This window comes from Podarcis vaucheri (assembly GCF_965113315.1).
Source record: "Podarcis vaucheri genome assembly, chromosome: 6".
NCBI lineage: Eukaryota > Metazoa > Chordata > Lepidosauria > Squamata > Lacertidae > Podarcis > Podarcis vaucheri.
This window is the reverse complement of record NC_138764.1, coordinates 21657237-21801415: the sequence shown is the minus strand read 5'-3', so window position 1 is coordinate 21801415 and position 144179 is coordinate 21657237.

The following is a 144179-nucleotide window of genomic DNA, read 5'->3' as shown; positions in this document are numbered from 1 at the left end:
TCGGCCTGTAGATAACTAATAGTGCTCCCGGAGGGAGCTGTCCAAAAGGTGTCTTGCTGTGTTATCATTTCTTCAAAACGTGCAGCTTCTCTGAGCTACAGGAGCCAAACGTTATCGTAAAAGGATATATCCAGGGCTGTCTTTGGTGGTGCTCATTCCCTGGTTACATTGCGGTACCGGGAAATATTTTCATCAACCCACAGCCTTTATGTGAAGGGCAGGCAATTTTTTGCTTCTTCCTTGTTGTTCTTTGGGTGAAGTGGCTGCTGCCAAAGTAATGCTTGCTGCACTCTGCAGACCTTTATGTAAAAAAACTCACTTTGCTAAAAGAAATGAAAGTGTACTACATTCTGCCATTACATCAGGTGCCTCCACCCCCAATAAAGGTCCAAGACACAAATGACCAGAGATCCATAAAGTCAGGTTGCAGAATCCACCAGATCACATGTATTGTTCAGCATACGGATCTACACACTGAGCTCCAGGGTGTCCGTTGGATGTTATGACATAGAATCATTGAATTGTACAGTTGGAAGGGACCACGAGGGTCATCTAACCCAACCCCCTGCAATACAGGAATCTTTCACCCAAAATGGGGCTTCAGCCCACGACCATGAGCCTAAATGCTCTAACAACTGAGTCATCTGAGTGAATTTAAAGGAAGTGATTCTTTAGACACCACTAGAAAGTGATAGCTGGACCTTAAAGAAGGCTGATTGCCGAAGAAGTGATGCTTTTGAATTATGGTGCTGGAGGAGACTCTTGAGAGTCCCATGGACTGCAAGAAGATCAAATCTATCCATTCTGAAGGAAATCAGCCCTGAGTGCTCACTGGAAGGACAGATCCTGAAGCTGAGGCTCCAATACTTTGGCCACCTCATGAGAAGAGAAGACTCCCTGGAAAAGACCCTGATGTTGGGAAAGATGGAGGGCACAAGGAGAAGGGGACGACAGAGGACGAGATGGTTGGACAGTGTTCTCGAAGCTACCAACATGAGTTTGACCAAATGGCGGGAGGCAGTGGAAGACAGGAGTGCCTGGCGTGCTCTGGTCCATCGGGTCACAAAGAGTCGGACACCACTAAACAACTGGGTGGTGGTGGTGATGAAGCTTCTAGAAATGGCTGAGTCATACAAATGTGGATGAGTATCTGGTTGACGTTGGTTGAGCTGGTCTTATTCTAGAAATGAACATGGCAAGCATACAGGCCTAATGCAGGTGTGTGGAACCTTTGGCCCTTCAGATGTTTCTCAACTGCAACTCCTACCATCCCTGGCCACTGGTCATGCTTGCTGGGGTTGATGGGAGCTGTAGTTCAGTCACACCTGGAGGACCAAAGGCTCCCCTCTCCTGGTCTAATGCACAGAAGAGGTCTAAGAAGCAGAATTCTAAGAAAAATGGTGGCAAAGTCCAAAGACAGGAGTGGTGAGTCCTGAGATGGTAGCAGGACAAGGGGGAGGGGTGGGAAAAGATGCTATGGCAGAGTCAATAATCACACATTATTTCAAATCAACCAGAACAATATTTTGCTGAAGGAGTTATACATAGTACTTTTGCTGTGCTCTCTTACTTGTTGAAGTAAATGAAGGTCAAGGGTGTTTTTCAGTATTTTTGTATCGCCCAAGAATGACCTGCGCATGAGAATAAAAATGCCTTTCCACATCAACTGCTTTAAGTTTCATGCATTTTTGGTGAAGGTTTGAAATTCCCTAAAGTTGGGATTAATTACCAGATGCTCAAGCAATCTCATCATCACAGCTGAACAGCTCTCACCTCTCACAATAGCAGCGTGCTTATGAACTTTGCAAAATCTCCAGGCAGTCCCAGTCGGCAGCATGTTCCACCTGAAAACATTGATTTTGCAATTTAGCCCACTCTTAACTTCTGCAAATCGTATAATTTGATCTTACTTACTTTCTGTACTGTAAGTAGGAAAGATACTATTCCAGAAGATCATTATCTACTTGTACTTTAGGAATTAGACTCATGTAATATTTTTTGCTTGGTAAAGCCACAAAACGTTGCTGTGGATTCCTGTGGATTCCTGTGGGCGAGGACTCATGCTTCTTGGGGTGAGAGAATGGGTGCTGATCTTTAAAGCCCTAAACGGCCTTGGCCCAGCGTACCCGAAGGAGCATCTCCACCCCCATCGTTCTTCCTGGACACTGAGATCCAGCGTTGAGGGCCTTCTGGTGGTTCCCTCACTGCAAGAAGCAAAGTTACAGGGAACCAGGCAGAGGGCCTTCTCGGTAGTGGCACCCCCCCCGTGGAACGCCCTCCCATCAGATGTCAAGGAAATAAACAACTATCTGACTTTTAGAAGACATCTGAAGGCAGCCCTGCTAAGGGAATTTTTTAACATTTGATGTTTTATCATGTTTTTAATATTCTGTTGGGAGCCGCCCAGAGTGGCTGAGGAAACCCAGCCAGATGGGCAGGGTATAAATAATAAATTATTATTACTATTTAAAGGTACTGAGTGATAACCTATTAGCACAGGGGGCAGTGAGTCAGCTGCTTCAAATAAGAGATGGGGTGGGAACATCTGGTTGCTTCCATCAGTTGGATATCCTGTGTACTTTTACCTGGGTATTTCATTGATAGGATATTCTAATTTTTATCCTCACTGCAATTAGCTCTGTTTGCTTTATGACGGGAGCTGTTACTTTGTTAGCTTTTTTAAATGAACTTGCTTTTTTATGGATTCTGTCTTTTTAAATACCTTTTTCTCCCTATGTGTTTTTATTACCTTCCTTTCATTGGTTTCCACTCTGGGATTGAAAATGTTAAATGAAGAGGCAGTTATAAGAAGCTGACTTTTCTTTGACAGTTATACATTTCTTCAGTATGTTTGGCCATGAAGACCGGAGACAAGAGTCTTCCTATGGATACTGAAATTTCCTGAATACAGTGGTACCTCAGGCTAAGTACTTAACTCGTTCCAGAGGTCCGTTCTTAACCTGAAACTGTTCTTAACCTGAAGCACCACTTTAGCTAATGGGGCCTCCTGCTGCCGCCGCACCACTGGAGCACGATTTCTGTTCTCATCCTGAAACAAAGTTCTTAACCCGAGGTACTATTCCTGGGTTAGCGGAGTCTGTAACCTGAAGTGTCTGTAACCTGAAGCGTATGTAACCCGAGATACCACTGTATTGGAGAGCATAAAAGAGTTGGATAACATAGGAGATTTTGTTGGAGGAGAATGGCGGCAGGAGGTTGGATCTGAGTGGGAGGCAGAGTAGTCAGAGCAGATCTGGGGCTGACTGGAAGCAGTTTGCTGGGGAATGTAGGATTGGAAGGCTAGAGGGAAGTTAATTGTGTCCACTAACCCCACTTGTATATAGATGATACCCAGTTGTCCCCATCAATCTGTTCCCTTCACTCCAATCCCACATCTCAAGCCGCCTCTTCTGCCTGGATGCTTCCTTGTCTTGGACTTTTCATCTTTCCTCCCTGACCTTCCTAGGCTGAAATTCACATAGCAGTTTATTCCATTTTCCTGATGTTTCCCTACCTGTTACTTTCTGTCTTATATTTGAGCTTCCTTCCGCACAGCATAAAAGCCACTTCCAGAAATATAGCAGAATATAACACAAGTTTAGTGCTCAATTCCATGTTATTTGCTTCCAGGGGGGAGGGGGAATCAGTTTACAAATAACATAGAAATGAGTGCTAAACTTTGGCTATATTCCTGGAAATGGCTTTTATGTCATGTGAATGCAGAAACTAACAGTTAGGGAAATGTCGGAGAAACAGAATAAACTGCTGTGTGAATGCAGCTGTAGCCTCATACATTTTCCTTATCTACTGATAATGTCACCATCTATCCCGTTGAATAAGCACCAACCGTTGGCTTCATCTTTCACTCTGTTCCCATATTCATTCGGTAACCAAGTCATGTCACTTTTCTCTTTACAACATTGCAAAAACATGGTGCTTCCTTTATGTCACCTGAGCAAAATCTCTGGTCAATGCCCTGGACATCTCTCACCTGGACTACTAGGAGCCTTCTGCCCTCTGATCTTCTGTTCTCTCATCTTGGCCCCCTCACATCTATCCAGCACTTTGGTGTTGAAATAATTCATGCCTCTCGTTACACTGACACCCTTCCTTACACCCCTACATTGACTTTCTGTACATTCTTGGATCCAGCACAATGTGCTTCTCTACCTTCCACGTCCCCCATGACCTTGTCCCAGGTATCTTTCTGCTCTTACATCCTGATACCTCCCTGCCTCTGATCTTCACACACCCAGCTCCATTACAATAGTTAAATTAAAAACAAAAAGTTATAAAATAAAAAGCACAGTAATATAGAGAGTGCAAGGGGCGTAACAAATCACAATATCAGAAAGAACAGGAGCATAAAATCCAATTTTGCTGAAAACACAGCAAAATAAAAATGTACTAATGATGCATCTAAACACCATAAAGGACAATGGCTCTCTCCCAGGGCAGAGAATTCCAAATCCTGGGTGCTACGAAAGAGAAGGCCCTGTTCTGGGTACCAACCAACTGAACATCTGCTGCTGGGGAATATGGAACCAGGCTGCTGCTGAAGACCTGAGTGGGTGGATAGAATCACATGGGGAGATGTTAACCTTCAACCTGGTCCCGAATCATTTAGGGCATAGCAGCTGCTGTTTGAGAAAAACACATTTCCAAAACTCCATTGAGGACACAGAATTCATTATTTCTCCTTGTTTGGACCCAGGGTAAAGTGTTTCAGGGATCAGAAATATGTCATACAAGAGAATCTTTCACCTCTCCTACACGTCTTCAAATGTGTCACATCCATGTAGTGTGCTTTTCTCATGAGCAGCAGTAAATCATGCAAAACTGAAAATACATAAATAAAACTAAACCCAAGAGCCTCATGCATCAGCTGACAGAAAGCTGGGGTGCGGGGGGCGGGAAATATTATTTCCTAGGTTGTTCATTGCTTCTGAACTGCAGCTACTGTGAAAGGAATCCAGCTTCTTTTCTGGAAAACTACTTAACAAAGGACAAGGAAGTGATATTAGCCGAGAACTGAGGTCACTAATGGAGTGTGTCTTCTCTGTTTGATATGATTATGAACACAGTTTGCGCTGAAAGCACAACAAAAGGAACAATTGTGGGGAAATCCATGGTATATAGTATGAGTACTTGTGTTATTGTTTCAGCAGCAGGAAAAAATAAATGGAAATGGTGAGGGCATCAAGAGAGTCTTTCATTCTCTTGATTTGCAGACAATAGGGTAGGTTGTTTGAGAGTGATCTCTGATGCCTTGTGCTGAAGGGAGGGGGAAATTCATTTCCAGGAGGTAAGATTGGTTTTGCTGTTGACACAGGCTTTGTTTGAACAATAATGGATTCAGTGTAGGAAATCAGTTCCACTTCTGAAGAAGAATCTGCATGGGTTGCCCAAGGTACGGTCTTCTAAAAAGTGCATCTCTGACCCTCTAGGCATTCACTTTATTTTACCCTGAGAAAATGAAGTGGGCAGGATCTTAAAGATATTCTCCACTTGCAGAGATACTGGATTTATTGAATATATACCCCCTGGTTTATATCAATCTTAAGATTTCCAGTTATGGGTGGGTGGAATGGTGGTGGTGCACGATGTGTTTTGGGAAGTGTTGAATTTGAGAAGTTGATAATAATGCCATTGCTCTGTTTAAAAGTTGAAATATGGCTCATGAATAAGGCTGCAGGCGTAAGTCTCATTGACCACAGTGGGGCTTACTTCTGAGTAGATATGCATACGATTGCCAGTGTCTGGTGCTGTTTTTGACTAAGGTCATAACGTGAACAGGTGTTAAAGTAACAAATGTCAGCTGAAATTTTAAGAGCTTCACAGTAGTTATGTAAAGGGACCCCTGACTGTTAAGTCCAGTCATGGATAACTCTGGGGTTGCTGCACTCATCTCGCTTTGCAGGCTGAGGGAGCTGGCGTACAGCTTCCAGGTCATGTGGCCAGCATGACTTAGCCACTTCTGGCAAAACCAGAGCAACACATGGAAACTCCATTTACCTTCCCGCCAGAGTGGTACTTATTTATCTACTTGCACTCTGACGTGCTTTCAAACCGCTAGGTTGGCAGGAGCTGGGACTGAGCAACGGGAGCTCACCCCATCACGGGGATTCAAACTGCCGACCTTCTGATCAACAAGTCCTAGGCTCTGTGGTTTAGAACCTAGTACGTCACAGTGTATGTCTGTTTTCTGCAATGCAACCAGGAGTACAAAAATGTGTTTATATCATTTCTATAAATAGTAAATCAGAGAGCAATCTAATGCAAATCAAAGTCCTGCTGAGTCCTGTCAAAGTTATTTTCAGGTTAGTGTGCATATTTATTGCGGTCACAGTACCTGTAAATTATTGTTTAAATGCCGTTAACAAATTTACCAGAGATTTTCAATATGATGTTTCAATGCTCCACTTCTGCTGTATGAGCCCACAAAATGTATATTGTTCTGAAGTTAATGGGTTTCATTCATCTAGTCCTCACAATCTTCCAGTGTGGGAGAGGTCAATTCCAGTGCATTAAATTTATCTGCATATCCATGCAGCATTTCGGTTGTGGCTTCAGAGGCCATACTACTAGCCAATACCTAGATTGGACCACCATGCGCACAAACATCTTTCGTATTTGTGATGAAATAAGGTTCCATAAGGTTTCTGACTCAGTCCCCGGAGTCCATTTGTACGCAACATGTCATTTGGGTCTGGCACACCATGCTTTTATTTCTTATGCTTCTTTACATAAGTTGTAACTCAGTTTTACAATAGTTAAATCCTAATGGAACACAGAAAAAAACCACCCCAGCCTGTAAAAAAAGGCTGAGTGCTATTTTAGTTGCACAGCATGGCCCTTTGTAACTGGCAATTTCCTTGCTGTTCATTGTTGTTTAGTCGTGTCCGACTCTTCGTGACTCCATGGACCACAGCACGCCAGGCACTCCTGTCTTCCACTGCCTCCCGCAGTTTGGTCAAACTCATGTTGGTAGCTTTGAGAACACTGTCCAACCACCTCATCCTCTGTCATCCCCTTCTCCTTGTGCCCTCCATCTTTCCCAACATCAGGGTCTTTTCCAGGGAGTTTTCTCTTCTCATGAGGTGGCCAAAGTATTGGAGCCTCAACTTCAGGATCTGTCCTTCCAGTGAGCACTCAGGGCTGATTTCCTTAAGAAAGGAGAGGTTTCATCTTCTTGCAGTCCATGGGACTCTCAAGAGTCTCCTCCAGCACCATAATTCAAAAGCATCAATTCTTCGGCGATCAGCCTTCTTTATGGTCCAGCTCCCACTTCCATGGCAATATCTTTATACAGCTCCATATGGGGCTGTTAATAACACACACACACACACACACACACACACACACTAATCAATAACTATGAAATATCTAGGCAATCATGTTTTATTAAAGCAATGGAAAAAAGATTCTTTGATAGACAAAAGTTAGAGAGTAATTTCTATGCACGTATTGGGGAAACCTGACATCAGGATTCTCCTAGACGCTGCAGTATAAGCAAATGACATTTCTTATTTTGCTGTCTTAGCACTTGGGCAATGGTCCAGGGGTCTGCTCCTCACTTTTCCTGACAATTTTCTGCTTGACAGCTTTCTCCCATCACAGTCATAAACCACTTCAAAAAATCCCTGAAATGTAAAACACATTTTGAGGAGGTCTAACAGAAAAGCTGGAGAAGACAAATATATATTGGGGGTAGTTGAGGGGCAGAATCTTATGTGCATGCTTATCACTTTGCACACAAACGTTGGCTTTTGCGAGAGCCCTATTCAGGTCTTCTTTACCAATACTGCACAGACTAGCCTTGCCTACAGACCCAATCACTGGATCCACCTCCCTATGTTGAGTGGTAAGAGTCAACGTGGAATTTTATGCATGTTCAGTTTGAATGCACTTACAACCTTCCCCACAACTAATCTTCCTGATTGCAACGTGTCTTCAGATCTCCTCACTCCATGTGGGAAGCTCAGGGGCAGAGGAGGCAGCATGCATGGGGGTGATGTATGGATTGTGTCTGATACATGGATGAATTTCTTCTATAGACACGTGCAGAACTGGGTAGGTGACACAAAGTTTAGAAATTAATAAACGGCAGAATTTAGATAATATCTGAAGTAATGCAGGGAAGATGTCAGATGTTAGAATAAAAATGCAGGAGATTGCTGGGGGGGGGGGGAGGCCAGCAAGGTTTAATTACAGGAGGCATGATGGCAAAGGGAGTGTCCTTTTGAAATTCAGAGGTTTGGGAAGATTGGGGAAATTGGGATGAGCTGCTGTGAAGGCTACAATTGTTTTGGTGAGGTGGCTGAAGCAGACTGGAAAAGAGGCGCAGAGGTGTCTTGGAATTCAATTCTGGGCTGCTGTGAAGGAGTGTCTCCCCCTGACATGTGAAATCTCTCTCAATTGAAAGCTTCTAGTGTAAATTCCGTATTTTTTGCTCCATAGGGCGCACTGGACCATAGGGTGCACCTAGTTTTTAGGGGGGGAAATAAAGGGGGGGAATTATTATTTTTTCCCCAGCCCCAAAGAGCAAAGAATCCAAGACAGCGAGCAGGATCCATCCCGCTGGCTGTCTTGGCTTCCTCTTTAGCTGTGTGCAACCTCTCTAGCCCAGAGAGGCTGTGTGCAGCTTTGGCAGAAGCCAAGACAGCGAGCGGGATGGATCCCGCTCGCTGTCTTGGCTTCGTTTTTAGCCACGGGGCTGGGGTGGGGGAAGCCCGAGCTTCCCCTGACCCCAGCCCCCAGAACGGGTCCGGGAGCGGGGGGCTCCCGGAGCTTCCTGCTATCTCCAAGCCTTCTGAGCCCAGCGGGAACTCCCACGGGCTCTGAAGCCTTGCAGATAGCTGCCTGAAGCCTGGAGAGCGAGAGGGGTTGGTGCGCACCGACCCCTCTTGCTCTCCAGGCTTCAGCGAAAGCCTGCATTTGCTCCATAGGACGCACACACATTTCCCCTTCATTTTTGGAGGGGGAAAAGTGCGTCCTATAGAGCGAAATATACAGTATGTGTAGAAAAATCCAGTGGCGAAGCTGCATGCTCCAGCACCGGGGGCGGAGAACAGGCGGGGGCATGGTTGGCGCGCGTCCCAGGGGCGTGGCCTGCAGCCCTGTGGGGTGTGACATGTCACCTGCGGTGGCGTGGCGTGCGTCCTGGGGGCGTGGCATGCCATCCGCGGGGGCATGGTGTGCGTCCTGTGGGCGCGGCACACTGCTGACAGGGGTGTGGCGCCCAGTGTGGTAGGGGGGTGCGCGGTGCGTGTCGGGGGTGGTCACGATGGTACCCACCTTCCCGGTGGTGCCGGGAGTGGTGCGCTCCCCTGCCCCCCATTCCTCCACCAGTGGATAAATCATATTTTGAAGACATTGCAGTCTCCGCCTTGCCTCATTTCCCCCCAAAGGAACACAGACCCTGGCTGAGTGCCAAGACCCCTTGGATTCTCACGCATTGCTAGGCAGAGATTGGGGTGGCCAGTACCAATACGGTCTAGCTTTCAATATGGTTTTAGCTCCTTTTTTTAACAAAACAAAACTGTGCCAACCCCCTCTTCCAAAACAGAGCAGTAACATCTGTAAAGTTTTCTGACTGCTTTGTGTAGAGACTAAATTTGCCATATGCAAGCATCCAGTGTCTCCCCCCCCCCACACACACACCGAGGATACTCTAGTTTATGCAAATACTGCCATCCCACCCGACCCCACCCCGATGTTAAAATGGGACACTCGCTGTAACAACTTCATGGTGAGTTCCGGCAGCTTTTATTCTAAACAAACAAGCAACACACTACAAGTGTCCATTTATGAGTCTCTGCTGATGGTGAAGGCACCCTCAGCTGATTGCATGAGAAAAGCCAGAAATAATTACTGTAGAATGGTGACTATTTGCATGTGCAACAAGCCCAGCTTTGATTTTTGTGCTGGAATAATATCGCTGCCGCGCGCTTGTAAAGAAAGGCATAACTCTTCATGAATGAGCTCTGACGCAGCCTGCGGGGTGATCGACTGCGTTACGTTTCCGCCGGTGATGAATCCCTCCGAAACTGGCTTTGATTGGTCGTCCCCCTCCAGAAGTCTGCTTTTAATCAGTACAAATGGCACTACATTATTTAGCACCGAGAGCGCCAGCTCATCAATTATTGATCCTTCGTGAGGCAGAGTTATGCGCCGCTAATTAGGCGGGGGAGAGTTTCAGAAGTTAGGGCATTCTGACCTTTCCCCACTCAAGTGAGCATCATAGAATCGTAGAGCCTGCCATCGTAGCATTGTAGCATCGGAAGGGGCCCTTAGGATCACCTAGTCCAAACCCACTGCAGTCAAACCTGCAACTTTGGCATTATGTGTGCTACAACAGCGGCAAGAGTCTTGATAGCACAAGGATGGAAGAATGAGGAAACCCCGACAAAAGAGCAGTGGCAAGAGAAATTGATGAACTATGCAGAACTGGCTAAACTGACATACAAATTGCGAGACAAGGACAACTGTGACTTCAAGGAGGAATGGGAACTTTTCACAAATTATTTAAAAATACAACAAAATGAACTGGACTCCTCGGCAGGTTTTGAATAAGCATACACAAATTTATTGTTGATAACATGATGGACAGATATGTAAGGATATATACAATTTTATAATATGCAGAGAAAATCTGTGCCGCGAACTCAGGGAGAGGAGCCGAGGGAAGTCTAAGGTGGGACGGGAGGGGGAAAATAATGGGGGGAATTCTGTTGGTGATTATATGTTATGTGGAAATTGAGCAATAAAAAAAAATCTTTTTTAAAAAAAAACACCTGCAACCTTGGTGTTATCGGCACCACACTCTAACCAACTGAGTTTTCAGAATCACATTACTTTGGAAAAAGCCTGGATTTGCAGGGGTAGTGTGCAAGTTCTGGTCTGAGCATGCTGCAAATAGAAGAGATAGCAAACAGAAGCCCTTCCGTATCTGACGTTGTGCCCCAAAATGTGCATTTCATGATGTAGAGGAAGGGGGTCTAGTTTGAGGCATTCTGTTTCATTACTTTTCTTCCTTAACCTACTACCTCCCCCAGTCAATAACTTACTTTGCCATATCAATTTTGATAATACAGTGGTACCTCAGTTTAAGAACAGCCCTGTTTACGAACTATTCGGTTCACGAACTACGCAAAACCGGAAGTAGTGTCCCGGTTTGCGAACTTTACCTCGGTCTAAAAATGGAAGCCGAATGGTGGAAGGGAACCGGTGGCGGGAGGCCTCATTAGGAAAAGCGCGCCTCAGTTTAAGAACGGTTTTGGTTTAAGAACGGACTTCAGGAATGGATTAAGTTCATAAACCGAGACCACTCACTGTGGTCATTTCACCCAGTGAATGTAAGAACATGAAATGCAAATTGTTGTGATATGCTGTGTGCGTGTGTTTGTTTGTTTCTTCCTTACCTCTTTTCAACAGAAATGAAAAGAATTCCTTCTTTTAACAGCTGTACAGATCTACTACAGTTTATGAATATGCAAGACAAAGAAATGATGCAAAATTATTCCCAACAGCATGCTTTGTAATGAATGGAAGCTGTTGCAGGATTCAGTTCCTATATTTTCCCTTGTTACTCTGAAGCAGGATTGTAGAAAATAACTGAGAAAAGTAAAATTTAGCAGAACCTTTCCCCTGCCTTTCCTCCCGCTAAATCACTTTGGCTCTTTTAATTGTTTCCATTAATCTTCTTGACTTTTTCTTTCTGATACCTGAATGAAAAGCCAACAGACTACATGAAAATGCTGGCCTTTTTGTTAACCAAGGTAGCATGGAATAATAGTGTGTACTTACGTTCTCATCCAAATGAGAGATATTTATGAATTGTTATTTTAGAGGTTTTAAAGGTTTTTAGTTCATAGGGGGTATAACAGTAAGTTAATTTTTCTCGCTGAGATTTAAAAGCTTAGTCTTAATGTTTATTTAGAAATAAGCCCCACTGGAATTACATATGAAGGGTAAGAAGCTGACCTTGAGTTTCAGAAGCACTGCCTATGCCTAGATAGATCCTGCCCAAATTCCACTGCCATCTTCTGATGATCGCTAGAGTATTTGCTTGCTTATTTGAAAGGCAGTCTTAAGCTTGGCTGCAAGGTTGTTCCCAGAGGCTCAGAAGAGTTCAGGTGGTGCAATTTATTGGCTCACTTATAATTGCAGGATAGGATAGCATGCCACTAGAAGAGTCCTCTGCTATCCACTTCCAATCAGCACACTTGGGTACCGTTGAACTTGTTTGGATCTTCAGACAGGGTATAGGCTCTTTTGAATAACTGGGTATTTATAATGGATATGGTCTGCTAAGAATTATGGCGCAATGATCTGTTCCAGTTTGAGTAAAAAAAAGGGGGATATAGTAGTTGGAGCAAAATTCCAACACTCTTCCTCACATACATTTTTTCCCCACTGCCTTGTTGGAAAATTTTCTTCTAAAGCTTGGTTTTCTCATTTCAGAGGGACCCTTTAGACTTCACTGTAGCCATGGCAGCAATATTTCTAGCCTTGACTCCCATGGTTAAATGACCCCAATCAATCTAGGCTTGTTAACATGTAACACTGAACACAGATACAAGTTGTCTCTACACATGCACAAGTGTTTGTGTGAAAGAGTGTACACACATTGATGTGTATAGCTCAAGATGCATACAGTGGTACATCAGGATGCGAACGGGATCCGTTCTGGAGCCCCGTTCACATCCGGAACAGAACGTAAGACGCGATAGCACATCTGTGCATGCGCGGGTCATGTTTCGCCGCTTCTGTGTTACGATATGTGTTACGATATCTTGGGATAAATGAAAATTTGAACTGTATGTTGAGGTCCATTCATTGTGCAAGCAAATGTGTTAAGGAATGAATGGAGACACATTTTGTAGTCCTTCGTTTCCATTAATGCCATTTGAGAGTGGAGGAACGTATCTAGTCCAGTGACAGCACAAGACTTCTTAGTGGCTGCCAATTAGTTTACCCACTGAAACATTATTTCAAATTGTGGAGGCTGCTGTTTTTTGTGGGACACACTATGGTTCTCACATTGCCTCAGAATGATACAACAGCATAGGCATTCATTCTGCCTCTGCTGCCAAGACAACTTCTGCTACCACCAGCTGCAGGAAAGCAACACGGTTTAAAGAAACACATACATCATAAGTGTGATCACTGTGCAAAACGAATAACAAAACAACATGATTTCCATGAATGAATAATGAAATCAATGTAATCTTTCCACGTGAAGACAAATAGTGTAGCATCCAACCCACATGGTTGGATCATTGAAACCTTAATCCCATTCTGGGGTTTTCTGGCTATGTCACGAGTCAGTGGTAGCTCCTCGCTGCCCTCCATGGGCAGTGAGGAGGTTCAGGCAGGTGAAAGCCAGGATTTATGGGGCAAAAATCATGGCAATGTTCCCCAGTGGGGACTAGGGAGCTCATTGCATCCCACTGTGCTGCTCAAGCCCATGTCTGTCAACTTGAAAGGCAGAGCGGATGCGACCTGGGAGTGTGTCCCTGCCATGGAAGAGCCTCCATCTCCACCATGATTTGTGGTTGGTTTCTCCATAATTTGGACAATTGGCATTAATCAAGAGGCGCTCCTGGACTAACATATGTTAATGGACTGCAATCAGTCAGCTGCCAAAAGGACAAAAGGACTGGGCTTGGCTCTTTGAAGGTATCTGAATGTTTTCTTTGAAGCTTGAGAATCTGTACAATAGACAGGAAAGGAAAGGGGAGGACAAGGTACTTTGTGCTTTCTTATGCTTTCTTATAGTTTTTCAGATTGCCTCCTTTGTTCCTGTCCTCCCCTGCATAATGAAAAAGTCATGTGCGTCCTCTGATATGTTATTCTGTTTGTTACTTCACAAAAGAGGGGGGAGGCTTTTGATTTATGCTCAACAAGGAATTTAACAAGGTTTTACTATTCCTTCCCCCCTTGACCAAGGCTGAATGGACTTTATTTAAAATTATTCCAGGACTTCTGTTGGAGGAATGCAGTGGGGGGGGGGTGTGTGAACTGCTGCAGAACAGATGTGGTAAAGAGGCTGAATTTCAGAAAGGATCTTGCTTTTAACTGTGTGCCAAGGAAGAACTCCAGAGTGGAATTTTAATGGGGGAGTTCGGATACGCTCTCTGTAAGTTATTTATGGCTTCAGCTCATACACTAGCCTGTAAACAGCGGATGGGATGGGATGTGACCTTGTACCATCCAGATAAACACTGCAAAGAACTGAACGATGGAAGATAGTAATTAACTCTCCCAACACACCAGGTCTGGAACAACAATTTATATGAAGGACTACACACTAGAAATGGATTATTTATTTATAAGATGTAACGGAGATGCTGTTTGTAAGGTGAAAAAAGCAGCCAGCCGGAAGAATGGTTTAACGGCAAGTGAAGGATGTCAGCTGGACTCTAAATAAGAAATGATGCGAGAAAATGATGGTGATCGTATGTTTGGAACAGAAGCAGGAAACCTGATTTTAAGAAACTGTATTAAATTAATTTAATTTGGTTTGATTTGTAATTATTTGGAAAATTAATAAAAAATAATTTGAAAAAAAGAAACCTTATCCCATCCCTATTGGAGCTGGCCATTCAACTAGGACAGGCATAGGCAAACTCGACCCTCCAGATGTTTTGAGACTACAGTTCCCATCATCCCTGACCACTGGTCCTGTTAGCTAGGGATGATGGGAGTTGTAGTCCCAAACATCTGGAGGGCTGAGTTTGCCTATGCCTGAACTAGGATGTCATTCAAAGGGTGCTTGATTCTGAAGCAACTTATAGCTGCTGGAAGTTCAACTTCAGTGCAGCACCAAATCAGTAAACAGAGAGGAAGCTCTTTTTAATTACTTGGAACCTATACCCAATTAAAGCATTGTTTAAAGGTTAGCAGTCAGTGTCAAAACAAGGAGGCCACTTTAATGCCTGTTCTGTGCTTACAATGCAAAAAAGTTCCGGGTCTCACATATTTACTCATAATGTTAATGATCTGTATTGTATTTGTGTATTGATTTAGAATCCAAGTTAATACAAGGAGAAGTCTACCTTAGAGGTTAAAAGGCCAGAAGCATTTCATCACCACACTTTGCAATGTAGGGCTTTGTTCCACAAAAAGGGCATTAATGACACCAATTCCTCTATGGTGCTATTTAACAGGGTTTTAACAGGGCTGCCACATCCTCACCTAAACCTTTGCATTTACTGAGGCAAATCATTTCAACCTGATCTCTGCACTGTATTCCAGAATGATTGAGGGACTTATTCATCTTTCACTGCTTCCAAACATAACAGTTCCACTTCAATGTTCTTTTTCATGCTATGTTCTAAAAACAGGTCACCTTCTGTCTGATCATGTGAATGAACAAATATGTATCATAGATCAATTGAAGGGCTAGAACTACTCAGCTCACCAGAAGTGGCAGAAGTGAATGTACTATATTTTTGAAGTTCAGAGTGGTGGAAAATTACACCAAATAAACAAAAGGGATGTACATGTAACCAAGAGCCAAACAGCGCATGGTTCTTTGCATTTAATATGCACGCTTTCAGAAATGCAAATCTGCATCAGCTGTGAAGCTGATAATTAATGAGATCAGGAGACTTCCGGTTAGCACCAGCGACTAGTGGCGGATTCCCTCCGAGCTCCGGAGGGAATCGGCTCTGCAGGATCGGGTCTTGCCGCTGTGGCGAAGCGGGGACCCTAAAAAATCACAGGCAGGGAAGCCTGTGAGCGTGGTGACTCGGCGGGCACCATTTGTGCCCCCCAATCCGCGAAGGAGCCTGCTGAGAGTACTGCTTCTTCTTCTGTGGAGTGAAGCCGCAAGCCATTGTCGGAGAGCGCTGACTTCTTCTTTTGAACAATCGGACTCTAAAGTAACAACCCGTGAGTAACATGAAAATTTGGGCTCTAAAGAAAAAAAATTGTTTGAATTAGGAACGAGCGGGGAAGGGTTAAAAAGGAAGTCCGCCCCCCCTCTTTGTGAACAACATAAAGCAAAGGACCTGCTAGCTAAGGTCGAGAGAATTTCTTCTTTCTTTTTCGCAAAAGACTTTAATTTCACGATTTGATATTACAAGAATTTTTACTGGAGGATTAAGAACTGATTTTGAGAGCTGAAGTTCCACCCCGCCCAGGCCTGGGATCGCCCCGTGAGAGAGCCTGTTGATGAAGTATTGAAGAGCTTGACAGCTGTCAAGTCAGATGTCAAGACGGAAAAAGAGAACCCTGTATTTGTTGCTTCTGCCAGTTACACTGGTTACAATTTGTTACAATTTGTTGACAATAAGGAAGGGCTGTTACAAAATAACTGGATTTCTGGACTCGTGCTGAAAAGAATATTAAGGAACTAAAATCCCCCTAGAGGGACTTAGTGACATTACAGAAATGGCTGGAGGAGAGAAAATCCAGGCTGAATTAGACAGAGCATTTGTTCTCTTGGGAAATTTACAAGGCCAATTTGATGTTATGGCTACAAATGTTTCAACTCTGGACTTAACAGTAAATAACATTATTGGATCGGATAAGGATTGGAAACAAGGAGCTTATTTAACTGGACAAATAGAGAAATCCGAGAGTTTTGAGAATATGGAGAAGGAGACATAAGTTGCCCCTGAAAAAAAGGAAGGAGGAGTTGGTGTGCAGATGTTAAAAGAGAGTTCTACTTTGAGGCCTGGCATGATGGCAATAAAGGAAAATAAAAATCTGATGTGGAAAGCCCGGCCTGAATTGGAGATTGAGAAATGGAGAGATCTTCTTATGTGGAGATCAGAAGACCTAAGGATTACAAATGTGATTAAGGTGGAGGTTAGAGCTTTGGGGATTTTTGAACTGGAAAGGAGCAAGAAACAAGAAATGGAACACCCCATAGGCTCTACTCTTAAGTATGGAGGCCTAGCTGGAAAAAATATGGACACTGTTGGGCCGGAGCTTCTCCAAGATTTGGTGTTTAATATCAAGGTCTATCAAAAAGACCGGCAGAGAGGAACTGAGAGACTATTAAGAGCCTCGGACGTGAGATCTCCAGGCTGATAGTAGATTAAGACTAATGGACATTGTTGGGGGCTGAAACCGGGAAAGGGGGGGTGGAGTTTGGGAATCCAAAGGGTTCATAATTATAATGTATTTCGTTTTTGTTTGTTTGTTTGTTATTGTTATGTAAATTGGGAAATTCGTGGAAGGGAATCTTGGTCGACCTTAGAAAAAATGTTTTAAGAATAAGAACTGATGTATAAGTTCGATGTTCAAGTTTGGATAAGGTAAAACTGGATTTTCTTCTTTTTCTTTCTTTTTTCTTAAATGAACCAAACTAAATGAAAATAAGGTTATCAAAAACAAATTGAAGGAGGGGCTGAGAAACACTGCAAAATTAATGAATGTTAGAATGATGATGGTTTAGAAGCTAAGTGGTTTATAGCAGTAATGTTTAAGTTAAAAGAAAAGAAAGGTTAAAAACTAAATGAAATTAAGGGAGAGGACTTGCTGAATAAATAATTTGAAATTGGAATACAGAAAGGGGAGGTAGGAGGAGGTCAGCGAAGTAAGGTATAAGAAAATAAGGGATCGAAATTATACTTGTGTTTTGCCTATTTTGTTTGTTTTCTTTATATAATTTCTGAAACTTCAATAAATATCTATTAAAAAAAAAAGATAATTAATGAGATCAGGACAGAGATGGAGGGGGGAATTAATCCTTTCCTCCCCTCCTGTAGAAAACCCTGAACTGGCATTTGCTTTAGGAGGAAAATGTCTCACTTTTTATCTATGAAACGTGAGGCTCTAAATCATAGGTTCTGTCCATTTCATAAAATGAACAGAACTTAAGATTTATAATGACAAAAATGCTATCTTCCCTTTGGAACTCAGTGTAGGCACTGCTCCCATTTGTCAATGTTTTCTCGACTGCCTAGTATTGAAATCCACTAATGACCTGCCAATTCTACCCGAGGAGGCTGTCAGCATTAGATGTTCCAGAAAATAATACTTTTGTTTACAAGCTTCCCCCCTCCCCATCAAATTAAAAGCGTTCATGTATTTTGCCACTCTAATGGAACTTTCATGACCCTTCCAAGCTGTACAGAAAAGGGTTCGTTTATATAACCAGTCCAGTTATTTGTATGTCTTGCACCAAGGAGTTTGTCTCCACTACACATTTGCATTGGTTTTATACTGCGTCATGGCATTCCCTCCAAATAATCTTCAAAATATGAAAAATTTGGTTGATTAACAATTAGCGTACCATCATTTACATGTAGGAGGAATGTCCAAAATAGAACAATAAATAAAATCACCCCCAGGTTTTAAGAAATTTAGGCTGCAATACATCTTGGTGGGTAAAGATACAGCTAGATTATTCCTTTTTTCAATTCAGATCTTGCAAGTGTTTCATAAAATCTGGTGAGAGTTCTGTGAGATCTCACAAGATTTTGTTGGAAGTCACCACTGCATGATTCTGCTAAGTGAGACTTTGGCAGGGGAAGACCAGTGAAGAAATACACCTTCCCATTTTGCCTCAGGTGGTGAAATAGAATAGCCCACCCTTGCCTGGAAGGTCTACCTGTTGAACAGCAGAGGGGTGTGTATGTTACTTTTATGGGAAGATGGTTTAGCCTCCCTTCAAGACAGCTTGCGTGAGAGATCTTCTCAGGGTAGTTTGACCCTTAGGAGCAGACAGGGCTGGATTTAGGTTTGATGAAGCCCTAAGCTACTGAAGCTAATGGGGCCCTTTATATGTCCAGCTGTCCTTTGTCAGCAACAAATTGTCAACATTTTTTGTGTTGAATATATGGTAATTTAGAGGGACACGGGTGGCTCTGTGGGTTAAACCACAGAGCCTAGGACTTGCCGATCAGAAGGTTCGAATCCCTGCGACAGGGTGAGCTCCCGTTGCTCGGTCCCAGCTCCTGCCAACCTAGCAGTTCGAAAGCACGTCAAAGTGCAAGTAGATAAATAGGGACCACTCTGGCGGGAAAGTAAACGGCATTTCCGTGCATTGCTCTGGTTCGCCAGAAGCAGCTTAGTCATGCTGGCCACATGACCCGGAAGCTGTACGCTGGCTCCCTCGGCCAATAAAGCGAGATGAGCATCACAACCCCAGAGTCGGTCACGACTGGACCTACCAGTCAGGGGTCCCTTTACCTTTACCTATATGGTAATTTATGCACCTAATAGGTATCTAAAGCCATTTGCACATAACAAAATACGTATTTTATCAAAGTAGTTGTTTAACTGAAATATAATTAAGAAGAAGTACCAGTATATTAATAGTGAAATACAATTAAGAAGTATATTAATAGTGAAATAATTATTAAGCTCTAACTTAAAATGATTTTTATTCATAACGAACTTAATAATGCAAACACATTGACATTTGGCAATAACAAAAGTTCCTTTAGAAATACAATTTCCAAAGACTCATAATTTTTTTTGGGGGGGGCAAGAGAGTGCTGCCCTAAGCTATAGTTTATTTAGCTTATACGTAAATCCAGCACTGGGAGCAGGCATGGCATTTTCTGCATGCTAACACAGGTTATTGCCTTCCCCCACTTCTGATCAATTCGGCATTGGTCTTCCTTGTTATATTTTAATGAATATAACTTTTCGCCATATTTCTGTGTCAAGTCTTTATTCTAGGGTTCGGGCAAATGCAAAGGTGAACAGAAACTGATCCAATACCAGCAAAAATAATCCGGTTTGGTAGGTGGAGTTATTTAATTTCACCAACCAAAACAAAACCTTTAGATCATTTGAAGTTTGAAAAGCAAGGCCACTATCTGCTTTCCATCCTACCCAAACCTAATTACTGCAGATGTCCAGGTCTCATAAGATAGATAAATAGGTATTTTCTTCTGCTATTCAAGTCTCTTAGAAAGAATAAAAAAACATTTAAAGTCAGAATCAGGACATATTCTTATTCTCCAGCCAACAAGGCTTCAGGAACACAGTGTCCATAGGCCATCATTAAAATAAAAATAAAAATCAGTTCTAACTGTTCTGGATAGGTTTGCATACACACACACATTTGAAGGATCAAGTTTGTTGTTTCTGGGTACTCCTAGATCCAGTTTTGTCCCTGGAGCCCAAATAGTCCTGATGGTTTGCAGCACCTTTTATCAGTTGTGGCTTGTTGACTAGGGCTATAGACTGGTTGTAGTTTATGTCCTAATAACCTCCAAGCTGAACTATTATAATGCATTACTGCAGGGAAACTGGTGGAAAGCACTGCCCAAGATAAAATTACCAAGCACTAAAGTTGTCACCCACTATTTAAGCAATCACTGAATGCCTTCACCTGCCCCTGCTGCCACAAAACATGTCTCTCCCGTATTGGGTCTTACAGTTGCTGTAACCTTCCAACAGTTTGACTCCACCCCAAAGGCACCCAAATATATAGTCTCCTGAGGCAGATGGATGCCAACAAAAACAACCTATCTGAGTTTATTGAGGGTGTCAACAAGCATAGAGGTAATCCAGTTGACATTGTGCATTTCCCAAAATCTTTTGACGTAGTACCTCACCGCAGAATAATAGACTTGGAAGGGACCCTGAGGGTCATCTGGTCCAGCCCCCTGCATTTCAGGAATCTCAACGAAAGGCTCCTGACTAAGCTTAGCAATTACAGAATAAGATCAGTAGAAAGATGGTGATGATGATTAATTTAATGAACAGGAAGCAGAGAGTAGGAAAAAATTGGCACATGACCCACATGACCCGGAAAGCTGTCTGCGGACAAACGCTGGCTCTCTTGGCCTGAAAGCGAGATGAGCACCCCAACCCCAGAGTTGCCTTTGAATGGACTTAACTGTCCAGGGGTCCTTTACCTTTACCTTTATGTTACAGAGACTGGTGGTAGCTCTCTGAGGTTTCAAGCAAAAGTCTTCCCACCCCTATGTGGAGATGCTGGGATCAAACCTAGGACTTTCTGCATTCAAAGCAGATGTTCTGATGCTGAGCTATAGCCTTTCCCCAACCAGGCAAAAACCTTTTTATTTCCCAAGGCTTTTCATTTGAGAAAGGAATTTACTGTAGCCAGTTTTATCGTCTGTTTCATCTCTATTTTTATTGCAGTGCTGTTACTGCATTTGACTCTAGTGTATTTTTGTCTGGCTGCCCTGATTATTTATTTATTTTAAAATCCATACCCTGGTTGTTGTGGGGGTTTTTAGGAACTTCCTCCACAAAGCAGCTTTGACTCTCCGATAAAAACCAAATGCGCCTAGCAATGAAATATAAAAATACAAAGTAACGAAGCAATTTATTTAATTACGTGGAAAAGTGGAGTTCAGAAACAGAATATATAAAAACAATATGAAGAAATAAAAATAAACAAGAATTAAACACTGCAGAAAGCCCCAACCATCCAGAGGTTTTTTGAAAAAGTAAATGACCCCTGGATGGTTAAGTCCAGTCAAAGGCGACTATGGGGTTGCGGCGCTCATCTCACTTTCAGGCCGAGGGAGCTGGCGTTTGTCCACAGACAGCTTTCCGGGTCATGTGGCCAGCATGGCTAAAACCTCTTCTGGCACAATGGAACACCGTGACAGAGACCAGAGCGCACAGAAATGCCGTTTACCTTCCTGCCGCAGCCGTACCTATTTATCTACTTGCACTGGTGTGCTTTCGAACTGCTTGGTTGGCAGGAGCTGGGACAGAGCAACAGGAGCTCACCCCGTTGCGGGGATTCGAACTGCCGAACTTCTCATCGGCAAGCCCAAGAGGCTCAGTGGTTTAGACCACAGCGCCACCCGTGTCCATCCAGAGGGTAGCCTGCTCCTGAAGTTGGACAAGGACTCTGAGGATGTGTGGATGCACGCAATATCCATGAGTTTCAGCATCCATCATTTAAGTCACCTTCCCACCCCATAGGTGTTAGGTCCAGTCATTCAGCCTGGACACTGAGGTCCAGATCCGAGGGCCTTCTGGTGGTTCCTTTACTGCAAGAAGTGAAGGTACAGGGAACCAGGCAGAGGGCCTTCTTGGTAGTGGCGCCCGCCCTGTGGAATGCCCTACCATCAAATCAGACCTGCGTCTATCTCTTTGAGTGTTGGAGACATGTGTGCCTCCAGTTTTAATTCAGAAATAAGCTTTCTTCCCACCTCCAGTATCAACAGTTCAGAAAACACTGCCTAATAAAAGCACCACATTTGATGTGGGGGGGAAAGATGGAAGCAGCAGCTCTCCCTCATATTTTCACAGAAATATTCATTAGCACTGTCATATCCTGCCTGAATTATCAGGGCTGGAGTGTGCTCAACTAAATATCTGCATGGATGAATGAACACAGAACAACTTATTTTAGCCATTTTCCTTACGTATTTGGCTGACAACCTGCCCTCATTTTGCATTTCCCTGTGTTGCAACTGCCAATACATTTCTATTTTTATCCTTATTAACATGGACTTAAAGTCTACCCATAGGGCTTTTGCTCATTTGCAAAGAAAAATACTATTCATGATATCAGATACAAGCTCTTGATGTAAATTATGATACGGAAGACAGCAACTTTTTCATCTCAGCAAAAGAGAAAAGCTTCCATGCACAGATTCTTCTGAATACCTCCTTTATGTCTCCAGTGTGCATTCAAAATAATCAAAATTAATGTATTTTCCTTCAGATATAGAAGGTGGTTGCAGTCATCCAAGGACTGTGTGAACCAGTTCTTTTTCTACATCATCTCGACAGCAGTCACGAAATTAAAAGATGCCTACTTCTTGGGAGAAAAGCAATGACAAACCTAGACAGCATCTTAAAAAGCAGAGACATCACCTTGCCGGCAAAGGTCCATATAGTTAAAGCTATGGTTTTCCCAGTAGTGATGTATGGAAATGAGAGCTGGAACATAAAGAAGGCTGATCGCCAAAGAATTGATGCTTTTGAATTACGGTGCTGGAGGAGACTCTTGAGAGTCCCATGGACTGCAAGAAGATCAAACCTATCCATTCTGAAGGAAATTAGCCCTGAGTACTCACTGGAAGGACAGGTCATGAAGCTGAGGCTCCAATACTTTGGCCACCTCATGAGAAGAGAAGACTCCCTGGAAAATACCCTGATGTTGGGAAAGATGGAGGGCACAAGGAGAAGGGGACGACAGAGGACAAGATGGTTGGACAGTGTTCTCGAAGCTACCAACATGAGTTTGACCAAACTGCAGGAGGCAGTGGAAGACAGGAGTGCCTGGCGTGCTCTGGTCCATGGGGTCACGAAGAGTCGGACACCACTAAACAGCAAGAAGTTGGTGCAATATTGATTTGCATTACCGATTCCCATGCATTTGTATATTTTGCTTTCTCCATATTTAAAGTTTGATCTGAGCTAGGACTCACTAATGCTGAATCCTCAAGCATGGGGACTATTTTCAAGTCTCTTGTTTAGAGTTAGGGCTCATCCACACAGCCCTGCCACTTTCACCCAGAAAAATCTGCAGTTTACCACCAAATCAGACCAAATGGCAATTGGGGTTTCTTCGAATTGCCTTTTCTTCTGATTTAGCAGTAAGGAGCATATTTTCCTGGGGAAAGCTATGGGGCAAATGCAAAACCACTTGGATAAGTGGAAAACCACTCAGACCCATGCTTTCTGGGCACAGGACAAACAAAAATGTGGATGAACCGTTAATCTGCACTAAGCAGAGATGCTTTTGGTCATCAGAAGAACTGATGCAGGATTAGGTGTACAGTCGTACCTTGGATCCTGAACGCCTTGCGACTTGAATGTTTTGGCTTCTGAATGCTGCAAACCCAGAAGTGAGTGTTCTGGTTTGCAAACGTTCTCTGGAAGTTGAACATCTGATGCAGCTTCTGAGGTTTCTGATTGGCTGCAGGAAGCTCCTGCAGCCAATCGGAAGCCGTGCCTTGGTTGCTGAATGTTTTTGGAAGCCGAACAGACTTCCAGAACCGTTCAACAATCAAGGTACAGATATAATGCATCATTTGTATGGATTTGCACTTCCCTGAATGATCACTTACTTTGTGTTGGCAGCTAAGAAGATCAGGAGGAAAGAACTAGATAAAATAGCAGTCAACTGCAAAGGGGATTCGGATATTTAATTTGGCACATTTTACTAGAGAATCTTCTGCTATTCTATTTTATGCAACAAACAATCTCAGTACAGTCATACCTCGGGTTACAGACGCTTCAGGTTGTTGTTGTTTTTTAGGTTACGGACTGCCGAAACCCAGAGGTACCGGAACAGGTTACTTCCTGGTTTCGGCGGTTGCACATTCTCAGAACTGCTAAATTGTACTTTGTGCATGCGCAGGAGCGCCAAATCTCAACCCGTGCATGTGCAGATGCACCACTGCGGGTTGCGGACGCTGCGGGTTGCAAACGTGCATCCTGCATGGATCACGTTCGCAACCCGAGCACCCACTGTAGTTGTGAACGTGATTTATATTGTATGTGTGGTGCCTGATGATTTTTATGGTTATTGCTGTTTTTCCTTTTGTTATTTTTCTGAATGATGTCATGGCCTATGGCTAGCACAATAAAAGTCTATGATGATGATGATGATGATGATGATGATGATGATGATGATGAAGAATGATCACTTTCAAAGTCGGGGGGTGTTCCTAGACCCAGTTTTGTTCATGGATAGGCATGTAGCTGCTGTAGTCAGGAACCATGTGTGTCCCAGCTACACCTTTTCCTGAAGAAGCAGATCTGTCCACTGCCACACATGCCTTGGTCCCATACTGGCTGAGTTACTGTTTCATACAGACTCTGCATGGGCTGCCTTTGTAAAGTGTTAATCAGCTACAACTGATGCCAAATGCTACTTTCAGATACCAGCTATATGAGCCAGGTTACTTTGTATTGGCTCCAGATTCCTTTCTAGGTAAAATTCAAAGTGTTGGTAATTAAAGTTTATGCAGTTTGGCGCCAAGGCCTTCAAATGAGTTGCATGTCCCCATCCATACCGCTTTGGACTAACTCTTTCATAGTGAAATCTGGAAATGGTTCTCAGAACAAGCTAACATATACACTTCTGTGTTGTTGGCATAGGTATCAGGGAACCGAAATAAAAAGTACAAATCTGTAATATTTTGGGCCCACCATCATCCAAGGGAACTTTTAAAAAGCCAGGAGAATAAAGGAATTCTGTCTTTGTATTCATGCCACTTAAATGGGTTTTATGGGAATATATTAACAGGAAACAAACGTCCATTCACACGGTCTGTTTACTGTGGTTCAGAAAAACCCTTCATCCTCAAAGTTTTATACTTGGTTCCATCAGCAGCGCAAAAAGATCTGGATACAACTTTCACAGCTTCTCGGTCAGCTCCTTACTAAAGAGTTGCGTTTGCTTGTTTGCACTGTAAAGTGCACAGCACAGCTCACTGCAGAAATGGTCGTCGCTAGGTGTTTGCAGAATCTTCCTTTCCAGATTCACAGATTATTACCATTCTGTATTCTCCTCATCTTGCTCCTCCTCCTGTCCACTTTGCCGTCTCAGCTTCTGGAGAACAACATGTTGTCTTGAGGCATCAGGCATAAGCCTGCATTTTATTAAAGTTTGATCAGGGCTTGTATATTAAAGAGAGCTTAAAGATTTTCAAAAGTTTCATGTCAGGCAAAAGACTAGCTGCTTAGAGAACCTTGCAATGTTTTCCTCCTAGACAAGGGGCCCCTTGATTTATAGCAGAAAACAATTCTCAAAGTCGTAAAAGCTGAAATTACAGGCTGAGAACGGACACTGACCCTACATGTTACAGAAGATAAAAAAGGCAGAGATAAACATAATTAATAGTTGGTAAATAGTAAAATAATATCAATGTGCCTCCCAGTAAAATGAGCCAGATCTTCTTTCTAAGGTTAAAAGGCCAAGACCAAATGGAGAAGCATCTAGCTGGCAGTTTTGGGAAGTCCTTTTAAAGCTGTTTCTTTCTTAAACTGAGAGAGTTAAAAGGCAATAAATGTTGGGAAGAGCTAATGGGAAAAGCAGCTGGCTGAAGGGGGGGGTTGTAAACTGGAGAGGCTTCTTTTGAAGCTGTTTTTTACTGAGTTCCTTTTTTACTTTACAAAGGCCTCATTCCTTTTAAAAGGCTACCTATGTTATGTATTAAATATGCTGGCTTAAATGTAATTATGCAAAGGATTTAAGAAATGCTAGATTCTTATTTCATATAGTTGTAAGAGTTGTATTTATCCTGAAATTAAGTCAGCCACCAGCCTAGCCCCCCCTGCCAGACGGAAAGACGCCATCTGAGCAGTCCTGATATATTAGTTGTCAGACATTTGTTTAGAAACCTTCAAATGAAGGAGATCTTTCAATGTTGATGTGAAACTCAAGATCCTTGACATATGTTTAAGATAAAAATTTAAGATTAACCATTTGTTTTAGAAGGCAATAGGGCAAGGAGGGCAAGAGGTGAGCTGGTAATTAAGATTCCTTGTTGAGACACATGTAAGATATATTACTACTTATTTGTCATTTATAGATGTAACAATATATAGCTCTTTGTGTTCCATATAAGGGCAGGAGGATATGGGTGTATCTTTTAGGATTGGTTATAGCAATCAACCAATAGGAAATTCAACCAGGCTGATTGGACAGAGGCAGCCAAAGGAGGAGCAAGGGGCCTGGGCTGAGGGAATATAAGTGCTGGCCATAATGGCAGGAGCCCAGGCCAGAGCTTGGTAACCATATACCACTGTGCCTCTCATTTATTTGTCTGACAAATAAATTATTATTTTAATTTCTCTATTGCTGCGTTGAATATTTCATTCCAGCTAAGCGTTAACCACAAGCAGGGTGCTACAGTCTATCCCTGCATTATCCACCACATTCCTTTTCTATGCATTTAAAGAGTGCTATCACAATACGTAAATGATGAGTCGTGTTCCTTATCTAACTTGACTAATAAAGGCTGTTAACAGTGGGATATGCACATGTATATCGTAGGTCAGAAGATCCTAGTAAAAATGCATTTATCTTGTGTGTTGCCCGCCTGCAATTATGCCTGTGAGTTTCTTGGCCAGAACAGGGCACTAATGTGCTCTCAGCTTTGCAATGGACATAATAAATATCCATTAACCTAACTGTAAATTATCATAATAAAAGAAAACCGAAGGCTGCTTTGGGCCTCATAAGCACCTTTTGAAAGTGAACCCATGGGACAGAAATGAAACCTACTTAATGTAGGCACAGCAGTCCAGGTTGTGCCGTTAAATTAAGCCTGCCTTTACAACCATTTTCCCCTCCCTGTACAGTTCATAACATCAGAATCACAAAGTATATCCGTACTTCAAAGTCTCTGACCTGTTTGTTCTAATCCGCAGTAAAGACTCTCCTCCCCGAAGGGGAGGGGAGGGGTTGTGGTCGGGGCTCGAGCCCCGGCTAGCAGGCGGCGTGGCCCCCTGCTGCCCACTCACCTGGCTGGCGCTCACGCCCCCTCGGTGGCCGTCCAACCGGGGGCCATGGTGGGGGCGTGTTCAGCGGCATTTTGCTGCAGCGCCAGCCTTCACCCGGCCTCATTCTTCCTTCCTTCGCCCCTCACGAGTCACCCACCCTCCACTCCCTTTAGTTAGGGCTCAGGTTTTTCGGCCTTGCTATGGACCTTAGGTTGGTCGCCCTGGTTGGCTGGGGGGCCTGGTAGGAGTTTTTCCATTTGGCACTAGGCTAATTGGTTTTTTCGCCTACCTCGTAGCAATCGTCACAACTTTTTGTGGTATTGGTGGGTAGGTTAGGCATTGGAATAATGTGTTGCGTTGTGTGGAAGTGCTAGGTGTGGCCATCGCCTATGCCTTCAATTTTTTAGGGGTATTCCGTTAAAGGAATCTGGGGGTCGTGTATTCCGTCCGATGCCTGCTTGGCGGGAGGCCTTGGCACGACCCTCGGTGACAGCAGGGGTGAGCCTATAGTCGGATCAGCATCGACAGGCTCCACCTACTGGTGAAGAACCCACTTGTTTCGATCCAATGCCTAAGCCAATACCTTTTCAAATGCTGTAACCAATAAAGTTGTGGCCTTTCGCTAGCCCATTAACCTTACATCACGTGTCCTTGTGTCCTCATTTCACTTCACCGGGGTCGGGTCCTCGAACCACAAAATGAAACCTATGCATATATAGAATTCTGACAATCCAAATGGTATCTTTATTTCTCAAGCATACTACAGATGCAGGCAGTATGTGAAGGTGGGACTTGATTTTCCAGATTCTCTTCCAGGGAACCAAAATGCAAATCTCTCTTTACAGCCTCAGCAACACCCCAAATACATTTTGAAGCAATGCAGAAGGTTTCTCATCAAAACGTTCTTCTGTTTCCATCTCTAGCAGTATTCAGTGCTATTTTTTCTAGAAAAAGAGGTGCCAGAATTCACCATGAACACTTGTTCTCTTATTAGGGCAATGGCGCCTACCTGAGAAGTGCCGGAACTGAGTTCCGGCAAGTTCTGGCTAGAAAAAAAGCTCTGGCAGTATTAAATATTTGGGGTGGGCCAAATATGGGCTTATATTAGCACCCAGGTCAGCTGTTACAAGATGCTGGAAATACTGGGAGAATGCCACTTTAGAATGTTGGCATGATAAGATCTGGTTTTTGACTCTAGCTGAAAAGTTAACCCAATCGATGCATTAATAATAGGGCCAAACATACAAATATATACAGTGGTACCTCGGGTTAAGAACTTAATTTGTTTTGGAGGTCTGTTCTTAACCTAAAACTGTTCTTAACCTGAGGTAATGGGGACTCCCGCCGCCACCCTGTCGCCGCCACACGATTTCTGTTCTCACCCTGAAGCAAAGTTATTAGCCCGAGGTATTATTTCTGGGTTAGCGGAGTCTGTAACCTGCAGTGTCTGTAACCCGAGGTACCACTGTACATTTTACTTAACATGGTGTTATTTTATTGAATATTTCAATGAAGACAGTGAGTCTCCAGTTATTTCGATGAGGAATGTGACTATATGACACTCTTCAAAGTATAAACCATCTCACACTAAGCATTTCCAATTGCATTTGCTGAATAGTGTTAAAAAGATGAAACAGCTGGAAAGGACTCAGATGACTACGATGTATCTAGATTTGTTGACTATTAAATCTTTTTATTCTTCTCCTTTCTATTCTTTCCTTTTAGGCAGTGGCGTAGCGTGGGGGTGCCAGGGGTGCCGGCCGCACCGGGCGCAACATTGGGGGGGGCGCGTTTGGCCGGCCCTTCACAAGACAAAAGTCCATAGGGAAATCTCCGGGACAGCGGGGAAGCGCAGCGCGTCTTCCCCACTGTCCTCGGACCTCCTCCGAAGCCTGGCGGTGGGGCAGAGAGACCTCCTCCCACCACCAGGCTTCGGAAGGATGCTCCGAAGGCTGGCGGCGGGAGGAGGGCTCTCCTCCGAAGCCTGGCGGTGGGGTGGAGAGACCTTTTTCCCGCACCAGCCTTTGGATGGCTGTCCTGAAGACTTGTGGTGGGAGCAGTGGCGTAGCGTGGGGGGTGCAGGGGGTGGCCTGCCGCACCTGGGGCAACATCTGGGGGGCGCAGAAGAGACTTGAGTGCTAAAATCCACGGGTTAGGGGGCGCAAATTACTTGCCTTGCCCCGGGTGCTGAGAACCCACGCTACGCCACTGCTTTTAGGTTGTTGGATGGAACCTTGTATGATACTGAAAGACTGCAGATCAGTACCCATAGCATGGAAAGAAGTCCCCTGATGAAGAAGGCGTCTTTAGAAAAGACACAGTAAGCCCCAGCTGGTCAAAGATTCTAAGAATGCCATTGTCACATCAGGCAAGTACCAGCCCTCCAAGTATTAATAGCATTTGCCCTGTGGAGACGTACACATGCAACAGGCAAAAAGGAATTCACATTCCCGGTAATATATTACACATGGCTCTACCTTTAGCACCACCATGCAGCTCAGAGCCACAGTCATTCTGCATCTTCGTTGTTGGCTTTTTAAAACTTGGGATGTTCAGCCACTCGGATTTCTTTAAAGCTGAACATCATCTGTGCTTCTCACTCAAACCCCACATTCTTCTAAGCCCCTTATCACATCTGATGTGCTCCTCTGAATCTTCTTTGACACATGGTGAGATGAAGCAGGGGAAATCATCCCTCTTTAAACAACTTCCAGCTCTCTTCATATGGAACGCTTGGTAGAAAATGCGGCAGCAGCTCACCAATAGTTGCAAGCTTGAAACTTGCAACTATTGTGCAATGTGATTTTGCAAGGTGATTTTGCCATTACAGTGGTACCTCGGGTTACATACGCTTCAGGTTACATATGCTTCAGGTTAAGAACTTTGCTTCAGGATGAGAACAGAAATCATGCTCCGGTGGCACGGCGGCAGCAGGAGGCCCCATTAGCTAAAGTGGTGCTTCAGGTTAAGAACAGTTTCAGGTTAAGTACGGACCTCCGGAATGAATTAAGTACTTAACCCGAGGTACCACTGTATTTTTTTATAGGCAGCAGGTCCATCAGCAGACCTTCCAAGTATCCCTATTTTCCAGCGACAATCCTGAATTAACAGAAGCCATCCCGGTTTCCGATTTGATCCAGGAATGTCCCACTTTTCCTTAGCACATCCCTATTTTCATCAGAAAAATGTTATGGAGTTATGCAATGCCTAAGCCAAGGAGATAAGAATAGGGAAGGGTCCCCCCCCCCAATGTTTATTGTTTTATTATGTTTTTATATATGTTGGAAGCTGCCCAGAGTGGCTGAGGAACTACAGTGGTGCCCCACAAGACGAATGCCTCGCAAGATGGAAAACTCGCTAAAGAGTTTTCCGTTTTGGAGGTGCTTCACAAAACGAATTTCCTATGGGCTTGCTTCGCAGGATGACAATGTCTTGCGAGTTCCTGCTGTTTTTTTCCTCCCCCCTTTTTCTAAGCCGCTAAGCCGCTTATCAGCTGATCCGATCAGCAGATAAGCCGCTAAAAGCCGCTAATAGCGCTAATAGCGCTAATCCGCTAATCCGTCAATGGGCTTGCTTCGCAAGACGAAAAAACCGCTAGACGAAGAGAATCACAGAACGGATTCTTTTCGTCTTGCGAGGCACCACTGTATAGCTATTTGGGGGATAAAAAAACAGTTCCCAGGATTCTTAGGTGCTGGTAAAATATGCCTTAACTGTGTGGTGTGCACAAGCCTCAGCGGGAAAGGAAGGGGGAAGGGAATACACACCCCTTTATTCCTTTCTGAGATTATTACATACATGACTGCATGGAGGAAAATTAATGTCAGCTGTCAGTTGTAAGCTTCAAGCGGTGCTACAACTGGCAGAAGTTTTTTTTTATCATTGCTTTCCTCAAATGTCAATGTAGCAAGAACCCTCCCAATGCACTAATAATTCTGGGAACGGTAGTTTGTTAAGGGAATTGTAGCTTTGTGGGGGATAACGACAGTTCTTAGGATTCTTGGGTGGTTGGGTGGGTGTGATTAAAATGTGCTTTAAATGGTATGTTTGCAACTAGACAGCTATTGCTAGAATAACTTTAGCATGCCTTTTTCTCTTAAGGCCAGAAAACCCTTTTGGGGTCTCCTATCACTGCCATGGGATGCGGGTGGCGCTGTGGGTTAAACCACAGAGCCTAGGACTTGCCAATCAGAAGGTTGGTGGTTCGAATCCCCACGACGGGATGAGCTCCCATTGCTCGGTCCCAGCTCCTGCCAACCTAGCAGTTCGAAAGCACATCAAAATGCAAGTAGATAAATAGGTACCGCTCCGTTGGGAAGGTAAACGGAGTTTCCGTGCGCTGCTCTGGTTCGCTAGAAGCGGCTTAGTCATGCTGGCCACATGACCCGGAAGCTGTATGCCGGCTCCCTCAGCCAATAAAGCGAGATGAGCACCACAACCCCAGAGTTGGTCACGACTGGACCTAATGGTCAGGGTTCCCTTTACCTTTATCATTGCCTTATGGGACCAATCCTGCCCCATTCCACCAGTTCTGGTGGGGTGTGAGTTGTTGCAGCGATGCAGCTTCCCTGATGCCTCTGTCCCTAATTCATATTCTCATCACAGAGGAGCCCTGAAGAAACCATGTGACTATTTCAAATGCTTAGGGGTGGCTGCACCCACGGGGCTTGAAAGTATCAAACATAATTTGCCTGCAGATGATCATTTCTCCCCCATCAATAAAGCAATGTTGATTCCTCTCTTTTGCTGGCTGTTTTGACATCACACGTGAGAAGCACGATGGAGCTAGCAATTATTGTATCGTATTTTCCGTTGTAGTTAAGAGGCAATGCTGAAGTTTTCAGCCTGAGACTTACACACCCTCCACTTTTCACACACTCATTAAGCTCCGCAGATGTCTCCTCTGGGGCTAAACCTTTCCATGTTTGATCTCAACCAAAGGTTAATTTGTTTGGAAACCTTCAGTGAAATACTTTTTTTCTCCCTATTCAGGTTACTCGGGATAAGGCCTTTCCTATATTTTAAGCAGGGCAGAGAAATAAAGTGGAAAGTTTATGAACGATTTGAACTTCACTTCCACTTAAAAGACTTCCCTGGAACAAGTTTCGTAGAGTCTATGAATTCTCAGCTGTTACATAGCATTGTGCAGTGAAAGCACACCGTATATTTAAAGCCCTTTTAATTCACATTTAAAGTACATGGCTTCCCCCAAAGAACCATGGGAACTGTAGTTTATCCTCACTGAACTACAGCCCCTTTAGCAAACTTCAGTTCCCAGGGTTCTTTGGGGGGAAGGAATGTGTGTTAAATGTGCTTTAAATGAATGGTGTAGGTGTGATCTTCAAGCATGGTGGTCACCCAGCTACAGTTACAAGCCTAACTGTTTCCCCACCCTGCTGAGAAATGAAGAAGGGATACATGGAATGATATTTCCAAGGATACGGTCCAGATCCCGAACTTATATCCAAGATCATCATGGTTCTCCAGTCAGTAGTACATTCAAGGCATGCACAGCATATCTATCTACAGATACTGGAAATGACCCCACAGAATCCAGCTAGACTTACAAGTGTCACACTCCTATAAAACACCTTTATAGGAGCCTATGGACTGCAAGAAGATCAAACCTATCCATTCTTAAGGAAATCAGCCCTGAGTGCTCACTGGAAGGACAGATCTTGAAGCTGAGATTCCAATCCTTTGGCCACCTCATGAGAAGAGAAGACTGCCTGGATAAGACCCTGATGATGGGAAAGATGGAGGGCACAAGGAGAAGGGGATGACAGAGGAACAAGATGGTTGGACAGTGTTCTCGAAGCTACCAGCATGAGTTTGACCAAACTGCGGGAGGCAGTGGAAGACAGGAGTGCCTGGCGTGCTCTGGTCCATGGGGTCACGAAAAGTCGGACACGGCTAAACAACAACAACAATACCTTTCCCTCACATCAGATGTCAAACAGATAAACAACTATTTGAGTTTTTAAAGACATCTGAAGGCAGCCCTGTTGTTGTTGTTTTTTGTTGTTGTTGATTGAACTTATATACCATCGTATACCCGGAGGTCTCAGGGTGGTTTACAGAAAAGATCACAACATATGTAATCAGAATAAAAACAACCACCCAATAGCACACACCCACCCCAGAAAAGAACCACATTTTAAAAGGGTATAGGATGTCAAACAGATCAGCCAAAGTCCTCGTTAAAAAGGAACGTATTTGCCTGGTGCCTAAAGGTGCATAATGAAGGCACCAGGCGAACTTCCCTAGGGAGAGCATTCCACAAACAGGGGGCCACTGCAAAGAAGGCCCATTTTCATGTTGCCACCCTCCGGACCTCTCGAGGAGGTGGCACAAAAGGAGGGCCTCAGAAGATGATCTCAGGGTCCAGGTAGGTTCATATGGAAAGAGGCGGTCCTTCCAGATCAGGGACGTTTTTAATGGTTGATGTTTTATTGTGTTTGTAATATTTTGTTGGGAGCCATGCAGATTAGCTGGGGCAACCCAGTCAGATGGGTGGCATGTAAATAAAATAATAACATTTATTATTATTATTATTATTATTATTATTATTATTATTATTATTATTATTATTTCAAGTCAGAAGTCATGATGACTTAACCAATTTTGGGATCATTCCTACAAAATTCATGACAGTTCAGGGGTATAAGGTGTAGAAATCAACAAGTGTACGCTCTTTCACGTGAACACTTGTATATGTGTAGGAACAGCTTGTAACTGCGTTCATTGTATGTGTGAACAGGCCTACGGTGATAATTAACTAAGGAAGATGCCCCCAAATATCGTAAGATGGCAGGCAAGAAGACTTTCACTGGAAAGTTTCCAATGTGCTCTCCACAAATCTCCACTCAGTTCCTACCAGCTCACCTCTAAAAAGAGCTTGGAGACATTTTTGTTCTATCAGTGCTTTAAGAGAACCGAGTATTTATTCTCATGGGTATTTTTTCCCCTAACTCTCCCTCCTATTTTCTCTCTTTTTAAAAATGGATTATAAATGCTTATTTTACTGCATTGTTTGTTATGCGAAGTGCCTGAAGCACCAATTATTACAGTGTTTATCTGTTTATCAGTCCAATTGTTTTTAGCAACAACAGTACCAGAGCTATTAACACTTCGGAAATGTAAGTCTATATATATCTACTTACAAAGTCAAAGCCAGTTTTAGGTAATATTTTTGTGCACTTACTGTGGTCAAAAAGAGACTAACGAGGTAAATTAAAATATAGTACCTACAGATTTGCAGAAAATAGTAGTTTCATGAATTTAGCTTCACAATCAGCTAACTGTACAGCACAATGCAGCTTTCAAATCTCTGTAACACTTGCCGGCAAACATTTGCTAGACATTTGTTGAGCTGCTGAGATGTTAAGGAATGTTTATTAACATTCCAAGTGCTAGATTCGACAAAATACAAGGCCTAGGGACAGTTGGATATTTATATTGTTGGTAAGAAAGGGTATAACAGAGGAGATAGTTGGCAAAAGCAACCTAATGCTGGTGTGTTAGATTCTGGGTGTGAAGTGTGTGTGTCTGAACAGAAAAATGTTTGCGAGAGTGAAGGGGGGATTATGCAACACACATATCTGTAAATATTTTAATGGCCTGTCCAGTATGATTTATTTTATATGGCTGAGCAAAAGTCACATGATTTCGTAGGAGTCGAAATGGGAGGGTAGCAATTTTGTAAAAAAAACAACCCTCAAGGCAGGGGCAGAATTGTCCAGGAGGGCAAAATGGAAATTCACTAAATTCCTTTCGCTCCCTGAAAATTCTCTTTTGAAAAGGTTTGGCTCTGTTAACACTAAATGAAACAATTTGCTGTTTAGTTCATACAGGTGAGCGAAGGGAAGAGAGCTAAAAAGAGCAGGAGCCGAACCCACAGCTTCATGCAACGTTCTTAAAACATCTTGAGTATGTTTGAAATTCCTTGCAAAATGTTGGCCTAGATCTATAACGGAACACGGCTGTTTTCTTAGTCACTACAGCAAAATGAAGCGATGTTTAACAGTACAAAGTTCAAACAATCTGATAAACATTTGTCCTGGACACATTTACATAGAAGTAAGTCTGACTGTGTTTGACAGGGTTTACTCCTCAATAAGTGTATGCAGCCCTTGGTCACTTGAATGCCTCTGTTACGTATTTGTTAATATGCTATGCTGGAAATACTAAAGCTTCCAGATCTCCAGTGAGAGGGGAAACTGGAGCAACATTTTGAAATTCCAGTGCATACATACCTGGGAAATATTTAATAGCTGTTTCTACTCCAAGGCAAATGCATTATAGATCCAATCCAATAAAATACTAAGAAATTGTAATAAATAATAGATGACAGAACAACATGTTGTTGGAAGGGATAGAATATAACAAGTTGGAAAGGACCATGAGGGTCATCTAGTCCCACTTTCAGCAATGCAGAAATCCTTTGCCCAATGTGGGATTTGAACCCACACCCTTGAGATTAAGCGTCTCCTGCTCTACTGACTGAGCCATAAAACAGATCCTATAAAATAGTCTGCATTCTTACGACAAGGCTGTATATTGTCTCCCTGCTTGTTGAACTTATATGCAGAATTCATCATGCGAAAGGCTGGGCTGGATGAATCCCTAGCCGGAATTAAGATCGCCGGAAGAAATATCAACAACCTCAGATATGCAAATGACACAACCTTGATGGCAGAAAGTGAGGAGGAATTAAAGAACCTTTTATTGAGGGTGAAAGAGGAGAGCGCAAAATATGGTCTGAAGCTCAACATAAAAAACACACACACTAAGATCAGGGCCACTGGTCCCATCACCTCTTGGCAAATAGAAGGGGAAGAAATGGAGGCAGTGAGAGATTTTACTTTCTTGGGCTCCATGATCACTGTAGATGGTGACAGCAGCCACGAAATTAAAAGACGCCTGCTTCTTGGGAGAAAAGCAATGACAAACCTAGACAGCATGTTAAAAAGCAGAGACATCACCTTGCCAACAAAGGTCCGTATAGTTAAAGCTATGGTTTTCCCAGTAGTGATGTATAGAAGTGAAAGCTGGAAAATAAAGAAGGCTGATTGCTGAAGAATTGGTGCTTTTGAATTATGGTGCTGGAGGAGACTCTTGAGAGTCCCACGGACTGCAAGAAGATCAAACCTATCCATTCTGAAGGAAATCAGCCCTGAGTGCTCACTGGAAGGACAGATCCTGAAGCTGAGGCTCCAATACTTTGGCCACCTCATGAGAAGAGAAGACTCCCTGGAAAAGACCCTCATGTTGGGAAAGATGGAGGGCACAAGGAGAAGGGGACGACAGAGGACGAGATGGTTGGACAGTGTTTTCGAAGCTACCAGCATGAGTTTGACCAAACTGTGGGAGGCAGTGGAAGACAGGAGTGCCTGGTGTGCTCTGGTCCATGGGGTCACGAAGAGTCGGACACGACTAAATGACTAAACAACAACAACAACAAATTCTTGCGTGAGCAGGACTTGAAATGTGAACAACAGCATGAATTATTAAGAGAAATAGGTTTAAATGGTTGTATAGGTGAAATATGCTGCATTTAAAAGTAAATATGGAAATGATGGAAGTCAATAGACAAAGTAACTTATGGTTTATGTTAAAATTTGTGACTTTTTTGTGAAAAATTAATAAATAAGATTTTTTATTAAAAAACTAGTCTGTATTCTTATGGAGCACCTTGAGGAGTGCTAACTAAAGTGTATTTATTAGGTAATTAGGAAAGGAATTATTCTTATTTGTTAAAATATGTTGAAATACAATATTATATTCATTTATATTATTTAGAACATGTACAACTGATGAAGCCCAAAAGGGCAAAACAAGGCATTATTCCGGAAATCCTTGTCAAGATTCTGTGGAACTGTAGTAAACTCCCATTTGGATTTTATGAACGTACAAAGACATACGTGGAACAGAAACTAGCAGATATTTGGACTCTATGAATGAACTGATCTATTGGGACTTCTGTTTACATTGTTGTACTTTATGTGTTGATTATGTGCAAGAGAAGTATTTGACACTGTGATCAAAATACAGAAGATAATTGTTTATGTAAATGCACAGCCGGTTATGTTTTGTGAGTTTGGAGAAGGAGTTATGTACAACAGAAGTCATTTTACAGTCCTCGCTAGTTAGACGTGATCAGCACTAAAAAGGTAAAGGGACCCCTGACCATTAGGTCCAGTCATGGCCGACTCTGGGGACTCTCGCTTTATTGGCCAAGGGACCCGGCATACAGTTTCCGGGTCATGTGGCCAGCATGACTAAGCCGCTTCTGGCGAACCAGAGCAGCGCACGGAAATGCCGTTTACCTTCCCGCCGGAGCGGTAACTATTTATCTACTTGCACTTTGACATGCTCTCGAATTGCTAGGTTGGCAGGAGCAGGGACCAAGCAACGGGAGCTCACCCCGCCGTGGGGATTTGAACCGCCAACCTTCTGATCGGCAAGCCCTAGGCTCTGTGGTTTAACCCACAGCGCCACCTGTGATCAGCACTAGTCTCATCTAATTAGTTGCATGCAAGAACTGATAATTCTGGATAAGGGAGAGTACTTCCTCATCAGCAACAAAGGTACAAACATGCAATTCAGTTGGGCCACTGCAAATTGGACCAAATAACATTCAGAAAGGCATACACAACAACACTGAATTTACACAGAAGCTTGCTTCTATATCCTGCGTTGGAGCAAGGCATAAATCGTTTCTGAGAGAAATGAAAACCATTGAATTAGCACATGCCTCAAAGTGCTAAAACCATTTCCAAACTATCTCCAGCAACTTGCTATTGGAAACATTTAGCATTTAGAAGTGTTTGGGTTCCATTTCCTCCTCAAAAGCACACTCCATACCCATGCTGAATTTGCACAGCGTTGTGTGCTGTCCCTACACCCTTGTGCAAATTAATTGAAACAAACAATGAATTTAGTAGTTTATTGTACAAACCTCACATGTACAAAACTCGCATATAAGTACATTAGCAACGGATATGACCTCCGCTATTTTTAAGCAGCATTTGAACATGGTTTGGCATGGAGTCTACTAGTTTTGAACAGTCACTGTTGATTTTCGGATTCCTGTACCACACTTGAATCAGCGCCTGAATGAGCTTCTCCATAGTCGTACAGTCTATAGCATGGAGGCGACTTTGCATATAGCCCACAAATTCTCAATGGGATTTACATCCGGGGAATTCCCTGGCCAATCAAGTACCTGTATTTGCTGCTCTGTCATGAATTTCTTCACCACTTTTAATGTGTGACAGGGGGCTAGGTCCTGCTGCAATATCCCAGTACTGCCAGGATACCTCTTTTCCATCTCTGGAATAACTCTCTTTCGTAGAACCTCAATCAATATATTGTGGCGATTGCATCATTCCTTCTAATAGCGGCAGGCTTCCAACAACATAATGATCAACTGACTTTTCGTGTTTGTTTTGAGCATGGGATTACGAGTAAGATAGAAAGCATGCTTTGTTTCAATTAATTTGCACAAGGGTGTAGATCGACAGCATGCTTGTCTCCCAGAAGGAAGAGACCCATCATCTTAGCTTTGTAGGGCTCCTATCTACAATTAGGGAAAGAGGAAACACAATTCATTTCCACTTGCCCCACCTCTATCCATCACCCTCATTTTTCAGAGCACAAACCACTGCTGGGGGGGGGGATGGGAAGAAACACTTTTAAAATATGTTCTTTGCTGGAGCTTCTTTTTACTTCGATGCAATACATCTGCATGCAACCTTTTACTCCGCAGTATCAGAATGCAATTATGCTATTACATTACTCAGGCATTCACCTTTTACTTTGGCGCTTTGAGGTTAATTGACTAATCATTAGTAGCCCGTATTGTCTGGTACAATGGAATTGAAATTGATTCGAATTCAAACGGAGCAAGCACATCGCCTTCAAACTTACAGTACAAAAGGGCATGGGTAGATGGGAAGGGAGGAGCCAGGGGACCTCCAGGAAAACATAGCCCTCCCAAACCATTGCACACCTTGGCAATAGTAGCTGAATGAGACTTGATTATCCGAGATTATATACACTCCATCTTTCTGCCGGTTCCTTAGCATTTTCCTGCTGGTGGCACTATTATGTTTTTATTACAATGTGTAGCTTGTGCAATGCATAGCACAATGGATATATTTAAACCTCCACTCAAAACCAAGGGCTGGTGTGTCTTTTTTAAGGTGTAGGCATGTTTGCCTGCAAGAAATGTGTGCCTCATGCACATACCCACCCCCTTGGGCCAAACCCAGCATCTTGACATTTATATGTGCACAATATATGAATTTGTTGTGGACAAATAGTGACTTTGTATGCCTGAGCCAAAGGAGTTATGAGTAGGTATTTGAGCATATCTGATATGCTGCTCAACTACTCAAACAACAGGAGAGCTTAACAAATACTAATGATGGCAGGTACATCACCTTGCCAACAAAGGTCCGTATAGTTAAAGCTATGGTTTTCCCAGTAGTGATGTATGGAAGCGAGAGCTGGACCATAAAGAAGGCTGATCGCTGAAGAATTGATGCTTTTGAATTATGGTGCTGGAGGAGACTCTGCAAGAAGATCAAACCAATCCATTCTGAAGGAAATCAGCCCTGAGTGCTCACTGGAAGGACAAATCTTGAAGCTGAGGCTCCAATCCTTTGGCCACCTCATGAGAAGAGAAGACTCCCTGGAAAAGACCCTGATGTTGGGAAAGATGGAGGGCACAAGGAGAAGGGGACGACTGAGGACAAGGTGGTTGGACGGTGTTGTCGAAGCTACCAACATGTGTTCGACCAAACTACGGGAGGCAGTGGAAGACAGGAGTACCTGCTGTGCTCTGGTCCATGGACTCACGAAGAGTCGGACACGACTAAACGAATAAACAACAACAACACTCATTTTCTGCTGTGTAATGTGTGAATCGGCAGTCACTGGTTGTCCTAGAACAAGACAACCAAACTCAGAGCTGGTTAGCTCTAAAGTTACTCTATTTGGTCATATTAGAGATACTTCCAGAATTTTAATTCACCCTAGATTTGAGAGTTATGAATTACCAAGTCTCATTTTCTGAAGTGGAATCAGTGCATTAGAAAGTCACCATTCTTGCATGGACCCTAACTCTCTCCTTCCCCCAAGCATATATAACTTTCTTTGTACACAGGGTTGTATTTAATGAATCAGTCCAATTAGCACAAGGGCTTTTGCCTGTCTAACAGGATATCCTTCCCTTCACCTCACCCGCCCCACATCCCAAATCACTCTGGAGAATTGGGGGAAAGGGGTGTGCACAACAGTCCTATGTTACTTTACTAATCATTTCTTAAAACCCACAAATCATATTGTGGTGCAATATAATTTACATCATTTCAGGACTCGGCTTCTTTGTTTGGGATGAAAACTTCAAGCTCATTCAAAATCTACTAATAATGCATGAAAGTTACTTCCCAGATTGTCTCACACCTTTAAATCAAAATGGCCCCACAAAAGATTAATTTAATGTGTTGTTCAGTCTAGGCACATTCTACTGAATACCGGGTTTAATTTGTACGCCAGCAGCCCTGCTGGTTAAACCTGCATTAATTTACACAGCATTGTCTTAAAACCTTTGACACAGCAATAGCTCATATGACCCAAAGGAACATAATAATATCTGACTGCCCTGAAATTAGGGGAGATGAATGCCTGAAAGCTCTCCAAACCATTTCCCTCGAGAGAAAATTAAACAGTTTTAAGACATCTTGCTTATGACACATAGATCATGAACTGGATTTGACGACTGCTGGATAAGATGCTGGTGAATTATTACATTGTTCTGTAATTGATGGGGAACTTTCTTAGACTTCCTTTGGAAGTTTGAAACCTGCAGGACACCAGCATTCCTCAGTAGTGGGCAGGGGCCCTTACCTAGCCCCAAATCAATGGTATTGTTGGAGAAAGAGGGTTATGGGTGAGGTGATGGTGATGGTGAAGCTGGCATGGAGCAAACACATTGGCACAGCCAATCCAGGGCTCACACTGGTGTACAGTGGTGCCCCGCAAGACGAACGCCTCGCGAGACGAAAAACTCGCAAGACGAAAGGTTTTTTCGTTTTCGAGTTGCTTCGCAAGACGAATTTCCCTATGGGCTTGCTTCACAAAATGAAGCTTGCCCCCGCACCCCGGACCTCTTTTGAACCAAGGGGCGGCAACGGGGAGAAGCGATTCTCCCCGCTGCCCCTTCCCTTGCTTTAAAACAGGTCCGGGGACAGAGGGGAAGGCACACGGCGCTTCCCCTCTGTCCCCGGACGGTCTCCATAGGAACGCATTGATTGATTTTCAATGCATTCCTATGGGAAACTGTGCTTCGCAAGATGAAAAACTCGCAAGAAGAAAAAACTTGTGGAACGAATTAATTTCGTCTTGCGAGGCACCACTGTATTTGTGCCATGCCTTGCCCGTCTCCCACCCCGTAATCTGCAGCAATACCAGTGATGGGAGGTCAGGCAAATGCCCCCACTCTGTCAACTGCTTCTGCCATTCTTTCTAACAGTATCAAACTTGATGGTTCCATTTGGTAACAAAATAGAAAGGGTGGGTTTTGCATGCAGAAGTATCTATAAGTTAATTAGACAAGGAATCTCAAGGATGCTTGAGGGATTCCAAGACCTGTGGAATAGGAAAACAATGGGGGCAAATGTACTTGAAATTGTGGGAGAATAATTACTTGATGTAACATCGTATAACCTATTTAAATAATAGTATCTGTATGCTGCCTTTCCATGGTTAAAACCCTTCTCAAGTCGACTTAAAACATGAAAAAAATACCTAACTACAAACATAACAAAATAGTCTTAAACGAGAAATAAAACATCAAAAACCACACAACCAAATTGTACAATTTCCACATAAATAATGAGATCATTAAAAAGATCCAAAAAAAATAATATCAATAACAGCAACAATGCCCTCCCCAAGAAAACCCTCAAACAATAGCCCCGCCCAAGAGTCGGTTCAGTAGTCTCAGCTTTTGCAGTTGGAGTCAATCAGGGCTCCGCCCTCCCAGCTTAGGTGGAGAAAGGCCGGCAAACAGGTATCCCAGGACTCACATCCAAGATGGATAACCTCAAACTGAATGCTCAATAAACAGGCCATCTGGAAGTGTCACCTTCGTTACATATCTTTAGGTGCCAGGCAAAAACATTCCTATTCTTCCAGGCTTTTGGCTAATTAACGATCTATGGCTTTTAAAACTGGGTGGGGGCATTGTTTATGTTTGTTACTATGCTATATATGTTATGTTTTTATATTGTAAACCACCATGTGGTATGCAGGTTAAGGGTGGTATAGAAATATCATAAAAATAATAGATGGTAGATAGATGATAGATAGATAGATAGATAGATAGATAGATAGATAGATGATAGATAGATAGATGATGATGATGATAGATAGATAGAAAGATAGATAGATGATAGATAGATAGATAGATAGATAGATAGATGATAGATAGATAGATAGATAGATAGATAGATAGATAGATAGATACAGTGGTGCCTCGCAAGACGAAATTAATTCGTTCTGCGAATTTTTTCGTCTAGCGACTTTTTCGTCTTGTGAAGCACTGTTTCCCATAGGAATGCATTGAAAATCAATTAATGCGTTCCTATGGTCAAAAAAAGTCCGCACAAAGCCAAAATTGCTACAACAAGAGTTTATTAAGTGCTCTTTAAAGTCACACATACTGTAAAGAGCATTTCAAAATTCAAACCCAGATTTTTTTTTAAAAAAAAGCAGAGTGGCCCAATGGTCACAGAAAATCATAAAAATGCAGAAAAAAGCCACAAGCTTCCAGATTTTTGCAAACCCCTCCCCAACTGTTCCCCCAGCCACCCAGCACACAGAAATTCAAATCCAGATTTTTTTAAAAAAAACAGCAGAGTGGCCCAATGGTCACAGAAAATCATAAAAATGCAGAAAAAAACACACAAGCTTCCAGATTCTTGCAAACCCCTTCCCAACACCAAGTCCTTGATTTCCAAACAGCCCAACCCAAAATCCAACCCCCCCCCAAAAAAAAAGTTTTAAAAGCTTAACTTACCAAATGGCTGCAAAAGAAGTTTTGGAAAAGCTTCAAAAATCACCAAAGTCTTTAAAAACCTCAAAAAAGGCTACTATGTACACTGTGTTCTATGAGTTGCTCCTCGAAGTCAAGTCGCAACTGTATTAACGGTGTTAAGAAAAAGGAAACAAACTTGCAAGACGTTTTCGTCTTGCGAAGGAAGCCCATAGGGAAATTCGTCTTGCGAAGCAGCTCAAAAACGGAAAACCCTTTCGTCTAGCGAGTTTTCCGTCTTGCGAGGCATTCGTCTTGCGGGGCACCACTAGAGAGAGAGAGAGAGAGAGAGAGAGAGAGAGAGAGAGGATAGATAGATAGATAGATAGATAGATAGATAGATAGATAGATAGATAGATAGAATAGACCCTGCTCTCCAGAATTCTCCCTTCCAAGCCTCCATAGAAAAATAAATTGTTTCAGTTTTGGAGGAAAGTTTCAGAAGGGTGGGAAACGGTGTGTGTGTACATTTTCCTTCCATTCTCATGCTTTTGCTCTGCCTCCTGCCCTCTGAGCCCCAAACAAGTATACCCATACTATTTTGTTGTGGGTTCCAGGATGGAGGAGACATTTGATTCCATTTGCATTTAAAGGCAATCATAACTAATTCACACTTTCCATAACAATAAATGAACTGAAACAAAGATTTTATTTGCTCCTAGTTTTTGCAACATGCTTTTTTAAACGTCTACGAAAATGCACATAAAGGGGTAAAGTGTACATTAAAATGCATTATGTTAGTGAAAATCGGTTTGCAAAAATGTGTATATAAAGCTAAGCCACAAAATTATGAACAGTAGGAGAAATCAATCAATCATTTGAAACTCATAAAACATAAACTAGGATTTCTTTAATGAGATGATGGCCAAATTACCTAGAGATTATGGGAGAGTGGTGGATTTGGAGAGGAGTTGAATTCCCCCCATTCTATTCCAGAGATACTTGGTGACAGAGAAATGTCAGCTGCAAACTGACATTTTTAATATTATTAATAACACATCAAATGCCACCCCTGAGGAGAACAGTTCTTTTTATCTTGTCAGCTTAAGAACATTAACATGACAGTATTCTTGAACACCTGGGATTAAACCAGGGAGGAATTACCGCTTTAGATTTCTCAGACCCGCCTGGGTGTCATTTTGTCGGAACTACAACAGTGAGGTAAACTTGGCAAATGGGATTGCAAAATTCAGAGGCAATCATCAATGGCTGCAAACCATATCTCAGGGGGCACTCCAAACCCAAGCCACTGGTCAGCGGGGATTTATAGAGTGGCAGGACCATTGCTGCATCCTCAGCATCCACTGCGCATTGTGGCAGAAGGTGAGTGGCAGGATGATTGACGTGCCAGCCTTGGATGGCAGTAGTGTTTCGGCTTGCATCAGGTCTAGTGTCATTACACAATGGCCGTGGGACCACCCTAAGGTCCAGTGCATGAGTCATGGGGCATCTCAGCCCCTTCTTTTTTTATATAAAATATTTATTGAAATTTTTTAAATATAACAGTAAAAATGAAAAAGAAAAAAGAAAAATACAAAATAAAAACAGTTAAAAACATACATTTTTTTCTTTTACTTATTTTCTTTTAGCTTATTTCCCGGACCTCCTCATACCTCCCTTTTTTGTATTCCACTTCAATTTATTGATTCAGCAAATCCTTACCATTAGATTTTAACCCATTTATAACCCTTTTTTCATATTCTCTTAGATCATTACAGCTGGAAACCCCTTAGTTTCTATCCAACATCATTCTATCATTCATTAATTTTACAATATTTCTGTAGATAGTCTTTAAATTTCTTCCAGTCTTCTTCCACCGACTCTTCTCCCTGGTCTCAGATTCTGCCAGTCATTTCTGCCAATTCCATATAGTCCATCACCTTCATCTGCCATTCTTCCAAAGTGGGTAAATCTTGTGTCTTCCAATACTTTGCAACGAGTATTCTTGCTGCTGTTGTCGCATACTTCTCAGCCCCTTCTCATCTCTGGTCCCTCCACTCAGGGGTGTAGCAAGGTGGCAGCGGTAGGTGGGGCCTGCCCCGGGTGTCCCCATTGAAGGGGGTGACAAAATGGCAGGCAGCACTCACCGCGGGGCCTGCAGCGCACCCGAGCCACACATCCCTAGTGCCCGCAAACTCCACACTGTCTGGCTGCTGCCTCCCCCCCAGCTGAGGCCCCAGCATGCACCCCATCCCTATGGGCACCACATGACCCACCCCACCCTGTCCCTATGGGTGCCGTGTGCCCTGTCCTGTCCCTCCCTAAGGTTGCCACGCACCTCGTCCAGTCCCTATGGACGCTGTGCACCCTGTCCCTATGAGTGCTGCCTGCCCCATCCCTTCCTAAGGGTGCTGCCTGCCCCATCCTGTCCCTCCCTAAGGGCGTCGTGCATCCTGTCCCATCCCTATGGGTGCCGCACATCCCGTCCCTCCCTATAGGTGCCACCCGCACTGCACCACTCCTATGGGTGGTTTGCCCAGCCCTGGGCATGCCACCCCAGGTGCCCAAGAGGCTTCCTCCACTGCTACCTCCTCTTGCTCCCACTGGCAGGATCTCCACCAGGATCACTCACACATCCTTTAAAAAAAATCAACAGGGAGACTATAAGGGATGAAGGTTGGTGGGCAGAGAGATGTGCAGTGCAATATATCTGAAGGAGCGTCTCCACCCCCATCATTCTACCCGGACACTGAAGTCCAGTTCTGAGGGCCTTCTGGCGGTTCCCTCACTGCAATAAGTGAAGTTACAGGAAGCAGGCAGAGGGCCTTCTCGGTAGTGGCACCCGCCCTGTGGAACGCCCTCCCATCAGATGTCAAAGAGATAAACAACTACCTGATGTTTAGAAGACATCTGAAGGCAGCCCTGTTTAGGGAAGCTTTTAATGATTGATGCGTTACTGTATTTTAATATTGTGTTGGAAGTCGCCCAGAGTGGCTGGGGAGCCCAGCCAGATGGGCGGGGTATAAATAAATCATTATTAATATTATTATTCAAAATAACATTTCCCCAAACCCGCAAGCTCAGAGCTGATAACCATCATTTTAAACTGCTAACATTTTGAAAATACTTAACATATTAAGTGCTAAAAATGCAGATTAAAAAAACACACACAGCAGAAGCATATCTCCAATTAATCACTGGACATGTGCTTTAAATTTTAAAATCTCACCATGCCTGAGCTGAGACTTTTAGGGGTCTTCCAGAGCTACGATGCTCCAGAATTGGGGAGGTGCTATCATGGTCACACCTGTTCCTTTGCTGATACATGAAGGACTTTATCATTCCTCGTTGGCACTCCAGTACCAAAATTAAATCTTTCACTGGTATCCGCTTCTTTTCACCACAGCTTTCCACCTCATCTTTATTGTCTTTCTTGAAGGATGAAATCTTCCATGTAGGCAATCCAGTCTGTCTAATAATGCAATTATCCCAGCACTACGCACTCTGAAACTAAAGACAGGGACCTATATCGTTCAACAAAATTCAAGTGTGTTTCTTCCCTCTCCCCCTTGCTGTTCTTGATCTGATATTTAGTTTGTTTATGCCATCTCAAAGCTTTTCTTTCTTTCTTTCTTTCTTTTGTTTTAGCAATTTCTTTTTCAGAGCAGCAGGCTTCCATATGAATCTCACATTATTACACTTTAGATAACATGCCAACTAATATCAGACAGCAGTAAGAGACCCTGGGGAGAGGAAGGAGACCTATCATGGAAAGCAAGGTTTAATAAAGAAAGACAAGCTAGATGAAAATTTCTTTGGTAGATGTAAAGAAGATGTTATTTAATAGCATGGAAAAAAGATCTTGTCTTGCAATTGTTCACAAAGAAATGTTTTATAAAAGGATCCATCTGCATTTAAAAAAAAATAGTATTATGCCATATGTGTGAACATAATATAGGTATTAAATTGCTGCTTCTGTTCACATTTCTAATTTCAAAAGGTCAAAAATTTATTGTTGCTTGTTTTCCAAGTCTATTCCTATAACTTTGATACGGCAATGTCCAAAATGACCATCTAAAAATGCAAAGGGACCCCTGACCATCAGGTCCAGTCGTGACCGACTCTGGGGTTGTGGCGCTCATCTCACTTTATTGGCCAAGGGAGCCGGTGTATAGCTTCCAGGTCATGTGGCCAGCATGACTAAGCTGCTTCTGGCGAACCAGAGCAGCACACGGAAATGCCATTTACCTTCCCGCTGGAATGGTACCTATTTATCTACTTGCACTTTGACGTGCTTTTGAACTGCTAGGTTGGCAGGAGCAGGGACCGAGCAACGGGAGCTCACCCCGTCATGGGGATTCGAACTGCCGACCTTCTGATCGGCAAGTCCTAGGCTCTGTGGTTTAACCCACAGCGCCACCTGTGTCCAAAAAATGACCATATATGACCATGGAAATAAAAGACCATTTTTAGACTTGGCTACGCTATCGGCAACTACATGAAATATACAAAGATGATAAGAAGAAAGGATTTAGTTACACAACATCTAGATTCCAAAAAGAAGTCGTAGAAGGGAAGGTGAAGCTGCTGAAAGGTGCATATAGTATTGTGCTAGAATGGGAAACAAAAGACGAAGAGGTGAAATCAGTTATGATTAAATGGGCACAAGATATAGGCCACAACATAATGTTTGAAGACTGGGAAAGACTGTGGAAAATTGATTTAAAATTTACAGATTGCTCTCTGCTGAAAGAAAATTGTATGAAAATGATGTACAGATGGTATATAACTCCAGTGCAGATAGGAAGAATGTATAAAACTGGTTCAAATATGTGTTGGAAATGTAAGGAAAAAGAAGGGACTTTTTATCATATGTGATGGGACTGTGGCAAAAAAAAATTGAAAATGGGAAATCATATATAATGAGCTGAAGAAAATGTTCCATTTAACATTTGTAAAAAAACAAAACCTGAAGCATTTCTGTTAGGGATTGTAGGAAAAGACCTGCCAAGGAAATTGAAAAATATCTTCATGTATGCGACAACGGTGGCAAGAGTTTTAATAGCACAAGGATGGAAGAATGAAGAAACCCTGACTAAAGAACTGTGGCAAGAGAAACTGATAGACTACGTGGAACTGGTGAAATTGACACACAAACTGCATGAGAAGGACAACTGTGACTTTAAAGAAGAATGGGAACCTTTTACAAAGTATTTAAAGAAACAACAAACTGAATGGGACTCCTTGGCAGGCTTTGAATAAACATTCACAAATCTTGTACAGTGGTACCTCGGGTTAAGTATTTAATTCGTTCCAGAGGTCTGTAATTAACCTGAAACTGTTCTTAACCTGAAGCACCACTTTAGTTAATGGGGGCCTCCTGCTGCCGCCGTGCCGCTGGAGCCTGATTTCTGTTCTCATCCTGAAGCAAAGTTCTTAACCTGAAGCACTATTTCTGGGTTAGCGGAGTCTGTAACCTGAACATATGAAACCTGAAGCGTATGTAACCCGAGGTACCACTGTATTGGTAATATATAGATAGAAAAATTAAGGATGTTTACAATCTTGTAACATACAGAGAATAACATGTGCTGAAAAACCAGAGAGAGGAGCTGAGGGAAGTCTGGGTGGGGGGAATGGATGGGTGGGGGTGTTTTGTTTTTTGTTTTGTCTTTTGGGGAGGGGGGAAATGGAGGGGATGAGGTTGATGTATCTTTGATAAATTGTTATGTTGAAACTTTTAATAAAAAACTTTTTAAAAAAAAAATGATCTTGGGAAACTGGAAGCAGAACTAAATGGAGTTCAACAAGGACAAAAGCCAGTAGGGAATAACCAAAGTATAAGATGGGGAGATGGCTACAAAGCAGCATTTCTAAGCACAATTTCAGGGTTTCAGGGGATAATCAACAGCGTCATGCTGTGGCAAACATGCGCAGTGTCATTTTAGGGTGTTGCAAGATGAGCCTCTCCTTGGCTGATTCCTCTTGTAAACAAAACGCTGGCTTAGATGGTCATTTCAGCTGATCCAGCAAAAGTCATCTAAGGGCCTTTCAGTGGCGTAGTGTGGGGGATGCAGGGGGGGGGGCGGCCGCACAGGGCACAACATCTGGGCGGGGGGCGCTCACACTCGCAGCTCTCTGCCCCTGCCTGGTTAGGGGGCGCAAATTACTTGCCTTGCCCCGGGTGCTGACAACCCACGCTACGCCACTGGGGCCTTTCCATACCATTAATCAGCCAGCATCTTGGAATAAAGTGCTCAAAAGCTGCCTCTTCTTCCACCACAAAAAGAAAATCCAGGTTTTTATGAAAGACCTGGCATGGATCCTCAATATTTTCAATGGTGTGGCATTACAGTGGTACCTCAGGTTACATACGCTTCAGGTTACAGACTCCGCTAACCCAGAAATAGTGCTTCAGGTTAAGAACTTTGCTTCAGGATGAGAACAGAAATAATGCTCCGGTGGTGTGGCGGCAGCAGGAAGCCCCATTTGCTAAAGTGGTGCTTCAGGTGCTTCAGGTTAAGAACAAGTTCAGGTTAAGAACGGACCTCCGGAACGAATTAAGTACTTAACCTGAGGTACCACTGTATCTTGCTTTCTGTGTGGAGGGGTGGGGGTTGGTGGGTGTGGTTTGAGAGGCACCTGTTTTGCACCACACCGCTGTGCCTGGTCCAAGCTATCAGTTTCTGAGCTCAGTTCAGTCTGTGCTGTCCCTTCCAAAGGAAACACAAACCTTGGGTAAGCACTTGGAACCCCCGGAATCTTGCACCCCTCAGAAATTTGAGTAGCATGCAACAGTACTTTAAATGTATGGTTCAGATGTTATGGGGCTTGTTGTTACATGTGAGACATGTGAGAAGGATGTTTGACCAAAATAGGCTTTTGATCCTGGATGATATGACTGAGTTGAACTAATTTTTATTAATATATGGAACTATCTGCTCTGTTTCAGGATAAGTAAAATGAGTTAATCTGCCTTATTTTAATCAGGATCAAGTACATATGCCAAGCTGTGTCAAATCATTGCTACTCAGGAGGCTGATGAAAACTACCGCCATCACCCACTACTGCATCTCTTCAGCTGGTGAACAAGCTTCCTGAAAAGTTACATAGTGCCTGTCTCCATTTGTCTCGAGAAGCAATTGCACATTAGATCTGCAACAGCACAGTGGCCTGCAGTCCACTCCACCAGCCCACCCATCACAAAAATACACACACCATGTTTTTTATTTCTGTGGTGTGAGCTCCAGTGATGAATAAAGGTAAAGGTAAAGGGGCCCCTGACCGTTAGGTCCAGTTGCGGACAACTCTGGGGTTGTGGCGCTCATCTCGCTTTACTGGCCGAGGGAGCCGGCGTACAGCTTCATGTGGCCAGCATGACTAAGCCGCTTCTGGTGAACCAGAGCAGTGCACGGAAATACCATTTACCTTCCCATTTACGATCCCTATTTATCTACTTGCACTTTGACGTGGGTTGGCAGAAGCAGGGACCGAGCAATGGGAGCTCACCCCCTCGTGGGGATTTGAACCACCGATCTCCTGATCGGCAAGCCCTAGGCTCTGTGGTTTAGACCACAGCGCCACCTGCGTCCCCCAGTGATGAATAGAGCAGGTCAATTCCTCAGAGCACTGGAAGCTCCTTTTAGGTGTGTTCACATGTTGCATTTAATGAGTGTGACATCTTTGTACATAAATAGTTGCACTGTACATATCAGCAAGCGTGCATTCTTTCACATAAACATTTGTATGTGTGAAGAGGCAGCTTGTGTCTGTTTTTCACTAGAATATATGCACAAGCCTTCTGAGACATTTATAATATGGCTGCGGGGGGGGGGGGCATCCGCCCTAGGGCCTGTTGGGGAACAGTAAGTAATGAATAATAATCATCCTCATCATCATCATTGCTACTACTATTACCACCACCACGACGTTTAGTCTCACCTTTCGGCTGGCACTATTGTCAATCTGGGATTTGCAAAAGACAATAGGACACAAGGCCACTCATTTATTGCAGTGGCATAGCTTGGGTCCCCCCACAGGAGCGGAATACCTAGGTGCAAAATTGTTAGGAGCACAACATTCCAACACCCAGAGCTGACTCATACAGCTGCACACTTCCTGTGCTGGGCTCCGCTGAAAACAGCTTCTCCATGCAAACCTCTCCAGAAAATGGAACAACTCTTATTTTCTTATCCCTGCGGCTACAATCTGCAGGGCGACATGGATGCTGTTAGGCAGTTGAATGCACTGCACATGCATGCTCCATCCGTTCTCGCCCTCCTACCCATCGCCTCCACGTGGCCCCAGGCGTTGGCAACCCATTCTATGCCACTGGTCTATTGATTTGTTACATTTTAATGTATTCCCTTTCTTCCAAAGTATTCAAGTTGACATACTTGGTTCTTCCACCTCCCCTGCTGTTTCATCCTCATAGCAACCGTATGAGGTAGATTAGGCTAAAAGGGAATGGCTGGCCTTGCATCACTCAGTAGGCTTCATGACTGAGTGGCAGTGGCGTAGCATGGGGGGTGCAGGGGGGGGGGCGGCCGCACCGGGCGCAACATCTGGGGGTTAGGGTTAGGGGGTGCAAATCCACGGGTTAGGGGGCAGAAATTACTTGCCTTGCCCCGGGTGCTGACAACCCACGCTATGCCACTGCTGAGTGGGCCTCTAAAACTGGGACTCTGGTCCTAGTTCAATGCTGTAGACACTAGCTCTTATAATATCCACATACATAGGTTTATCACAGACACCTAAGGTTGCCAACCCCCCATGATTACCCTAGTGAAAATAGTAAAAGCGTGTTCTAGTAGGTAACCAGCATCAGCCACTAATTTTAGAATTAACAAATACTATTGTGCAAGTCACACTATTCCAAAACTGCTAGAATTTGACCCCTGGGAAAGTTTTGTGGTGGCATGAAAAAAAATGCTCTGATCCCTGCAACAGATTGCTAAAAACAAACAACGTACCACATGGACATAGTCAGCCCAGGAAGGAAGATTTAAAGCAAACTCCATGTGGCGGAGACTGATGTTTCTCCAATGTTTTGAAACTCCTTCATCTCTCCCCCCAAATTTAATGTGCTCTGACCTTCAAGTTATTCCAGTTCTTGCCCTTACTAGAACCAAATACACTCAATGTAGTTTCAGGGGGTTACACCACAGTTTAGGCATCTATGGCAGGATTGAGGAACCCCACTTGACTCTCCCTAGTTACACCACTTCCCTAGTAGTGGGAGATGATGATGATGATGATGATGATGATGATGATGATGATTATTATATTTATTTATACCCCGCCTATCTAGCTGGGCTTCCCTATCCACTCTGGGCGGCTTCCAACAAAATATTAAAATACAGTAATGCATCAAACATTAAAATCTTCCCTAAACAGGGCTGCCTTCAGATGGCTTCTAAAAGTCTGGTACAGTGGTACCTCAGGTTAAGTACTTAATTTGTTCCGGAGGTCCGTACTTAACCTGAAGCACCACTTTAATGGGGCCTCCTGCTGCTGCCGTGCTGCCGGTGAACAATTTTTGTTCTCATCCTGAAGCAAAGTTCTTAACCTGAAGCACTATTTCTGCGTTAGCGGAGTCTGTAACCTGAAGCATATGTAACCTGAAGCGTATGTAACCCGAGGTACCACTGTAGTTGTTATTCTCTTTGACATCTGGTGGAGGGTGTTCCACAGGGTGGGTGCCACTACCAAGAAGGCCCTCTGCCTGGTTCCCTGTAACTTGGCTTCTCGCAGTGAGGGAACTGCCAGAAGGCCCTCGGAGCTGGATCTCAGTGTCCAGGCAGAACGATGGGGGTGGAGACGCTCCTTCAGATATACTGGACCGAGGCCGTTTAGGGCTTTAAAGGTCAAAATCAACACTTTGAATTGTGCTCGGAAACGTACTGGGGGCAGTGCTCACCTGTCTTTCCCAACACCATGCATTACAGCCTGAAGGGGAAAAGAAGGGGTAAGGCAGCAGGAAGGCTGGCACAGTGGCAGGAGCATCTATTGGCCAGCCACCACTGTCCTCTGCCCAGGAAACATCCCACACCAGCCAGTGGCTGCAAGCCACAGGAGGGGAGAGTGCTCTTGTTTTCGGGTCCTGCTTCTGGTATCCCACAGACATCTGATTGGCTGCTGTGAGAATAGGATGCTAGACTAGATAAGCCATTGGCCTGTCCAGCAGGCTTTTCTTGTGTTTTAATGTTCTTACGTAAGATTCCAGTCTTGGCATACAGCGAGACACACAACCAATTCAAACAATAATGGCTGATTCAAATGCAAGGTTTACGATGACTGCCTTCAGCTCACAGCAGAGGAAATAAAAGCCTTTGTTTATAAATACACAGGGCTTAGGGGAAGAAAAACACAGATGTTGATGCCATCTTCCAGACCTGGTAATGACCAGCTGGAGCAATCCGTTTACGTAGGTGTTTCTTATATTAAATCAAGCCCAGAGGGATTTTTTCCCCCTTCTCCCTTCCTCCCTCTGCCTCTTCCTGTGCAACTTAAGCATGACAATAAATATGTATTTTTCTGGTGCCTCGCTCTCCTGCTGCTGTGGACGTGATGGTGGTTGTAGCATGACCGCTGACAAACTAAAAGGCCCAGTGTGGGCTCAAAGATACATAAAGGAACAAAGAAACTGACGGCGGATGGGAGGGAGATGCTTTAAATTATTCAGAATGCTGCCTCTGCCTTCCTCGGATTCCCCCCCCCTTTCACTTCTTTTGTGTAGCAATTGAAATGAGATGCTCACAAAGCATGAGTTGTCAGATTGCGCAAGCTGCCAAGGGACTGCAGAGGATCCTCAATCTTGTATCCATGCCATGTCCCACCTTGGCTAATCCTTTCCTTTAAAAATAATTATATATTTCAGTTTTAAGGTACATACAGTTTGTAAAGCACTCTCTCTCACACACACACACAAGCCAGCCTCTGGTGAGCTTTACAAAGCCTGTCCATCACAGAGATTCAAAGGTGAAGTAGAAATGCTCATTTATGGCAATTATGCAGGTATGCAGACCTCAGTTTGATCCAGCTATCCTAGACTAGGGATACTCATCTCAAATCACACCAAGGGCCTCTCAAGAGTGCTGCCTTGTTACTGTTTGCTCATTGTAACATGTGCCTGCTATCCCTCTTTTTCTCTCTGCGTCCCATAATACGTTCTGTCTTCTCTCAACACAGGTCTCTCCAATTCTTGTTCTGTGTTGGCTCTCCCTCTGTTTAGCTTTCCACTCCATAGATCTCTTTGCAATCCATTGCAGCCAAATATCAACATAAAGAAAAATACGTTTTTTAAGCTGCCTTCTAAAAGTGGTGGTGGTGCCACATGTCTAAAGGAAAAGAGTTCCACAATTGGGGCACCACCACAGAGAAGACCCAGTCTCATGTCACCACATAATAAGCCATCACTGGGACCATGAGTGGGGTCTCTCACAGAGGCCCAATTTGGCTGTTACAGGCAATGGTGGTTCTTCAAGTATTGGGGCCCTAAGTATTGTAGTGTTTACACACTGAAGATACTATCTGTTTTATGATCTCGCTTGATCATTCTACTTAACCATCAAAAGGCTTCTAGAGAATGATAATGATGATGATGATAATAATAATAATAATAATAATAATAATAATAATAATAATAATTTATTTATACCCTGCCCATCTGGCTGGGTTTCCTCAGGCACTCTGGGCAGCTCACAACAGAGTTAATGATGATGATGGTGATGATGATGATAAAGCAATAAAACATCAGACATTAAAAACTTCCCTAAACAGGGCTGCCTTCAGATGTCTTCTAAACATCAGGTAGCTGTTTATCTCTTTGACATCTGATGGGAGGGTGTTCCACAGGGCGGGTGCCACTACCAAGAAGGCCCTCTTGCCTGATTCCCTGTAGCGTCACTGCTTGTAGTGAGGGAACTGCCAAAAGGCCCTCAGTGCGGAACCTCAGTGTCTGGGCTGAATTATGTGGGTGAAGATGCTCCTTTAGTTGTACTGGGCCGAGGCCTTTTAGGTCTTTAAAGGTCAGCACCAACACTTTTAATTGTGCTCGGAAAACATACTGGGAGCCAATGTAGGTCTTTCAGGACCAGTGTTATATGGTCTCGGCGTCCACTCCCAGTCACTGATCTAGCTGCCACATTCCGGATTAACTGTAGTTTCAGGGTCACCTTCAAAGGCAGCCCCACATAGAGCGCATTGCAGTAGTCCAAGCAGAAGGCCCCTGCAGAGTGCAATACAATAAAAATGGGGGTCACTGTGATCAGGCTATTGCAATCCAGGAAAAGCCAAAGCTGGAATGAAACTATACCTGAGCCTCAGGTGACACAGCAGGGTCAGGGAGTACCACCAAGCTACAAAAAGTGACTCTGCGCAGAACAGGCCATCTCCTCAAGTCCTGAACACCAGAGTCATCCACTGGAAGTACCTCTGTTTTGTTGAGATCCAGCTTCCATTTATTGCATCTCGTCTAGGCAGCTATTGCATCCAGGCACCAATCTTGCACTGTAAGAGCTGATTCCGATGGTTTGGAGAGGCCATGGTGAGTATCGGGGTGTCGGGGACAGAGGGTGGTGCTTGAGGGGGAATTGTCATCGTGCCACTCCCTGGTGTGTGGAGTACCTCAGGGTGCGATACTCTCCCCGATGCTTTTCAACATCTTTATGGGCCCCTCGCCCAGCTTGTTCGGAGTTTTGGGCTGGGTTGCCATCAGTATGCCGATGACACCCAACTCTATCTGTTGATGGATGGCCATCCTGACTCGGCCCCAGACACACTGACCAGATTTTTGGAAGCTGTGGCTGGATGGTTACGTGGGAGCCGGTTGAAGCTAAATCCTTCGAAGACAGAGGTCCTGTGGCTAGGACGGGGCGATATGGGATTGGGGGGGCAACTTCCATCTCTTGCAGGGGTGCAATTAGTGCCAGCACCGTCCGTTAAGAGTTTGGGTGTAATCTTCAACACCTCCCTTTCCATGGAGGCGCAGATTGCAGCTATAACAAAGGCGGCATTTTTCCATCTCCGCCAAGCTAAGCAGTTGGCTCCTTACCTCTCTCGCCCTGACCTAGCCACTGTGATCCACGCGACGGTCACCTCCAGACTGGATTATTGTAACTCGCTCTACGTGGGGCTGCCCTTGAGACTGACCCAGAAACTCCAGCGGGTGCAGAATGCTGCAGCAAGACTCCTTACGAGGTCTTCGCTGCGAGATCACATTCACCCGGTGCTACACCAGCTGCACTGGCTCCCGGTGGAGTACAGGATCAGGTTTAAGGTGCTGGTTTTAACCTTTAAAGCTCTATACGGCCTAGGACCCTCGTACCTACGGGACCGCCTCTCCTGGTATGCCCCACAAAGGAACTTACGGTCTTCAAATAAAAACATCTTGAAGGTCCCAGGCCACAGAGAAGTTAGGCTGGCCTCAACTAGAGCCAGGGCTTTTTCGGCTGTGGCTCCTATCTGGTGGAACGCTCTGTCACAAGAGACTAGGGCCCTGCGGGACTTGACATCTTTCCGCAGGGCCTGCAAGACAGAGCTGTTCCACCAGGCCTTTGGCCAGGGCACAGCCTGACTCCCTCCCTCGGCAATCTTCGCAGAGCTCTGGCCCAATGGTTGCCAGTGGCCTGAATTAATTAATTTTATAATGAATGATTTTAGAGTGTTGTTTATGCTATACTTTTATACTGTTTTATTGTTGTTAGCCGCCCTGAGCCTGGCTTCGGCTGGGGAGGGCGGGATATAAATAAAAATTATTATTATTATTATTATTATTATTATTATTATTATTATTATTATTATTATATTATTATTATTATTATTATTATTATTAACCTACTCATGACACCTTGTCCCTGGTCCCTCTGAGTCTGTTCCCATCTCTGATGGGTTGCATCATTTGTTTGCTTTTTTTTAAAAGTGCTTTACAAAAATGCAAAACCTATTAATATATTTTTCCTGGATTTATATTCTTCTGTTGAGCAAGCAGGCAGAAGAATAACATTCTGATCAAGGCCGGTAATATTCTGGCTAGACGGTAGCCTTGCTTTGGCTGCTGTTTACCTTATCAATGGATCTATTCTGAATGTTTGTTGCAGCCTATATCTTCTTATAATATAATCAATAGCTGAAATCAATGAGACTTAAGCACACAGCATTAAGTACTTAAATGCCATTGATTTGGGGGGAATTTAAATATGACTAATTTTCTCTAGATTATGGGTCTATTAATTCCATTTCCTTTTAAGGATAAAACTGTGCCTCTGTCATTTAGCTTGTGTAACCGTTTAATTACACATTTCACATATCATCATCATCTCATCAGATGTTAGGATTGGGACTACAGCTGAGATATTGCTCACCTATCATTTTTTGTATTTCTGTGTGCTAGAATACAGCATCCTCCTCTTCAAATCTATTTCTATTGATACTGATGTAAGTCTTGCTCAGTAATCTAGCAAGCAGTTTAGGCTCTGGGCCGGGGCATATCTGGCACTGTTTTCAGACACACACAAACACTGGAGGGGAGTTTTTCAAAGCCTTCTTTCATCGTATCACATTTCCCCACAGTGGCTTAACCAGAAACCCATATAAAGGCAGTAATTTTTCTTCTGTTTGCTTCCCAGCTACTGCTATTGAGAAAGGTATGCTAGAATGGTATACTAAAGATGAAGAAGTAAAATCACTAATGATACAATGGGCAAGGGATATTGGACATAATATACAATTGGCATCATGAAGTAAATTATGGAGGGAAGATTTACAATTTGCAGCATGTTTTATGTTGAAAGAGAATTATATGAAAATGATGTATCGCTGGTACCTAACTCCTTCTAAACTAGCAAAATTGTATAGAACTGCTACAGAAACATGCTGGAAGTGTAAATAGAAGGAAGGCACATTTTACCACATGTGGTGGACATGCAAAAAGCAAAAGCATACTGGGAAATTATTTATAATGAGTAGAAAAAAAATATTTAAAATAACTTTTGTAAAAAACAACAACCCTGAAGCTTTCTTACTAGGAATTTTAGGTCCAGAAATTCCTAAGAATCAGAAGAGACTATTTATGTATGCTACAACAGCTGCGCAGCTGCTACTTGCCCAAAGATGGAAGGAGGACAATTTACCAACAAAAGAAAAATGGCTGATAAAGATGATGGACTATGCCGAATTGGCGAAAATGACCTGAAAAATCAGAGATCAAGAGGACAATAGATTTAACAAAGAATGGGGAATTTTTTAAGTTACTTGTAAGAACACTGTAAGAAAATTGAAAACATTGGCAAGATTTTAAAACCACTTGCAATGAAGCGAGAATTATGATAAAAAATGAGATTTAAGAAAATATGGAGACTATGATAAGATGCAGTTTGAAAAGAATATCTGGGGAAACCATTGGGGGGTGGAACATTTGGGGATTCTGAAAATCCTGTTTGTAAAATGAGTATGATTTGTGTATGATGACAAATGTTAAAAGTAAAAATGATTTTAAAAAAATAAATAAAGAGAAAGGTATGCTGCCTCTGAACTAGGCGCTTTGCTTTGGGCTTTTTTTTCCAGCCAGAACTCAGTTCTGGCTCCTCTCAGGTGGGTGCTATTGACATTCTAAGAGAACAAGGGAGGCCTTCTTGGTGAGTTCTGGCACCTTTTTTTCCTAGAAAAATATCACTGCTCTGATTAATAGTTACAGATTGACCTGTTATCCCATTCAACTTTACTGTACCTCCCATCCTGATTGTCATAGCCTGGCCTTTTTTTAATGCTTCCTCAATTTTGTCTGCCCCTAGTAACTGCCCAGCTTAACGGTACTCCTCTTTAAAAAAAATTACACCACTATTTATTAATTTAAAAGAATTTTATCTATATCCAGCCTTCCAGGGGGGAAAGGTGCTTACTAGGTCGCTCAAAATAAAATATGAATTAAATAAATGTATAAAACACCATAAAAAGGTAAAGGACCCCTGACAGTTAAGTCCAGATGCGAACGACTCTGGGGTTGCAGCGCTCATCTCGCTTTACTGACCGAGGGAGCCAACGTTTGTCCACAGACAGTTTTTCCGGGTCATGTGGCCAGCATGAATCAGCCACATCTGGCAAAACCAGAGCAGCGCATGGAAACGCCGTTTACCTTCCCGCCAGAGCAGTACCTATTTATCTACTTGCACTTTGACGTGCTTTCGAACTGCTAGGTTGGCAGGAGCAGGGACTGAGCAACGGGAGCTCACCCCATCGCAAGGATTCAAACCGCCGACCTTCCGATCGGCAAGCCCTAGGCTCAGTGGTTTAGATCACAGTGCCACCCGCATCCCCATAAAACAACATAGCTAATGCCTAAACAAACAAACATTTGAGACTTGCCATGCTGTCCCATGTTGCATTTTTTGGGGGGGTTTCTTTCACTCCCTCCCCCCACACTTTAGGCCAGGGGTCTGCAACCTTTAAGACAAAAAGAGCCACTTGGACCCTTTTCTGAAGAAAAAACAACAACTGGGAGCCGCAAACCCATTGCAACATTTAAAACAAATATATCTCCGGAGCCACGATCTGACAGCGGGTGGGAAGGTGACGTCGGGACGGTGCGTGACTAACGCACGCACCGCCCCCATGCGACGTCACAGCCAGTACAGCACCCGCCACAGTGGGGAGTGTCGGGGCGCACAATGCGCCTCCTCCCCTCGCTAGTATCCGCCCCGGAGCCGCAGCAAAGATGTAAAAGAGCCACATGCGGCTCCAGAGCCGCGGGTTGCAGACCCCTGCTTTAGGCTGTGTAAATAGAATCTTGTATGCCTATCAACATAAGCCAAAACTCAGTTGTGTCTGCTTGGCTGGTTGTATTTGGGGTTGTTATGTTGGATAGCTAGCAAATGTATCTGCTTTCCTAACACATTTGCCAGTATGTTTAGGTAGCTTGCAGCTCTGTAAATTGCAGCTTTTGGACACTAAATCTGTCTGACCTATAACATACAGACTTTCAGTGTTTGTATGTTTAGAAGTCTATATTCTAGAGCTCCTTCCCCAAGTCATAGTGCCTTGGTCACATCTTGCCCAGTTGCTGCTCCACTTGCCTGGCCAGTCGAAACCCACGGAATAAAGCCAGGCATCACCACCGCACAAATCCAGCAGACAGACGCACAGGAGCGGATCAGTCTTTCCAGAGGTCTGAATGTTCAGAGGCATATGGAAATAGCAACCAAGGGCCACATGCAATTACCGTACTTTTCCATCTATAAGACAGCCCCATGTATAAGACTATTTGGGGGGACTGAAATTTCAGAAAATGGGGGGAGATGGCAAAAAGTTGTTGAGCTTTTGGGGGGGAGGATTACTGAGGGTTGTTGAGCTTTTATTTAGGGGGGAATGCCGAAAATCGCACACCCGCACACATCGCTAAATCCGCCTCCCGTACGTCCACTCGCCGGCAAAAGCTGCCAATCACCCGCCCAATTGCCGCAGCGCCGGCAATTCTACACCACCCATTGACGCAGCAACCAATAACACGCACAACAGCTGCAGCAGCAACCAGTCAAATGTCCGCCATAGCTGTCAACTTTCCCCTTTTTTTAAGGGAAATCCTATTCGGAATAAGGGAATTTCCCTTTAAAAAAGGGAAACGTTGACGGCTATGATGTCCACCCTATGCACTACCCATGTATAATAATTCAACCCACACTTTTTAGCATGATTTTAACGGAAAAATGCCTAGTTTTATACATGGAAAAGTACGTTCAGCCAAGGAGTGCACATGTGGCTCAGGGCTATAGGGTGCTCAGCTGTGATCTATATCCATGGCCCCTACCATAGCATCTTATGACCATGTGATAAGCACTGTTCAACATGCACAGCTGCTGTTTTGCACAACAGAATGGCAAAGCAAGAGCAGCTGCATGGTTTCACCTAGCAAATAAGGCCAAGCTAGAGAGAGCTCAATCCAAATCCAAATTGCCTCATACAGATGGTGGCTATTGTAGCTATTGCCATAAAAAGATTCCACTCACACAGCTACCACAGGGTGGAAGACTTTTGCTCCCCAGCTCTGTGACAACACGACAGTATTCTGGCTGATCTCCCAATACAGGAATAATATACAGAATCACTATGATATACCCATCCTATGCTCCAGCCCCAACTCCATTTTTGACCAGCATCCTTGATTGTCACCAAGACACTCCCATCATTTTCAATCATTCATGGAAGTAAATTGGCTTCATTCTACAGCAACTCTTCTCAATTTGTCTCTCTTCCCTGCCTTCTGTTTGCCTTCTTTCTGAGAAAGCAGCCCTGTTTTCAGGTTTGCATTATTTGTTTCCCACTTGGTGTTTGCATTTCTCTTACAATATTGCCCTCTCATCCACCGATGACTCAAAACCCATGCTTGATTTGCTCCTCTCCTGGCATTTTAAATGACAGCCCAATACATATATGTCACATTCAGGGAGCTTCAAAAAGGTCAGAGCAGGAAGAGCATAATGCACTCAGCAAGTGAAAACTGAATTGCCGCGTCATCACTATGTGGCTACTAGAAGGTCATTCAGAGAAATACAGCTAGGGCATTAAGGGGAAACAGGTCAATGAACTTCAGAGCTTCTGACAATCATTCATAAGCCTTCACATTCATTAAAAAAATATATCTGCACCCTTCTATTGATCCAAGTAAAAGGACTTCTGAATATCAGTAATGATTTATTTATACCTTGCTCTTCTATAATTGTACTCAAAGCAGCTATAGACAATAAAATATAATCCTACAAATGCAATTAAAAGTAATGCAATTAAAAAGAAGAGCACTTAAAAAAAGAAACCCGAAAAGAGACCTAAAGCAACAAATAAAGCATTTCCTGCTATGTTTTTAGCTGTTTTGATTTTAGCTGCAAGCCACCTTGAGTCCCTGTGGGTGGGAAAAGGTGGGATATAAATAAATATTATTATTTATTATTATTCTGAAATTTGAATACTGATTTCCAAGTTCAGTACCCATAAACAAAAACTACTCTCAAGTGTAACTAAACTATCCACCATTCTGTCCAAGTTAGGGTTGCCATATTTTGAAGAGCAAAAACCACAGATCACTATGACAACTCTCATTTTAAGTACCCCTACTACAGTGGTACCTCGGGTTAAGAACTTAATTCGTTCAGGAGGTCCGTTCTTAACCTGAAACCGTTCTTAACCTGAGGTACCACTTTAGCTAATGGAGCCTCCCGTTGCCGTGCAATTTCTGTTCTCATCCTGAAGCCAAGTTCTTAACCCAAGGTACTATTTCTGGGTTAGCGGAGTCTGTAACCTGAAGTGTCTGTAACCTGAAGCGTCTGTAACCCAAGGTACCACTGTATATGTAGGCTATAAAGGTAAAGGTAAAGGTACCCCTGCCCGTACGGGCCAGTCGTGTCCGACTCTAGGGTTGTGCGCCCATCTCACTTAAGAGGCCGGGGGCCAGCGCTTTCCAGAGACACTTCTGGGTCACATGGCCAGCGTGACGAAGCTGCACCTGGCGAGCCAGCACAGCACACGGAAACGCCGTTTACCTTCCTGCCAGAAAGCGGTCCCTATTTATCTGCTTGCACCCGGGGATGCTTTCGAACTGCTAGGTTGGCAGGCGCTGGGACCGAGCAACAGGAGCGCACCCCGCCGCGGGGATTTGAACCGCCGACCTTTCAATCGGCAAGTCCTAGGCACTGAGGCTTTTACCCACAGCGCCACCCGCATCCCTATATGTAGGCTATAGAAGCTGTAATATATTGCTAGTAGCAATGTTCTTAACTTTCCGTTTTCACTTGTCACATCCACGTCTGTAAAGTCAAAGTCAAACCTTGACTTCTTTCTCTGGGGCTACAGAGAGCCAATCTGGGTGAAATAATGAAATTGGCAGTCAGCTAAGACCACATGCCTGTCTGTTGGGTTAGCGGAGTCAAGCTTTAAACGGCACAGGGTGGGAAGGCATTTTTTCCTTCCAAAAACTTCCAAAGAATTAACTCTCCCTAACCCTTTTTGCCCTTATCTTGGGCGTGGGAGGAAATTACAGGCCTTGGAGAACCTTAGCAATGGTCATTCTTTTCAATCGGTCTACTCAAGTGTTTCCCAAACTTGGATCTCCAGCTGTTTTTGGACTACAACTCTCTCTGGCTTGAGAGCAGTACATGTGAAAAGGATCTAGGAGTCTTGGTTGACCACAAACTTGACATGAGCCAACAGTGTGACGCGGCAGCTAAAAAAGCCAATACAATTCTGGGCTGCATCAATAGGAGTATAGCATCTAGATCAAGGGAAGTAATAGTGCCACTGTATTCTGCTCTGGCCAGACCTCACCTGGAGTACTGTGTCCAGTTCTGGGCACCACAATTCAAGAAGGACACTGACAAACTGGAACGTGTCCAGAGGAGGGCAACCAAAATGGTCAAAGGCCTGGAAATGATGCCTTATGAGGAACGGCTAAGGGAGCTGGCCATGTTTAGCCTGGAGAAGAGGAGGTTAAGGGGTGATATGATAGCCATGTTCAAATATATAAAAGGATGTCACATAGAGGAGGGAGAAAGGTTGTTTTCTGCTGCTCCAGAGAAGCGGACACGGAGCAATGGATCCAAACTACAAGAAAGAAGATTCCACCTAAACATTAGGAAGAACTTCCTGACAGTAAGAGCTGTTCGACAGTGGAATTTGCTGCCAAGGAGTGTGGTGGAGTCTCCTACTTTGGAGGTCTTTAAGCAGAGGCTTGACAACCATATGTCAGGAGTGCTCTGATGGTGTTTCCTGCTTGGCAGGGGGTTGGACTCGATGGCCCTTGTGGTCTCTTCCAACTCTATGATTCTATGATTCTATTCTATGATTCTATCACCCTTAGCTAGCAGGACCAGTGGTCAGGGATGATGAGAACTGTAGTCCAAAAGCAGCTGGGGATCCAAGTTTGGGACACCCTGGTCTAGTCTGAGTATGACCTACAGTAGCTGCACACCACCCAATGCTGATATGACTCAAGTTGGCATTACCTATCTGTCATAGGGACAAGGGTGGCACTGTGGGTAAAACCTCAGTGCCTAGGACTTGATGACCGCATGGTCGGCGGTTCGAATCCCTGCGGCGGGGTGAGCTCCCGTCTTTCGGTCCCAGCTCCTGCCCACCTAGCAGTTCGAAAGCACCCCTAAGTGCAAGTAGATAAATAGGTACCGCTTTATAGCGGGAAGGTAAACGGCGTTTCCGTGTGCTGCGCTGGTGCTGGCTCGCCAGAGCAGCTTTGTCATGTTGGCCACGTGACCCGGAAGTGTCTCCGGACAGCGCGGGCCCCCGGCCTCTTAAGTGAGATGGGCGCACAACCCTAGAGTCGGACACGACTGGCCCGTACGGGCAGGGGTACCTTTACCTTTATCTGTCACTATATTCCAGCCCTACCTGTGCGTACTGGTCACAGCCCAGTTACAGTTTGCCATTGTGGCTAAGACGCATTGAAAGAATGGAAAGTTAATGTTCAATTCATCCCACCCATTTTAATGGGACACACTTGCAACTAACTTGAGTTGGACTTTTATAGTAAGAATATGGCTGCAATTGCATTTCAGTGGCAAACCTGAGCCTTGCCACACATTGCTTGAATGAAGCACAACCACAGACACAGTTCAGACTGAACCATTTGGTAACAGCTGCTTCACACCCTGATACTAGGTGGCCCAACTGTCACTGATACAGCTCCTGGGAAAAGGAAGGGTCATGTAGTACCTCTGTCGATACCCAAGAGACCTTGGTGTGGCGTTCATACGGAGCCCCTGGTGATTTCGTGGATTATTGACCCATACACCACTAATCCGCTGCCACCAACACGGTTCTCCCCTATAAAACACTTAGTGTCAGTCAGGTTTTCAAGTTAACAATGAAGATTGTAGTTTATTGCAAACACAAATAAACTTTAAATGCATTCGAAACGCTATTACCCTTTACCCTCTTAGTCTCTAACTCACTCTAACAGTACGTTTCTGAGCACAGTTCAAAGTGTTGGTGCTGACCTTTAAAGCCCTAAACGGCCTCGGTCCAGTATATCTGAAGGTGCGTCTCCACCCCCATCGTTCTACCTGGACACTGAGGTCCAGTGCCGAGGGCCTTCTGGCGGTTCCCTCACTGCGAGAAGCCAAGTTACAGGGAACCAGGCAGAGGGCCTTCTTGGTAGTGGCACCCACCCTGTGGAACGCCCTCCCACCAGATGTCAAAGAGAACAACAACTACCAGACTTTTAGAAGACATCTGAAGGCAGCCCTGTTTAGGGAAGCTTTTAATGTTTGATGCATTACTTTATTTTAATAATTTGTTGGAAGCCGCCCAGAGTGGCTGGGGAAGCCCAGCCAGATGGGCAGGGTATAAATATTATTATTATTATTATTATTATTATTATTATTATTATTATTATTATTATTATCTGTCTTCCAACTGCATTCCCAATTGCTTTTCCCCAACTGTCTAAACTGTCGAAAAGGCTAAGCCTTTTAAAAACAGGTAGGCTCCGCCTCTGGGCTTTTCTGTTGGTCTACCTATTAACCCTTTCTCTCCTCCTGTACAGACAGGGGTGGCCCAACTGTCATTGATAGAGCTCCTGGGAAGAGGAAGGGTCATGATGTACCTCTGTCGGTACCCAAGAAACCTTGGTAATTGACAAGCCCCACATCTATCTTAATGATAGGCATTTCGCCATTTTATTTCATAGAAAAGGTGACAGTGGTGGTGAGGAACAGTAAGCTATCGAGACATTTGCTTTACTTCCCAACTGGTTTGTCCCTTGTGGTAGCTAACAGCCACCACCCTGTACTTGGATATATAGTTTTGAACCCTAAATAGCACACTCTGGGGATCGCCCCCTGCATATTTCGCTTTTATTCACTTTAACTCACGTTCCCACATCCCAAGGAGGAATCTAGAGACCACAAACAAAAGCTCTTTATAAAAAGAGATCAGAGGGGAGGCTTCAAAATTGGGTGCTTCCGATTCCATTAAGGTCAATGGGAGCTTATCCATCAATTTCCACCGAGTCAGAAAGCTCCACTCCATGGGTGGTTCTCTTGGAAAAGGTTACTATAAAACATGCACAGCAGGGCTTCATATTGATTGTGTCTCACAGACAGAATCCATAGAACAGATGCTCGTACCAAGTGTGATTTCAGGTCAGAATATTTCCCCTACTGCAACATGTGTAACAGAAAATGATGAAATGATGAATTAATGTTACAGCAGAGAGAAGCAAAACGGAAGCACAATCATGAATTCCTAATCTCAGTAGGGGAAGAAAGTCCCTGTTTATTACTAGACCACCTCAGGCTACAGGTGGGGAATTCAATGCTTGAAACCTCCCCCTGCCCCCACCTCCCCAAAACCCTCTGCACATGTAAATGTAGCACAGAAAGGAGAGCGAGAGCTAGGATAAACTCTTGCCCCAGAGATGCTAATTATCCATTTGTGGGGAGTTTCCCAAATGGGAACCTCAAACCAGGTTTAAGGTGCTGGTTTTGACCTTTGAAGCCCTACACAGCCTAGGACCCACATACCTATGGGACCGCCTCTCCTGGTATGCCCCGTGGAGGACCTTAAGGTCCACAAATGACAACACTTTTGAGGTCCCAAGTCACAAGGTGGTTAGATTGGTCTCAACTATGGCCAGGGCCTTTTAGTACTGGCTCCGACTTGGAGGAACACTGTCACAAGAGACTAGGGCCCTGAGGGAGTTGACATCTTTCTGCAGGGCCTGCAAGACACAGCTCTTCCACCTGGCCTTGGTTTGGACTCAGTCTGCCCCTTATGTTTCCCTCCCCTTATGGTTTTGATCTATGGGCTACTATTAAAATGAGGCTGCATTTTTAATTGTATTTTTAACCTGTATTTTAAATTGGGGGTTTTCACCCCCTATTATGTTTTAATGTAATTTTACTGGTGTTAGCCGCCCTGAGCCCAGCTCTGACGGGGAGGGCAGGCTATAAATAAAAAAAATTATTATTATTATTAGGAGCCTCAAGTGATACTCTGGGAAAAGTCTTGCCATTTGGTTCTGACGAATGGATCAACTTGCCTTGAATCTATCATAGGAAAAGTTTGGACAAGAAATGTTCTGCAGGTCACCAGTAACTTATTGTATGATCTGTTTTAACCATTTAACACTCCCACTTCAAGTCAAGATGGCACCAATATTGATCCTGTTGGAATTTGGGCCAAAATCCCAGAGTGGAACAGCAAAGCACTTTCAGAACTAGACTTGGATCTGGTCAATTCCAGTAGATTCTGGAACAAGGCAAGTCCTCTAACTATCACAATCAGAACAACAACAACAACAACAACAACAATTCCTTCCAGTAGCACCTTAGAGACCAATTAAGTTTGTTATTGGTATGAGCTTTCGTGTGCATGCAGACTTCTTCAGATATCTGAAGAAGTGTGCATGCACACGAAAGCTCATACCAATAACAAACTTAGTTGGTCTCTAATGTGCTTCAGGAAGGATTTTTTAATTATTATTTTGTTTTGACTACAGCAGACCAACACAGCTATCTACCTGTAACTATCACAATCAGCAAATTGTGGGGATGATCTCAGGCCACAGTAGACCTAACTTCACCAAAAAGCCAATTTTTGATCCATTTTGGAGTACAGACTGAGATGACCATTCCAGATTCTTAGTAACCTGTAGTATTTATGGTGGACTGCAGTTGGATTGTTTGAGGTCCTATCCAAACATTACATCATGGAAATGAATAATTCCACCCATCCCTGCTTGTTAGGCTGATATTTTTTTGCTTGCTTAGTATTCCACCACTTCTGCTTTACCAAACACTTGATTTACAACAAGAAATACTTAAAACTTCAAATAAAATTTAAGAGGGACAAAAGCCAGATATTTGTGAACTCTGAAATACTGTAAATTTCTTTGGTGTGGTTATGAAATAATACCTTGGTTTTCTTTAAAAAACAAACAAACCACCTACACTACTCAGAGAATCCACAAGCCATTCATCTGATCAGGTATTCTAAAATGCCTTTGTTCTAATAAAATGGTGTCTATTTGATTCTTATTTATGGTCATGTACAGTCCCCAAAATGGAGCTGCAGTACTTAGATTCCCATTAGGCAAACAGTGTGCTGAAGGATATTCATTCATCTTGGCTCTTTGAGAGCTCACTCCCACAAAAAGCTTTGTTGCTCGGAACTCGCATAACACAGGATCTTTTATTTGCCAAACAACCACTCATTATTAGCTGTGGAGTTACAATTTTATTGACAAGAGCAAAGAAAAAGAAAGAAGCAAATGTGACCAGTAAGTAATAAATCCAGGGCTCTACAGTACAGAGTATTCTTTTGTAATCCAACTATAGAGAGCACACAATTGGGGTGGGGAAAGAGAATAGGGATGTTGGCATGTCCAGCACATGTCACTTGAGTCTACTTTTAAGTGTCTCATATTTTGCAACATGTAGATTCCCCCCACTCATTCCCTCCCTTTCAATAAATATTTTTTGTCTATGAATTTCTCACTTTAACTCTTGGAAATAAATAAAGTGTGTTCTCCTTCATGGAGAGCATGTGTTGCAGTGGGGGCCGGCAGGACACTCCAAAGTTGTGGGGCGAGCTAATTGACCGTTGGCCACTGATGTGATTGGGCTTCCCTTGTCGTTGGGAAGAAGTTAATGTTGCCATTTGTTGATTGACAGCCAGAAATGCTAAATCTCCTTGCACGAGGCTAGGGCTTCCTCTTTTCGCCCGTGCATCGGATTGCCTGTCCACCCCCCCCCCTAGAATTAGGGTTGTTCACTTGACCTTGCTATGCCTGTCATGGGGTCGTCTGCTCTTGGGGCAGGGGCCCGGTAGGAATTTTGTCCATCTGGCTGATTGGCTGGGGCCATTTGTTTTTTGCCTACTGCATAGCAAATCGTCACAACTTGTAAGGCTGCGGTTAGGCATTGGTTTATGGTTTGGTTGGTTGAGGGGCGTGGACTGGCTGTGCCTGCCCCTCTAATGCTGCTGCTGCAAGGGATTCCGTTAAAGGAATCAGGGGCTGACTATTGCTTGTTCACCCTGTCAAGGGGGCACGGGCCACTGCAAGAGCTCCTGGCTGCATTTGGGGGGGGGGGCTGAGGGCAGGTTCCCTGCTCCGTCGCTAGCCCCAAGTGTATTCCCCTTTTCTGACTTTCACAAGCATGTGGAATGTCAGACTGTCCCCCACGGTGGGGGCAGATAGTCGCAACTAATGCCTAAGCAACCACTTACATGTTTGTATTTTAATAAAGTTGTGGCCAAAATTATGCCAAAAACCTTAAACAAAAATATTGGTGTGATGTGTGAGTTATTGGAGTGGCCCTGGGGACATCGACACGCAAATGGTTTTAATTTCTTGATTGGGAGAAGGAAAAGTAGTGAGATGGGTGACCATGAGTATGAGTGTGTGTGTGTGTGTGTGTCTCAGTGGGAAAGGATGGTGAGACTGTGGTCCTTCAAATATTGTTGGGTGCCCGATGGGGTCAGAGCTCAGCAACATCTGGAGGGCCACAGGTTCCCCATCCTTCTTATTGATAACTAAGAGCATAAAACACTGATTTTTGTATGTGTAATATAAACCTTGCATTGGAAGAAACATCCTTGAGCATTACAGGAAACTATCCCACCACATACATCTGCATTTGCTGTTTTCCCCTTGTAACAAAAATCCCAGGTAGTTCTCCATTCACTTCAGTGTATATCTTGCATTTTCATGACTCTTCAAATTCAGGTTATAGTTATAAATGATCACTGTTTTCCAGAAAAAAATTGTCAGAACGTTTGATACCTGAATCATCCCATTATGAATGTGGAAAGCTCCCCAAAGGAATGTCTGCCCCAGAACCCAAGAGCTTTCTCTTAGTGTACAAATATACAACTGATTAAATGGGTAAGGCAGGAGAGGGCTTTTAATCAGGTGGTATTAGAAAAGACACACACACCACCACAGAAAACTGCCTAGATTTCGAGAAGTATGGTGTTAGTAGCAAATTAAAATGGCTAGGTTTCTCCTGCTACACCAAAAGAGCGTTAAATGACCAGCTGAATGAATTTCCCACAAGGAACATCTTACACTAGTTAAAGAGCAAGACTGTTGCTCCATTGTGGTCAAACACCTGAGAGTAGTATTTCAAATACAGAAACTGCATGAAAGGGGCATATGACATAATGATTCTCCAAGATACTGTTGCTTGTTTTTTCAGCAGCAGTGCATGTGGGATGGGATGAAGATGAATGTCTTGCTCAGTCACTGCAGAATGGGTCTCTACTATTCCTGGACAGCATCGCTTGATAGCCTCAGAAGCAAGGCCAGTGGTGAACCTGACTTCCTATCAGCCATTTTGCTGCTATTTGTTGGGAGTTTGAGAGGGAGGGACAGCATGGTATATACACACTGGCAGGGCTAATTTGGTTCTCCTGTGGGTGTGTCTTCACTGTGCTTACCACACCACGCTGCATACCACACTCTACCTCTTGGTAAGCATCAGCAAAAAAATTGACAGGAGGTTGGGTGAATCCTGCTACACCTCCAGACCATCTCCTGCTGGGGCAGACCACACAGGACAGATGCTGTAATGATGAGCTGATGGTGTCAATGGTCTACACCACCATTGGCCAATGAGCTCATGACCCACAGCCCAGGTGCAACGGAGGAGGATGAAACTCCACTTCCATCCTTGGGGACCTTTCTTCAGGACCCTCCTGACAGGAGCACACAATCTTGATGCCCTTTTTCTTGTCCAGATGCAAAGTTCCCCACAGCACCTCTGCCTTCCCAGGCAATGAAAGCCAAAGACTGAAAAATAAAACGAGGGCACTTTTGCAGCAAACCAGCAGCTCTGGGGAGATGGGATTTATTATTACAAGCTGCAGGACTCTGGGAGCTCTCCATGGTCCTGAAGGTGCTCTGGGTTCCTTTGACTTTTGCCTTGAATCTCTGCATAGATTCTTGCGTTGGATTTTTCACTCAAGGCTGTTGACTGCGTCTCTAGACATGGCTCTGCTGGGCATTCACAGAGCAGGGATAATGCTCGCCCTTCAACAAGCATGGCACTTGCACCATGGAGCGCCAACATATCACCTGCTCAGAGTCCTAGGGTTAAGGTGAAGTGCAAAACAGGGAAGGCTGTTTAGCATAAAAAGCAGCCAGGTACAGGCATTTGGCTAAACGAGGCTGCAAACAGAATTGCCTTTGTTCAGAAAGGATTGGCTGGGGCAAAGAATGCTGCCTTTGATTGCCACCCTTGAAAGCAAAAGCAACTGCCCAACTCAAATTGGAATTGAATTTTTAAGTTTGTACCAATCTTACCGCACATGGTCATCATAAATGAGAGAGGGATAAGCCAAAAAATGGGGATGAGGGAAAGTCGGATTACTTTTTTATTTTTTAAGAGAAGAGATGACTTTTGCTGAACTGTAAGCTTTTAGCAGATTTTAGAGAAAGCAAAGAAACATATCTGAAAGAAATGGGAAGTGCATTCCTTTTTAAGTTTCTGTCACACAGCTGTTGTTTCTCATAATAAACACCATCTATCTCTCCACCTTAAAAGCCAGCAAGTACATTTGCTTTGTGTGTTCACTTTGTGCAATAATTAAAAGAGCAACTGGAAGCAGTAAAGAAACATTTTCAGCTGTTGTTGAAAATCACCTCCCTTTCCTACAATTTCCTTTGGCAATACCTGCAAAAATATTTGCCTCTTCATTGGCATTGGCCCCTCTGACTCTCAATTTACTTTATTTGTCCCCAGTGATGTCACCACAGAGCTTTATCTGATTGGTCACACAATGCAGAGATGCTATCCCATTTACAGAATGGTCCCTGAATGGCTGGGGAATCATGTGAGTAATTAGTCCTGCCTAATCTCTCTACCTAATCCAGGAAAGTGACAGAAGTATTGATAGGAGGGGGGAATGAAAGAAAACAATGGCATTGAAGTAAAGTATTATTCTCACAAAGTATTTGAGGGAAACATTTCCGCCCTGCGAAATAGCTATTTTTGTTCCCCCAAATCAGTGCAGCCCTCATAGTGATAATTATCTAGCAAAAGTTGTCAAACCAGTCCCATATAAACAGTGATGCAATCAGAATATTCAGTGGAGTCCTAGCAGTAACGATTATCAAGCAAAGGTTGTAAATAAGTCCTGCATGAATTATGACTACCGAAAAAGGCTCCCCCGCTAATCAGCCATGGACCAAAACTGGTCCGCATTCTCTCTATTACTGAGTGAGAAGTCACAGAGAAGGGTTTTTGTTCTGCTGGGGTGACACCCACTCTGTGGCACTGCCTTCCAGGGGAAATTTTATTGGCTCCTTCAACAATCCCTTCCGCTGATTTACAACCTCCTGCCTTTCAAAGGCATTTGATGGTATTAGCTGAATCACTGATGTTAGCAGTTAACTAGTGTGCCTTTCTAAACTCCACACACAGAGACACACACTGTTCTGAGAACAGGTGCCATCACTAGTATCCATGAATCAGACATGTGAACCAAAAAATAAAAAACCATAAGCTGTTAATGGGCAGTGTCTGCAAGCTGGGAACATAATGACCCAGTACTTAAAGACTGAATGGAAACTGATTGCTCTACAGAAATAACATAACTAGTTTAGCCAGCCATTGGAAATCAGCATTCTCACACCTCCTGCAACATTCCTTTCAGAAAGTGAACAAAAGAGGTAGCTTTTCAGTCCAGCCAAAATGGCTTTTCCTATATCTAGAAGCACAAGTTATTAATAGATTTGCAAGCCTTAGTACATACACGCATTGTGAACATCACTTATGTTTGAAGTGCTTAGTTTCATTTCCTGCAGTGCAAACCTATATAGGTTTGGTTGGAATTCAGCCGCCTGCAATGGGGTTTACTCCCACATCAAAGTGTGCATAGCACTGCAGTGCAAAGAGCAAGCCTATCCTAGGGGTGGGGATGGATACTCCATGGTGGAGCAACCGTCACATCCATAATCCTACCAGAACCAGAGGGGAAGGATTTTTCATTGTTGTTGCCACTGACTCCAAACACTGGCACAGCTTAAGGCTAATTTTGTGGGCATCGGGGATTGGAGCCTGCAGATCCATGGATGCTGGTAATAGTCTGGCTGGGGGCAGAGGAGTGGTGGGAGGCACCAGCTGGGGAACCACCAAGGAAACCCCCCAGGGAAGAAAGTTCAGAGCCAGGGTATTGGTGGTGGGATGACGAAGAGTGGTCAAAGGAAGAAGAAGTAACAGACTGAGAGGAGGAGGTGTCGGAAGCTAAAGAGGCAACGGGATTTAGTGAGCAGGAAGAAGCTGGGGCAGTTCTGATTCAGGGGCAGGAGAGAAGAGGGGCCAGGAAGAATCCAGGGAGTCTCCCCCTCCTGCTGCGACCAGCTCCCCTCCACCCTTGTCTCCGAGAACATGCAGAGAAATGAAAAGAGCAGAGGACAGATTGGTTGTGTGCAGACACAGTCTCTGATTGCTTGGGGGGCGAGCCTGAAAAGCTGTGAGAAGGCAGAGACCTCCAGTCATCACAACTGCCTCGTTGGGGCAAGACCTACCGAGAAGAGTTGCTGGGATCACTAGGCCTGCATTGTGTGGTGCCAGTGTGGTGTAGTGGTTAAGAGCGGTAGTCACGTAATCTGGGAAACCGGGTTCGTGTCTCCGCTCCTCCACATGCAGCTGCTGGGTGACCTTGGGCCAGTCACACTTCTGTGAAGTCTCTCAGCCCCACTCACCTCACAGAGTGTTTGTTGTGGGGGAGGAAGGGAAAGGAGAATGTTAGCCGCTTTGAGACTCCTGAAGGGGAGTGAAAGGCGGGATATCAAATCCAAACTCTTCTTCTTCTTCTTCTTTTAGTTTTTATAAAGTGTTAGTTTCACTGACACTGATTTTTTTTTTTTACTGATGACCTACACCTGACTCTTGCTCCTGACAGATGCCACCAAAATGCCCTGTTTCCCCACACACCCATGACTGGCAAAACATCTATACATAGCATTCCAGGGTACCTCCAGTGATGTAGATATCTCCTTCAGTATTGGTGGAGCACCATTCATAATGCATCCCAAGACCCATCAGCTGTAGGACTGCAGCCTAAATGTAATTTTAGATTAGTATTTTAATTTTAATTTATTTGTTTATAGGTGCTGGAGTTCAGCGTCCCATTATGATGAACATTCAGCCTGTGCAAGTGTTTCAACTATCCAGATGGAATTACACCCCCCCCCCCGCACACACACCCTCTTTCCCCTGTGTGCTGTTCTGGGGGTTCCCTCAACCCCCCAATTTAGGGGGGAAGGGGCAAGTCCCATTGAGCAAGCTGAAGTTTTTGCACAAGACTTCCAGTGACAGGACTCATTAGGTGAATCCCACCCAAGAGTTCTTAACCACCTTTCACTGCTAGGTCCCAGGTCACGTACAGCAACAAAATATACAGATGGATGGATGGATGTACAGTTATAATTATTGAAATTACCAGAACGGAATAGCAAAGATTCATCAAAACAGGTGGAAAAGAATGTATTAGCTACATCAAAACCCAGAGCAGAATGGCATAGATTCAGAAAAACAAAATGCCTTAACTGTCAAAGGCTAAAGTACAGAAGTGTGTCTTCTGCATGCAGTGAATGTTGTAAAATAATGATGCTCGATATACCTCTGTGGGGAGGGAGTTCTGTGATTTAGGGACTGCTGCAGAAAAAAGCTCTCTCCCAGGCTGCCATTCCCCACACGTTGAAGGGTGGAGGAACTACAGTGTATTCTGTTGTCTGTGCCCTGGAGATTCACTTAACCTTGTGTTTCTGCTGCTGGCCTTGGACTGCAAAAAATGAGGTGGGATTGGTACCTGGCAGACCACAATACACAACACGCGCGCGCACACACACACACACACACACACTGCTGTGAAGGTCTCTTTTGCCTCTAAAAGATCTGTTGGGGTAAAATATAGAAAATGAAACTTCCCTTCTCAAGATTTCTTCAGCAATACCTTCCTTATCAAATCCTCCTCTGCCACTGAACTATTAAAGAAACAGAACTTCAAGCCTAGACACTGGCAATAAAAGTGGGACCCAACATCTCTGTTTATGGCTTGCATGCATTTGATGCATGAACAAGGCCACATTGTAAGGCAATTCGGAATGCTTTGTATGTGCTTCTAACTGCCGCAACTGAATTGTCTTTGTTTACCATTCTGCTTTCCAGAAATTAATCACTTCGGTAGCTCTGTGCATGACACTTTGGATTAGATCTGAATCAGCCTGAATCCAGCTGCTTCAGGCCTCAGATCTGAAGTTGCTTGCCACGTAGCTTTGTGCCAGTTGATGTGCTACTGCCAATCCAAAATGAGTGCTTAACAGCTGGCATGTCCTCCATTCCTTTGTCACTAGTTCTGTGGCTTGAAGCTGAAAGCTTCCCTGATGAGAGAGGCACCATGCTGCTTGAGATATGATGGTGAATTATTCCTGCAATGTCTCGCCTTCCTCTCCTGGAAAGTCAGGTTACATCACACATTTAAAGCCCACAGCTTTCCCCAAAGAATCCTGGGTACTGTAGTTTATCCCTCACATAGCTATAATACCCAGCAGCCTTAAGAAACTACAGTTCCTAGAATTCTTTGATGCAGATGTGATTTCAGTTGGGGAATGAATATGCTGTTCACTGAACAGATAGTATTTGAAGGAACAGATTAGATAGATAGATAGAACAGATAGATTTGAAGGAACAGCTGACCATTAAACTTGAAGGTTGGAGATGGACCATTAGGAAACATTGCTGATGTGGAAGGCAAGGGTTTCTAAACATGTCTGAAGACTACAGAGAATTGTTCTAAGATGTCATTACAATAATGTATCATATATTGGAAGAAGGGGAAGAAATGGAGGCAGTGAGAGATTTTACTTTCTTGGGCTCCACGATCACTGCAGATGGTGACAGCAGCCACAAAATTAAAAGACACCTGCTTCTTGGAAGAAAAGCAATGACAAACCTAGACAGCATCTTAAAAAGTAGAGACATCACCTTGCCAACAAAGGTCCGTATAGTAAAAGCTATGGTTTCCCCAGTAGTGATGTATGGAAGTGAGAGCTGGACCATAAAGAAGGCTGATCGCCAAAGAATTGATGCTTTTGAATTATGGTGCTGGAGGAGACTCTTGAGAGTCCCATGGACTACAAGAAGAACAAACCTATCCATTCTTAAGGAAATCAGCCCTGAGTGCTCACTGGAAGGACAGATCGTGAAGCTGAGGCTCCAAAACTTTGGCCACCTCATGAGAAGAGAAGACTCCCTGGAAAAGACCCTGATGTTGGGAAAGATGGAGGGCACAAGGAGAAGGGGACGACAGAGGTCGAGATGGTTGGATACTGTTCTCGAAGCTACCAGCATGAGTTTGACCAAACTGCGGGAGGCAGTGGAAGACAGGAGTGCCTGGCGTGTTCTGGTCCATGGGGTCACGAAGAGTCGGACATGACTAAACGACTAAACAACAACAACAACATATTGGAAGCCATATAAGAAAAATCTAAGGAAGGGGAATTGCTGGTGTTGTAATACTGTAAAAGGAGGCTTATTTGTTTATTTATTTATTTTTTAAAAAATGCATATGGAAGATGTATCTTTCAAAAAAACTATCACCTTGGAAATCATGTTAAATGAGGGAAAAGGTAATTATAGACTACTTTTGCTAATCTGGATGTCCAATGAAGAACAGTACACAGCATTTCAAATCCTGGCTGATGCACTTACTTTCAGTGGATCCTTCAGTCTTGGTTTGAATTTGCTCAGCAGCAACCGAGTGAAACAGGGAGTAAACCACAACCAGTTAAAACCACAGAGAAGATTGTAGCTGAAACGAATCACTCAGTTTACTGGTGTACAAACTGAACGGTATTATTAAATGATGTGAAATGGTATTATGAAAAATTACAGAATTTATAAAAACTAAAACAAGATAAAGCAATTTACATATGATGAAATTTAAAGCAACTTACAGCAAGTGGATATAATTGGATATAAATAATGGTATAAACTAATAAACAGCATTGGCAAAGCAATCCGTCAAAGTAAATGGCATAATCTCCTCCTAACTCCCTCCAGCTCATCTAGTTGAGACTCTGTTGCTAAATTCCCTATCACATTGGATCAATAACAGTCACAGGTCCCAGTCTAAGGCAGTAGGCTATGTCTTATAATCTTCAGCTATGCAAAACCCACATAGGAAGGCAAGAATCCAGAAGCAAAGAAGTAAAAAAAAAAAAAAAAAGCACCGAAGAGAATAGAAAGTAGTAACTCTAATCAATTGCTATACATTTTTTATGCTATTCAGTAAATGAACCAAACCATGATTTTGGATCCTGGATTTTTCACAAATCGTAGTTTAAACAAGCCATATTTCCCTGAGTTAGGACATCATAGGGAACCATGGTTTGTTTAAAATCAGTAGATGCTTCCAATCTCCTCCTCTGACACATAAAATTCAAGCTTGGAGAGGCAGTGCAAAGGCCCAAGGCTTGCTGCAACTGGTTTGATGTGGCACAGTGACAGGGAAAATGTGGCCGTCTAGATGTTTCTTCACTGCGACTCCCGTCATCTCTGGTCATTGCCCAAGATGTCTGGGGCTGATGGAACCTGCAATCCAACAACATTTGGACGGCCACAGATCCCCCACTCCCTAATGTAAGAGGGAGATAATAATTTACCATTATGTCTGTAACAGATTGTTACGTATGTTCCCTGCCATATATTCAATAACTCTAGTGATTGTATCATATCCAACTAAGCTCTACTAGGAGTAACCCCATTGGCATTAATAGATTTAAGTAAGTCATGTCCATTCTTTTTAATGAGTCTACTCTGAGCAGTTGGATGCAGCCCATTGCTTTTAAAGTTCACGGTAGGCGCTGCCCTAAAAGCAGCAACACTTTGCATTCCCTTCAGACATGTTAAACCAGTAGAGTTACAATGCACCTCATTTCCTCCCACTCAACATAAATAAATACAAAAGTTCATGCTGTACTATTTAGCAGTAAGAAGCAACAAGAAGCAAGCCCAGAAATGTTGCTTCCACTTTCCATATTTTGTACTAAGAGGTTTGATTGCTGCTGCTAATATCTCTTTCTTCAATATGGGAGATCTTTTTGGTTGAGGAGCATTTAATAAAAAAAAAATCTCAAATTTCATCTGCTTTGTTTAGCCTCCAGTGTTCTTATGTGGTAGTATGCTCGCATTTCGAAACTACAAATGCTATACTTCATCCAGTCATGCCAAACCCTCAGGGAGAGTTAAGTATCACTGATTAATTTGTCTGGTCACTAGAGCAATTAATCCTTAAATTTCAAAACAATTCCTATAGCCTCCAATAGCTTCCCCTCTTCAACTGAAGAGTTTCCATCAACAATGGCTTTAAAGAATTTATGGCTGACTGATGAGGAAATTAAATCCTACTGCTGTGCATGGAACATGGTCTGTCCCAAAACTGACTTGATCCACAAAAGTAATGAAAATGATGCTGATGTGCTCTCTTTTCATCACATTCAAGTGAGGCTGTGGAAAGTGTTCAACCAGTGTCTTCCTTTGGTTGTATGTATCTGTTCAAGATTCAGTCAACAGTTCTCCGGGGGGGGGGGGGAATTACACATCACTTGGGAAGACAGGCGAACTAATGCCAGTGTACTGGAAGAAGCAAAGATCACAAGTGTTGAAGCAATGATTCTTCAACATCAGTTTTGTTGGGCTGGTCATGTTGTGCAGATGCCTGATTATCATCTTCCAAAGCAACTTCTTTTTTTCGAACATAAAAATGGAAAGCATAATGCTACTGGTCAACAAAAGAGGTTTAAAGACTCTCTAAAGGCAAATCTAAAAAAATGCAGTATAAAAACCGACAAGTGGGAAATGCTGGCCTACAAGCACTCCAGTTGGAGAACAGCCTTCATCAAAGGTGTAATGGGCTTTGAAGACGCTCGAACTCAGGACGAATGGGAGAAACGTGCTAAGAAGAAGGTACACTTGGCAAACCCTCACAGTGATCAACTCCTGCCTGGAAACCTGTGTCCCCACTGTGGAAGGACGTGTGGATCCAGAATTGGCCTCCACAGTCATTTACAGACTCACTGTCAAGACCTTGTTCATGGAAGACAATCTTACTCAGCTATGAGTGATTGCCAAAGAAGAACACACACACACAAACACACAGTTTCCAAATGTTTACAAACAGACTTGAAATTAAATAGTTACATTATTTCATGTATTGACTTCCCACCCACACCTTCACAGTGTTTTTATTCATATGCTTTTCTACTGCATTATATATCAAACTCTTATCTATCTTGAGATATCGCTGATCAAAGCAGGGATCTTTGGCATGCAAATCAGATATCCTGTCACAGAGCTACAACCTCTCCTTCTACATCTTCATTGCTGGTGAGAAGTGATGAAGTTCTCTCTAAATTTTCAGAGTACTACGTTAACTTCGCTAACTATCTGGCCTGCCGAATACATCCTTCTGTGAAACACTCTCTTGGGTAAAAGAGTGGTGTCTGGTATATGAATGGAGCGAGAAATCTGTTGGCACTTGTGCATGCTTTTGTTCTCATAGGTTGCAATCTATTCTGGTAGGTTAGTATCACTACTTGGGAGAATCACATTGAATAGTTTAGGGGGAGATTCAAGTGCTGTACTGGATAAAGACTGGTTTTGTTCCATTTCATTGTGACTCTTAACAAATCCATGCCTTGTCCTCCAGTTATGCACAATCTGGTGGGGTTATGTGGCTACCACTTATTCCTGAGAAAAGTAATGTTTGGGTAACAGTGTCAGAATCATATTGACACTGCATAAAGTCTTTACAGTGGTGCCTTGCAATACGAAAAGAATCCGTTCCGCGAGTCTCTTCGTCTTGCGGTTTTTTCGTCTTGCGAAGCAAGCCCATTAGCGGCTTAGCGGCTTAGCACTATTAGCGGCTTAGCGGGCTTAGCGGATCAGCTGATAAGCAGTTTAGCGGCTTAGCGGATCAGCTAATAAGCGGCTTAGCGGATCAGCTGATAAGCGGCTTAGCGGATCAGCTGATAAGCGGCTTACCGGCTTAGGATCAGCTGATAAGCGGCTTAGCGGCTTGGGGAAAAGGGGGGGGAGGAAAAAAACCCCGCAGGAACTTGCAAGACATTTTCGTCTTGCGAAGCAAGCCCATAGGAAATTCGTTTTGCGAAGCACCTCCAAAACGGAAAACCCTTTTGTCTAGCGGGTTTTCCGTCTTGCGAGGCATTCGTCTTGCGGGGCACCACTGTATTTTATTTGTACTTTTTTTGAAGTCTGAAAGTTATAACCCTAGGGTGGAGTCCATGAACATGTTGAGGGGCACAGGCCCCTCATCCCTGCAATATGCAAATACGGAAATGGGGGGAGGGTCAGGATTTGCATCCTGATAGGAATGACAGAGCTAGCATGCAGCTCTGATAATAGCCTACCTTGTTCTAGCTACAGTATCTTAAAATCATAGGAACAGGAAGAGTCATTGGTCACACAAAAGAATTATGCCATCTATCTTCCTTTCATAATTTCTCTCTGCAAGCAGCAAGAAGGAAATCTATGGATAAAAACATATCTGATGACTACATTAGCATTATTGACCATCTTTTTTCTTTCTTTCTTTCAATGTGAAATACGTATTTGTCAGCTGGGTAAGACAAATCTCTAGACAACAGCTTTCTTCTTAGTGTTTGTTTTTACAAACTTAAAGAGAATGTTATTAATTCAGAGTTTATCCCAGAGAGGGTAGTTGTTTACCTCTATTTGTGTGATTTTATTGGAGCTTATTAATGAGTGATGACAACTGAAGCCATTGCATTATCTCAGCCTCGCAATAAAAACTAACATATTTTGTTGTTGTGCTAATTAGTAATGCTTACTTCATGAGGAGAAAGAAGCCCCACACAGCTAAAATTCACTTAAGATAATTCAGGCTTGAAGAAAGTGTGTGAGCATCACCCAAAATAACAGAAAACTATAGACCCTTTTACTCGTGCATCACATGAAGGGGATTTGCATGTAGAATACGGCTGTGGGGTTACACCTCTAGTCCTGTCACGAGTGGGGCTGTGGTCTAAATCACTGAGCCTCTTGGGCTTGCCGATTGGAAGGTTGGCGGTTCAAATCCCCACAACGGGGTGAGCTCTCATTGCTCTGTCCCAGCTCCTGCCAACCTAGCAGTTCAAAAGCATGCCAGTGCAAGTAGATAAATAGGTACTGCTGTGGCGGGAAGGTAAATGGCGTTTCCATGCAGTCTGGCTTCTGTCACAATGTTCTGTTGTGTCAGAAGCGGTTTAGTCATGCTAGCCAAATGATCCAGAAAGCTGTCTGTGGACAAACACCGGCTCCCTTGGCCTGAAAGCGAGATGGGTGCCGCAACCCCATAGTCGCCTTTGACTGGACTTAAGCATCCAGGGGTCATTTAACTTTTAACTTTTACCTGTTGTAAGCATCTATGAATAAGGTATGGGTGTCTGCAAAGGAAAGTCTATGCACATAGATATGTAAGATTTAGACTAGGGTGGATAATCTGTGGCCTTTCAGGTGCACATGGACTCCAATTCACAACAGCCCTGACCACTGGCTCAGTTGATGGGAGCAAATGGAAGTCCAACATCACCTGAGAAACCGCCAGTTAACTCTCTCCACCCTGAGTCTGGCTGTCAGTCTAACCAACCTCTCACGGCATTCGTGTGAGGATAAGAATAAAGCAATCCACCTACCCTGTCCTGAGCTTTTTGGATACACAAGTTAAATGCAATTTCCTCAAGAGCTATTAGCAATATTGCAGTAATGGCACTCACCATATATAGATATAAATATTTATTTATTTCCCCCCCTTCCATCTCCACCTTCTATGCAAATTTATTTAGTTACGTGAAGAAGAAAGGGATATTAATGACATCCATCAGCTACCTTCCGAAGGGGAGTGGTAGCGTTTAGTCTGATATGATGTATTGCCTTGGCCCTACCACCAAAATACAAGTCACAGTAAACAGATTAATTAGCTGATAGGTTTTCCATCTGTGGAGTCAGAGCTCAAGGAGGAGGGAGGGATGACAAATGACCGTCACCCTGCAGTGCTCCCCATGAGATGCTCCTGTTATGATGAACACTTCTTGAGGAAGGACAGGGTATCATTTGCAGCACATCTTTCGATACCTTTTGTATTCAGCAGCTTATGTCAAGCATAAGGGTAGAGGAGTTACTTAAGCAGCTCATTTAATGCCATTAACAAAGTGTATTTTTTGCCTAATTTGTGATTACACCACAGGTGGATCTCATTATTTTCAGCCATTTTCGGCAGTTGTTTAGGTAATGGGCATAGTAATTACCTTAGGATTGGATGTCACAGGAACGTACCGTAACTAGTGCAAGAAGAGAATTCACCTGCATGCTTGAAATCAGGCAGCCACAGATTGCAACTCAAGGTGTCAGGTGCTTGATACAGTCCCAGGCAGGTGGCAATAACTGAGGTTTTAAGCACCATATATGTGTGCTGACCTTGCCAACAAAGGTCCGTATAGTTAAAGCTATGGTTTTCCCAGTAAGGATGTATGGAAGTGAGAGCTGGACCATCAAAAAGGCTGATCGCTGAAGAATTGATGCTTTTGAATTATGGTGCTGGAGGAGACTCTTGAGAGTCCCCTGGACTGCAAGAAGATCAAACCTATCCATTCTGAATGAAATCAGCCCTGACTGCTCACTGGAAGGACAGATCGTGAAGCTGAGGCTCCAATACTTTGGCCACCTCATGAGAAGAGAAGACTCCCTGGAAAAGACCCTGATGTTGGGAAAGATGGAGGGCACAAGGAGAAGGGGATGACAGAGGATAAGATGGTTGAACAGTGTTCTCGAAGCTACCAGCATGAGTTTGACCAAACTGCGGGAGGCAGTGGAAGACAGGAGTGCCTGGCGTGCTCTGGTCCATGGGGTCACAAAGAGTCGGAAACGACTAAACAACAACAACAATATGTGTGCTGAACTGTGTTTGGCTTGGTGGATCAGAAGTTGAATGAGGCTGCTTTGAAATCCTTCTATAGTTCAGAGGTGGAGTCTAAGGAAGGGGTGGCTAACCTTTTGCTTCCAGAAATTGCTGCACTGCAACTCCCATCATCCCTGACCACTGGCCAGGCTGGCGGGAGTTGGATCCAATAACATCTGGAAGGCAACAGGCTACTCATCCCTCATGTATGGGGTTGTTTGGACAAGTTGGTTTCTTCTCACAACACAAGCAGTGTTCATTCCTTGGGCCATTGCAGTTGTGAGCTAAATGAGGATAAACATGTGGAGCTTGAAATCTGGCAAGACAGAGGCACTGTGGATAAGTAGTTCTTGTATCTAAGAAATTGGTCAATTGCCTACCCTGGGGTTGTACTTCCCCTGAAAGAGCAGGTTCACAGTTTGGGGGTGCTTCTGAATCCAGTTTTGTCACTGGAGGCTCAGGTAGGCTCACTTGCTAGAAGTGCCTTTTGCCAGATGCAATTGTTTCCACAGCTATGGCCTTTCCTGGATTGGGAAATCCTGGCCACAGTAGGTTCCAGAATGGATTGTTGCCATGTTCTCTATGGGGCTTCCAGAAAGTCTTCATGAAAAGATTATTTATTTATTTATTTATTTATTTATTTATTTACTTACTTACTTATTACAGTGGTACCTCGGGTTACATACGCTTCAGGTTACATACGCTTCAATTTCAGACTCCGCTAACCCAGAAATAGTGCTTCAGGTTAAGAACTTTGCTTCAGGATGAGAACAGAAATCGTGCTCCGGCGGCGTGGCAGCAGAAGGAGGCCCCATTAGCTAAAGTAGTGCTTCAGGTTAAGAACAGTTTCAGGTTAAGTATGGACCTCCAGAACGAATTAAGTACTTAACCCGAGGTACCACTGTATTTTATTTATTTATTTATTTATAGCACAATAAAACATCAAACATTAAAAACCTCCCTAAACAGGGCTGCCTTCAGATGTCTTCTAAAAGTCAGATAATTGTTTAGTTCCTTGACATCTGGTGGGAGAGCATTCCACAGGGCGGCGTCACCACTGAGTAGGCCCTCTGCCTGGTTCCCTTCACTCAGGTTTGCGAATAATGATATGTCACTTCTACCTACTGCTGACTGCTAGGCAGGAATGATAATAGACCTGAATTTATACTAATGACCTCACAGGCACTTACCATATGTTTCCTTCCTCTCCTGAAATTGAGCAAGTTGCTAGCTACGAATTTCTCAAGACTGACTGGCCAAAGTTGCTGCTAAATGCAATCTGTTTTTGTAAAGCAGGGAGAATGTCGTTAATCCACTTTTATCTTGAAGAGGGAGCCTGCGTTTCACTTGTTTACATGCGTTCTGGTGATTCTATTGTAACTTATTAAGAAATAATGGATGACAAAGAAACGCTGAATGCAAAAATAGAAGCATGCACTCAAGCAGAAACCTTGTTTGGTTTTGTTAATTTGGCTGCCGTTATTGTCGTTCCATTTGTTCTACTATGCTGAGGGAGATAATACCTTTTTAGGGGGAGGAATAACGTTCATGGAATAAGGCAGAGTATAAAATACATTACGCGGTAGTCAGCTAAGACACACTCAGAGTTTACCCACTGAAATAAATGGACTTAAGTTAGGCAAGTCCATTGACGCATGCCCTCCAACATTTTTCTGAGGAAAATAGGGGTGCCCTGTTCCATCAAGATCATTTTATTATACCCTGACTCACTGATTGGGTTGCCCCAGCCACTGTGGGCGGCTTCCAACATATATAAAAACATACAAAATATTAAACATTAAAAAACCCTTCCCTATACAGGGCTGCCTTCAGATGTCTTCTAAAGTTTGTATAGTTTCTTATCTCCTTGGCTTGGGGGGTGGGGAGTCACATAACTCCATACCCTCCAACACAGGCATAGGCAAACTCGGTCCTCCAGATGTTTTTTTAATATAATATTTTTTATTAATTTTTATCATACAACATTTTTTGAGAAATACCACACAAATTATTATACGTATGTCCTTGTTAGGACTTCCCTCAGCATCTCTAATAGCCTTCCGTCTTGATTATTTCTCCTGCGATTCTTAACTTAATATTGCCTTTACCTTTTCTAACAAATCATTTCTCTCCTTTCCATTTTTACAATATTTCTTAAATTACTCCTCACAGAACTTCTTGTAGTCCTACAAACGTAGTCTGATCATCACAAATACTTTTCAGATACTCAGTAAATTTAGTCCAGTCTTTGGTAAAGACTCTCCTCCCTGAAAGAGAGGGGAGTGGTTGTGGACGGGAACCCGAACACCGCTCCTAGCAGGGGGCGTTGCCCCCTGCCTCCAGCCCACCTGGCTGGCACTCACGCCCCCCCGGTGGCCGCCCAACCAGGTGCCTCGGAGGGGGCGTGTTTAGCAGCCTTTATGCTGCAGTGCCAGCCTCTCCCCGGCCTCATTCTTCCTTCCTTCGCCCCTCGCGAGTCATCAGGATCTCCTCTTCCACGTGCCCAGCTGAGCGACCACGTGGAGCCCGTACTTTGAAGAGGACTTTTAAAAGGGAGGTTTCGCGGGGGTCGGGTCCTCGAACCACAAACCTCTGGTCCCACCGGTCTCAGATCCTTCCTGTTAGCTTGTCTAATTCTGCGTAGTCCATGGTCCTCCAGATGTTTTGGGGCTACAACTCCCATCATCCCTCGCTAACAGGACCAGTGGTCAGGGATTATGGGAGTTGTAGTCCCAAAACATCTGGAGGACTGAGTTTGCCTATGTCTGCTCCAACATATATCCAATGAAAATAGGGACATCCTATCATGCCCTTCAACATTTCCTTGATGAAAATAGGGACATCCCAGGATCAAATCAGAAACCTGGATGGCTTCTGTAAATCTGGGACTGTCCCTGGAAAATAGGGACACTTGGAGGGTCTGTTGATGTCTTTGGAGCTACTTTTAATATGAATTAGGTGGTAGTTCTATGCACAAGAAGCTGGCACAAAGTAAGCCAGTTTAAGTTTAGCCAGCATAGCGTTGCACCAGATCCAAAACCTGTTCTGCAGCAAGGCTGCTGCTGCTGCACTGCCTAAACCTGGCATATGGAAAACCAGCCTTAAAAATGGTGTTTACGCTAGCTTGCTAGGTCATGGTGACAGAGCCAAAAGGACTTAAGATGTTGCCTAAGTCCCCACCCCCATCCCCCAGACCTGGACCTGGACTTGCCAAGCCTCCATCACACTCCTCTGGGGGAATTTCACTGGTCTGAGCTCAGCTGGCTGAGCCAAAATGAGGAAGTTACATTGGCATATCTTCAGGTGAAGGAACTTAATGAAAGTTGATCCTAGCTGAACCAAGAATCAGTCAGCATTTTCAGCACCTGCACATGTGCAGGTGCAATTTCCAGTGTCTGTGTCTGCACAGACACAATTTCTGGCATCTGCGCATGTGCAGACGTGATTTCTGTCACCGCAGAAGTGAGTCCACGCTAACACTGCTCTGGTTTAGCACAGCGGACGGGGACTCGCCGAGCTGCTTCGGGAGTGGCTCGTGGGCCATTTAAACAACCCCTGTGGACTGCCTGTGGCCCATGGGCCATGTTAGAATTCCTGCTCTATGACTGCAGTCATGGGATTGTTGTCTTTCACATGATGGTATATGTTTTGACTCCACAAAGTGGGAAGTGACGGAGACAGGATGCTTGTATTACTGTGTTCCGTAAAGCGGGACTATTGTCCTTTGTTCTTTTTCTCTTTGCTGTCTGATGCTAGAGAGAGAGGGAGCCATGTTGCAGTGCTCCGTGTGTGTTTATATGTAAATAAAGTAGATTAGCCAACATGCTGAGTTGCTGAGGTCTGTCACGCAAACTGCAAACACTCTGCGGATCCCTAAGTGTGCCGATGTCTGTTGGCATCGGTCGCTGTGATGTTCGGGCAGAAGAAAGCTTTTGAAGCTCCCAAATGAACGACCAGGAGGGAGAGAACATGCCAGTCGGGCATGTGTCTCTGCCAGGGTCCTACTCGAGTGTAGGACGAGCTCCTGACAGGCTGCATGTTGCCCACCCCTGATCTAAGATGACCAAACAGTAAACTTGGAGAACAGTAAGATGGCGCTGCTGCACATGAGAATCAATGCAGCTTTAAAGACTAGAACTCCCTTTCTGCGTGTATCATTTGTTCCTCCCTGAAGAGCTTGCACTTCTTGGAAGTCAGCTGATTTTGTTACAAGAGCTACGCCTGGCATTCAAAAAGCTAGTTTAGGCACCGCCTCTGGGTTTGCATGAGCCCACTGGGCAGTTGCTCTTTTCTCCTCTTTTGAGTAGCAGACCCAATCTGCACTTGACACACTGAGGAGAGTTTCCAAAGGAATTTGAAATGGAGTTTGCCATGCAGCAGCAGGATGTGGTGGGAGGGAGGGGAACTGCTCAAGAAACACAGCCTCAACACTCCTTTGAGTTACTGGCATTAGTTCAACATTTCTGTGTCTCCTGGCTCAGAGCAACACTCTCTCCCCAGAAGGAAACTGGCTCCATAAATAAGGGTTACTTCCTAGGGATGTGCAAATCTGTTGGTTTGTTTCTCTGTGTGTCTTATTTTTTCATATCAGTCCTCCTGAATTTATTGGCATTTGGGTGAGAGTTTCTTCAAATATATACTTTGTTGTATATATTTTGCCTAAAATACACATTATTATTATTATTATTATTGGCAAAGCAATCTTGCCTAGTATAATGCATTTTGGCATGCCATTTCCATCCATGTGTGCATTTATGCACATTCTAAGCGCAGTATGTGCATTTTTGTACAAAATTTTGCATTGCAAAATTCAGAGAAGTGCAAATTTCAAAGAATGGCTGTGATTCAGTTTGCAGGTTGTTTCAGAAGGTGCAAAATAGTCAAGTTCACATTGAAATGCAAACAGAATCAAACTTCTCCATCACCCCCAATGCTTCCTGGAACTTCCTGACACTCAGAGGAGTGATGAGCGCCACATGCACACACTTATTCTTTGCTTCAAAATGCCTCCTGAATAGTAATGACTTGCATTACTTTGAAAGAAGGGAAACCGCAAAGCTGATAAGCAGCCACCAAGAACATCTCTTCTCTGTGCTTGATCTCACTGTTCATGTTTAATTAACAGAGGGCATTTTCATTAATAACTCATAGCTAGATGTGCTTTGAGCCTACATTTTCAGACTAGGTTTCTATTTGCACAGTTCCATACTCACAAAACGTTCACCTATGGGGAAAGCGGCAGTCGTTATGCAGCCCGGGCATTTTATGACTCCGTATGTCAAAACAAGCACCTTGAATTTTGCACAGAAGACTGTGGAAATCACGTGATTCGTGACTGTATCACTGAATAACCTGATCCCAAACATTCTCCTCTGCACTTGAGAGCTTGCCCTTCCTGACTTCCTGGAACACTGGACTTCAGAATGATTCCATGTGATGCTGATTTTATTGTACATTTTGCAATGCATTAAACATAGATCTAAGGGGAACATCCCATCAGTGTAAGGATTTTTCCTTGCACAATTAGATGTTCTACCTCATTCCTCCCACTAAATCTGATCAGGGTTTTCCCACAACTCTCCAGAGCAGATTTGGGAATTACACAGGGATTGCACTGGGGAAGGAAAAGGGGGTTTGCTGTTGTGCTAGTGATAATCCTGGTGTGATGTCAGGGACTGGACTGAAGAGGAGGGCTGGGGATCACCCCCTCATTCTCCTCTGCTTCCCTCAGAGGAGGAGGGGGAGTGGGGGGGATTGACCCTCCTTCTCCAGTAGTTTCAAGAGGGAGACAGGATTGAGTTACAGCAGAACTCAGAGCTGCCAAGTTATGAGGTGTTAGGAGAAGGAGGGGGAGTTGGAGAACTGCCGGCAGAGACGTCCTTGGAAAGCACAGAATCTCCACCATCCCCACATACTCACCGCTACTTAGAATTCAAGAGCAAAGGGCTCAATGACATTTGACTCCTGAGGCCCCCTGTAGAGCCACAGGCTGTTGCTGGGGAAGAAAGAAGAAGAAGAGTTTTGATATGATATGCCGCTTTATCACTACCCGAAGGAGTCTCAAAGCGGCTAACAATCTCCTTTCCCTTCCTCCCCCTACCACAAACACTCTGTGAGGTGAGTGGGGCTGAGAGGCTTCAGAGAAGTGTGACTGGCCCAAGGTCACTGAGCAGCTGTATGTGGAGGAACCGGGAATCAAACCCGGTTCACCAGATTATGAGTCCACCGCTCTTAACCACTACACCACACTGGTATGGAGGAGCTCAGAGTGAGCAACATCACAATGGAGTTAAGAACAGGAATTCTTTGCCTTGCACCATGATGACTGAAAAAACCCATAAATACGAACTTTCTTCTTTCTTCCTTGATGCTACCAGGGGAGAAGCGAATCCCTCAAGCCTGACATGTGAGTGCCATTATTTAGCTGAATTCCCACCCTGCATGTTTGTTTTTATACTTTAACCAACCTCAGGGTCATTTTTAATGAAGAGCAGACCACAAATCCAATAAATGAATAAATTGATAAGGTAGGCGTAACATCCACCTGCTATAGCAGTTCCAACCCTGAAAACTGCATATAAGAATTCAAAACCAAAATCAGTTCTTGACCACTATGTAAAAGGCCTTAATCTCATAATTGTTTTGATTTCTACTAATAAATAAGCTTGAAGTCTTCAATATAACCAAAGACTACCACTTCTCTCACTCATGCACAGACATACACATCAATTACTCAAATCTATTTGGCACTACTAAAGCTTTCAGAGATAAGGTGAGTCATAAAACATGACATAGTATTGGACAAAAATACAGACCTTGTATGTAACCGCCTTTTATTTCTTTAATGAACTTGAAAACCCTAACCCTACTTGAACTTTAATGACAATCTTTTTTCTAGCAAGAACTCAGATACATAAAATATAGATGGTTGTGTTTTTTTTCAAATCAGAAAAGCACCATCTTTAGACATGCAAATTTTTTTGGAAGAGGAGACAAATATAATGGTTGCACTCACCTAACCCTGAAGCAAAATAGAACAGGGGTGGGGAGGTGGATAAGGAGAAAGGATGCCTTGCTTCACAAGGGTTTACTAGTCCCATAAATCAGCTCTTTCATATAATTGACAGGCTGGCTTTCATTGAACTCTTTATTTAGGGAGATCAACTGGAAAATTATGCTTGGTGTAGGTCATAGCAATGAAGTGGAAGGTCAAATATTGATAGGATCCCCCCCCCCCTGAGAATTTAAGGGCTGGTCTGTATAATAGCAACCACCACTTTTATTTTTATTTTAGCTCCATGTTTGAGAAACCAAATAACAGACATGCTGCAGCCTTGGGACTTAACACAGAATGGGATTTGGGACTCTATGGGAAGAGAAATACAATTTACTTCAGTTTGGTGTTCTCCTAAAGAAATCGCATTACATGTCAAATCTATACACGTAGAGTAGTGTAAGGTCACTGCTGTATTCCTCCTGCAACATATTATATATAAATGTAACATTTTAGCCAGCAGCAGCAGTGACAGTAATAGGAGCCGGGTTCTTTTCAAAGTTTGACAATGCTCATACTCATCAATTGATATCATGCTACGTAGCTTCCCAGAAGCTAGTCTTTTTTCCACTTTCAGTATATGGTGACGCCAACCAGATGAGAAATGGCTGGCATTTTCTCTTTGACATCTGGTGGGAGGGCATTCCACAGGGCATGTGCCACTACCGAGAAGGCCCTCTGCCTGGTTCCCTGTAGCTTTGCTTCTCACAGTGAGGGAACCACCAGAAGGCCCTCGGCGCTGGACCTCAAGTGTCCAGGTAGAATGATGGGGGTGGAGACGCTCCTTCAGGTATACTGGACCGAGGCCGTTTAGGGCTTTAAAGGTCAGCACCAACACTTTCAATTGAATGGGAAGTCCCTATTTCCATCGGATAAATGTTGGCTTGAGTTTTCCTGGGCCACCATCCACTTTATCCCTAAGGTGTCAGAAGTTCAAATATGCCACATTGCCCAGCTTTTTTCCCTCCATCTGGCACTAAAGTGCCTTTGATGTTTCATGCCACCTGAAGGGCTTTAGGCATGCTCATTCTTCATCAGGTCATTGTAGTGGGATTTTCCCCCATCCCTTGTTCTTTTTTATTATTATTTCTACAGTAGTACTTTCCTGTGTGCCCAGTACAGAACCCCCTATACTGTGTATCTGACCTGGTTTCACTGTTGTTCTGATAGACACAAGACCACCAAGTTACCTATGCAAAGGAATAATAACGTGCAAGAATCTGGATGATCTGGGAATTGGATGGAGGCTGAAAAAGTATTGAACCAAAAAAAGACCACCAGAAAGAGGAAAGGGGGGAAAAGTCCAACCACCCAACTCTTACTTAAAAGTCTTCAAAAAGCTCACCCATTCATCACTGGTTGGCAGGTGAATAGGAAAGCCTCCTGCGATGTATTGCTATGTCTGACAGAGAGAAAAAAGAAAGATATTTTTTCCCCTATTAACATCACTGAGCAAGATTCTCCCACTGAAGCCTGTCAGCTGAGCTCCATTAAAGGCAAAGGAGCTGTGCAAATTTACATCAGCGGAGGATCTGAACCATGACTGCTTTCATTAAGCCGAGACAGAAAGAAAAGCATTGCCATGATCAGAAATGAACAAAAACTAACGCTGAGAGGAGATCAACCCCCTGGTTTCAGCTGTCAGGTGCTTCTGCTGAGGAATTCTCTCGACTGCTTTCACAATCTGGCAAGTCCTACAAACAATAGATGGTTGGGCTTCTGAAATAATTGGCAAGTCTGATAATGTTGCCTTGAAAAGGTGAGCAGGAGATATTCTGGTGAATTTTGCTAATGGTGGTCCATCAAGACCTGCATTTTGGGGGCTCACAGAACTGTCACCATTCATTAATGTATTATTTCTGTACAGAAAGGCTCTCAGAGAAATTTATGAATATTAAACCCCACTACAAGGAAAGGTTGCAGCATTTAGGACTTTTTCCTTCAGAGAAAATGTAAGAGGTGACAAGATATAAATTTATGAAAATATGCACATCGCTAGAATTCATGGACATCCAATGAATCTGACTGTTGGAAGATTTAGGATAGAAAAAAAGAAACTAGTTCTCCACACAGCACACAGTTACATTATGAAACTCATTCCCACAGGAGGCAGTGATAATCACCGACCTAGAAGGCTTAACATGAGTCAACAGTGTGATGCAGCAACAAGAAAAGGCTAATGCTATTCTAGGCTGCATCAACAGAAGTACAGGTGAAACTCGGGAAATTAGAATATCGTGGAAAAGTTCATTTATTTCAGTAATTCAACTTAAAAGGTGAAACTAATATATGATATAGACTCATGACATGCAAAGCAAGATATGTCAAGCCTTTATTTGTTATAATTGTGATGATCATGGCGTACAGCTGATGAAAACCCCAAATTAACAATCTCAGAAAATTAGAATATTAAATGAAATCAGCAAAACAAGGACTGCAAATAGAGCAATATTGGACCTCTGAGAAGTAGAAGCATGCATATGTACTCAGTACTTGGTTTGGGCCCCTTTTGCATCAATTACTGACTCAATGTGGTGTGGCATGGATGCTATCAGCCTGTGGCACTGCTGAGGTGTTATGGAAGACCAGGAAGCTTCAATAGCAACCTTCAGTTCTTCTGCATTGCTCGGTCTCATGTCTCTCATCTTTCTATTGGCAATGCCCCATAGATTCTCTATGGGGTTCAGGTCAGGCGAGTTTGCTGGCACAGTAATCCCATGGGCATTGAACCAGGTTTTGGTACATTTGGCAGTGTGGGCAGGTGCCAAAGTCCTACTGGAAAATGAAATCAGCATCCCCATAAAGCTTGTCTGCAGAAGGAAGCATGAAGTGCTCCAATATCTCCTGGTAGGCGGCTGCGTTGACCCTGGACTTAATGAAGCACAGTGGACCAACGCCAGCTGATGACATGGCTTCCCGAATCAACCCAGACTGTGGAAACTTCACACTGGACTTCAAGCATCTGGCATCGTGTGCCTCCCCATTCTTCCTCCAGACTCTGGGTCCTTGGTTTCCAAATGAGATGCAAAAGCTGCTCTCATCAGAAAAGAGATTTGGAGAGCCATGTCATCAGCTGGTGTTGGTCCACTGTGCTTCATTTTCCGAGTTTCACCCGTATAGTGTCAAGATCAAGGGAAGTAAAAGTAACACTCTATTCTGCCTTGGTCAGGATTCATCCAAATCTGATGTCCACTCCTCCTCTGTACAGATTAGTACTCTGCCCTCAACATTTTCAGTCGAGCTCAGCAATGGGCATGTATAGTGAAGATAAAGCTCCCTAATTGCAATGCAGCTGCCACCCTAAGATGCATGTCTAACCAACCCCTCTAAGAAGTCTGATGCAATGGCCAATGGTCTAGGTAAAAAGGTAAAGGACCTCTGGATGGTTAAGTCCAGTTAAAGGTGACTATGGGGTTGCGGCACTCATCTCGCTTTCAGGCCAAGGGAGCCAGTGTTTGTTCACAGACAGCTTTCCGGGTCATGTGGCCAGCATGACTAAACCACTTCTGGCACAATGAAACATCATGACGGAAACCAGAGCGAACGGAAATGCCATTTACCTTCCTGCTGCAGTGGTACCGATTTATCTACTTGCACTGGCATGCTTTTGACCTGCTAGGTTGGCAGGAGCTGGGAAAGAGCAATGGGAGCTCACTCTGTTGCGGGGATTCGAACTGCCGACCTTCTTACTGTCAAGCTCAAGAGGCTCAGTGGTTTAGACCACAGTGCCACCAGCGTCCCAATGGTCTATGCCACTAACAGCACCACAGCCAAGTTGTGGCTGAGAAGTTCAGCAGGGTGCCTTGAAATTAACAAGAACCTTTTGCTACATTACAGGAGTTTAATAAACCATTTAATCAATTGTTGCAGAAAATCCTCCAAATCACGCAGATCAAAAGACCTCACACGTTCTGCTCTAATCAAGTAAAAAATAGAGCTTGGATTCCGCCCAAGTGTGTAAAATTCATGCAAATTGCCAGGGTCATTATCTGCAAGATATCAGGATTGAAGTTAACTCCCTCTCCAAAATTACTGGAGATGTGTTGTTGTTGATAATTGCAAGACCGTTCTCTGAACAGTGCAAGTGAATTACTGCAAGTGATTACCTGCAAACGTTCCTGGTCGACAGAGAGGATATGGGCATCACAAGAGGTAGCAGGAGATATCCAAAGTGAGGGTGCTAGGTGCCCCACCTCAGATAGAGGGGTGTATCAATTTCTCTTTTAATTTTAGAGAGGCATTAAAAAAAAAGTCATGCAACAGTTTTAAAGTGTCCAGAGGCTGGGAACCTTTCCCACCCACATTCCCTGCTGGGCAACATTCTGCTGGTCATGCGCAGGTGGTGAATGGGACCAGAGGCAATAGGCTTTTTTCTATACACACCCCTCCCTCTCCTCCAGCCAGGGAAGCAAGGACACATTTCAGCCGAGCAAAAACCATTGGGGTGAAAAGCAGGACCAGTGAAAGGTGTGGCCTAATGAAAGGGAGAATCTCAAGGGCCACAGAGAGAGGCCTGAGGTTCTCCATCGCTGACTTAAGAAATGATCTGATTATTCTGATTTTTAAAACAATCTACATTGCTGATGTTCTCTGCAGAATCCCCTCCACTATTCATTGCCTTGACTCCTTCACAATGTCCTGAATGAAACAGCACCCTAATGCATTACATCGGGGGAAATGAGGGCCACACATAAAATGTACCAGAGCCAGCTGCCATTCCCCTGTACAATGCCTCTTAGGACATGGTGGCTGAATCCAAAAGCTAGTTGGGCCACCAAAACAAAGCTTATGCTAGCCAAAAAATAAATTAAAAAGTGTGTAGAAAGTTTGAAGCTCATCTGCCACCGCTGCTAATGAGGAGCTGTTCTCCAAAAGTTTTGAAGAATTTCAGAGTGGACAGGAAAATCAATATTCTCTACTGTGAGAACATTTTGGCTCAGCTTGGCTTCAACGAAGCACCCATGAATGGTTGAGAACTTTATATTAAAAGACCAGCTTCCCACTTATGAACTCATCCATGTTCCTGGATCTTCAGTGGGGTACCTGCTCTGTGTCACTCTGCTGAATGAAATACAAGAGTTGATATACTGTGTGTGTGTGTGTGTGTGTGTGTATGACCAACTTGGGTCCATGGTACCTTAAGGGCCACCTGAGTTTTATGAGGCATAAAATGTTTTTTATGTTACTGTACACTGCACTGACATTCTGTGAGAGGACAGGATAGAAATACTTTTATATAGAAATAAATAGGACGCGGGTGGCGCTGTGGATAAAACCTCAGCGCCTAGGACTTGCCGATCGCATGGTCGGCAGTTCGAATCCCCGCGGCGGGATGTGCTCCCGTCGTTCGGTCCCAGTGCCTGCCAACCTAGCAGTTCGAAAGCACCCCCGGGTGCAAGTAGATAAATAGGGACCGCTTACCAGCGGGAAGGTAAACGGCGTTCTATGTGCTGCGCTGGCTTGCCAGATGCAGCTTGTCACGCTGGCCAGGTGACCCGGAAGTGTCTGCGGACAGCGCTGGCTCCTGGCCTATAGAGTGAGATGAGCGCACAACCCTAGAGTCTGGCAAGACTGGCCCGTACGGGCAGGGGTACCTTTACCTTTATAGAAATAAATAAGGGAGCTTGGTACAGGGACTTCTTGTTAGTGGCTCCCATTTTGCAGAATTCTTTGTCTTTGAGTATCCATTTCATTCATTTCTTATTTGCCTCAAGAGACCAATTAGGACCTTACTGATTCAACCAACTTTTGTCCTAGCTGGAAATTGATTATTTGTTGCTGTTTTTAATCCCCTTGTGTGGTTTTGCTTGATTTTGCTAATTCTCACATTAAATGATGCTGAATTTTATTTGTCATGAAAGTATTTTATTGACTGCTGTTTCTTTTGTTGTGACCCTTTGCCTGATTGACTGATTCATAGGCCCTAGAGGGCCTATATAAATGGAGAGGCAGGGGAAAGTACTTTAAACAAATACCCAGAACATTCTTTCCTTCGAACAAAGAGCAATGACCTTTGTGTATTAAATTATTAACATACAAGCTCGGCAGACCTGTTTACACTGCAACCCAATGCATGTCTACTCAGGAGCAATCCCACTGATTCCAATGGGACATGCTTCCAGCTGAGTGTGCATGGGACTGCAGCCTCAACTGATTACAACAAAACCATTTGTTGTATAAAATACGTCTGAACTGGCCAGGAATTTAGATGATGAACTTTGAGAGATGAACTGCAACAGGGAGAGTAGAGAAAAATGTGTACAGACGTACCTTGGTTTTCAGATTTAATCCATTCCAGGAGTCTGTTCGACTCCCAGAACAGTTTGAAAACCAAGGAGGTTCGGCTTCAGAATATCGTTCAAAAACCGGAACAATTTCTTCCGATTTTCAATGTTTGGGAGCCGAAATGGTCAAGTTCAAAGACATTTGGCTTCCGAGGTTCCACTTGTACAGGCAAGGGGCAATCATAGGTTAAAGTGCCCTGTATCCCATTGCCATCCACATTGCCTCTTCTCACACTTATGCTGTTCATAGCCACCACTCTCCGCAATATGCTACGGAGAACTGTGAAGTGTGCTACATGCACTGAAAAGAGGGGGGGGAGAGAGAAAACCTTGAAATAGAATCTGTCACTGTTGAAAAGGTCCCTAAGACAGCATCCACTTTAGCAGCAAAAGTTATTTATATTCCTAAGCTATATTTTTGAGGTGCATTTTGCATGCTAGAGTGTGGCAGGGTGGAAGGAGAATGCAGTTTCCCCTTTTCTTTTACTGACCCACAAATTCTATACATCTGGGAGAGGTCTTTTCATATATGTTCATTCAACAAAAGATGGAGCACCTCAGGGGGCCAATCCAGCTGACTGCAGTCTATTAAGCAATTGCCATTTGTCACACAGTTGTCATCATTCACAGTACTTAATTTCAGGGGCACGCCTTTCTTTACAGATTGCTTACACTGACCTTGAGATCCCCCGCTCACTTTTACTAATGGATCCTGAGCGGGTTATAACAATAAACATGGCACTTAATAAATATTGCACCAAGGCATCCATTGTCACCTATTTATCATTTATGATATGTTGTGAAGGCAATATGAATGCATATTAAACATTTATGGCTGTTATGATATGACGAACACGTGTTTACCAATCCATTATTAACTCGCTTTACATCATCATGCCAACAAGCAACAGGCTGAGACTGCAACCCAGGAAAGAGGAATTATGTGCACAACCAGGACTTTGCAAAGCATTAAGAAGAGTTTGGGTTTGATATCCTGCTTTATCACTACCCGAAGGAGTGTCAAAGCAGCTAACATTCTCCTTTCCCTTCCTCCCCCACAACAAACTCCTTTCCCTTCCTCCCCCCACAACAACTCATCTGTGAGGTGAGTGGGGCTGAGAGACTTCAAAGAAGTGTGACTAGCCCAAGGTCACCCAGCAGCTGCATGTGGAGGAGCGGGGAAGCGAACCTGGGTCACCAGATTACGTGTCCACTGCTCTTAACCACTACACCACACTGGCATAGCCAGAGGAGAAAAGTAGGAGCCATGTCCAATCTCTGACATGAAACATACTGGCTGTTACCCTTGGTGAGCTAGTTACAATCTCCCGGCATGGCCCATATCACACAGATAAAGATAAAGGGACCCCTGACCATTAGGTCCAGTCGTGGTCAACTCTAGGGTTGCGGCACTCATCTCACTTTATTGGCCGAGGGAGCTGGTGTACAGCTTCCAGGTCATGTGGCCAGCATGACTAAGCCGCTTCTGGTGAACCAGAGCAGTGCACGGAAATGCCGTTTACCTTCCCGCTGGAGTGGTACCTATTTAACTACTTGCACTTTGACGTGCTTTCGAATTGCTAGGTTGGCAGGAGCAGGGACCGAGCAACGGGAGCTCACCCCGTCACAGGGATTTGAACCACCGACCCTCTGATCAGCAAGTCCTAGGCTCTGTGGTTTAACCCACAGCGCCACCTGTGTCCCTATCTCACAGATACACCCCATTTAAAACTGCCTCTCTGAGATATCCCCGCTAGGCAGATTAAAGGAACATAAGGAGTGCTCTGCTGGATCACACTTCAAAACGACCTTGACAGATTAGAGAACTGGGCCAAAACAAACAAGATAAATTTTAACAGGGAGAAATGTAAAGTATTGCACTTGGGCAAAATAATGAGAGGCACAAATACAAGATGGGTGACACCTGGCTTGAGAGCAGTACATGTGAAAAGGATCTAGGAGTCTTGGTTGACCACAAACTTGACATGAGCCAACAGTGTGACGCGGCAGCTAAAAAAGCCAATGCAATTCGGGGCTGCATCAATAGGAGTATAGCATCTAGATCAAGGGAAGTAATAGTGCCACTGTATTCTGCTCTGGTCAGACCTCACCTGGAGTACTGTGTCCAGTTCTGGGCACCACAGTTCAAGAAGGACACTGACAAACTGGAACGTGTCCAGAGGAGGGCAACCAAAATGGTCAAAGGCCTGGAAACGATGCCCTATGAGGAACGGCTAAGGGAGCTGGGCATGTTTAGCCTGGAGAAGAGGAGGTTAAGGGGTGATATGATAGCCATGTTCAAATATATAAAAGGGTGTCATATAGAGGAGGGAGAAAGGTTGTTTTCTGCTGCTCCAGAGAAGCGGACACGGAGCAATGGATCCAAACTACAAGAAAGAAGATTCCACCTAAACATTAGGAAGAACTTCCTGACAGTAAGAGCTGTTCGACAGTGGAATTTGCTGCCAAGGAGTGTGGTGGAGTCTCCTACTTTGGAGGTCTTTAAGCAGAGGCTTGACAACCATATGTCAGGAGTGCTCTGATGGTGTTTCCTGCTTGTCAGGGGGTTGGACTTGGTGGCCCTTGTGGTCTCTTCCAACTCTATGATTCTATGATTCAGTCCAAAGGACGATCTAGTCCAGCATTCTGCTCTCACAGTGGACAACCAGATGCCCATGGTCAGATGTTCAAGGAGAACCTGAGCACAACAGCACTCTCCCCACCTGTGATTCCCGGAAACTGGTATTCAGAGGTATATTGCCCTTGACAATGGATGTAGAACACAGCATTTGTGGATAGTAGCCACCAATAGCCTTACCCTCCATGAATTTGCCTAATTCCTCTTCTGAAACCATCCATATTGGTAGCCATTGCGACATCTTGTTGAAGTGGATTCCATAATTTTATGACATGCTGTGTGAAGAAATACAGTGGTACCTTGGTTCTTGAACTTAATCTGTTCTGGGAGTCTGTTTGACTTCCGAAACTGTTCGAAAACCAAGGCACAGCTTCTGATTGGCTGCAGGAGTTTCCTGCACTCAAGCGGAAGCCACGTCAGACATTTGGATTCTGAAAAATGTTCGCAAACCGGAACACTTACATCCGGGTCTGTAGCGTTTCGGAGCTGATTTGTTCAGCAACTAAGCCGTTCGGGAACCAGGGTTCCACTGTACTTCCTTTTGTTCAGTGTTCAGCTTCATTGGATGTTGTCAACTTCTCATGTTGAGAGAGAGATATATATATATTTCTTCTTCTCCTTTATCTGCACTATGCACGATTTTGTACATCTCTCTCCTTCCTCCTCTTCCTCAACTTTTCTCTAAACTAAAAAGAGTTGCTCCAACTTCTTGATATTTTGGATGCCCTTTTCTGAAAACTTTACAGCTCTACAACACCCTTTTTTTGAAGTCAGTTGAGGGGAGAATTAAGTGCAGTGTGTCACAGATTTGTATAATGACATTCTTTCCCTCCAAGAATTCTGGGCATTCTAGTTTACCCCTCAAAGAATCACAATGCCCAGCAACCCTTAACAGACCACAGTGTCCAAAATTCTCTGAAGGAAGATTGTGCTCCGAATGTCCTTCAAAGGTATAGCGTGCGGCAGGCTTCATTAACATGATGCAAGATTAAGGAACTGCTTTGGTTGAATTAATATTTAAAACCCATCATTCTCTTTCGCAGCAACCTATTCTTTAATAGAATGGGCAGGTATTTCACATGCTTTGATGTCACCTGTTCCCAGTTTAATTAGATTGCAATTTTCATTGCAAATGAAATGAAGCTTATTCGTACCGCTGAAACATGTTCCCTCTGTTAAAGTCATATGCACATTTTATGCACAAAACAAAGCCAGTGGCTCTGATTGCCTAATGGGGGAGGGGGGACCCGACAGATGTTTCTAACAATCCTATTACAATTGTCAGTACAATTGCCAAACAAGGCAGGGTTTTAAAATCCTTTCTTTTCAGCGACGACAGTGCAGATCAAATGACGGTCCCCTTCTGCACACATCATCTGCAATATGTTCTTTCCCTTCAAAAGGGTGCCCCAACATTTTTGAAGGGAGAACAGGGCTAGCAGTCTCGATTTGTTTGGAACAAGGTAAGGATTTGTGAGCAGGCCCCCATGCTCTTCCGATAAATGCATAATTCAAACCCTTCATCTCGCCAACCAAATTTCTAACCACTTTCTGAACTTCAAACACTGAAAAATTCATTATGAGCTGCATGCTATGCCGAGAGAGGGAGAGCAGAAGAAAGAACTGGAAGAACAGAGGATGATCAGTAATGGCCAATATAATGCCAGACTTACATGGCTTAGCTGTCCAAAGTAATTACGGACATTACAGTTTAATAAGCCTCCCATATAATGTGTGCTATTAATTATTCAGCTATGACAGGCCAATGGCAAAACGGAGTTGGATCCTCATTCAGTCATGTTTCTGCACTGCCTTATCATTTTCAAGCCACCAGCTGATAGTTTGATCCTGAAGAGTTCCCGGTTCAAAGCCATTTCTGCTCAGCAGCCAATCAGTGCTCCCTGAACAATAGTTCAATCCTTGGCACATTTTCTTCCTTTGAATAAAGAGAAGAACTGAGAAAAAGCAAGCGTGTTACTGGATTCAAGCCTGTATCTGGTCCTGGTAATGTGCTGAAATTCAGCTTGCATGCCACCACTAGGGATGGGGGGAGAGGTTCAGTTCAGTTCACATTTCAAGGCAAATCTGCCTAGTTCATGCTTTTCTAAACAAAACATGGACTGAAGGACAGCCATCCTTCAATATTTGCATTTCTCCGAACTTTGCAATGCAATTCTCCAGCTACAGCTGAGTGGCGTTTGGAAGTGGGGTACATCTCCCTCTGTTCCACTCCACCAGACCTCTCCATCACAATGCCCCCTTCTCAGGGTTATCCTGGCCTTGGATCAGTCAGCTGAGCTTGGGATGGAGGACTTATAATAATAATAATATAATAATAATAATTTATTATTTATACCCCGCCCAACTGGCTGAGTTTCCCCAGCCACTCTGGGCGGCTCCCAAACAAGTGTTAAAAACAGTACAGCGTTAAATATTAAAAACTTCCCTGAACAGGTCTGCCTTCAGATGTCTTTTAAAGATAGGATAGCTGCTTATTTCCTTCACATCTGAAGGGTGTTCCACAGGGTGGGAGCCACTACCGAGAAGGCCCTCTGTCTGGTTCCCTGTAACCTCATTTCTCACAATGAGGGGACCGCCAGAAGGCCCTCGGTGCTGGCTCTCAGTGTCCGGGCTGAACGATGGGGGTGGAGACGCTCCTTCAGGTATACAGGACCGAGGCCGTTTAGGGCTTTAAAGGTCAGCACCAACACTTTGAATTGTGCTCGGAAACGTACTGGTAGCCAATGCAGATCTCTCAGAAACGGTGTTATGTGGTCCCAGCGGCCACTCCCAGTCACCAGTCTAGCTGCCGCATTCTGGATTAATTGCAGTTTCCGGGTCACCTTCAAAGGTAGCCCCACGTAGAGCATGTTGCAGTAGTCCAAGCGGGAGATAACTAGAGCATGCACCATTCTGGCGAGACAGTCCATGGGCAGGTAGGGTCTTAGCCTGCATACCAGGTGGAGCTGGTAGACAGCTGCCCTGGACACAGAATTAACCTGCACCTCCATGGACAGCTGTGAGTCCAAAATGACTCCCAGGCTGCACACCTGGTCCTTCAGGGGCACAGTTACCCCATTCAGGCCCAGGAAATCCCCCACACCCGCCTGTCCCCCCAAAAACAGTACTACTGTCTTGTCAGGATTCAACTTCAATCTGTTAGCCGCCATCCATCCTCCAACCGCCAGAGTATCATCAGTTGAACCTAATGAAAGATGAGGAACTTCAGTTGAGCCATGTATTCCAAACTCCAAACATCCTGGGGGCTCTTGGTTCTGGATTGCTATTAAATATCCATACTCTCCAGCATTTCTCCGATGACTATAGGGACATCCCATTCCATAATGATAATTTTACTATTTATACCCCACATATCTTATCCGGTTGCCCCAGCACTCTGGGCAGCTTCCAACATAATAAAACATTAAACATTTTTTTTTAAAAAAACTTCCCTATACAGGATTGCCTTCAGACAGCTCGGGGTCAGATAACTCCATACCCTCCAACATTTCTCCAATGACATCCTAAGGTGTTATTGAAGTTACCAACATGAGTTTGACCAAACTGTGGGAGGCAGTGGAAGACAGGAGTCCCTGGTGTGCTCTGGTTCATGGGGTCAACGAAGAGTCGGACACGACTAAACAAGAACAACAAGGAAAAGTGGGACATTCCCGGATCAAATCAGAAACCGGGATGGCTTCTCTAAATGAGGGACTTCCCTGGAACATAGGGACACTTGGAGGGTCTGAATATCTGAAGCTGGTCAGACAGTTAATGAAGATGGGCCTCAAATCCAACTCTCTGTGGTGTCATAGTTGTGGTGTTTTCTAGTCTAATTTCCGACAAATCTGATGTGTCACCAAGCTAAAGCCTAACTTGCAAAAGACCACGATAATGCAACAAGACGTTTGCTGATTATGGTGATATCCCAACTCCAGTGCCTAATTTGGCAAAAGTCCACACCTATTTTAACTGAAAAAGTTCTGTAGGGGGCAGAATAGAATCTTCACAAAACATTTACATCATGAAGAGAATCCCTGGGCACAATGGGGATTCAAAAACCCAAACTGAGGCCTCTGGGTACAAACGCAATTATATATATTTCTGCACCAATCTGAAAAACTTCCTTTATCCATACTTATTTATAAGAAGCAGTTGTCATGGAAACTTTAATTTTTAAAAATGTAGATTTCTGCTAACTCCATTTATCTTATCTGCAATCATTTTTTAAACAAGTGTCACTATTTATAGACCATTTTTTGGTCTTTGTTTCAAATCTGTTCTGTATTAACCAGTCTTTGCCAAATATATAGAAGACTGGTATACCCATTTCTTTATCTGATCCACCCAAAGTATGATATGGTTAACTCCCTAATCCTAAAATAACTGCTGCAGCTTGAGAGAGAGGAACTGGCCATACAGTAAGAGACAGCATCATTTAAGCCACCTTAAAATAAATGAAATGAGATCTTAATTAGGGAGGAGCAAAATAATCTCTTCCATGTCTGTGCCACTTTTGCCTAAATCCATCTCTCCCTGTTTCCACATTAATCAGCTAATTTTTAAACTAGCTTGAAAATATCCATTTAAGTAGTGTATATGCACTTCTAGATATATCTTCCCCATAAAAATATGCACCTTTAAATGTGCTTTGAGGCTTTTTAAAGCCAAGAAATGTTTTTTTAAAACTAAATGAATGGAAAAATAGAAACTTTTGATGGGTATTTAGGTAGCATGCTGAGGAATGTTGAGGGGCTGATGATACCTTTGCTCCCTAGAGTTGGCGCACTTGATGCAAGACACATTCTCTACCTCTGAAGTTTGGGTTCCTTCCAGGAACCCACAATAAGTTTCCCATTCCCTTCAGTATCCATGCCTTGAATGAGACCAAAATGAAGACCAAGGTAAGTTGCAAGTCCCCTGGTTAATTTATTACAGAGCCACTTGTTTAGAAACTGCTGGGATTACTTCTCATATCTCATTTATTCTACTCGCTTTAATTCATTCAAATTGAAAGTAGCTTTTTACCCCAAGAAAGCCAACTTCCATAACACAGAGCCGATCAGGATGGCCGTTAACCGCAGCACTTCATTTGAATCTAGGATGGAATTGTCTATAACGCCGACCATTATGGACTCAATAAATTTCAGATCTCTCACTACTAACATTTTCTTTCCAGTAACTCATATGTCCTTGTTTAGCACAGCCGAATGAGGTTTATGATGCAGCAAATGAAGATGGCAAAAAAGCCAGCTGATTGGATATGCTTGGAAGCACAGTCAGGAAACTTCAGTGGAAGAAAAGGAACTAAAACAGGACTGGGGACCACTTCTGTTTTCTGTCAAGGGCTGCACACTTCTCTTTTTTTCAGAATTTAAATTGAAGACACACGCCACTCTTAATACACACAAAATGATTTAAAGAGTGCGTAAGAATAAGGACTGCAGACCACTTCTGATGTTTTTGCAAGAGTCACTGATCTGGATGTACCTCCTGATTGGAAGAAAGAAGAGTCCCTATATCTGGGTACAATTTATCTGGTGGTAAGCGCCATTGAATTCAGTGTGACTTCTGAGCAGGCCTGCATGGAACTGTGCTGTTAATGAACCAATTACACCCACTGCAAAAGTTCCGGAGAATTATTACTGTGCCACGTAAGCCGGCTAATAATAATAATAATAATAATAATAATAATAATAATAATAATAATTTATTATTTATACCCCGCCCATCTGGCTGGGCTTCCCCAGCCACTCTGGGCGGCTTCCAAAAGAATATTAAAATACTGTGATACATCAAATATTAAAAGCTTCCCTAAACAGGGCTGCCTTCAGATGTCTTCTAAAAGTCTGGTAGTTGTTGTTCTCTTTGACATCTGATGGGAGGGCGTTCCACAGGGAGGGTGCCACTACCAAGAAGACCCTCTGTCTGGTTCCCTGTAACTTGGCTTCTCGCAGTGAGGGGACCGCCAGAAGGCCCTCAGTGCTGGACCTCAGGGTCCAGGTAGAATGATGGGGGTGGAGACACTCCTTCATGTATACTGGACCGAGGCCATGAAGCAAGGTGAGACGACTCCCTCAGGCGGCAGAATCCACTGGGGCTGCAGATTCCAATGTTGATCTTTCTTTCCCCTTGTTCCTGATGTAGACTCCCCTCACTCCTTCTTCCCTGGCAGGGAGGGGGACACCATTTTGGGGTTCTCCTCAGGTGCCAAAAAGTATTGACATGACCCTGTCCACCTCCTACAGGGACTGACTGGAAGGAGGGAGCTCCAGAATAGTGAAATAAAGCAGAGATGTAACATTCTCTCTGGATGAGTACTTTAGGTTTTCATAACATCCCCCGCCCCCTGGTAACACACATACCACACGTGGGAGCCTTCCATTCTAGAGGTGCATGCCAACTCTCTCACGCGCACCACACTATCAGAAGAGCAATGTCTGCAGAAATGTGCATAATATCCAATATATCTAACATAGCAGTTTATCATTATAAGGATCACTCTCATCTATCAGATTTCAAATGTAGGCAGATTAATGAGATTTTTTGGTAAGGCATGAGAAATAACTCTTTCAATCAAACAGAAGCTCAAGATGTCCAAACAAAGCTGAAATATGAGACTTGGTTGAGAAAGTCACTCTTAGCAGAGTCACGGCCAGCATAGAATCAAATCCAAGAAGCCCTCAGGGCAGAGGCGAAGGCAAAGGAAAGGAAGAAGGGAAACTGACAGACAAAGCAGGAAATAGGTTAGCAGCGGGAAAGTCCATTCCCAAATATTACAGATTCCAAGAGCAGAAGCAACAATGTTTTGGGAGTGGGGTGAGGAAATGGTCTCAGATTATTTCAATTTTTTTAAAAAAAACATTTTCCTCCTTGATTTGCTCTTCTCCTGCTTGGGCTTTTCAGACTAAGGCTACAACCCTTTTCACATTTACCTGGGAGTAAGTCCTATTGAACTAAATGAGGGTTAAAAAGGTAAAGGGAACCCTGACCATTAGGTCCAGTTGTGGCCGACTCTGGGGTTGCAGCGCTCATCTCGCTTTATTGGCCGAGGGAGCCAGCGTACAGCTTCTGGGTCAGCGCACAGAAACACCATTTACCTTCCCGCCGGAGCGGTACCCATTTATCTACTTGCACTTTGACGTGCTTTCGAACTGCTAGGTTGGCAGGAGCAGGGACCGAGCAACGGGAGCTCACCCCGTCACAGAGATTCAAACCGCCGACCTTCTGATCGGCAAGTCCTAGGCTCTGTGGTTTAACCCACAGCGCCACCCACGTCCCAAATGAGGGTTACTTCTGAATAAAATGCACAGAGGATTGAGTTTTTTAAAGAATGAGATCTTTGGCAAAGACACTGAACAAATGGCAAAGATAAAAGTGGGGGGTTGGGAAAGACAGAAATTGCACACACTTTAATCATCCTATGAAAGGACCCAAGTCTAGTTCCTGAAATCAGTTAAATGGGAAACCTCCTACTTTAGCTGCTCATCCAGGCACATAAAAGGCTGCCTATTACACGATGGAAATATTCTGCTGCAGAAAAGCAACAGTGCACGTCAACAGACAGTGACTTTGGGGAGGCTTTGTTCTTCATTCTGCCCAATGTGCCGGAACAAAGTACCTCTCTCTTGTGGGGGAAAAGGGATCTGTTTGGTCACTTGTTAGAAGAAGAAGAAGAAAAGTGTTCAGGAGGAGGGAGGTTAAAGAGATTTCAGTACTTCTTGGCCTCAAATGAGATTTGCTGTTTCAGATGCTTGAAGCCGACAGCAAGGTCATCTTTACCTCTAACTGTAAGAGCTGCATCAGGCTTCAGGTGAATGGTCCCATGTGAGAAGGACCCATCACAGATCAAACCCAAACAAAGGTTTAATTTGTCACATCGCCGTGCACACAGCCCTTGATGATCAGAGCAGTCCACACATTCAGCTGAGAGTCATCACGTTTTGTGTATTCAGGTAGACCTCAGCACTTTGAGTTGGCAGGTTCTCAGGGACTTGGTGGAAATTACTCTGCAGGAGCTGCTGTGATTGTGGGGTCAGTTTTCTGGTGATCTGTTTTGTTCTGTGTGCTAATTGCGTCACTGCAGGTCTCCAGATATTCTGCCCCATCAAACTGAATACAGCACACCAAGCATGTGTGATGACCAGCCAGGTTCTTGACGGCTTCTTAATTGGGTAGTCTTAACCAGGCAGAAAATACAGGATATTCATCAAGCTGTTATGCATGGATTCAGCTACGCTGGGTTTAGCTAGGTAGATGAAATGTTATGTGCCACTGTGAGTAATAAATTTGGGGATGAACCCAACAAATCATTGCACAAGTACCCCATGCGCCTCCCACACCCTAATCTGCTCTGGGAATTTGGGGGAGATTTGGGGGGGGTACAGAGGGAGGGGAGGGGTAGAAAGTTCAATTGCATAAGCAGAAGCCATTCCCCTCATGCAATTACAATGCTGGGGTGATAATGTTGTAGGCTCAGGCCCATTGTAAGCTCAGGTTGTGTATGTTTGTAAATAAACCATATATCAAATGGATCACAGTCTCTGTTGTCCCTCATTCCAAGGAAACCAAACCCTAGGAACCCATGGAGTCTTGCACTGCTCAGAGATTGTGGTGACATGCAAAAATACCAAACTACTTTTATTTTTATTTTATTTTTTAAAAAAGATAGAAAACAGTGTCTCACCTTTTCCTTCCACAAGATACATAGTCTATCTTTTGGCTAAATTACTTGCCTCACATGAATTATGCAGCTCTCATTGGTATGTGGAAAGAGCCTATCACTACCAAAGGATTTACTGCCTCCTTAGCCATAGGCAAGGCATACTCTTGTAAGGGTTTAAGTAGTTTTTTAATACCCAGCCATTACAAATTTAATTTTAAACTCATGGTTACTTTGAGGTTTGGGGACATATATATATATATATTATTTAAAAATACTGTAAAAACAAAGTTGCAACTGAGAAAATAATCCTTTTGCATTTAGGAATCAGCACTCTTGCATCAAAGAGGTCTGTCTGCAAAGCGCCAGGTACGTTGATACCATTGGATAAATAGTAATACCAATGTAATGAAAAGAAACAAGAGAATATGGGTCAAATGTTAAGACAAACAGACTGAACTTCTTGTATGTTTGCTCTGGTCCTTGGCTCAAGGCAAACAGAAGACAGTAAATTTGCAAGAAGCTTTAAGGGGTTAGAAAACGAAAAGATAACACTTGGCTAGAATTCTTCTTCTGTAACTAATACGGTGGATGTTCCAGGGGGAGGGGGTGTTGCTAGAGAGGTGTTTTAGTCTCCTCTTGTCTACACTTCCAGAACCATAGTTTCAAGGAAAAAGAAAGTGCCTGCGGGGGGCAGCAGGGATGAGAATGCTGTGCCCCCCCCATATTTGTTGGAAAGCATGTTCTCCTTCATGGAGAGCACATGTTGCGGTTGGGGCCGCCAGGACACTCCAAAGTTGTGGGGCGGGCTAATTGACCGTTGGCCACTGATGCAATTGGGCTTCCCTTGTCATTGGGAAGAAGTTAATGTTGCCATTTGTTGATTGACAGCCAGAAATGCTAAATCTCCTTGCATGAGGCTAGGGCTTCCTCTTTTCGCCCGTGCATCGGATTGCCTGTCCCCCCCCCCATATTTAGGGTTGTTTGCTTTGACCTTGCTATGCCTGTCATGGGGTCGTCTGCTCTTGGGGCAGGGGCCCGGTAGAAATTTTGTCCATCTGGCTGATTGGCTGGGGCCATTTGCTTTTTGCCTACTGCGTAGCAAATCGTCACAACTTGTAAGGTTGCGGTTAGGCATTGGTTTATGGTTTGGTTGGTTGAGGGGCATGGATTGGCTGTGCCTGCCCCTCTAATGCTGCTGCTGCAGGCGATTCCGTTAAAGGAATCGGGGACTAACTATTGCCAAGGGGCTCGGGCCACTGCAAGAGCTCCTGGTTGCATTTGGGGAGGCCTGAGGGCAGCTTCCCTACTCCGTCACTACCCCCAAGTGTATTCCCCTTTTCTGACTTTCGCATCGTGCAGAATGTCAGTCTGTCCCCCATGGTGGGGGCAGATAGTCACAACCAATGCCTAAGCATCGGTGCGCAGAAAACTCACTCCGAATCTGACCGGACACAGGTTAGAGCTCAACGTCGAGCCTACCAAGTGGCGATAGCGACGGCGAAGAAGACTTTCTTCACCGCCTCTATTGCATCTGCAGAAAATAGTAGCAGGAGACTCTTTCAGGTGGTCCGCAACTTAACGGAACCACCTTTACCATCGGGGCCTTGTAAAGACCCCAAGATCTCCTGCAACGATTTTGCAACGTTTTTTGCAGATAAAATCACTCATATTCGGAAGGAGCTAGACACCACCGTGGGAGCAGGGCTGGGGCGGGAGAGTGCTAGAGCCCTGTCTGGTCAAGTTGCATGGAATCAATTTCAATCCGTTACCCCCGAGGATGTGGACAGGCTGCTTGGACGAGTGAAACCAACCACCTGTCTCCTTGATCCTTGCCCATCCTGGCTTATAAAAGCTAGCCGGGAAGGGCTGGGTGATGGGCTCTGCGGGGTGGTGAATGCTTCCCTCTGTGAGGGAACATTCCCAGATCCGCTGAAAGAGGCGGTCATTAAACCGCTTCTTAAAAAACCATCTTTAGACCCGGCCAGTATGGCCAACTATCGCCCAGTCTCAAATCTTCCATTCTTGGGCAAGGTGATTGAGCGTGTGGTTGCTGAACAACTCCAGGCACGCCTGGAGGATGCGGACCATTTGGATCCCTTCCAATCAGGGTTCAGGCCTCATCATGGGACTGAAACTGCCTTGGTCGCACTGGTTGATGATCTCCGGCGAGCTAGGGACAAAGGTGAGAGTTGTTTCCTAGTTCTGCTGGATCTCTCAGCGGCCTTTGATACAATCGACCATAACATCCTTCTGGACCGTCTAGAGGGGTTGGGAGCTGGGGGCACTGTTATACAGTGGTTTCGCTCCTTTCTCCTGGGCCGTGTTCAGAAAGTGGTGGTGGGGGATGAGTGTTCAGACCCTTGGGCCCTCACTTGTGGGGTGCCTCAGGGTTCCGTCCTCTCCCCCATGCTTTTTAACATCTATATGAAGCCGCTGGGAGAGATCATCAGGGGGTTTGGACTGGGTGTCCATCAATATGCAGATGATACCCAGCTCTACCTTTCTTTCAAATCAGAACCAGTGAAGGCGGTGAAGGTCCTGTGTGAGTGCCTGGAGGCGGTTGGAGGATGGATGGCGGCTAATGGATTGAAGTTGAATCCTGACAAGACAGAAGTACTGTTTTTGGGGGACAGGGGGCGGGCTGGTGTGGAGGACTCCCTGGTCCTGAATGGGGTAACTGTGCCCCTGAAGGACCAGGTGCGTAGCCTGGGAGTCATTTTGGACTCACAGCTGTCCATGGAGGCACAGGTCAATTCTGTATCCAGGGCAGCTGTCTACCAACTCCACCTGGTACGCAGGCTGAGACCCTACCTGCCCGCTGACTGTCTGGCCAGAGTGGTGCATGCTCTAGTTATCTCCCGCTTGGACTACTGCAATGCGCTCTACGTGGGGCTACCTTTGAAGGTGACTCGGAAACTACAACTAATCCAGAATGCGGCAGCTAGACTGGTGACTGGGGGCGGCCGCCGAGACCACATAACACCGGTCTTGAAAGACCTACATTGGCTCCCAGTACGTTTCCGAGCACAATTCAAAGTGTTGGTGTTGACCTTTAAAGCCCTAAACGGCTTCGGCCCAGTATACCTGAAGGAGCGTCTCCACCCCCATCGTTCTGCCCGGACACTGAGGTCCAGCGCCGAGGGCCTTCTGGCGGTTCCCTCATTGCGAGAAGCGAAGCTACAGGGAACCAGGCAGAGGGCCTTTTCGGTGGTGGCGCCCGCCCTGTGGAATGCCCTCCCATCGGATGTCAAGGTGATGGAAAACTACCTGACATTCAGAAAACATCTCAAGGCGGCCCTATTCAGGGAAGCTTTTAATGTATGATATTTTAATGTTTTTTTGGTTTCTGTGGAAGCCGCCCAGAGTGGCTGGGGAAACCCAGCCAGATGGGCGGGGTACAAATAATAAATTATTATTATTATTATTATTATAAGCAACCACTCACATGTTTGTATTTTAATAAAGCTGTGGCCAAAATTATGCCAAAACCTTAAACTAAAATTTTGGTGTGATGTGTGAGTTATTGGGGTGGCCCTGGGGACCTCGACACGCAATTCAATTTATGTAAGGTGATTATGTGCAATGGGAAGCCTTTGCATTCATGGCAGCTCCCCATGTGTTCTAGAAGGCAGATTCCACAAGAATGTTCAATCCCCACCATCTCCAGGTAGGGCTGGAGGAGACCCTGGTCCAAAATCCTAGAGAGCCTCTGCCTTTCAGTGTAGACAATACTAAGCTAGGTAGACTTCTGGCCTGATTTGATATTAGGCAGTTTCCTATATCCCTAGGTTGGAAGGTGACCTAAACAGTGAAAGAGCAGAAAGACTAGGCCCTCACTTGTTTACTTTGTCATCTTGGTAATAAACATCGACATGATGAGATCTAGCGCATGCAATTCTCAAAAATCCCCAAAACAAGGTGCAAAGTATGCTGGAATGGTCTTCTCTCTGGTTTCCAAATCTTTTCCCCATGTATGCAAAAGTTGCACTGTAATGTATTATACTGGAAAGGCCTAACACGTAATTCAGTGCTACCTCTGGTTAAGAACTTAATTTGTTCCGGAGGTCCGTTCTTAACCTGAAACTGTTCTTAACCTGAGGTACCACTTTAACTAATGGGGCCTCCCGCTGCCGCCGCACGATTTCTGTTTTCATCCTAAAGCAAAGTTCTTAACCCGAGGTACTGTTTCTGGATTAGCGAAGTCTGTAACCTGAAGAGTCTGTAACCCGAGGTACCACTGTATAAGGATAGGCAAAATGGTGCCCAGAGCCCAAACATAGCCCACATGGACTGCAGACCATCTAGCCTGCAGCACTGGACGCAAGGACTCCTCCTTTCGCTAATATATAACTCCGACACTTTTTTCAGTTGCTTATTTCAGATGCACATAGCCACTCCTATAGGAGGACCACTTGCAGATAAAAGGCAGCAAGCAACAGTTGTGTATAAAGTGAATCCTTGGTCAAAATGCCTGTTGCTGTTATTTCAGGAGAAAGGGGATGAAAGGAAACCCCTTGGTTCAATTTTGTTTTGCATTGGTCATTGTGTAGAATCACGAATTGCCTCCTCTCCTCTTCCATTAGCAAATGCCTCTGCTGGATCATCAAAAGTCCTTCTAGGAGTGCAAGAGCACCAATTGGATTCCTCCCACTGTGCTCAAAGGCAGCAATTAGATGGTGACATCAGGTGTGCTTCCTGAATCTACGCTCCAATACGTTAAGACACCCAGAAGATGTGGCCTGCCTTTTACTGCCTACTTAGACGATGTATAAATATATGCCCAGCAATTTTGCCCTCTCTTGCATTGTTGTTATTTGCATTTGAGACGATCAATCAAAAATACAATAAAGACTTTGATGAAAGTGCCAAGCAATAACCTTTCGTGACAGCATCCTGGCTGTATATTATCTGTTTCTTGAAATTGAGGTCCTACGTGACAATTCCGTTCTTGACCTTGTATTCGTTTCAGGTTTTTTTGTCTGTTCTCTTAATGAGCTGCCCTATCTTGGGCTTCAATCACTCATATTCTGTAGCATGCCATTATCTCTGAGGATTATATTTCTGGCTTGTCTCTGTATCCCCCCCCCCTCTCTTTCCCTTTTCAAGGCCCTGGAACATCTTTCTCTATTATTATCTGTTGCTGATCACTTTTTGTTTCCCTCCACTTCACACACCTCCACATCCTGCTAACAAGGGGAGATGACAGTTAAAGTATGTTTTTCTAACTTGATATACATTAGTAAGGAAGAAAGGATTTGAAAGAGAAAAGGCGCAGATGGAGGGGCGGGGACAAGGCATGTTCAGAGAGTGAGTGAGAGAATAAACAAGTATTAACAGCAACAGGAATAGAGACATTTTCTTCCTTGACTCCTGAAAGAGCAGCTGAGCATAAATTGTCTCAATATCATCCGAGCATCAGAATTAGCATTGTGTGGACACATCACGGAAAAATGTATTCAGCCTTATTCAAACTGTTAAAAAAAAAAGTTCAAAATTCTGGGAGTGACACATCTGAGCAGAAACCTCCAAATCTACCTTGACGTTTTATTATTCTCTGGGTGCAGTCTAATAAGGCTCTGTCCAGGTGGCACGCATGCTCTGTAGGTCATCAGATAAGCTAGTCTGGGATTGAGGGTTCTGAATGGGGTCGTGCTCCCTCGAAAGGACTAGATTCATAGTTTGCCTGTGGCCATGAGTGCCTGGAGAAAGCAGAACCAGCCACAGTGATTTCTTTCACCTTTGAAAACTCTCATTTGCAGTACTGTGATGAACTCTATATAGGGCTGTCCTTGAAGGGTCTTCAGAAACTGCAGCCAGAGGAAAATGTAGCAGCCAAACTATCATTTGGTTTGTGTTATGGACTCTAGAGCATCATACTAACTTCATTCAGTTCCAATTTGTTTCTAAACCCACAGAGTTTGAGGCCAGTATATCTGAGGGATTAACTCCTCCTATATAAGCTGTGGCGTTTGCCCTCCTAGGTGTGTGACATCATACTGGGTTCATAAGGAAAGGGTTAACTGATTGTAAAATGAGTAACCAATGGGAACTCAAGGAGAGAAGTTAGAGTTAGAGTGGATGAGAAGACAGTCTGGAGTTAGAAGAGACAGGAAGATAAGTCTGTGGGTTGGGCAAGTCTGGTGTGAGAGAGTGAGAGAATCTGTTAAGAGGAGTCAGTCAAACAGTTGAGATAATCAGTCAGAAGGTATTAGGAAGGTATAGGCCGGTAAAGAAACTAAAGTTAAGATACTGACAGAAATATTATCTGAGAAACCATAAACGTGTTCATGTTTATAAAATAAACTTGTTTATTTGGTTCACTTTTAACAACTGTCTGGACTCAGTGTTTTACCCAAGGCTAACGGGTTGGTGGCAGTGGGAAAGCGAGAACAGTGGTGGCACAGGGATCAATAGACCGTTAAACATCCGGGGACCCTGTGTGATTGCCACAAAAGCCTATCTGGGTATTTTATAGTCTCCCTCAGAAGTTCTGTTGTATGTCCCATCACGAAGAGATGTCAAGATGTTGAGTACATGGGAGAGGGTCTTTTCTGTAGTAGCACCCTGATTATGGTGGCCCCATCTTTGTCTAGCTTTTAGGCAGGTGGCTGCTTTTAATGGTGTTTGTTTTTCTTTGCATGGTATATCACCGATGGGACAGAAAGGTGATTCATAAACAACCTCCCCAAATAGCAGTGGCATCATGGGGAATTATGGACCCACACTCAGATTAAGACATTTCAATCTTTTTTCTCCTCCCTTCAAATTCTGCTGCTTTTTTAATTCCAAATTTTTAATTCCAAATTTATATTGAAATGGTTGATTTTACCAGGATCTACATTTATAATTTTTCAGGGACATTATCAAAGTAGATCAGAAGCACATTTGCCAATTCCACTCACTTAGGCAGCAGAGTATTTCTGTAAGAATGATCATTCTTCCTTAACCAGGGCTGGCATTGGCACCTACCGTTCCCGGGCATCTGCCAAGTTCCCCAAAGCTTGGCAGGGCCCACTATTAATGCAGCATTGCTACTGCAACCCAGTAAGGCTGCCAGGGCCCTCTGGTAGGACAGACAGAGGGTCCAAGGCCCCTTCCAACCTGAAGCCAACCTTTTCCTAAATGCTTTTGAATCAGTCACCTTGCAGCACACTTTTGCTGCTTCTACTTGTAGTATTAGTAGTGAGGTAGAAGAGCTGAAAATAATGCCTATATATATTTTTTATATCTGGCAGCCAATGAGCCTCTTTGGTTTCAGATAGTACATGGGTAGATGAGTCTAAAATGCCTGGGACACAAATTTTCACAGCCCTCTACCAGCTATGGTGCTCACGAAAAAGACACCTGCTTCATGGGAGAAAAGCAGTGACAAACCTAGACAGCATCTTATAAAGCAGAGACATCACCTTGCCAACAAAGGTCCGTATAGTTAAAGCTATGGTTTTCCCAGTAGTGATGTATGGAAGTGAGAGCTGGACCATCAAGAAGGCTGATCACCAAAGAATTGATGCTTTTGAATTATGGTACTGGAGGAGACTCTTGAGAGTCCCATGGACTGCAAGAATATCAAACCTATCCATTCTGAAGGAAATCAGCCCTGAGCGCTCACTGGAAGGACAGATCCTGAAGCTGAGGCTCCAATACTTTGGCCACCTCATGAGAAGAGAAGACTCCCTGGAAAAGACCCTGATGTTGGGAAAGATGGAGGGCACAGGGAGAAGGGGACGACAGAGGACGAGATGGTTGGATAGTGTTTCGAATTCTCGTCGCAAAGCACTGGAAGATGCAAGATCTACCCACCGTGGAAGAATGGCAGATGCAAGTAATTGACTATATGGAGATGGCAGAAATGACTGGCAGAATCCGAGACCAGGGAGAAGACTTGGTGGAAAAGGACTGGAAGAAATTTAAAGACTACCTGCAGACACATTGTAAAATCCATGAATGTTAAAATGATGTGAGATATAAAATAATATGGCATTAGTGAATAAGTTATGAGTATGTAATAAGGAAGGTAATAGGGATGAAAGTTTGGGAATAAGTTTTATTTAAATATCTTGATAGATAACGAGATCTGAAAGAGGATAGGGATTTGCTGAATTTGATGGTAAACAGGAATACAAGGAAGGGAGGTGTGGGGAAGTCAAGAAACAAGGTTAAGAAATTTAGAATTTTAAAGGGGATAATGTTCAGTCTTTCTACTTTTTTATGTATTCTTTACTTTTTTTCTTTGCTTTATGTTTTGTACTTTTTTATTTTTTATATGTTCTTATGTATCTCTTTACAAAAATTGAATAAAATATCTTATTAAAAAAAATAAAAAAGGATAGTGTTTCGAAGCTACCAGCATGAGTTTAACCAAACTGCGGGAGGCAATGGAAGACAGGAGTGCCTGGCGTGCTCTGGTCCATGGGGTCATGAAGAGTCGGACACAACTAAACAACTAAACAACAACAATGTATTGAGAGTTAACTCTGGAAGTTTATACTCAATTCTGACCAAACTAAGCTTCCTGGTGTATACTGTGCTCTATCTCACTATAGTTTGCAGTTCTATATTCATTTACCTCAGATCACATCTCATTGAATTCTATGGGGCTTCTAAAGAGCATGTATAGGATTGCACAGCTAATACCCCCGACTGAGATCAAATAATATTGGGAAAGCAAGTTTTGCAAAATTCAATGTTGTATGTATGTATGTATGTATGTATGTATGTATGTATTGAATTTGTTAATCACTTTATCTTGCCCAAGACAACCCAAAGTGACTTACAATGCTTGTTTGTTTGTTTGCTTGCTTGGCTGGTTGGTTCTAAGAGTTGAATTAAGACATCGTGGAAATCAGTAACAGCATAGGCAGGGTAAGAGTTTTGCACCTTTATTAGAAAGTTCCACAATCTGACTTCTTAAAAGATTTGATCTTGAGTGCAGATGACAAACATTTCTGTATGGTATGAGACTGTTATTCATTTAAGTGGTGCCTTCAGTATACAAGGTGCCTTAGGGCACGTTAAGTATAATAAATTTAATTCACACAGAAATGGAAAATGTATGTATATTAATGAAGGTTTAAAATGAGAGTTTAACAAGGGATCTTTCCATGGGGCTAAAATGAAAGCAAGGAGAGAACTTTGGGCTCCTGCTGAGTTAATTATTAACTAACTGATTGTTGTTCTCTGGTAGCTAACATGTTAAGGTTGTAACCTTAGATCATGTGAGAGGTATTGGGTTGCAATCTCCATTATGAAATGAATTGTCTTTGAGTCTTTTCTCCCAGACTTCATGGAGTGAAGATGTTAAATGAAACTTTCCTGAAGGGAGAGCAAACAACCTGGAGTCTGGAATGCAGGCTATGGAGAGAGAGAGAGAGAGAGACCTTTTACTTCTAGGTCTGTTTGGATTATTTCAGATTTTGTAAGATACTGAGCCTGTGCTGAACAGCACAAGACATCGTATAGATGCTTTGGATTAATCATTTACTGCATTCTGTTTTATTTTAAAGAGTTCTGCCAGTAAAAGTTTGAATAATATTTTTATGAGCCTGGGCAATGTTTCATTTCCAAAGGAGTTAGTTCTTATGCTTCCAGTTGCTTCAAACTGAGCAATATTAATATCTGCAACATGGCGGACATAAAATCACAGGCCCCCAACCCCAATAACTTATAATCTAAATTTTGAAAGAAGGGGGTAAACAACACAGGATGGAAGTGGGTAGAAAAGGGAAATTGCACGGGGAGGAAGGAATTAGTCTGAAGTCTGGAGATCCTCTCATGAAGGCATCTCCGGGCAAGGAGAGGCTATCTTTCTCCCCATTCCCAATGTAACAAGAGGGATGATACCTTATTTCACCACCCCTACGCAATTTATACATTGGGGTTTTGTGACATACAGTGGTACCTTGGCTCTCAAATAGCTTGATACTCAAAACAGCTTGGAACCCAAACACTGCAAACCCGGAAGTAAGTGTTCTGGTTTGCAAACTTTTTTTGGAGGCTGAACGTGCTCCATTTTGAGTGTTATGCTTCCGATTTGAGTGCCACACTTCCGTTTCCAGTGTTATGCCAGGGTCTATTCATTTTGCGTTTTTGTTTTTGGGGCTCCTTCTGTTTGTTTTTGTGACTGTGTGGAACCCAGTTCAGCTACTGACTGATTGTGTGACTGCAGTACAGTACACTGTTTATTGCTTTCGTTTTATGGATCAATGGTTTCGTTAGATAGCAAAATTCATGTCAAATTGCTGTTTTAGGGGTTGTTTTTGAAAGTCTGGAACGGATTAATCCGTTTTGCATTACTTTCTATGGTTTTGGAACGCTTTGGTTTTGGAATGGACTTCTGGAACGGATTAAGTTTGAGAACCAAGGTACCGCTGTACTTGCTACGCCCCCCCTCCTTTCTCCCTTCTGACAAACAAAGGAATTGTTAAGCTTGTACATTGCGTGTTGAGTCCCACAGTGCCACCCACCAAAAAATTCACACTTCACACGTGATTTTTTGTTTAAGGTTTTTGGCATAAATTTGGCCACAACTTTATTTAAATACAAAAAATGTGAGTGGTTGCTTAGGCATTGGTTCCGACTATCTGTCCTTGCCCTCAAGGACAGAGCTGGCCCTTCCGGACACCAACGGAAGCCAGTGTGGGAAACAAGTATTGGGTGAAAAAATGAAGCTGGGCATCAGTCCCTCACTTCTCACCCTCATGTTCCGGTGGGGCTTGCACGGTCCAGGTCCGCCTCCGGGGACAAGGACGAAAAGAATGGCAAGCCCCTGGATTCCTTTAACGGAATTCCCTTCGCATCATTTGGAGGGGTAGGCACTTATCCCTCCAAGCACCAATTTAACCAATGCCTAACCGCCAACCTTACAAGTTGTGACGATTTGCTACGCAGTAGGCAAAAACCAAATGGCACCAGCCAATCAGCCAGATGGCAAAATTCCTACCAGGCCCCCGCACCAAGGCGGACGACCCCATGACAGGCATAGCAAGGTCAATTGAGCAAAACAAAAAACCACCCTATAAAAGGGAGGGAGGGCGGGTGATCCGGTGCAAAACGGCCAAGAGAACGTCCAACGTCTGGCCCCTGTATTTAAAGACTCTGACCCCTCCTCCGAATTGGCAACAATCAAAACTCCCCAGCAACCCAATTTAACCACTTAATGGCTTGGGTTCCTCCAAATTTGCCTAGTCACTACAGGGTGGCCTGTTTTTCCCAACCGCAACACGTGCTCTCTATTATGGAGAACACGCTTTCTGGTTCCCATATGAGAATGTTATTTTAAAACTCCAGGTACTTGTCTCCAAAATGCATCTTGTGATAGATTGCGGAGTGGGGTGGGGGTGTTAACTGGTCGTTGTGAAATGCGATGAACAACTTCATTAAGAAACATAGAAATTCTGCGCTCCGCTTTACTGATACGAAGAGGGATGGGGAATCTGTGACTATCATAAAATTGGTCTGATTTGCACCAGCCAAGTATCTAGCTTTTATCTGTCTGATCCCACCACCACCAGCAGATTCTCATTTAACATGAAATTTGAAGAATTATTTAACAGGAAGCAGGAAAGGCTTCTGAATTATAGAACAATTTGCCTGAGCTACAACTGCAATACTGCACAAAGGGAACTTTTTTTTGAGAAAAGTGAAGATTTTTTTTTGAATGCAATCATCTTAAATAAAAATGATATTGCTTCTGTCTGTGTTAATTTAATAGTTAATTTAATCTCCAATATGCAAAACTTTGCAGTTTTATAGATCAAAAATAAATTCCCAACAGACTGAGATCAGGTTTCTTTTTTAAAAGGGGGGGGGGACACTTTTCTCACACATTTTTTCAACTGCCAGGAAGTTCGGATGCCATATGCTACTACCCAACTAAACATTTTAAAGGCCTTTAAAAGCATTTCTTATATTGATTCTGTATCCAGAGAACACAGACAAGGACTTAAGCTAATCAAAACTGCATAATCAATGTATTTGCAATCCAGTGATATAACTGTATGCTGATAAGATTTCGTGGAATTAGTTGCAGTATCTGTAGCTGCAATGGAAACAAGTTGCCTTCAGCATACCAAGGTGAAGACGGAAAAATGAATCAGAACAAATTATGAACTCCAACAAATTGCTGAATTATTGTTATTCACATGGTGCCTTCAATGTACATAGCACTTCAAAGTTCTCTGCCCCAAAGGTCTTCCAGTTTAAAAATTTAAAAACTAAGGGGAGCTGTTAAAAGTACAAAGTTAAAAAATGACAAAAGAGTGAGAGTGTGAGGCAAATGTTAACAGAAGATAAATAAGAACAAGAGTGGCTTATTAAAATGTGGTCTTCTCCATTTTTGCTACACAGTGGGAGCTATCCAAAATGAGCACGCCATGTTTTAATAGGCCACCTTTGTTCGGTTTTGAATTAGAACTTTCCATATGATAGTTTTTTTCAGCTATACGTTCTCGCATAAAATCCAGAGTGAGGATCTGTAGCGATAGTTTAGTTTCCCAGATATGATTTAGCATGTCAAAGGACCTCAAGGTGTTCTTTGCAGTAGTGTTGGCATACAATATCTTTATGAAATAGCCTGTGACTCTGAGCTAATCATCTCAAGCAAAAGGACAATAAGTGAGGCGTCAGATTTGATCTGAAGTGTGAAAGTGTGGCGTTTTCCTTGACATCTTGGGACAGCAAGTCCCAGAGAGCGATTTCTTAATGCAATACTCACCCATTGGGTATGATTATTTTGAGAGGTGTTGAGACACGTCAGACAGAATTTGTTGGTCTTAAACTTGAGGGTAAACAAAACACTCACAGAGTAATGGGGAAAGCACCTTTTGAGACTACGGTGATTTTCCACAGTGTGTATTTACCCAGAAATAAAAACAATAGGTCAGCACTGAGCGGGCACTTCAGAAATATATATGTGTTGATTTACATATTAAGGAATACTGACCATTTAATAAACTGCAGATAACGTTTTACAACATGATGGAGGACAAAGTGAATTTATTTCATTTTAATCTCCAAGCTATTCATACAAAACATTGCAAATCTGTTGTATGTCAGATTTCTTTTTTAATACCTTGGAGTTTAAAAGTAAAAAATTCTATTAGCTATTTGCAGAACATTTTTATAATACAATCCGGCAATATAATTGAATTTTTAGTAAGGCTTTGGAGAAATGAACCACATAGTATTTTTTGTGAATTATGACATAATGATCCAGAAATCATACATAACTTTATATCCCTTACAATTCCTTATCCAGCTGAGTGTAATGCAGTTAGGAAACACATGTTTGGATCTCCCTTAACACAAAAAAACCTATTATGAATTATCTTAAACTGTCAAATGCAATATATATATATGAGAGATTTGCATGAAGGCAGGATGGAGTAGGGGAGCAAAAGAGGAGATTGCGCAACTCCATTGGCCAGGGCATGGGAATGAGAAGTGAGAGACACTGACAGGGGGAATGGGATGGTTTCAAACAACAGCAGAAATCTGAATAAAGCAGGGAAGACACAAAGTAATGTACAGTATAGTAATATGGGTTGTATGTGCAAAAGGTGGGGTTACGTAGCTATAACTTAATATGCAGCAGCTTGCAATTCCATTTCTAACACCAAGTATATTTGTAATTATTGTTTTAATAACATGAAGATATCCATGCTCTTATGTTTCAGAAATCTCACAACCAGTAAAATTTCATGTGCCAATTCAATGTTAAGTACAGTGGTACCTCGCAAGACGAATGCCTCACAAGATGAAAATTTCGCAAGACGAAAGAGTTTTTGGTTTTTTGAGTTGATTCGCAAGACGAATTTCCCTATGGGCTTGCTTCGCAAGACGAAAACGTCTTGGAAGTTTGTTTCCTTTTTCTTAAAACCGTTAATACCCAGGGTGCATTGCTTCGCAAGATGAAAAATTCGCAAGACGAAAAACTCGCAGAACGAATTAATTTCGTCTTGCGAGGCACCACTGTATACTTAGAAGTAGACCCTATTGAACTCAGCGGCTTGGTTCACACACAATGTTATTGGCTTCTGCTCATGGTTGCTTTGGAAATAAACCTAGTGTGAACCAGCCAGGCCTGTGTGTGACCTGAACGTTGATGACAAGAATGATACAGAACTTTCATGACAAGTATGATACAGAAGGGAAGGATGTTTTGGAAGTCAGGGTTTGATTCCCTTTATAAGGTAATGTAGGGACATGGGTGGCGCTGTGATCTAAACCACTAAGCCTCTTGGGCTTGCCAATCAGAAGGTCGGCGGTTCGAATCCCCACAACGGGGTGAGCTCCCGTTTCTCGGTCCCTGCTTCTGCCCACCTAGCAGTTCGAAAGCACGTCAAAGTGCAAGTAGATAAATAGGTACCGCTCTGGCGGGAAGGTAAACGGCGTTTCCGTGCGCTGCTCTGGTCTGCCAGAAGTGGCTTAGTCATGCTGGCCACATGACCCAGAGGCTGTACACCGGCTCCCTCGGTCAGTAAAGCGAGATGAGCGCCGCAACCCCAGAGTCGTCCGCACAGGACCTAACAGTCAGGGGTCCCTTTACCTTTACCTAACTAAAGATCATCCACCCAAACAGAGTAACATTCAACTTAATTGGAATAGACCCATTGGAGTTAATGCACACAGTTAATTTAGGCACATTATTTTTGATATGTCTACTCTGAGTAAGGCTTGGTTGAATACCACCCACAATCATCAACTTTATCTCTGTCTCTCTCTCTCTCTCTCTCTCTCTCTCTCTCTCTCTCTCTTTTACAGCCTGCGTGGCTGCAACACTCCAAGTGGGAAATGATTGTTGCCAATGAATTCACTGAACAACCAGCACTACAAATTCACTTTCTAAGCCGCATCCAATTACTATTTGAAACTCTGCAGGCACAGCTACTAAATATACCAGAGTGCATTTAATATTTAAAGCCTACTTAAAAGAAAGACGCTTAGCTGTAGTGAATGACCCTTCTAAGTGTTTGGTTATTCTCCTGCATGCTTAAAAAGCTGAGTAACAAAAATCAGCCCTTGGGTGAAGAAGTTATTATTTCTTTCCTGGAAAAAACCCCCAGGACTGATCCAAAGGAATCTTACTGATTCACTTGCAGCAGAAGGGATGGTTCAGACCTTTGCTTCACATTTCAAGTGGCAGAATAAGGGTTGTTCTATTTGAAGTCTCAGTGTGGATGATTCCTAGATAACTTAAGTACAAAACCTATTTGGTGTTTTGCAACTTTCTGACTAGTTGCAGTACCTTAGCCAGACCTAGCAGAGTAAATGCAGAATCCACGGAAGCAATTGGCAACTTGGCTGCAGACAGGATAGACGAAGCAGGAACCAGGAACTTGTAGTTAGGTGTTCATTATATACAGTGGACTATTTACAGGAACAGAACTCGGATCTTTTGCTAGCTCTCTCTGACACGACTCACAACTCCTACACTGACACAGAACTCTGAACACGAACACTGAAATACTGAACTAACAGTTAGTAGGCCATTAATTATCACTCCTTTGAGAGATCTTGACCAATCAGGGAGCGGTCTCCATGTCTCTGTTATCACCAGGCAGACTTACTCCTTCAGATTGCCTTCTGGCTGGCTGCCAAACCTTAATTGACTCTGTGTGAGTAGCTGCACGTACACAGTTACCCAACATCTCCAACTAATGGTTACCCAGGAAACCCAACTTTAGTGGAATCCAAGCATGTTCCATGCAGGATAGAATCCCAATTGGGTGTGCCACCTACAAAGGAGGCAGTACTGGTGCCAAGTGTCATCCAGCTTGGGCACTGGCCAAGGCAGGGACAAAACTAGACTTTATTTCACCCGGGTCAAAGACCCAGCTTGGCACACACACATGCATTTGCGTACACACATACACACACAGGCTGGAAGCCAGAATGGCACCCCTCTGGAGGTTTCACCTGGGGGAAAAACCCAGCACTGGCCAAAGATCTTAGCATCTGAGAAGGACCCATCTCTGCCAGCTTATCATCATCCTCACTCCACCCCTGGGTAGTCATCTTAGTGGTGGGCAAGCAGTGTTTCTGCTTTTAAATGAGAGCCAAGTTCAGTCCCCGTTTCCAGTGGTGGGCAGTCAATATGGATGGGAATCTGAGATGGGCTCCCATTCCAGACCCCCCAAGTGTCCCTATTTTCCAGGGACAGTCCTGGATTTACAGAAGCTGTCCTGGTTTTTGGTTTCATCCTGGAATGTTCTGCTTTTCCTTAGGACGTCCCTATTTTCATCAGAGAAATGTTGGAGGGTATGGAGTTATGTGACTCCCAAGATAAGGAGATAAGTAACTATACAACCTTTAGAAGACATCTGAAGGCAGCCCTGTACAGCGTAGGGTCTTCTAAAAAGGTTTACTGTTTTATTATTATTTTATATACGTTAGAAGCTGCCCAGGGTGGCTGAGGCCACCCAGTCAGATGGGCAGGGTATAAATAATAATAAAAATACTTATTGTTGTTGTTGTTGTTAATGTCCTTATTTTCATTGGATAAATGTTGGAGGGTATCCCATTCAAACGTTACCCTGCCCAATACTAAAATTTGAGGGAATGAGGGAAATAGTCCTTCTCCTACAATGAAAAACATGGGAGCCATGCTATCTTTTTCATCTGGTCTCTGTAGCTACCAATTCTGATTTTGATTTATGCGGTCATTATCTGAACCACATATTTATATTGGTGTTATGCTACTTTAGCTGTCAGAACTTCCTTCTACAAATCCTGGGAATTGTAATTTAGGAAGGGTGCTGATAATACCCTTTTGCAAGACAGGCCTCTGGCTCCGTTGCAGTTCCTGGGTTCTCTTGGGACAGAGAATGACTGTTAAGCCAGGTTAAATTTGGGGCATGCATGTGCCCTTACACAGGATAACAGTTTGAAATTTTAACAGGCTCATAAAACACTTTTGCTCTGTTGGATACTTGTAGTATCTGCCAGCCACTGACACCTAGTCTTCTGCATCAGCTCATAGCTAATAGAGTGAGGGAGATGGAAAATAATTTGCAAGAAGTGTTCCACGCATATCTGCTACACATCCTCTCGAGGAACAGCCTAACCTTAATTAAAGAATCCATCCTGCTCAGAAAGGATTTTAGCTCCGATTCTTCCATCCTGAGCCATCTCGATGGTTGGAAGGGAGGGAGGGGGAGTTTATATTAAAGCTGCAGAAAAATTACAGAGCCAGGTCACATATCTAATTCACCATGTTTTCCCTCTCTACTTCATTTTCATGCCACATCCTGTTTACAAGCAAGCGACCCGTCTAAGATGGTAGAGGAGAAGAGAGAAACATTTCTATATGCACAGTAGGACATCGGTGATAAGCAAGGGGGGAAGTAATGAATTCTCTTTCTCAAGGTTATCCTACTCACAGGCCACCCCCTCCCAACCAAATTTTAATTCATTCCCTTTGGACTTTTGTGTGTTCAGGGGTGGCTGACTGAATAAGACCCACTCTCCAGCACTCGCCCTCCTGCAACCTACGGAGGGTCGTCCTTTGCTATCCCTGCTAATTCACTGGCTCTTCCAGGAAAGAAAACATCCTTGTACATAAGCAAAAATACTTTGCGCCATCTCTTGCATGTCAGTGGCAGCATCAAGCTGTTCCCTAATTGCTAGAAGCAGTTTGTTTGATGCTTTTATTATGGAAATTCATTCTCTTCATTATCCTTTGACAATCTGAACCTGCCTCCTCCACCCCCAACCGCCTCCCTCCTCCCACTACCATCATGGAACTTCAAAACATGTGTCCGGTGGGTTCAGAGAGCCACATCGGCCAAAATGTCCTTCACCCACTGCTTGAATACAAATCAAAAGCCAATACAGTGGTACCTCAGGTTACATACGCTTCAGGTTACATACGCTTCAGGTTACAGACTCCACTAACCCAGAAATAGTGCTTCAGGTTAAGAACTTTGCTTCAGGATGAGAACAGATATCGTGCTCTGGTGGCGCAGCAGCAGCAGGAGGCCCTATTAGCTAAAGTGGTGCTTCAGGTTAAGAACAGACCTCCGGAACGAATTAAGTACTTAACCTGAGGTACCACTGTATGGCTTTATTATGCAACCCCCCTCCTACCAGTCCCAAGGATTGTCAAAGCCCCTGGGTATCTCAGAGACCACCTAGCGAACCCCTTACTCCAACAAGTCTTCATGCTGGTGTCGGCATTTACGTATTCATAGTTACCCTCCCATAGCTTTTTTTAAGAGTCGTTTCTCTGCCTAATAAAGCCCTTCTTGGCTTTTATGGATCCGTTAAGCCCATAGTGGGAGGTTTCCTGGCCCCCTGACCTTCCTCACCAACTCCTGCAGTTTCTCCTCCACCTCTTGGATAAAGCTCCCCACCACCCTTTTCTCTGGTGGTTCTTTGTCTAACTCTGCTAGTTTCTCCTGCTCCTTGTCTCTTTCTCTGTCCCTGCTCCTCTGCTTCCCCTTCCTCCCAGGCTCCTCTTCTTTGTCCCTCTTCGCCCCACCTCTTAAAGTATACATTTACATATATTTGCATATGCACATGCATTGGATAGGCACAAGGCAGTTGAATACAGCCAACACAGCCATTTTAAAAGGTAAAGGACCCCTGACAGTTAAATCCAGTCGTGAAACGACTCTGGGATTGTGGTTTTTTCCATGCATGCACACGCGCACACACACACACACACACTCACATACAGATGCCCTTCTGTTTCTTCCTTGCCTGTTTTCCCATTTCTCTCTTCCATACAACTGAATAGGAGAAAGCAAAGTGGGTTGCAACATTGGAAGTGACTGGGAGAAATTAGGTATTCCCATTGAAATTATTCACAATTGCAATCTTTTCTCCCCTGCTTTGGGCAAGTGAATGAGCACCTTCTCTCAATTTACTTGCATGGAGAAATGAAGAGAGGCAATCAAGAAAAACGAGGGTGAGCACAAGGGCCCTTGTTGTCTACGAGGGAGGATGAGGACTATATAGTCTCCAAAGGGTCCTCCCTATTAGTCTAGAGCAGGGTTTCCCAAACTTGAGTTGCTAGCTGTTTTTGGACTACAACTCCCATCATCCCAAGCTAGCAGGACCAGTGGCCACGGATCATGGGAACTGTAGTCCCAAAACAGCTAGAGACCAAACTTTGGTAATGCAGTCCTTGGGCTGAAAAGGGTTGCCCATCCCTGGTCTAGAAGGCAGTTGTGGTACCTAGCAGTTTGGGCCAGTCCTCAATGACTGTCAGTTGCACACACAAAAACCACCCACCCTGCCACTTCAGGTGACTAACCCTCAAGCTTTCTATTCACCTTCTAAATGCAAAGTCCGGGTTTAACAGAGTAATAATATATATTTAATATTTTGAGAAAGAACAAATTGGTAATTATCTCTCCTAATGAAATGTGCTATCCTCTCGGTTCGATTTAAAATGGGGCACAGCTCACGTTCGTAAGGCCCATTGAATAAATGCCTATTAGTTGCGCGGAAGTGATTTTAAATGCTTGACTCATTTCCACCCCCTGCCCATTTCCCACATCATTTGCATGAGTGTATCCTGCAGGAAAAAAAGGCAACTTGCCCTTTTCATTTCTGTGCTTGGTAGTAACCTTGAATGGTAGGGAAGAGCAGCTGCAAAGGGGGGCAGGGCTCCTGTCTTTTCCTAGTCACCCAGAATAGAGAATTACAGCAGGTTCACCTTTTACCACAAGCGACATCTGCTTAAATGAGTCTACGGAAATAGTCAAGCAAAAGGAACTCTGCCATCCTCTGCATTTGGTCATCCTGCTGGAGAATGATATCAGCATTTGCCATGAGAGAAAGGAAAGAACACGTGCTATCTGCATATGGTGATTTATTAAAAAAGGTATGCTTATTTAGGGCTACTCCAGACGGGCTTTTTTCTGGGTATATTCTGCAACATGTCATTAACTCAAGGCTGCATCAACACCATACATTTAAAGCACCAGAGGTTCCCCAAACGATCCTGGGACCTGTAATTTACCCTTCACAGGGCTGCAAGGAGCCCTCAAGGAGGTTAAACTGGCCTCAGCCAGGGCCAAGGCCTTTTTGGCTGTGGCCCCAGCCTGGTGAAACTCTCTATTGCAGGAGACCAGGGCCCTGCGGGACTTGACATCCTTCTGCAGGGCCTACAAGATGGAGCTGTTCTGCCTGGCTTTTGGTCCAGGGCCAGTTTGAACCCCCTCTATGGGACCTTTTTGTCCCTTTTATTGGCCCATGTGGGATCAACATGGATAGCTGGCCCTGATGAATACTTGAGGTTCCCAACCCCTATGGTTGTAATTTATGGGCAGTTTTATCCTGATTCTAATTTTTAAGCTGTATTCTAATCAATTGTTTGATTGTGTTTTAATGTATTTGACATTTGATGTTAGGTGCTCTGAGCCCAGTCTTGGCCAGGGAGGGCATGGTATAAATAAAAATTTACATACTTGCTTACTTACAATGCTCAACACCCTTAATAAATTACAGATTCTGGGATTCTTTGGGGGAAGCCATGTGCTTTCAGTATTCTTTAAAGATGTAGAAACAACCAATAATAGCACATACATGATGAATTTATACTAGGCTATGCACACACCAATGGGACGCGGGTGGCGCTGTGGGCTAAAGCCTCAACGCCTAGGGCTTGCCGATCGAAAGGTCGGCGGTTCGAATCCCCGCGGCGGGGTGCGCTCCCGCTGCTCGGTCCCAGCGCCTGCCCACCTAGCAGTTCGAAAGCACCCCCGGGGGCAAGTAGATAAATAGGTACCGCTTACCAGCGGGAAGGTAAACGGCGTTCCGTGTGCGGCTCTGGCTCGCCAGAGCAGCGTTGTCACGCTGGCCACGTGACCCAGAAGTGTCTCCGGACAGCGCTGGCCCCCGGCCAATAGATGTGAGATGGGCGCACAAACCCCAGAGTCTGTCAAGACTGGCCCGTTCGGGCAGGGGTACCTTTACCTTTACCTTTATGCACACACCATTCTACTTCTTCTGCAATGCTTCTCCAGTATCGCTGCGTTATTGATGCCTAGAAAGGTGGGACAGAAAAACAACGACCTTGAAGTATTTGTGGTATGAAAGGCTGCAGGATTTCTGCAGGAAGCCACAGGATGTGCAGCGATTAGAAAGAAAGCAGTATGTCCATCTCCAGTGGCATAGCGTGGGTTGCCAGTGCCCGGGCAAGGCAAGTATCCTTGGCACTGCCTGCCATAGGCTAGAATGAAGGGGCAATACCTTAGCAGCCTACCTGAGTAGCAGCTGCAGTGCCCCATGAGTGTCAAGTATGCTGGAGAGCAGGACAGGAGATTGGCTAGGAGCAGGAATCTTTCTAAAGCCCTGCAGAGGGCGCCCTAGCAACTGCCCATCACACAACACAAATCCACTCCTCAGTCCGCCCACGCAAACATTGGGAGATTTTCTAGGAGGGGAGGGAGCACTATTTTTAACAATTATTATTGCTACTTTCTCTTTACTTTTGAAATTTTGTGCCCCTAAGAATGTTGTGGCCCTGTGGCCCCGTCCATGCTATGCCACTGTCCGCCTCTAAACCTTTGCAGGCACAAACAGGAATGAAAGCAGGATTGTGTATAACCACCCCAAAACCATCCTAGAAACAATTCATCATGAATAAGGAGGGGCCTTAAAAGTTCCCACTGCTTAAATGATGTGCTTAAAATCATTTTAAAAAAGAAAATACACCATTTTTAAAATGCTCTTTTTAAAAGGTAAAGACTGAGTAAAACACGTAGGGCAATCATGCCTACGTTAAAGAAGTATTTGCCCCTTTCACAAATCCAGGTGTACCTTGGATCCCAAACGCCTTGGTACTCAGACGTTTTGGCTCCCGAACACCCCACAAACCCGGAAGAGAGTGTTCCTGTTTGTGAATGTTCTATGGAACCCAAACGTCCGACGGGGCTTCTGTGGTTTCTGATTGGCTGCAGGAGCTTTCTACAGCCAATCAGAAGTCACGCTTTGGTTTCTGAATGTTTTGGAAGTCAAACAGACTTCCGGAACAGATTCCGTTCGACTTCCAAGGCACACTGTAATAGAGTGTGTAGTGGAGGGGAATGAACCCTCCCGCAAGAATGTGGTGAGACCTCTAACCACATTCTTTCTCATTTCAGTACTCTGAGAAAAAAGAAAACCCCTTAGGAGTGTGTGTGTGTGTGTGTGTGTGTGTGTGTGTGTAATAAGGGTTTCCCACCCCTGCAATAGAGCAGTCTGTCAATGCATGCATGATTTTATGTGTGCTGTTCATATTTATATAAGCTGTCCTGGGAATATTACTACCAGTGGTGGACAACATTCAAACTTAATAAAGGCAATGCAACCATACCGTACAATAATACAATACAGTATTACTATACTCCACCTTTTTGCTATATGACACCAGGGCACTTTGCAATAAAATCAAGATACAGTTTTTAAAAAGGTTGTAGCAATAATAACAGCAGCAACGGATCAAATAGTAAAATTACTATTAACACAGCGAATAAAAGCAAGAAATAAGAGAGAGCTCATGGGGAAAAGCTACAAACAGCAATTAAAAAGAAATTAATATCATGAAAGGGCAGTGAAATAACAGGACAGTCTTTGCCTGACATCTAAAGTAAAATATAACAGAAATGGCCCCCGTGCTAGTTTCTACAATTTGGATGCTACAAGACAAAAGGGCCTTTTTCAGTAAACCACTCAGCTAACCTCTGAAAGCAAGGGCACCCAAACGCCATCTGAAAAAGATTTCAACTGGTGACCTGGCCGGGGGCGGGGGCAACTATCTCTTTCCCAACCTAACAATGCAATTGGGGACAATATCATACAGTGACAAAGTGCTCTTTCCATTTCAGTATACTATAGCAGTAGCTTTCAACTTTCAGATCTAGGATGCACCTTTAACATACATTTGAGGGGGGGGGTGTCCACTTCTTAATTTTCTTAAAGTCATATTTCTATTGTGATAGTGCTGCTGTGGTGGTCCACCTTAGAACAACCTACTAGCTGAAGACCACTGTTCTATAGGACAGGATTTGCCTTCAGGCTACAGCAGCAACTGACTGACCGCAGCAAACATTGCTTCTTTAAATTTTCCCTCTTTAGGATTTAAACCAGGGTGGGGGTTAAATCTGTATCTTTATTTTATTCCATCATCTATGTAAGGCATGGGTTGGTAAACTAAGGTCCGGGGGCCAGATCCAGCCCAATCGCCTTCTAAATCTGGCCCATGGACGGACCAGGAATCAGCGTGTTTTTACATGAGTAGAATGTGTCTTTTTATTTAAAATACATCTCTGGGTTATTTGTGGGGCATAGGAATTCATTCATTTTTTTTCTTCGAAATATAGTCCGCCCCCCCCCACAAGGCCTGAGGGACAGCGGACCGGTCCCCTGCTGAAAAAGTTTGCTGATGTAAGGCCTCCACCTCCTGAAAACATATAAACTTTGGCTTCCTCCACTGAAAGCGGTAGAAATTAAAATGCCACATCTCAATTTTTGTAGCTCACAAGGGGGATTTTTTTGTTGCAGTATTAACTTAACGACCAAAAATTATACCTTGATCTGACCCTTTTAACTAGGGTCTTTTAACTAGAAAGTCAGCGTAGCTCTTGATCTAAATGTTGATGTTCCATTTCTCATTCCAACCACCAGTTCTGAGATGGGCTGTAAGAGAGATCAGCTCTTTCCCGGTGTAGTTTCAGAGACCTTTGAAACTATGCTGAGAGACTGGCCATTTGCAGGCGTATTCCCAAAGACTTTCACGCCAGTGGGAGTTCTTCCTAATGATTTTGATAAAAGTTTGACTCAAGTCACTGTACAATTAGTGAATCAGTAGTCAGTGGTGCACTCAACAGTTTCTCTCCCGCATCTAATGAGGCATGTGTGAGGCATACATGGTGGGGGGGAATGCATTTGTTGATTGGAATTTTATTGCGGAAATTTTGAATTTAAAACATATATTTGATGGGACCTAATTATAGCTGTAATTACATTCATGAAGAGATTACTGGGATACCTACGCGCAGATTAAAAACAGCAGAAGCAAGCATATGCTGTTCCTGAGACAAACAGCTCTGTTCTCGCTCTCTTAAAATTCAGTTATTGAAGGGAAGCTGAGTGATTTCCTAGAACCAATGTGCAATAGCCATTTCAAAATATGATCCATGTACAGTGGTGCCTCGCAAGACGAAATTAATTCGTTCCGCGAGTTTTGTCGTCTTGCGATTTTTTTCGTCTTGCGAAGCACGGTGTCGGGAAAGTTTTGTTTTTGTTTTTTTAAATGATATTTATTGAAAATTTTAAAACTACAAAGGAAAAAAGGAGGAAAAAACAAGAAAAAGAGAAAAAGGACAACAGTAGATAAAAGTAACAATTAAACAATACAAATCAATAGAAACCAAAAGAAAAAAGAAAAAACAAAACACACAATACAACACAATCAAAAAACAAAAGTATACAACAAATTTAAAAACAAATCCAATATTCCCAAATCCTTAACTTTCATTAACTTATTTCATCGACCTCCTCACACCTCCCTTTTTTGTATTCTAGTTGTTAATTATCTCAGCAAATCCTTTCCATCTTTCGCAATATTCTGTCATTAAATTACCTTAATCTATATTAACCTCATCTTACCATAAAAAACCCTAAAACTTAAAACTTAAATCTTACTTATACCGAATTCTTTTAACCATAACATATTCTTACATAATTCTTTTTAACATTTCTGCTAAAGCCAAATAATTTCATTCCAACATTTTTCTAATACTCATTCATTTTACGATACTTTTCTAAATAATTTTTTAAAACTTTCTTCCAATCTTCATCCATCGTCTCTTCTCCTGGTCTCAGGTTTTGTCAGTCCTTTCTGTCCCATCCATCTAGTCCATCAACCTGGTGACCTTATATCCAAGGCTCTTAGGTCTTTTCCATGTCCCTTCCGCAGATCTTCTTCATGTTTATACCTGTACTTTACTTTGTCTTCTGCTCCTTTCACTCTAGGAGACTCCAACTTGACAATATTTTTGTCCCTTCTCGACAAGTCAGCCCCTTTTCCATAGTCAACACTGAAATCCATGTGATATTTAAAGGCATGTTTCAAGGCCCCTCCAAAATTAGGGGCCCCCACAGCTCCGAGCTCCCCCCGGCCTAAAGCCAGACTTGAAAAGTCAAAACATCTCTGCATAGGGGGGTCCATCCAGCCCCCCATCTCCAAGCCAAGCAGAACTCCATCTCTCCAAGTCTGACTCTTTCCAGGTTCATTCATCAAGTCCAACGACTCAAGTTCCTGCTGGGCCACAGCTCCCTCCATCTCTGCCACCCGAGGTCCAGCAACAGCCTCCTCCCTCATCTCATCTGTCAAAGCGCATTCCTGGATTAATTCCTGAGTGGGTTCTATATAGGTACCCACTGCCTGTCAAAAATTTCCTATTGCAGCTGTCATCAAATCCATTTTCTCATGTAACTGTTCCAATAAAGCACTTGTCTTGCAAAAGGCAAGCACCAAAGCCTCTGAGCACATTCTTTTTCAAGGTCGAAGTCTGGTCCCACGATCTTTAATCTTTTACAGCTGCAAAACTCCCCAGTTCGACTTATAAACAGTTTCACAAGCTCCCTCTAGGGGAAGCAATTTCTATTTGTATCCATCTTAGCAACAAAGTTTTCCTTTTTCAGATATTTTGTCAATATTTTGTTCCTTTAAAAGCGAAAGGGAACAATGGAATCAATATGTTTCTATTCTTTTAACTATCTGTCAAAAACGTTTGTCCATAGTCAATGAACTTCTTCAAAACGTCTGTCTTGACACCCCGCTCCCAGGTTCAAGACGGTAGAAAATTACCTTTCTTTACTCTCTCTTCTGCAGGTTTAAACAGTCTTAAAAAAAAGTTCCCCCCTCTTCTCCTGCTTCCAAGGGGGGTTCAGTAATTTTAAATGATGAAAATTTAGTCCTTTACAAATGACTTTCTGAACTCTAGCTTGCCGTGTCTTTGCTTCAATCTATCTACAAAAAGTGGAAGGCGGACTTCCTGTTTAGACCTTCCCGCTTTCGGTGCCTAATTAAAAAGTTTTCACAGTCCAATTTTCCGTTCTACTCATGGGCAGTTGTTTGGAATCCAATTGTCCACAGGAAAAAGTCAGCGCTCTCCGGCAACAGCAATGCGGCTTCACTCCATGAAAGAAGCAGTCGATTCAAAGCACCGCGCCACCCACCCCACGTCGCATCAGATCCCCAAAACAGGGTTTCCCCGCGAGTGGAGGGGGCGCAAAGGTGCCAGCCGAATCCCACGTCCACAGGCTTCTCCCGCCTGTGGTTTTTGATGCCTTGCCGTGGCAGTTCAGACCCTGTTTTCCACGGAGCGGGTTCCGCCCGATCGGAGGAAATCCGCCATTGCCAGAGGTGCCAACCCGGAAGTCCGGTGTTGGGAAAGTTTTGGAAAAGCTTCAAAAATCATCAAAGTCTTTAAAAACCTCAAAAAAGGCTACCACACCGCGTGCTATGAGTTGCTCCTTGAAGTCAAGTCACAACTGTATTAACAGTGTTAAGAAAAAGGAAAAACAAACTTGCAAGACGTTTCCGTCTTGCGAAGCAAGCCCATAGGGAAAATCGTCTTGCGAAGCAGCTCAAAAAACAAAAAACCCTTTCGTCTAGCGAGTTTTTTGTCTTGCGAGGCATTCGTCTTGCGAGGTACCACTGTACAGTGGTACCTTGGGTTACAGACGCTTCAGGTTACAGACGCTTCAGGTTACAGACTCTGCTAACCCAGAAATAGTACCTTGGGTTAAGAACTTTGCTCCAGGATGAGGACAGAAATCACGCGGCAGGAGGCCCCATTAGCTAAAGTGGTACCTCAGTTTCAGGTTAAGAACAGACCTCCAGAACGAATTAAGTTCTTAACCAGAGGTACCACTGTATCGCTTTGAATTGTTTGAATCTTGCCTTTCTTTTCTTATTTGTGCAATCCATTACCCCACGTATCTTGACGGATGGCCCATTCAGGGCAGGAGTTCTAGGAAATGAAAACCTGAAGAGCATAAGGGGGCAGGAAGACTTCATGGGTACAGGAATCTGTTCTGATTTCCAGATACATGTGTTTGGTCTTAGTTCAGACACTCAACAGTTTGGCCCCTTACCACAGTGGAGGAGGGTCACCAGCACATTTACAACCTATAGGGGTCATTTAGAAGCAATGGTAGAATGAACCAGTACATATATGGGGGGGGTTCCATGGGATGCTTGAGGATGGGGAACAACTATGAGAATGGTTGCAAGTATCGCCCCAGTGTAAAGAAGCCTTTTCATTCGACAGGAATCTCTGTGCAGTCCCTGCATGATCGTGAAGTCACTTGTAGGGTGAGAAATTTGATGCAGTTGGCATTTGAAGGTGAATCTACCTAATCTATACTTTCTGCCAACTGAAACTCAGCCATCCTTGTGTTTATTATTGATTATGTACATGCAGCATAGGGGACTCGGGTGGCGCTGTGGGTAAAAGCCTCAGCGCCTAGGGCTTGCCGATCGAAAGGTCGGCGGTTCGAATCCCCGCGGTGGGGTGCGCTCCCGCTGCTCGGTCCCAGCGCCTGCCAACCTAGCAGTTCGAAAGCACCCCTGGGTGCAAGTAGATAAATAGGTACCGCTTACCAGTGGGAAGGTAAACGGCGTTCCGTGTGCTGCGCTGGCTCGCCAGATGCAGCTTTGTCACGCTGGCCACGTGACCCGGAAGTGTCTCCGGACAGCGCTGGCCCCCGGCCTATAGATGTGAGATGGGTGCACAAACCCCAGAGTCTGTCAAGACTGGCCCGTTCGGGCAGGGGTACCTTTACCTTTACCTTTACATGCAGCATGCAATACAACCCAATGAATGGGGGGGGGAGGCAGGGAATACGTAAGTATTTTTTTTCAGTCAAAACAAAATGAGAATGGAGAGACATGAAACAGGAAGCATTCACAAATCCTTAGGAAAGCCATACTTCATACATTGACAAAGCCATGGAGTCCTCCTGGAGGCTATTTGCAACAGTGCAAGAAGTGCAGTCCCACCACATGTTGTGGAATTTTTTTAGAGTTTCCAATCCCTTAGAAACATTCATATTAAATGTTACTCACACATGCACCCACCCACCCCTGATATTGCCATGTTCCATATGTTTTTATACGACAGGAAAATTTGTAACCCTTGCAGTGCCTTCCATTTTTACGCAATAGATATTCTGGCTGCTGCCAGCAACCACGTAATGAGTTCTTTTGAATGCCTTTGTTGAGTCTGATCATGCCACAGATTTAAAAGTGAAATCTGTGGAGTCATTTGAACAAATAGCAGAAACTTCCTGATCTATCTTAGACCAAAAGCTTTTCACAAGTGGGCACTCTTACTATAAATGGGGGGGGCACATTCCTCATGCCCCACAGCTTTGAAGGACTTACGATGAGGACGATGAAGAGCTCCAAATTTTTCAGTGAGGTTCTGCAGTCGAGTAATGTGAAGGAAAATGAATATACTGTGGCAAAGTGTGCATAAAGGCACATATAGCAATGAAAATATTCATTAGCGAAATGGCTGCAAAATTGCATTAAAATTTGTACATTAGGAGAAATTCACAACAAAGTTATGAGGAATTTTCATGAGGACTTCTTTTTTTAAAACAACAACAACAATAACACAAACTGATGTGGAAATGTAGAGAACTGAAGACTGAAAAATATGAGAAACTGAGAGAAATCAAATGCACCAATTCACCCATCCCTAATGACTTGTGATTGCAGGAAAAGGGCAGTTGATCTGGACCATAATCCAATTTAAATGTTGGCAACCAAGTTTATCGCCGAGAGAGATGCCCACAGAATTAGTGGGATTGTCACTTTTATTGGACCAAACTTTGTTTTCAAGACGAGTATTTGGGTTTGATTCAAGTTGTTAGCCAGCATAATCTGTTCAGAGCATAAAGAGCTGGTACAGATTCTGCAAGTCCTTTTCAGCTTCCAACACTGAGGATGACTGCAGGCAAAAAAAGTATGACGGTTCAGATTTTCTCAGGAATGGAACAGGATGTTTCTTGCTACATTGGGGGACTTAGAAATAAATCAAAGATGCAAGCAACACAATGTAATATACATCGATTTTCATCTAAATGCTATTGAATCCCTTGGATTAACAACACAGTACCAATAACAAGTAAAAAGTGGAGAAAGTGGCAAAAGGCTCATTGCTTGGTCACCACTCAGTAACTCTGTCTTGGCCAAGGCACTGGATGTGCAACTGGTACCAATCAGCCCACTTAATATTTAGGATGGGGTCAACCCTGAGTTAAGCAGTCACCCCTGACATTGACCAGGTGGTTCAATCCTCCCAGTGCCACCATTGGGAGAGGTGCTATGGTCTATCAACTCCTGTGTGGGCTCCCAAACTAAGTTGTGACAGTTGCTATGAGGTTGTTGAAAACCTGCAAGACAGCTCAGCAGCCAGAAGCATCACAGCCAGTCACTGGAGATACCTGCCAGGAGTAAGCATAGACCAACGGTATCAAATAGTATGGGAAACAGCCTTATTAGAAAAACTAACCAACAAACTGAAACTGACATGGGGGCAAATAGAAGAAGACGCCTTCACCCCAGCACAACAAGACAACAAAAAGAACCAGCCAACAGCATACGGATCAATCCAGCTAGCCTGATCCAAACACACACATACACACCCCACTCACACACAAAAACAAATTTCACTACAGGCAGTCTTCATCCCTGACCACTTGTCCTGTTAGCTAGGGATCATGGGAGTTGTAGTCCCAAAACATCTGGAGGGCCGAGTTTGCCTTTGCCTGCCCTAGGCCACCCCCAACCTCTCTCACCACCAAATACAATAATAATAATTATTATTATTATTATTATTATTATTATTATTATTATTATTATTTATACCCCGCCCATCTGGCTGGGTTTCCCCAGCCACTCTGGGCGGCTTCCAACAGAATCTTAAAATACAATAATCTATTAAACATTAAAAGCTTCCCTAAACAGGGCTGCCTTCAGATGTGAATACAAGTGACTAGTAAAGAGAACCCACACAAGTGACGCTGACACAAAACCCCACACATACACTAAGTAGAAGAAGAGAAGCATTGCCCCCTGCCCCCGCCCCACTCACCACTCCCTTCTCCCCCTCTTTCCCCCTTTTCTTCCTAAGCTAACGTCGTACGTAAAAAAGAAAGATAAAAATTCCAAAAATAAAAAAAACCAGCAGGCCAATACATAAGGCATTGGGCTGGATCCTTAGTTCAGCAGGTACCCCTTTAAAGGGGTCCAGGAAGAGTATTGCCCATTTTGAGTGGGCCTTCCCACCCAACTGGCAGAGCCAGAAGGGACGGCACTGGGCGTTGCCCCATAGCCTTGTGGGAAAGAAATGGCCCTGCAGGACCTGGTTGTAGCTGTGTCAGGCAGCAAACACCACCCAGGAATCTGCTTTCCTCAGGCATCTGGATAGCTACTGTGAGAACAGAAGGCTGAACTAGATGGACCATAGACGTGGTCTGCTAGGCTCTTCTTCCAGTTCAACTTGCAGAGAAATAGCTAGGATTGAATCAGGTACAGTGGTACCTCAGGTTAAGTACTTAATTCGTTCTGGAGGTCCGCACTTAACCTGAAATTGTTCTTAACCTGAAGCACCACTTTAGCTAATGGGGCCTCCTGCTACTGCCGCACCGCCAGAGCATGATTTCTGTTCTCATCCTGAAGCAAAGTTCTTAACCTGAAGCACTATTTCTGAGTTAGCGGAGTCTGTAACCTGAAGCGTATGTAACCTGAGGTACCACTGTATACATAATAGGATTAATTAACTAATAGATGTAGAAGATTTTGACTGCTTTTTTAAAAAGTCCTCATCCTGTGAGGAGTTATCTTGCCCATGTTTCCTTCTCCCCCATGTTACATCACTCACAAAAGCAGGGCATTTCACTTGTCACTGGAACAGTTATTTACACAAATCATAACTTCAAGGCAGCTCTTTTATACAGAGATAATTTCACAATTCCTTGGGAAGAGAGTGGAGTTCACCAACAACTAGGAATGGACATATCTGTCCGGTTTTTTAGTGTGAGTTTATTTGGTCTGCACACCAAATATGGGGCTATCAAGACAACTACAGCAGAGAGAGAGAGAAAACACAATATGCATGCACACAAATTGCACCTTTTAAAATAAGAATAGAATAAAATCCATAAACAATTGGCTGAGAAAATATAGACAATTTTGACTTGGAGCTCATCTTCTATCTAATAATCATGACCAGTTTTGATTCCTGGAGCAAGGAACATGCATTTTCTGTAATCTTGGGTTCAAGTCTACAATTTAAAGTGGATCACAGAATTCATCTGAGTTCCTTAGATGTAGAGAAAGTACTGAGGAGATAAATTGGGATCCCTATAAAAATGTCAGTATAGGAGAACATGGGCTAATGTTTCAGCTGAGCTGCTTTTGCAAGGACAAATTCTCAAGTGCCAAGGCAGCCTGGTAAATAGTCCTCTCATAACGGATTCCTCTCAGTTTGTCATTTTTCCAGTCTTGCACTCCTGTACATCACATTTCCACATCAGTCTGTGGATTTTATTTATTGTTTAAAAAAATTCCCCAAAGCATTTGTCAGCATTTAAGTGTGCGTGTTTCCTAGCGTACACATTTTGTATGCCGTTGCATCATTAAACACGTGCTTTAATGTGAATTTTTGTGAGGATTTTTAAAAAATGAAATAAAATGACATATTAATGTGGAAACATAACAGGATGGACTTTTCAACAAACGAATATGAAATTGATACAGGCTGGAAGCAGACCGATCCATTCATCCCAAACATACAACATAGCATTTTGTTTCCTGTTGTCATAAGCATGACTGAGAGTCTAGGTAATGCCCCCTACTGTGAATTTCCAACAAGATGCTGTGGGGGGTTTTCTAATACAACTTTCTTCTGTTTCAATGAAAAAAAAAGTGAACACTGAAAACAGGTTTTATTTTCAAAGACAAAGGAAAGCACATTGTTTCAGGGAAATTGTTTTATTTTTCTTCTTCTTTCCAAAGTCTGAAATGGAAAAATCTACAGAAAGCAAGCCGGGGGCGGGGGCGGACTTCAGGAGCTTAGAGATTTAAAAAAAACCCACAACAAAACACATTACTTGCAGTCAGAAGTGATGCATTTTATGACCTTGAAAACTCTTTTGTGATGACACAGATAGTTTCTCCACTTGCGTAACTGTATCTGCCCTTCCATTTACCTTTGTCAAGGAACTTTTTTATGCTCAAACATTTGGGCAGATCAATAGCAGTTCAATACAAAGATATGATTAGTGCTGTATGTATAGGAGTTGTTTTCCATCCTTCCCAAAGTCGCAATGCTGAGACTGAGAAGGAAGGGGCATTTAACATCTTCCTTTCCGTATTGTGATACATGAATTCAGAGATAGGTAGGATACAGTAACAGAACAAGATTCTTAAAGGAGAAAAGGATTCAGCAGAACCTCTTGAGTCTGGGCAGCCAAGAATACAATGCTATCACTTTCTCTTGTATATGCAAGCAGATAACCAAGCAGAATTTGGCACTCTTCTCTCTGTGGTGGACATGAATTACCCCATCAAGGCCTCTCTAGCAAACTGCACTGGATGTTCCAGAATCCATTGGAGCAGGCTTCCTCAACCTCGGCCCTCCAGATGTTTTGAGACTACAATTCCCATCAACCCTGACCACTGGTCCTGCTAGCTAGGAATCATGGGAGTTGTAGGCCAAAAACACCTGGAGGGCCGTGGTTGAGGAAGCCTGCATTGAAGCCTCTAAGGAGGTGTTATAGCTTTGGGGTAGAATGCATGTTTTGCATACAGAAAGGTGCAGGTTCATTCCCTGGAATCTCCTATTTAAAAAAGGTGATGTGGAAGATTGCTGCCTGAGGCTCTTGAGATCTGGAGTCCTTCAGGCTAACCTAAAATGCAATGGGCTGCCATGCAGGCATAGCTATGGACAGGGCCGTATTTAGGTTTGATGAGGCCCCAAGCTACTGAAGGTAGTGGGGCCCTTTATATGTCCAGCTGTCCTTTGTCAACAACAAATTGTCACTGTTTTTTTGTGTTGAATATATGCTGTATGGTAATTTATGGACCTAACAGGTATCTAAAGCCATTTGCACATAACAAAATTTGCATTTTATCAAAGTAATTGTTGAACTGAAATACAATTTTGGAAATGTACATCCAGGGTTTTTTTCTTTAAATTTTTTGGGGGGCGCCAAGAGAGTGGGCCCCTAAGCTATAGCTTGTTTAGCTTATACGTAAATCCAGCACTGGCTATGGATCAAGCAGCACAAGGCGAAGTGGTTCCTATGAGGAGGCCCTGCACAAGCTGCTATTTGCACATGCAGGGGGAAGACGATTGGACTCTCAAGGTGTGAGCTGCAATGCAAGGACCTTCCTTTGCCCTTTGACCCCCGAGCCAAGGAGATAAGTACTATACAACCTTTTGAGGATATCGGAAGGCATCCCTGTATAGGGAGGTTTTCAATGTTTATTATGTCTTGTATATGTTGGAAGCCACCCAAAGTGGCTGGAGCAACCCAATCAGATGGGCAGGGGACAAATAATCAATTGATTATTGTTGTTATGGAATGGGACGTCCCTATTTTCATCGGAGGAATATTGGAGGGAATGAAATATCACATCACTCACAAAATCCAAGGACGTTTCAGCTTTTTCAGCCTTCCCATCTGCTGGAATACAGAACACGTGATGATACCGATGGGTGTATTTTCCAAAGGCCGTTGGGACTTTCTTGTGGATGTGGGGTTGCGGATTAAACCAGAGAGTTCGCCAAACTGCAAGTCAACACTAAAGCAGGGGTTGGGAACATATTCTCAGTTCAATGGCCCTGTTCCCTCCTGGACAACGTTTTGATGGCCACATACCAGTGGTGGATGGAGCAGAGGGCAAAAGTAGGTACAGCAACAAATACAAATGTTACATTCATGCAGTAGGCTCATTTCCACATGGAACTCTTAATCCCCCAGCCATGCAAGCAAGAGGCTTTATCGGAGTATAAGGATACATCATAGCCAAGCAAAAACACACAAGGAAGCAGGGCTGGTGATGAGCAGGATTGGCGGGGGGGGGGAGGGTATGACGTGCTGTGAGGGCCATGTAAAGGGCAGAATTTGACCCCCAGGGCCAAGGTTCCCATTGCCCACGCTAAAGAGCCACGACTAATTGCAGACCCTCTGAGTGTCCCTATTTTCTAGGGAGAGTCCCAGATTTACAGAAGCCATCCCAGTTTCTGATTTGATCCTGGAATGTCCTGCTTTTCCTTAAAGGTAAAGGGACCCCTGACCATTAGGTCCAGTTGTGACCGACTCTGGGGTTGCGGCACTCATCTCACTTTATTGGCTGAGGGAGCCAGCGTACAGCTTCCGGGTTATGTGGCCAGCATGACTAAGCCGCTTCTGGCGAACCAGAGCAGTGCACGGAAACGCCGTTTACCTTCCCACCAGAGCAGTACCTATTTATCTACTTGCACTTTCGAACTGCTAGGTTGGCAGGAGCAGGGACCGAGCAACAGGAGTTCACCCTGTCATGGGGATTCGAACCGCCGACCTTCCGATCAGCAAGTCCTAGGCTCTGTGGTTTAATCCACAGCGCCACCCGCATCCCCTTTGCCTTCACCTTCACTTTTCCTTAGGACATTCCTATTTTCATCAGAGAAATGTTGGAAGATACATATTTAGTAATTTATAGCTTAGCAGATTCACACCCAGAACTTCCAGATGAAATGCAGCAGGCCGTTGCACTAAATCTGATGCCCCTCCAGCAATTTTTAATCCTTCTGCTGGCAGTTCAGGAGGAGAAGAGGCAAGATACCCCTGGACTGTTCCAAATGTTCCATTTTCACCTTGTTTTGTGCTGCCGGAACACATTGCCCATTTGTTACTCATCATGGAAGAGTCACTGATCTGACGGTGTCAATCTATGTCTTTAGTTAAAAAGAAAAAAATAATAATAAAAGAGGAAGAAGATTGGAACGAAAGAGTATCTCCAGGATGACTGGAAATACAAATGGGTGCCGTGCAAGGAGTCAATGAAGCTGCTGCATTGAAAGGGTAACCTTCGCAATGAGATCAATGTGTCATGCTCTTGTTATGAATGTGATTGCTGTTGCAGAGCCCATGTCGGAGAGAGGCTGAAATGAAGCTTACATGCATCAATAACAGCCAAAAAGAGTGTGACAATTTAGCACTGCAGATCCTTCTGGCATGTTTGTTTGTTTGTCTGTGGTGTGCTTAGCCTTGGCTTGAGGACTGGTGACGTTTTGTACACTTCAAGGGGACATAGCTCAGCCAGGAAAGTATCTGCTTTGCATAAAGACAATCTCAGGGAGAGACTCCTTTCTGACTTTTGGAGAGTCACTGCCCATCAAAGTAGACAATACTGAGCAAAGGCTGGCCAAAGGTCTGGCCTCATCATCATATTTTGGGTACCCCACCCATTTTGTACTGTGGGTTGCCGCAGCCATTTTGGACACCTTCCAGCAGAACATACATACACACAACAGCTTCTTTTCTTCCTAAACATATTTTAAAATCAGGTAAAGCAGTGCTATTTTTTCTAGAAAAAGTGGTACTGGAACTAACCAAGAACGTCTCCCTTGATCGCTTATAATGGCAATGGCTCCCATCTGACAGGTGCCAGAACTGAGTTCCGATAAGTTCTGGCTGAAAAAAAGCCCTGAGGTAAAGGAAGCTTTAGGTAAGGGAGGTGGGTGGTGCTGTGGGTTAAACCACAGAGCCTAGGACTTGCTGATCAGAAGGTCGGTAGTTCGAATCCCTGCAATGGGGTGAGCTCCCGTTGCTCGGTCCCTGCTCCTGCCAACCTAGCAGTTCAAAAGCACGTCAGTGCAAGTAGATAAATAGGTACCGCTCCAGCGGGAAGGTAAACGGTGTTTCCGTGCGCTGCTCTGGTTCGCCGGAAGCGGCTTAGTCATGCTGGCCACATGACCCAGAAGCTGTACACTGGCTCCCTCAGCCAATAAAGCGAGATGAGCGCCGCAACCCCAGAGTCGTTCACGACTGGACCTAATAGTCAGGGGTCCCTTTACCTTTTAAAGGAAGCTTAAAATGCTTTCTGGGTGATTTCCCACCCCACTTTCATGACAAATTATGCAGTTGAACAAGAA